The sequence below is a fragment of the Xyrauchen texanus genome, chromosome 1 (genome assembly GCF_025860055.1).
Source record: "Xyrauchen texanus isolate HMW12.3.18 chromosome 1, RBS_HiC_50CHRs, whole genome shotgun sequence".
In the NCBI taxonomy this organism is placed as follows: domain Eukaryota; kingdom Metazoa; phylum Chordata; class Actinopteri; order Cypriniformes; family Catostomidae; genus Xyrauchen; species Xyrauchen texanus.
In genome coordinates this window covers 42,127,788-42,265,336 of record NC_068276.1, presented here as the reverse complement: position 1 = coordinate 42,265,336, position 137,549 = coordinate 42,127,788, and the positions used below count along the sequence as shown (strand labels likewise).

At 39.0% G+C, this 137,549-nt stretch overlaps 3 protein-coding genes across 3 annotated transcripts; all 3 read left to right on the top strand.

Annotated features, from left to right (window-relative positions):
• Window positions 1-12,904: 12,904 nt before the first annotated feature.
• LOC127646633 (cytosolic iron-sulfur assembly component 2B-like) lies at window positions 12,905-14,469 on the top strand. Its single transcript, XM_052130800.1, has 5 exons — window positions 12,905-13,221; window positions 13,395-13,472; window positions 13,585-13,710; window positions 13,796-13,841; window positions 13,942-14,469. Exons 1-5 carry the CDS (start codon window positions 13,093-13,095, stop codon window positions 14,040-14,042), a joined length of 480 nt encoding a protein of 159 aa, XP_051986760.1. The 5' UTR covers window positions 12,905-13,092; the 3' UTR covers window positions 14,043-14,469.
• A 3,657-nt stretch (window positions 14,470-18,126) lies between these two features.
• LOC127635114 (GTP-binding protein RAD-like) lies at window positions 18,127-20,804 on the top strand. Its single transcript, XM_052118713.1, has 5 exons — window positions 18,127-18,268; window positions 18,367-18,738; window positions 19,157-19,230; window positions 19,357-19,561; window positions 19,793-20,804. Exons 2-5 carry the CDS (start codon window positions 18,381-18,383, stop codon window positions 20,068-20,070), a joined length of 915 nt encoding a protein of 304 aa, XP_051974673.1. The 5' UTR covers window positions 18,127-18,268; window positions 18,367-18,380; the 3' UTR covers window positions 20,071-20,804.
• A 274-nt stretch (window positions 20,805-21,078) lies between these two features.
• LOC127617027 (cadherin-16-like) lies at window positions 21,079-76,513 on the top strand. Its single transcript, XM_052125347.1, has 18 exons — window positions 21,079-21,091; window positions 22,560-22,618; window positions 22,713-22,808; window positions 29,748-29,882; window positions 30,284-30,413; window positions 31,311-31,469; window positions 34,040-34,236; window positions 44,228-44,353; window positions 46,087-46,237; window positions 46,339-46,551; window positions 47,251-47,327; window positions 58,598-58,789; window positions 63,866-64,107; window positions 64,529-64,659; window positions 69,687-69,926; window positions 74,815-74,931; window positions 75,915-76,031; window positions 76,126-76,513. Exons 2-18 carry the CDS (start codon window positions 22,562-22,564, stop codon window positions 76,224-76,226), a joined length of 2,481 nt encoding a protein of 826 aa, XP_051981307.1. The 5' UTR covers window positions 21,079-21,091; window positions 22,560-22,561; the 3' UTR covers window positions 76,227-76,513.
• The last annotated feature ends 61,036 nt before the right edge of the window (window positions 76,514-137,549 follow it).

Genomic DNA, 137,549 nt, shown 5'->3' with positions numbered 1-137,549 from the left:
TTTGCAATAAATATTTCACAAAACAAACTCCATTCAATAGGAGGCATAAGCAGAAAGAACGTGCAGATTCATCCACAACACAGTCCCGAATGAGTGTTATTCCACAAAACATACTCCAGCCGCTAGGCAGTACCAGCACAAAAAGAAACAAAGAAGGAGCCTAGCTTCCGTGGATGGTCAAGTGAATGTTCAGTGAGTCAGGTCTACTCAGCTGTACCAAGAGCATCACACAATAACTTACTCAGTCATTGACTTTATGAAGGACAATGCTTATTGTGGGCATGTAAATGTTTTCTCAATTTGGCCTGGATCATCAGTGCAAACGTGACCTTTCATTGATGTAAGAACTTCTTGCATTCTTTGAATTGGATCACGTTTCCCTCTTGTCGAATTTGCAAAGTCTGGGAACAAGAAAATGCTGTGGTTCTTCCAAAAAAGCCTTCCTTTACTTCTTGCCTCGCATAACATAAGATCTTTATCGGATAATCTCAGAAATTTGGCTAGAATTGATCGGGCCTGTCTCCTTCAGCGGATCTCCGAGCTGGAACACTGTGAGCTCGCTCAGTTTCCAGCTTATGGCCTGTTCTGTCGAGCAGACTCGGGAAGAGCTCATCTAGGAATTTCACCATATCTCTGCCTTCTACGTTCACAGGAATTCAAACAATTTGGATGTTGTTTTGCCGATTACGATTCTCAAGATCTTCCAATTTTTACCAAACACGTTGCAAATCCACCTTGGTCGCTAGCGGGTTAGCAGCTAATTCCCTCTCTGATGACACCAGATATTCCATCTGTTTCTCGACATCCCCTAACTCAGAGAATTTTTTCTCCATGTACATGAACGTTCGATGAATTACAGCAAGATCCTCCAAGTCCTCAACGACCTTCGCCAGCATTTACGACATGCTCGAGAGTTGATGGTGAATCTCTCCCACCGCACCATCCAAACTGAGTCCCTGTTCTGTGGCCCTGTCAGAGGTGTCAGCTTGGGCACGTAAGTGTCTTTTAATGTCTCCAGAGCCCGAAGATTTTGAATTATTTGACATGTTGTCTTCAGTGAACAGTTATGGATCAGGGTGTAATCAAATCTCACCGGTTTATGACACAAAAAGTATTAAAAACTTGCGAAGTGCGCAGAGCTCGCTGTTCACACGTCTGACCCTCACATGACGCCATGCAACCCCACCACTATATTTATTTATTGAGTCAGTGGCATTACTTCTTTAATCAGAACAGATACAAATAGTGTGTTCTAAAGAGTGTGCATCAAGTTGGCTACTCACCAACCAAGTCTTAAATAAAAGGTGTGGCTGAAGTCCAGAATAAAGTGAATCTACTGACTGCCCTCTTCAAAACCTGCAGTCAACCCTAGCTCTCTGACAAAGCATGACCCACCAAATATCATCTAAAATCTCTGTAATAGGCTTTTGCAAGAAGAAAAAAAAACAGAACAGTTGGTTAAGAGGCATTTGATTTTCTGACAAAATGGGATGGGTGATATAGAGGAAAGGCATTTTGTTCATTTTTTATTACAGCCTTCACACTAAATTGGTCAATACTGTATGGTGAGTTTCTGTGTAGCATGCATTTCTACACAAATCTACTTCCTTCACATGCTCACCAACCCTGACAATGATATTGTAATGTATGAAATGTTTCCTACTTATGACCTTATTTCAAAACTGTATTTGTGTCTGTGTGTCCCACTTATTCCATGTGTGTGTGTGTGTGTGCGTGCGTGCGTGTAGGTTCTTGAATGCATACTCTATTTCATGTGAATGTTGTCATTTAGAAGATGAGGAAGGACATCAGTATGTCATCTCTGGCTTCTGTCCAGAGAGAACATTTAAAGGCAACTTGATCTATCTATTTAAAAAACACATCTTAATCCTGAAAGAATACCCTAATGTCTGATGACTGCACAGAGCAATGCAAGAAAATACAGTGAATCTAATTTTGACATTGTGGAAATACATTTAGTTAGTTTTAATGGCACCTTAAATAATCCTCTTAATTGTGTTCAACCAATGATAGAAGACAGGAAGAACAATGTAAAATCTGGCATCCCAATCAACAGGCTTTAAACCCATTGCAGATAACTGCAATCTTTGTCATAATGGAGATACTGAAGGTGTTAAGGCATGATGGAAGATTGCCCCCTTGTGGGTACATTGTATGGCATCAGAATGTTTTCTGCTGTCTCTTTGCCCTTATGGACATACATTAGCTAACAGAGATAATATATGTCTAAATTGATCTGCATTTATATAAGGTCTTTGAGCTTCTTTTTACATCCTCACTTAGAGATCTCTAAAATGCAGGGCCTTTTTTTCGAGAGGAGCCATTTAGGTTTAATCATTGACTCAGGACAGAATGAGTCTTTTGCTATTTAGAGAAGTTTGTCAGATGTATTAGCAGACCTTCTACTCTTTAATCACTAATTATTTATTTGCTAGGGGAGCTCATAATTCATCTCCCCACCCTTTATATGCAACCTATCCTGCTCCATCTGTCAGCCTTCTTGTCAAAATGTTCCCGTTTACATAAGCCTACACATGAGAGTGATTTTAATTGCAGAGAAAGAGGAACATGAGTTTAAATGTTTATTTAAATTTTTAATAAATAGACAGCTTTAAATAAGTGCAGCTCTCCCCTGGTTTCACACTAAAGCTAATCAGATTTGTGTCTAGCTAGTACCTAGTGGGAGACCTCCTGAGAAAAACAAAGGCCAGCTTTGGGTGCACACTCTGCAGACTGATTGGGTCCTAATGCCCCAGTATACTATAGTGTAGGGACACTAAGCCACCATTATTCGGATGAGATGTTAAACTGGGGTCCTGCACTATGTGGTCATTAAAAATCCCAGCACATCTCTCAAAAATGTTTCTCAAAATATCTCTGATGAAGTTCAAATAAAACAATAATAAAAATAATATGAAAATGAAAATAATATTTTCATTGTAGGATATCAGCTATTAACAATACAAATTACAGAACAAACAGAGAAAAGACTAGATACAGAAACAGAGTTGAAGTGAAAAGATAAGTGAATCTGCAGCAATTTGCTGAACTGTAACAACACACCCAAGCCAAGTATGCATAGAGTTTACCTTTGACCTTCACAGAAACAGACAGAATCCAGCAGATGATAGGAATGCTAATCTCTTAACAGATCGATGCAAAACAGTGTTGCCAGTTTCAGTGGCTGGAATAGGGCCTGCAATTAAAGTCCTTGTCCATTAAATAAAGCATGTGATTCCTTGATAATCTCTTTGTCTATAAATCCTTTGTGTGTGTGATTCAACCTCTCAAGGCGAGACTGATTTTAAACTGTAGAATGCAACATTGAACAAGATTAAAATGATTTATAATTGAATAATACACTCATTCTCAAAATGCCAAAGCTTCTAAGAATATCCGCAGCAAATTTATTTGTCTTTTTGATCCTTGAAGATGGACCAAAAAGTACATTCTTTGCTTAAAAAGATGTCTTTTCAATGTGTGATTTGTGTAGCTCAGGCTAATGATAACAATAGGGAAAATATAATGTGTGGAATATTTACATATAGTTTCTTAAATCTCAGAATGCTGTTAGCACCAGTTTAACTTCAACAAAAGGATGCACATTTAAAAGCAGCAAAATGCATTAATTGAGAGCAAACTTGTGTGGACAAACATAGAAGTAGTCTGGGTTTTTCAATGGTTTGCGAGGGATGATTTGGAAGTAATTTCACACTTGTAAGTGAATTCTGGCAATGAGTACTGTCATTTAGGGAATTAAGTGATTGATGCTAATCTCTCTAATTGTATTGATATCTGAAAATTCATGCCCATATGCTGCATGGCTCAATGCTGATTGGTGCAGAAAATCATTTCCTTTACACAATCATTTACATTTCTTTATTTAGTGATAAGGCTTGCTTTGTGCTTGTTTGTGGTATATCTGGGAGATGTATATGAATGCCAATTTACTTACCATGTGAATACAAACAGTAAAATGTATCAGTCAGATACATGGATACATGGATAAAGGCTCTGTGCAGACTCTATGTGTGCGCGTTATTTATATTGTCATTTACACAGACATTATATAGTGAACATGTTTGTTAAGCAATTATGCTTGGAAACAAATGCCTGATTTCTTACATCATCATATGGAACTTAAACTAAGTGTTTTATAGTACCACTGCACCTTGTGGCTTTTCCTCAAATATGATACTTTATTTCCAGTCTGGATGAACTTCAGAACCTTGATGCCTCCTGCTTCAAGTCAAATAACTCTGTTGATATTCAACTCCTATAGGCAAGTGAAATAAAACATGATACAATATAATTTCATAAAAACTATTTGAAAAATTATAGCAAAATAAATTAGACACTATAGTACATCAGATACATAGAGGTGCAATCAGTAGTTATGCATCATTAAAAAAAAGGTTTCATTCCCAAAGAAATTAATTGCCATTATGAATCATAGGCCCTATGTATAAAATCATGACCAGTTACATGAGATGAAAGCTTCAGTTATGTCAGTAACCATCTAAAAGCTGTTTAAATCAACATTGAGAGGGTCCCTCATGTTAGAATCACACTCACTAAATCTAAGTAATCACCCTGTTATTGGATTCTTTCATTTATGGATTAAATACATTTTGGCTCAGTCGAAGTGGATTTCTACAATGGGAACAGTAATTTAAAACTATTGTGTTTGAATGATGCTACAACCACACCACTAGACATCAGTACAAGTCCAAGGTATGCACACAGAAATTATTGAGTGCACCTTTTACAAGTATTATTCAGTTAATATACCATCTGTAATATGTCTTTAATTAATTTATTTTTTTATCCGGATAAATATGAATAATGCTTATTTCTGTTTTTTTCTTTTTTAACTTAAAAAAAAAAAAAATTGGCTGTGTTGAGCAGGATACTGAAGGAAGAGCAACCATCAAATACCCAGCATGTAGGGCTACCTCATCAAGTTAGTTGTGATAATGCCCAGATGTGTGCAGAGCTGTAATGTAGAGATAACGGAATGTATGGGACTTTCCCCTAACGGCCAGTGGGGGTAGCTATGTGTGACTTTAATTTTGAAGTTATTATGTACTGTCCTAGTTGTGTCTTTGTTCCTGGTGCCTTGTTACTAGTTTTGTTTATCGTGTTAGTCTTTGTGTATATAATGCCCTCGTGAATTTTCTCAATTCTTGTTATTCCATGGGTATAGTGTTTAGTTTTGTAGTGTTTTATTTTGAGTTTACATGAAAAAGCCTGTACCTAGATGTACTCTCTTTTTCCGTCACTCCGCAAACGTTACAGATAAAGGGCAACTACTTTGAAGAAGCTAAAATAGTTATTATTATTTTGTATCCCCTATATTTCCTAAACGCCAAAAGAATTAATGGTGATATGATTCATATTCTTCTGAAGGATCACAGCGTTAGAAACGAGCAGCATCAGTAGCATGTATTTAAGCAACCCTGGTTGTTTCAGTAAGCGCGAAATTACCTGCCCTTGAATGTGATTGTCATTTAACATGATTTTGTTCGATTAACTGCATCCTCCCAAAAGGTTAATTATAAAAATAATTGATTTATCTTTGTCACTGCAAAACATCTGGATGTTAATACCCTTAGCGCAGTGTTGCCAACTATTTCTCATGTGAAGTCAGCAAAGACTCGCAGAAAAGTCACTACGAGTAGCTAAATCACGTGATGGCGTAATTTTTTTTACGTAAGACGTAATATTTACATGCAGCATGTAAATGAATGGAGTAAAGTGCTATGGAAATTCAATAAAGGTGTAGATCCATGTTTTTTATTTTATTGAACTAATGATTTAATTCGTATTTAACAACTAATCATTTAGCTTTTACATATTAAACTTGTCAAACATTCAGACAGTGGGAGATTTCTATTGATTTATTTGTTATTTTGTTTTGTAATTAAACTGCATTATTGAACAATGACAAAGTCCAAAATTATCTTGGCAACAGCAACCAGGGTTAGGCAGTGGTGTATTGTTGTGGATATGTTTTTATTATTATTATTATTATTATTATTATTATTTATATTTAAACATGGATCTATATGCCTTATGCCTCACATGGAGCTGTTTTAGTGATATGTAATATATCTTTTTTACTTATCTGTGGTGTGAAGCTGAACCATCAGTGTGTGTTAATTGTGCCAGTGTTGCTGTGTCATTGTTATGTTTTGACAGTGACACCTCATCCATTCATATCACTTATTTCTACACTTTATTATAGATCAGGGGTTCATATCCATCCAGAACTCTCTGACTATATTAACATAAATCAAATAGTAAAATGGGGATATATTATTTACTTTTAAAGCTTTAAAAACTTACAAATTACATGAAAATTATGTTTTAAATATAAACATATTTCTTAATTCTTAATATATGTGTCTCTTATTGGTCAACTTTAGTTTTTGTCAATTTTACTTTATTATATTTAATAAAAAAATATTTTTTAAAATATTATATTATGCAATGCTATATTATAGTATGCAATAGTAAAATAATTCTGTCATAATTTCTTCACTTTCAAACATTATTTTAAATCTTCTTGGTTAAACCCACAGCTTATTTCTTATGAAGCAAAACATTTGACATTTCATTTGATCAGTTTATCTCTCCACAGAAATAGAGTAAGTGTGCATCTAAAATGTGATTGGAATTTAAAGTGCACAATAATCTCAAATAACCACTATAGATCAAATTTCCGCCATCAGATGATTATTTAATAATCGTGACAGGCCAAATATACATATATATGTAGCCTATAGTATATGTAAACACAAAAAAGGCTATTAAAGTATGTAATATTGATAAGTATGCTATTGAGACATGGGGCCAAATGCTTATTTAAAAAGTGCATTTAAAATGTATTTTATGTCCTATTTTATTGTTACTTTCAATTATATTTTAAACAAGAATTAAAACAATTTATTAATGCACAATTTTATTGTTAAACATAATTGCATTTTTAAACATGAATTAAATCAATTTAAATGTGTCTTTATTTGTCCATTTATAAATTGGTTTATTCACGTTTATATTTTTAACGTTTTTAATCAATGCTTGACTCAAAATAATGTAATATGTTTGAATTAGACTTCATGAATTATTAAATATTGTATTTATAATAATTTAAATATTTGTTATATATATATATATATATATATATATATATATATATATATATATATATATATATATATATATATTAATCATTAAACTGTGAATTTACTTATTTTATTGGGGGCCCTTTCTCTGCAAATATTGATGTATGCGATTAACTTTAATTATTAACTAATCAACACATCATGTAATTAATTGGTATAATATAATGTATATAGCCTAGCTAGATGCTGGCTGATAGGGCTGAAGCCCCGGATTTTTTGTTAATGGCCCTGAATGTTTTAGTTTTTTTTGCGATAATAAATATATAAAGTAAGGCTCAATGTTCATTACATCAGGGTACAAATGCACCAAGGCAGGCTGCAATTCTGGTTTCAAATGTAAATTAATTCCGGTCAGAGAGCCAAACCAGTACCGCCACTCCCTATAAGCAGACTCCCTAGGGGGGCACCAGAAAGTCCACCGGATGCCCTTACTCGCCCGTTACTTTGAGTACTTCAATTTTATTGTCAGCATTAGTTTCAGCACAATGAACAATGAGCCGACAAGCTATAATTTTTGTTTTGATGTGCAATTTAAATAAAAAATGTGTTTGATCCATTAATTGAGTGCCTGAGGTTTTTTGAACCGGTGTCAGTGTTGCACTTAATATAATTATTATTTGACAGGTAGGGTGTTCATTTTTTAAGTCATTGATGGAAGGATTCTTCTTATTTTTATATTTTTCTATGCCCTGTGGGATAAGCCCTGATGTCACTGAAGTCTAGCAACGCCCCTGCCTAGCCTATAGCCTGTATACACACTAAGCACCAGGGAGCAACGCCAGGGAATCTGCCCTTAACCCCGTGGATGGAAGGCAAATGGGCCAGATGGAACGGTATAGATCCAGGCCTGAATTTCGCTCTCAGTCCCTGCTGCCTCCCCAGAGTGCTCTCTGGCTGGGCGTTCCGTGCGTATCCTACCCCTAAACATGAGCAAACCTGGAGAAACCTCACCTTTTATTTACCCGAAAAGTGTTACATCAATCTACGTCACTCAAATTGCATGCATTATGATGTAACAAGAACAAATTGATCCACATTGCATGACGCAGTAATTGTAGCCTGATGGCATCATCTTTTAAATAGGGCTGCCTAACGATGCAAAGTTCGGACCTACTGATGCATCATTTTTAAAACATGTATATACATCCAAGTCGATACGGAGGATGAAACCTGCCAGTATAATAGGCCTAAATTCATAAATGAAAAATTACATGATAAATGTAGTGTATAAATAACATACTCTAGCATGTTGCATGAAGAAAAAATAAATAAGGAACAACATACAGAAATAAATGAATGATTTAAGTAGGCTTATAGAAATATAGAATTAAAATAAACTTCCTAACCATTTATTTATGTTGCATTATTTTTGCATTTGATGGGTGCATTTATTAAATTATTAATGTATGAATGTATTCGTGAATGTCCTCACAGTTTATTTATTTAATTAATTAATTTCAGGGTCCATCCTCTACGCATTAGTTGCACCTTTTCACTCTGTTTTGGGGTTGTTTTCTATTAATATATTTTACAATTTGAACCATGTAAATTATGTAGTTAAATATTGTATTCCTTTTGTATTGTTCTTGTTTACGCAACAATAATAATAATAATGGAAAAGCTGCCATGCTGTTTCCGGGTTATGGCTCAGCATCTAAATTACAATTAGGAAAACTAGAGAGAATCCAGTCACAAGCATTATGAATTTGTTGTGGAGCTTATCCTTCTTCTCCGGTAGCAGCATTACAGGTGGAGATGGGAGAGATGCCAATCCACTTAAGAAGGAAGCAACTGATATTGACAAACTGGGCAAACGTCAAAGGTCAGAAGGATAATCACCCTTCAAAAAAGGTACTAGAGGCATGTTGGGAACATGGGAAAGTGAAAATTAATAGTTTTGGCTGGATTATTAAGGATTTAGTGCAGGACATGAAATTAAACAAGTACAATGTTACCTCAGTGGTAATTTTACCATCAATACCTCTATGGATCTTACCACAGCCAAATGTTGATTTATTCCTATTGGAAGCAAGACAAGACAGGGGTCAAAATTCATTAGAGGCAGAATCAACAAGGGAGTATATATGGACTATGTACAGGTTTTTACAGATGCATCTAAAGATCCAGGGAACAGTCAAGTGGGGGTAGCATACATCATATGCATATAATGTCTAGTAAATCAGAAATCAAATATGGCAATTTTATTTGGATAATGAACAAAAGGGTAGACATCTACATTTAATACAACCATTAGTAGGAAAAGGAAGGAATTCAGGCGGGAGTAGGAAAGAAGAATGTATTTTGTCTAGACTCCGACTGGGACATACAGGACTGTACTCAACAATGTATAGGAAAACCTCTTACAGGATTGTGTGATTGGTGTGAAGTTAGAGAAACAGTGGAACATGTATTAATACCGTGTAACAGATATAAAGAGGAAAGAAATAAACTAGATGAATTACAAAAGAAAGGAGAACAACAATTAACCTTAAAGAAGCTTTTAAATCCAGTAAGAGGGGATTGTCTATTAATACAGTTTCTGAATAGAACACGGTTAATTGAAAGAATATAGCTAGGCCATAATATATATATATATATTTTTTTTTCTCCCTCCTTCTCTCCATGGGCAGTGATGGACTTGGGGCTGAAATGGAGGAGCTGAACACGCAGCGCCATTGAGATTGCTAAGACGTGACCAACTGGGCGGCAACGTCATCAGAACGCAAAGAATTATGGGTATGTTTGGCCCGTTTACTTGGGCTAGCATCGCATAGCAGGCTGTTCTGGCATGAAAATAATAACAAATTTGCGTGAAAAACAAAATGCAGCAGGCTAAAGAAAACATTGTCGGACCATACCGCCTAAAACTAAATCCTAATGCAATGACAAGGTATGATGAGAAAATAAAGGGAATCAAAGGACTGGATCCTTACAAGCATAGTGACTGGTCAGGGGACGTCAACCTGTTGCCCAACTTCCAGCACCCATATATACATGATATTAAGTGTTAGTGCATACATGCACATGTCTGTGACTTATCACCCACAACCTACCTCATACATTTCCAGTTATCTTTTCTATGGACTCTTTATAATGTAAATAATGTCAATGTATTTACATGTTAAATATGTAAAGAAACTGAAATTAAGTTGGTTGTTACTACTATTTAAGTTATGTAAGTGTGTTTGCAACCAAATAACACTGATTTTGCACAATTCTTCCTTAATACAGATAAAGGAGGCAGAATTTCATTCAGTCTTTGTGTATTTTATTTACAGAGATGGCTAAAAATCATTACATGTGAGAAGTGACATTACAAAATATAAAAAAAAAAAAAAAAAAAACTATTTACATATTAGATGTGAGCATGGTGTATAATTCTAACACGACGGCTTCACAACAATACTTGGACACATATTGGTCAAAGCACAGCACACAACCAAAATTTTATCCAGCAAAGTCTTATCCTCCCCCTCACTAGGCACCACAAATCCCAGGCGTATTGCGTCATTTAATATGTTAAACTTAGAGCGCATACACCCCATCACTCGCTCCACGTGGATCCTGACATGAGCTAACTTCCTGGTCTGTTCCACATCTTTTGCATTAAGTTGGCTGTGGCCCCTGGTGAAGACAGGTATTTTCAGTGTAGCACCCACAAGGGCAACACTTTCTTTAATATCAGTGCCCGGCGATGGGGGTGGATTCACGGGACCTTCCATCTCAGTTGCAGGTGTAGTGTTTTCTGACAGTAACAATAAAAATAAATTGTGTCATATCACAACCTTTATTCCAAAGTAATCCAGATTAGATATACACAGGGGGCAACATATATTGTATACTTTTACTATTTACCTGGGTATAAAGGTGCTGCATTATCCAACTCAGCCTCAGGACCAGTGTTGTCAGTGCCTAGCGATGCTGTTGTTGTGACCTCATCGCTCTTCTCCTAAACCGCTTGAACCGGTCTGTGTTCGTAGCTTTGACCTCACTATGGCCGAGGTACAGAGAAGGGGCCCAGTCAGGATCACACTCCAACATTTCATAGGCAGGTTTGCCTGCAAACAGTCACCAAATAAATTACTATGTAGCCTAGTTGTACAACATTTAAAACTGATTAACGTTACGCTTCAGTACATTGGTAACTTAATCTCATTTTCTAGCCATTTCATGCTAGTTAACAGTTAACATTGGCCTAACGTCAAATCTAATGGTCTGGTTAAATCAAACAAAACACGCTGGTTATTTGCCCATAACATTTACAGAGAGTAATTGTAACTTACCTTTGTGAAAATGCTTTGAACACACCATCATGTGTGGTGGAGTGTTATCGAAGGTAATCTTGGGCCTCCTTACTGCTGCTATCCATGCCATTCGTCGCCTTTTTGTCACCTCTGAAACATGGCTTTTACTATTATTTTTCCACGCTGGATAACGATAAAAGGATTTTCCGTTCTTAAGCTTTATGCCACTTCTATCGTGAGAACGAATATTGCAGTTTATAACACAGCAGGTAGACGGCACCTTCAACACTGCGTTCTTCTCTCTATGCCAGCGTTTCTCAACGGGGGCGGTACCGCCCCCTAGGGGGCGTTTGGACAGTGTTGGGGGGCGGTGTGAACGAGGCAGCAGAGAGGGGGGCGCTCAGGCACAAATGGGGGCGTTACTCAGAGGTACTCAACAGGCGGCCTGCGCAAAAATCTTTTCAGCTCTTCTCCTTAGCCTATGTCTTCGTCTTGCTCGGCTTACTGCTGCCACTTCACCAGGAGGATATGCCAGGAGAGCCGCTTCCTAAGTTACACATGCTTTTAAGAGGCGGAGAATTTTCTGCGCAAAATAGAGGCGCGCTTTCACCGGCTTTTTCTGTACATAACGCGGAATACATAATTAGGCGCATAATTAGTGCTCAGGGCTCACACTAATGACCGTAATTAATTTAAAAAAAGTGGCTATTTTTGACGTCGTTTTTTCTTCGGTTCAGTTCAGTTGGCCGAGCTGTTGTCGTCTTTGTTCGTCATTTGAAATCAAATGACCGTTTGTAGGCTATTCAAATTTGAAGCCTAGTATATATTGCCTAATTGAGTGCGCGAACGACCGCTGCTTTTTCATTGGCCATTTAGGTTAGTTACGTTATTGTTCACGTGATTGGTTCATCTTAAAAAAATGTGTGTGTGAGCCTGAATTTGTTTGAATTTCTAAATACATTTGCAATACCTTTCAAACAATCCATGTGTTTTTGCATTTTTTTCCAAACACAATATTACTCAACTTGAGGCTTTTAACATGTAGTTTAAATACAATAAGAAACTTCTGTTTCTGTTTTTTTGTTTTTTACCAAAAACTCAGGCTTCAGGTATCAGTGTTGCAATTGTTTGGCTGTAATAGTATTTCTGAAGTGTTTTTTTTTTTTTTTTAGGGGAGGCGTTAAGAGGATCATGAAGAGGTCAGGGGGGCGTTTGTTCAAAAAAGGTTGAGAACCACTGCTCTATGCAGTTAAGTCTGGCGCCTTCTGTTTGTGCCGCGGATTCCCAAAATGCTTTGCGTTCACCACTGGTAATACGTCACGATGACGTCACATTAGCAATCTCGAGCACGAGTCCTAAAAGATCTGTGGGGAGAAGGGAAAGAGGCTCTGATCTGTAACCTACAGTAGATGGCGGTAATGCTCTATTTTAGAATGCGAGCCGCCAATAAAAGAAAGAAGACTGTTTCCGGGTGTTTGCATGCACTGCAGATGTATTTTTTGCCCACATCTTACGTAGTAGATTAAACGGCTTATGTAACAATATTTCATAGTAGTGTATTTTGTGTCACTCTTAATATTTTATCGTAGAGGATTTTTGTAAGACGAGTTCTCTTTTCAGCTGATTGTTTTGAGTTTAGTATGGCAGGGGGAACTCGACTAGAAAACGCCAATCCGCTGATATTTCAGCGATCAGGAGAAAGACTCCGAACGGCCGCTGATGAAGATGAGGATGTTGCTGACCCCATCGATGACAGGGAGATCTTCGATATCCTTCCACGACATTTCACTTAACTCACTTGTTATTCAGCTGCTTTGACAAGTCATCACTGTTGTCATATTTATCTGTCATGTTTACAGAGTTACTTCTAGCAAAGAAGTTCGGAAACTTGATTTAGCTCATGTTGCTTGTATTGGGTCAGACCTTAACCAACTGATAACATCTGATCAGGTCAATCAATGACCCAGAGCACCCATTGTCCCTCGAAGAGCTGAATGTCGTGGAACAAATGCGCGTTAATGTGAGTCGAATTAAAGCAATAACTTATGTGAGAATAACAGACAAATACGCATACAGTAAATGTTTTAACAATAATGTTGTCAATTGCACGTCATATTGTGTTTTCCGAGTAGGTGAATGATCAGGAGAGCTCTGTGTCTGTGGAGTTTACACCTACTATCCCACACTGTAGTATGGCCACCCTCATTGGCTTGTCCATCAAAGTCAAGCTTCTGCGCTCCCTACCTGATAGATTTAAGGTAAGCGTAGCGAGAGCTTTTTGAAGCAAATCACATTTATTGGCCTTGCTTGTCTCGTCTAAGTAATTTGTGTTTTTGTTGCTAGATTGATGTTCACATCACACCCGGCACTCATGCTTCAGAGGATGCAGGTAAATGTTCAAAATTACGGCAGGTTTAAGGATAAGATAATGTTTCCATTTTTAAACTAAAAAGGTTAATTTGGCCAAATGTTGTGGTTCTCAATTTCAGTTAACAAGCAGCTTGCAGACAAAGAGAGAGTGGCAGCAGCTCTGGAGAACTCTCAGCTGCTGGAGGTGGTCAACCAGTGTCTGTCCACTAGAAGCATGTGATTTTATTTATTTTTATTTTGTGTGGGGGTCAGTTGTCTGGCTTTATTTTTTCATCATTTATTATTGTAATACTCAACAATACAAGATCAGTAAGACTTATTAGTACTTATTAAGTGAGAGTGTGTTTCTAATCTCAAGGTTTGCTCATTGATCTAATGGAGTATTCTGGAAGCATCCAAGTTGAGTTACAACAGGTGGCTGGAAAAGGAGGAATAGGAAAGTTTATATTGAAATAGGGTCCCCCTTTCTGTTTTGAGTTTTCATAAATACAGAATGAAAAGTATCCTATAATTATGCTAAACATTTGTGAATATGTATTTTATACAATTCTTTTTTTTTAACGATAGCTTTATATTGACACATCCTTATAGAAAATTGTTAATAGATAAGTTATACAATACAACAGAAATAAAAAAAGTTGCCACTGGTTTTTTGTGTTTGCACATAATTTTTCACCTGTACATTTCATAATAGAGGCTGAGCAACTGTAAATAACTGTTCTTTGTTTAGCTATTATTTACCAACTTTTGTCTGTCACTGAACTTCTACTCGGTGTTAATGCAATCTGTGAGGAAAAATATAGTTTACTTGGTGTGTTACTGCTCATTTAATTTAAACAGACTAGTGTTTCGTGGTTTCATAAAAACTGTTATATTTTAAAGTAATGAATAAATCTATTATTTTATAAAGGCTGTTTGGTACTCGATGATCTAAGTAAAAGGTAAAAGACGGTCAAATACTGTAACTATAATAAGCACAATCGGTTGCAAAGTCTATTTAAATTACACTTGCTTGGCTTCCAAGACACAAGTGTTTTCATTGACATGCATGGTAGATACAGTTTCACATAATGGAACACTTATTCAATAAAGCCTTTTTTATATAAATTACAAGTTCTTGGGTGTAGTCTTGAACATAAATACCAAACTTTCTCAAATAAAATGGCATTCATTTGTCATTGAAAGTGTATTTGTCAAGTCATATCAGCACAACACATAAATGGTGTATTGTCTTAAAACAGAGCAAATGCTTTAGTTTGTAGGGTTTTTTTTTCTCTTTTTAGTGTTATCACATGAGAGAAATGTTTCCTCAAAGCTCAAATGAAGGCCCAGAATGTTTTTCAGTCTTAAAAACTGTTTGACTATCACACTTGCATATCAAATCATGTAGGCCAAAGTTTTCTAGTGTAAATAAAATAGGGGAAAATATTTTCTACCCAACACCCATATTATATGTGCAGTACAAGTCTTAAGCAAGTGTCCTGCTTTCAGTAATACACTAAATTGTGAATTAATTGAAAAATTATACTTCAAGATAAATATCTGAACAACAGACATTTCTGTTCTGTTATGTTTTATTCTTTAAGAACAGAAAACTACAAAGTTGGCTCAAACTAAATGCTGTCTACATAGTGGTTGTTTAAATAAGATGCCTTCTGCCACGTGGTTCTGATTAAATGATAAAAAGCATTTCTTAAGTACAATATAGTATATTCAATTATCTTCTGGCCATGCTCAGGATGCCAAGAGCATGGTTACACCTACATGACTTATTGTTCTGTAAAGAGTTTCTTCATGATTTACCAGTTATATTACAGACCTTTTTCATAATGGCTGAATTTTGGCAGCTACTGCAGGATTGAAAGTTTTATAACCTTGGCAGTTCATTGCAATAAACAAACCTGAAATCAGCTCAATATGGGTACAAAAGTTACAATATGTGGTGCCTGCTTGCCAAAAATATTAAACTTTTTTTCTAAAGACAATAAAACATTGATTAATTTAACAACTGGTTAGACATAAATAAATTGTTGTACAATAGAATATGACTGTAGAATAGAATAGAAGTTGTATTATTACATGAATGGGGCAGTGGAAATTGTTGTAGTTATAACTTAAAAACATACACAATAAAGTGTGTGAATGTGAAAATGTGTGCATTCCTGTGTGCAAAGAACCTTCAATACAAGATACACTAGAGTAGGATAGACCAAGTACAGTTGAAACACTTTTTGCTTTGTGCTTTAATGCACAAATACAGAGCAGAATAGACATGCCATTTTTTTCACATGATATACCTTTATCTGTCTACAAACAAGATAATGCCAGAAACCTGCAGGCATTGTTCATATTTTATACAATTTGTGTTTGAAGACAAGAAGAGCTTTTGTTTCAATTGTTCCCATGTTGGGTTCGGTTGGTACGGTCCCATAGGACAGTTGAAACGCTCACCCATACTGCTCTAAATTAGCATAACCAATACATTTTAAATGTAAATATACCTTAACAAATATACCATTCTATGAAAATATATTATTCAAGGCAATGTAAACAACAGTTACAATTTATAAAAGTTAATCATAAAAATCTTGAACAACTAAAAAACAATGAATCTGTAAAACAACAAAAACAAAAATAACATTCACTCATTAAGTCAGTAACTTCACACACTCACTCACTTACTCAGTCACATCAGTTACTAACAGTGGTGGCAGATGTAGTTGTGGCCACCATCAGTACATTCCACATGTGACCACATGCCATATTTAGAGCACGAAACCCATTTCTCTCCTGGCCTAGAACTCGAGTACCACTCATTACAGACATTGAGTGTCTTCTGTACCTTTTTTTTTTTTTGTTCTGAAAGGACTTTCCATTTCAATTTTTGTGCTGCCTTTTTTCCATCTTCAAGCGCTTCCTTCACAGGAGTGTCAGTGAGAATTTCACTGATCTTTGTCCTCCATTGCCAGCCATCATCCTTCTGGGTACCAGCTTTTGGGTATGGCCTCAGGGTTTCAGGGGAAAATTCTGGAACCTGTTCTTGCTGATCAACAAATCACATACTTATTTAAAAACTAGGGCTTTCGATTTAACGTGTTAATAACGTGCGATTAATTTGACAAAAAATAATGCGTTAAAAGAATGTACGCAATTAATACAGTGAATACAGTGAAGTTATACAGTGAAGAAAACACTTCAGCGGACACACAACACAAACATGCTTTACGTTCTTGCGTTCAAATTAAGAAACATGCTTTATTTAAGAAACATGCTCCCTGAAATAGATCCTCTTTGTTCCTTAATGCTGTAGATGAATCTGCCCCTCATCTTTTTGGGAATGTGTCCACACTGTAGTATTTTGGAGAACATTTTTTTTGTTTGTATGTACCTCTATTTTAACTAGTTTTACTTTGCTTTATAAAGACGTCTTATCATCCACATTCCAATCATCTTTTCTTTCAAACCCATGCCTGGAAAGGACAATGGCCAACTTGTTGATAAAGGTTTTCACGTTTGTTGGATTGAGGCTTGCGGCCCTTGACAAGCCTGTAGCCTGAGGTATACAATGCAGCAATATACTATGTATGCAAATATGTGTGGAATAGGATGATATGATATGAGATGTTAGGTGAACAATAATAACATAAAGGGTTATAGGCTGAGGTTTGACAATGTACCTGCTGGTAAATGCTTGTGCCTGACAATTTTATCTTCTAACACCAGATGGCAATATTGAACTACCCATAAATATCCTACCAATAAAAGCCACTTTACCAATATTACAAGATGCAATTAATGTTTCCCTTGAGAATAACAGGATGCTGTTTTAAACAAAATGCCACATATAGGGCCTACTACAATGAAGAGAAAATGTGATAATGGAGACTAAATTATGATGCTGAAAATTTGGACGAAAAGCAAAAAACAAAACAGGGCTAGCTGAATCTCTTTATGTGACACATTTGAATTAATTTTAAGCAGTAAAGGAATGACTGAAACAAATATTTTAATTTCTTGCTACATAAAAACAAAGGCTGAACATGAGTACTGTAGCGTCTTGCTTCATTTAGATTCTACCTACAGTAGGTACAAATGTCCATGTATTACACGTGTAAGGGGAGGGAATACCTTCTCTACTAGACGCCCAAGCAGAATTGTGAATCACTCCCTCAAAGTAGCACACTGGATTCCTTCCCCTCCCTCTCCTTGATGACTGTTTCTACTATATAGACTAGAGAGACGTGATTCTCCGAGACAAGCCCTCCCTCAGTGTAACGTCACTGACCTTGTCACTGACTCTAGCGCGCCATAAATAAGGGGATCCGTCTCATCATAGAGCAGAACAGCGAAACTCTCAGCTGAAGAATAACGGAGTTAAAGGAAAGGATTTTTAAGCTCTGGAATTTTGACAATTTTGAAGCGAAGACAATATAGCCGCAATCATATGTAAGTATCATTTCGACATGTTCTTATGTTAAGAAAGTGACTTTATAAACACTGTAGGAAAGTGTTTTTATAATATAGGCTACTTTCGTTTTACACAGACAAGTTTGAAGTCATGACTTTGAACAAAGGAGACAAGTTCAGGAACATGGATAAAAGAAGAGGCAGCATACCGTTTCCCGTCCATTTGCAGAACTTGCACAGAAGAAGTATGCCGGTGGACGACCGAGAACTGCGCTCAACGATGCCCGGGGATAAGACGGGCGAGCTCTCCAACCTCATGCGCTTCAGTCCCGGAGAACAGCACGGAAACAGCTGTGTGTCCGACTCCTCCGACTCGGTCATCTCCTCCGGCAGTGATTCAGAGGGACAGGTCTACAAGGTGATTCTCCTTGGCGAACACGGCGTTGGGAAATCGAGTTTGGCGAGAATATTTGGTGAAGTGGAAGACAGTAATGACTGCGAGGAAACAGGTATTTTATTATTATTATTACTAATACTTCGTTTTTCAAAGTGAATCCCCCGCACCTGTTAATTTAGAATCCGCAAACAGCGAAATGTGTCGTTCACACCGAAAACGTTCTTCATTTTTAAAAAGTTTGATGCAGTGCAAAGAACCGAACCGAACAGAACGCATATATTTAAAAGTTGACGGTAACGGCTTCGAGCGTTTATGACGACAAATAAAAACAATTGAAAAACACCGCAGACTGACCCGAAAACGCTTGCTGTGTAGACAAGCTGGTAGAAGTGCGTCGATAAGATTTTCTCTTCATTAACAATTATTTGTACATTGATTATTTAATTTTTTTAACATACATTCTACAGGCAGAGTATTGTGATGAGATTGTGCTAGCTGTTACTTATATATATATTGCACCTTCATTTCAGGAAACACATATGACAGATCACTTGTTGTCGATGACGAGGAGACATCAATCCTTCTGTATGACATATGGGAACAGGTAAAATGGACATGAATGTTCATAATTACAAGGATTATTGTAAAAGTCTTGTCTATATATGAAACCCTGCATTAAAATTATAAAATTGGAACGGTAGTGTTCTAACAGTCCAATTTAATCATATAGGATAACAGCCAGTGGCTGAAAGATCAGTGCATGCGTATGGGAGACGCCTATGTAATCGTGTACTCGGTGACTGACAAGTCCAGCTTTGAGAAGGCTTCAGAGCTACGAATCCAACTGCGCAGATCTCGGCAGTCAGAAAACATCCCCATCATCCTGGTGGGAAACAAGAGTGACCTGGTGCGCTCCAGAGAAGTGTCCGTGGATGGTAAGATTCCACCCTCCTTCTGCTGTGTTTAAAACTTTGTCAGAAACAAATATTTTTAAATCAATTTGCAACCCTTAGTTGGCTGCTCTATAGATTGTTGATGTTTTGAATAAACAAGGACTCGGCCTTCTCCTGAGTTTTGAAGAACAGCCAGAAGACATTGTGATGACGACACAGAGGTGTCTATTGCTGACCTGCATCTGTATCTCTCTGTTCTTTCCTCCTCTCTAGAGGGCAGTGCCTGTGCTGTAGTGTTTGACTGCAAGTTCATAGAGACCTCCGCCTCCCTGCATCACAATGTGCATGACCTTTTTGAGGGCATTGTGCGGCAAATTCGTCTACGCAAGGACAGCAAGGAGGAGAACGCCCGCCGCATGGCCAACTGCAAGCGCCGTGAGAGCATCAGCAAGAAGGCCAAACGTTTCCTGGGCCGAATGGTGGCCCGCAAGAACAAGAAGATGGCTTTTAGACAGAAGTCCAAATCCTGTCATGACCTGAATGTCCTCTGAAAAAAAAAGGACTACCATGCCCTCTCAACCCCATGACCAGAAGCTGTTTTTAATGTTAATATAAGGACGATTTAGCTGTACAGACACGTATTAACTTGTTTTTTAAACTGAAAAAAGAGATTATATAAAACAAATCTGAAAAAATCATGTTGATTATGCTGACCAGAGCTTTTTCATGTTATGTCAATTTTTTTCTGTTTTGCTGCCTTAACATGGATTCTCCAATTGAATCCATGTAAATAGATGGTATATCCACAAAGTCACTATGTTCCCTTTTGAGAACTATAGCAAAGGCAAAATAATTTGGTTATTTTTCTTGTGTGTGCAATAGCTGTTCTGAGTTGTAGGTTTTGTTGTATGCACCTTATGTGTGCATGTCTAGAAGATGAGCTCAAGCATTTTTCTTGTTGAAATGACATATGGAATCAAACTTTACTTGAAACTGAGTGCGCAGGTTCGTAACTCAGCCAAGACACAGAACTATAAGATTTGGAGGGTATTGGGCAAGAGGCAATATGAATGGGGAGAGTTTCAATATAAGTCTGATATTATGTTTTATATATATTCAGTTTCTCCAACATATATGCGCCATGGGCAAATGAAGGACATAGAAGCAATAAATGATGTGTTGTGATCTGTTTTTAAAAATGTTTGATTTGCACTTAATGCCATTTAATATTATTGAGTTGTTAATTTTGTTACATGTTTACATTGGTTTTTATAATAAAATAATAATGTTTTAAAAGATGTTCACTTTTACTTGGTGTTGTCTCTACTACAAACAAAATAACATTTTTAAACACCTCTTTGAAGTTGCAATACCATGTCATTTATTACCCCATACATATGCAAGCTTGCCAGGGGCTACAGAGTCAGTTGTAGAATTGGAGGAAACAAGGTAGTTAAAGGTTTTCTGAACAAAATTAAGAAAGCTAATCATTAATCAAATAGAAAGCAGATGCAATGCTCTTCTAACACTTGAAACTATTCTCACTTTGCTCACTGGAAGTGTGGATAGGAGGTAAGAGCTGCTTTTGTATTCTACATGAGAAAAGTGATAGGATGAGGGAAGTAAAAACAAAATCTTTTCTTTTAATTGTTCCAATCCAATTTTATTTTATTAATTTTTTTATTTATTTCTTTGCCACATTTAGCTATATTTAGATAGGGATATTTGTGTTGCTGTTTGAAATCTTTTGCATTAGTATTATTTTACAATTATAGCTTGTTAAACATGGTAATTGCATGTGACTGATTTTAGCATAAAGATGTTTCTTTTTTCAAATAAGCTAATATGTCTGTTTTTTTTTCTGAATGTGTTTATTTTACTCTGTATAAGGTTAGTTACGTTCCAATTCGTTTTTTCATGTAACTAATGAGTTTAATTTTGTTTGTTTGTTTGTTTTTTTACATGAAGAGTTTAGGCTCAAATTTCAATTATGTATAGCCGAAAGTGTATTTTCGGTTCTTGTATCTGGAAATTAATTTATTAAAAATGTTCACTATATTCTTAAACACCCTTAAAATTATTTCAATGGTCCTATGGTGTGACAAATGCATTTTAAAAGAACAAATATTCTATATATTTCAATTAATTTAAGGTAATGAAAACTGCATGCATAATCATACAAATAATTAGCAAAATGTTGTTTAAAATAGTGGTAACACTTTAAAATAAGGTTCCATTCATGAACAAGTACTTTTATCACATTTACTAATCTTTGTTAATGATACTTAATAAAAAATATAAATGTGCATTACTAGTTTGTTAGTTCAGAGTGCATTAATGTTAAGAAAAACAACTTTTGATTTAAAAAATGTGTAAGAATGTTGAAAATCATCTTGAGTTAACAAAACTTGACAACAACAAAAAAGAAAACTTAACTAAGGATAATAAAGTTGTAAAAGTATTGTTAATTGTTAATGTTAGCTAATGTTGTTAACTAATGTTAACAAATGGAACCTTATTGTAAAGTGTTGCCTAAATAGTTTTAGATGTAAAGGAGTATACATTTATGCATGTCAATACCTACAAGGTGTATACTTATTTATCTTTTGTCTTTGGTTACTGATCGTTGGATACAGACACAAAATTGATCTTAATGATATGTAAATCTGACCTGCAGAATCTTCTTGTTTTTTTAAAGCTTTCTCTTAAAAAAATGAAACTTTTGATCCTGTAGTCATCCCATATAAGCTTTAAGGCATTTTGATAATAGCACTTGTGCTTCCACGTAATTTGACACTTGACGTGATGTTACATTAATGAACTGTGTTTGCTGTTAAAATGTTGAGTTGATCATTAACTGTTAGGAAAAGTAGTCTAATGACAAGTTTGATAATAATGGTCAGCTTATTACTTTCTCTCACAAGTCACAACTAACAATTTCTGTGTAAAGCTCTTCTGTTCTCTTCTCTTCTGTTTTTGCATCAATATTTTATTTGAACTTAAAGGTTAAATGATAAAATGAGATAATTTTGTGTCTTAGGCATGAAGGCCACTCTTTGCTCAATGGAATATCTAAGCACCTGGTTTATTGTACTAAGTGTAAGTTCTCTTAATTGCCATTTTTGTCTGGAATATGACAGTGTTTATCCCTCACTATAACTGAACTTCTGCAATTAATTGCTTTCTATTTTAGGTGGTGTCTCAGAATATTTTGCTTTCTGAGACTGCTCATCTTAAGATTGGTGTTCCAGAAAACTATGATGGCATTTTCCCATGGTACCTCACCAAGGTGAGCTGTGTCTCTAAGGGGGCCAAAATGATTTAGGATAGTTTACAAACTAAATCTTATGTTGGGTACAATTTGCCTGTGGAGTTGAATTAAAATTACTGTGATTTTAATTTCTCCACAGTAAAATATATAATTTCCTAATAATTAACAATAGCCTAAAAAATAAAGTTCACAAGGTTACAGGGTATAGGACAATGAGACTGAGAAATGTTGTGTTTTTAATTTAGATTTAAAGGTAAATATGTACAATGATATAAGAAGCAGTGAAAGATTAGGTGTCATAAGCAGGTAATCCAGAAACTGAGGACCTGAGATGTGCAAGGCAGGCCGTATATGTAGACGGAGTGGCTCAGACAGTTAAAGAGGGGCAGGGCCATGAAAGTTAAAGGAATATTCTGGGTTCAGTACAAGTTAAGCTCAATTGATAGCATTTGTGGCATAATGCTGATTACCACAAAAATGTATTTCAACTCGTCCCAGTTGACGTTCACGTTCCACTTTCAGTGGAAGTGAATGGGGCCAAATTGTATAGTGTTTAAAGGCAGAAATGAGATTATGTGAAGTTTATAATTTTATTGAAGAACCTACATTTATTCGTCTGTTAAATCTTGTGTAAAATGTGAACTATAAAGGCCATTTTAAGGTTTACAGTGCCATTTTAAACTGTCACAGTCTGTCTCCCTAATTTTCTTCAAGAATTCTTATTTTGAAGTTTTCCCCTGCACTACGTTTCCCAGAATTCACTGTTCTAATCACTTCCATCTGTTCATCATCATCTTCACCTACCTTCCATTTCCTCATTAGTTTTCTTTGTATAAATACCCTCTAGTTTGTTCAGTCTTTTGTCAGTCCTTGAAGTGTTGCATTGCGTTTATGAAGTGTTTCGCTATATTATTAAAGTGTTTCCTTGTTTTGTTAATTTGTAAAGTTAGTACTATCGTTTGTTCCACTCCAGCATCTGTTCCACTCCAGCATTTATATTTCAAGGATTTAAAGATTCCACTCCTGCGTCTCCTCGCTTCCTCTTCCTCTCCTAGACACCAATGTTACAGAAGGACTGACCCACAAAGAATACTGATACACTTAACTGCTCTTCCAAACATCTTCCTCTACTCCAGCGACCCCACTAATACTCCTCTTCTGCAAAGTCACACCTCGTTGAGCACATCATGGAGCAAACTGAGCTATTTTTGGAGCTGTTCAGGCAGGATATTCCTCTCTTGGAATACACAACCAAGTTCATTCACCTCGCTGCTTCGACCACAACATCGGATATATACTGTACCTCAAGCCCATTTATGGAATGGGATTAAACTTCCACAGACCCACAGCACTTCTGGAGGTGGAAGATCGTCCCTTGGTGAAATACATCCTAGCCACCCGGAATATGCATAACCCTTCACTCACATCATGTCTAATACAGATATTTACTTCTTCCACGGCCCCTGTCTTCACGCCTTCCACTCTCCCTATCTCCAAGGATTTGAAGATTCCACTCCTGCATATCCTCTCTTCCTCTTCCACTCCTAGGTCCCAACGTTACAACAATGAAGTTCTGAAGTTACATATTACTTTACACAGAAAAAAGTGAATAAGAACTTTTATCACACTAAAATCATGCTAAAGGGATAGTTCAACCAAAAGTGAAATTTCTCATCATTTACTCAACTGCAAGCCATCTAAGATTTGTATGACATTTTCTTCTGCAAAACACAAACTAAGATTTCTTTAAATAATATTTCAGCTCTTTTGGCCCACATAATGCAAGTGAATGGGTACCAAAATGTTTAAGCTTCATAATGCACATTAAGGTAGCAAAGTAAAAAGTAATCCATAAGACTACACTGTCTGGCCAAAAAAAAAAAACCTTATGCAATGTCACAATATTTATTTCCATCCAGAGTTGCATAACATTGTTGGCCGAGATCTTGAATTGACTACGGGGAGTCTAACCACTCCGTAATGTCTTCTCCAGCACATCTCAAAGACTTTCAATGGGGTTAAGGTCAGGACTCTGTGGTGGACAATTCATGTGTGAAAATTATTACTCATGCTCCCTGAACCACTCTCACAATTTGAGCCCGATGAATCCTGGAATATGCCCATGCCATGAGGGAAGAAAACATCCATTGATGGGATAACCTGGTCATTCAGTGCATTCATGTAGTCAGCTGACTTCACCTGACCAACTGAAGCAACCCCAGATCATAACACTGTACTGTGGGCATAATGCATGATGGGGGCTTTGCTTCATGTGCTTCCCTTCTTACCCTGGAGAACCCATTGCTTTAGAATAGGGTAAATCTGAACTCATCAGACCACATGACCTTTTACTTTGCTCCACATTCCAATCTTTATGCTCCCTATCAAACTGAAGTATGAACAGCTGTTTAGTCCAATCCTGTAAGTTTTCATTGCATTGTGCATGTGAGAAATGATTTTAATTTCACAATTAAACATGAGTTGTACTGTAATTTTTTTACGATATGAATTCACCAAGCATTTTATTGACCTCAGATCACGATCGTTCAAGATTTTTTCTGAACACATTTCTTCTGTGTAGCTGATGGTTCACCACTATCCTTCCAGCTTTTAATAATGCATTGGACAGTTCTTACCCCAATTCCAGTGATTTTAGCAATCTCCTTAGCTATTTTCTTTCCTTGACGCAGGCCAGTAATTTGCCCCTTCTAAAACACACTAACATATTTTCCACGACCATGGGATACGTCTTCCGACATGGTTGTTTAAGAAATGAGAAGCTACACTGTATAAGTTAGGGTTAAAAAATTGTTGCCAGCTGAAACATATTAATCACTGCAATAATGGTCCAATCATAGGCTTTTAAGTATCTGCTTTTTTAAATGCAAACAGCAACTTTTTTTTTTGGCCAGGCATATAATATAAATGATCCTGCCAGCCCAGTAGGTGGTGATATGCATGAAAAATGTGAATGGCCAAAAATGAAGAAAAAAGAAGAATGTGAAAGTGGAGGTTTATAGAAAAAAAGGACTTAAATATTGATCTGTTACTCACCCACACATATCATATTGCTTCTGAAAATACAGATTTAACCTTAAGGATAACTTTTATGTTGACTTTATATGCTTTTTGAGCTTCAAAATGTTGATACCCATTCACTTGGATTGTGAGGACCTACAGAGCTGAAATATTCTTCTAAAATATTTGTTTGTGTTCAGCAGAACAAAGAAAGTCCTACTGTGGCTATACTTTTGAAACAGTATTTTAACGTTTACAGATTGGCCCAATTCACTTCCAAAGTGAGTACCTCACTGTAACCCAGACTTTTGCATTCTTTCTTTTAAATAAAGGGACAAGTCAAATAACACTGTTGTGGGAATCAGCTTTATGCCACACAGTCGAGTGAGCTTAAATTGTACAATCCTAAATATTCCTTCCGGGGTTTAAGAGGAGTGTTTCACACTGAATACAGGATAATTACTGTTTTGCTAATTTTTCAAGCAATGGTTTTGTTGGATAGGCTGATGAAAAGGGCATTGCAGTAATCAAGACAGGAGATTATCAAGGAATGTACAAGAATTTCAGCGTCTATCATGTGTATTATGGTTCAGAAGTTTTCAGTGTATCAGAAATGAAAAAAATGCACTCTAGACCAGAGATATGATGTAAACTTAAAAATGGAAAGGCTGTTCATATGTTCTAAACAGTTTGGTATACTAAGAATTTACACTTTGACTTAATAGGGTGCACACTGCCAGCTCTTTCCTGTGATTTCCTGAGGACTAAAATTGCATAAAGATCCTTCAGTGAAAGAAAATATTGTACATGTTATTCATAGACTGAATACAGGAGTAATGTAAAACGGACTGTCCTTGTGCTGTGGATGGCCACTTCCTAAGAGCAATATACTGTAGAGAAATGACTGAAAAGGCTGAGAGCTTGAACATGCCATTCAATAAGCCCCATTTCCCACTCCTCAGAGCACTCAGAAGCCAGTCATCACCAACTAAATATGGAGCGCCTGTACAATGCCTTATTTCAAAACCTATGTCAGTAATCTTTATCAGATGTCTTTAGTAATAGCCTGGGTGCTCCAAAAAACTATTCACTTTGTAATTGGCCGTATTTCTGAAAAACTGTTTGGGTTCTAGTGCTTCTCGCTCATCATTTTCTGCAGTCCATGCAGTCTCTAAATCAAGTAAAATGGCCTACATGTAAGTGGGTGGATAATTACCCACCCCCAGTGTTATCCCTGAAGGACAAATGATGGCTACATAATATTTTTTTAGGCTTACAAAAATAAGTGACAAATGAGGTCTGACTCAATCATGTAACTTTTTTACCCCTCAGCTGACTGCTTATGGCTGTAGGCTCCCTAGACAGATTAATACATTTGTTGCTAGCTTTTTGCCTCAGTCAATCAAAACAACCAAGCATGGGTTTTAAAGAGCATGTTGTCCAGATATCCTGCACTGGCGTGTAGGCAGTATTTGTCAGGTTGAACAGGCAGGGGAAGGGTGAGCTATCAAGTGCCATGCAAGTCATTCAATCAAAAGCTACCTTTCTTACTCATTTGGATGCTATACTAAATATGCAATGCAAGTACAGAAAAAATATGCAGAGCTACATTCCGAGAACCAAATTAAATTAAACTATTAAAACTCACTGGTCAGACCAATGAGAATTGTATCATGACACAGGCTGTTAAAGGTTGTGTGCTATTTGGGATGTGACCATAAACACACTATACCCAGTATTGGACATGCCAGTATTGAACACAAGCATTTACACAGTGGAGCCTCATATCCATATTAATTCAGCATCACCATGTACATCAGTGTCAAGCAGCCTCTTCAGCGTTAATTACACATTTGGAGAACAGGCAAGCCAGTCATAGAACACCATTCCTGTCTCACTGACAGATCCTTCAAAGCCACCAGAGCTGCTCACCACCAGTACCCTGTCTTGTAATGCTATATGTCTAAAACAGAAGAGTAAAAAAAAAAACTTTTTAAAGTTATGTTCTGTTAGTTCATTGCCCTGCATCTAGCTTTTTTCAGGGCAATAACACATTTGGTCTGAACGGCAGCAGTGAAGCACTGCCTTCTCACCTCTCAATCAACATCTAAGCCAAAACAAGTGTGATAATCCTGTTTGAAACAGAAAAATCATTGAATAAAACAAATTAGAGAAAAAATAAATGTACATGCACAAGAACTTCTTCAGTATGCCTGATATCAACATGCCATGACAAAGAGAGATATGAGGTACACACACCATAAAAAAACAGAGAATTCTGCTTTAAATATCACATGGACCAGTAGTTGTGACCCTGAGGTGTTGTAGGTCTGTTCTAATGGGGTTATGGACATTAAACAAACCATATAATCTTGCATAGTTTGCATAGTTGTATAAACAGGCTTATTAACTTATAAAAGAGAAAATACTTAGCTACCATCTTTTGTTGTTGATGTGTCCAATTTTTATGCAAATTCACCTGCTACTTGGTAATATTGATAATACATTTTCGACTTTTCTGCAGTGTATGCCTTTACAAATTATTTGCAATTCAAGCCATGTTAGTTTTGCAAAATGTTGGGCCTAAGCAGGTCTTGGTAATATTAAAAACATACACTGTATAAATATATAGTCAATGATATTAGGATACACTGTAAACCCAAATAAGTTAGCAGAACTCAAAGAAATTTAAGTAATCAGTTACAATTAATAAAGTTTAAGTAGAACTGTCAGATTTTGATTTTGTACTACTCATGCATGTTGATTTTTGACTTGAAATATGAAATAAGCTAACTCGTGCATTTTAAAGGTACTTGAAATTTAACTCTTTGGCTGAACTTAAAATCACCATGTAGGTTCAAATAATATTGTCAAGTAGAGGGAACCTAGCTAGCTAGTACTAACTAGCACAAACTAGAACAGTGAATGTTAGCATTAGTGATGGGTCATTCATGAACGATTTGTTCATTTTGAACGAATAATTATGTGACTCAGAAAAACTAGTAGTCTGATTGATTCGTTAATTTTGCATTTGCCGTGCATGTTCATTGCACAACCTCTGTTCATTGGTTACATGAAAACCTCATAGGCACTGTACAGGAAACAAAAATTATTTGTTCACCTTTCAACAATTTTGGTTCGAAGGGTTCGTTCTTATGTCCCGTGACAGCCGTATAAGCTATGAATTGCTCACATAGGAAACAGAAATGATTAGTTCTTCTGTCAAGTCATCTGGTCCGAGTCGTTCATTCTTTTGTCACGGGACAGCCATATATGCTATGCAGGACTCGAGAGGTGAACAAATCATTTCTGTCATGTGACAAAAGAACGAACGACTCAAACAAGAAGGTTCCATCCAGAGGTGAACTAATCTTTCTGTTTCTCATAATTTGTCCTTGGCTGCATTATAATATTTTCCTTATTTGGACTATAATCAAAGTTTGCATATATAGACGTGTTAGAGGTGATTTGGCTATTGAAAATGTAACGTTTTTATTTAATTTTATTCAAATGAAAATTACTTGGATAAAGTTTAGCATAGCAGTAGCAGTTAAAAAGTTTCATGAACTCAAAAAGAAAGAGAAAGTTATAAATACTCATCAAGGTTAATTTATTTGAACTAATTTGTATGATTTAATTTTTCCCTTCTCAAAACAATAAATTATTTTGAGCATTAGGGTTTCCAGTTTAAAGATAGTTTTGGTATTGTGGTGGGTCACCACAATGTTAAATCAATGTAAAATCTGAAAACCACTGCCTTGCTTGGACTACAGTGCTTTTTCAATATGTGCTATTCTATATGTTATATTCTAACCAAGACTCTCAGCACTCCTTCCTGAGAGCAACCTTGACAACTTAGAAATAGAGAGTTATTTTTTAAAGTATAGTAGCTTTATAAAAAAAATCATATCATAATCAAAAATCATTTTAAATTTACAGTTGCCTGATCTCCCCCTTACCTACTCTGATCTGACAGTGAGTGGTGATGATGAAGGGATATTTGGGGTAGAGTCAGGCTTCCTGTATGCCCTCAAACCTCTGGACAGAGAGAAGCAGCCATCTTACTCCTTGCAGGTACAAAATCAGTAATGGGGTTCTCTTTCCAATTGCTAATACTCATTTTCTCTTTTTAATCATTCATCTGTACTCAATGACACATTTATATATTTTCCTTGAAGGTCAGTATTTCACAGTGTTTATTAAATTAGAATTTATTTAATTTTTATTTTCCATTTATTCCACTTTGTAAAACACATAATCCAAAATTGGCAAGCCTTTTTCTGGCAAAGGAAATAGTATAGAAATCCAGGCTGGTACATTTTCAGCATGTACAAAACCATGCTCAAAACTTTAAGAAGCAGCCAAAAATACTTAATGAGTTTTGAGAATGAGAAAATTACAGGCAGTAATGCAAAATAAAAGAAAAGGTTTTGAGCTGCTTGCGTACTTTAACCTGGCAGCACGTTTTTCCCCAGGTGTCCTTCACAAGGTCCATGCACACTCAGAGCTTTACCGTGGAGGTGTGCGTCATTGATAAGAATGACAACGTGCCTGTGTTCTTGGTGGAGAGTATGAGAGGCAGCGTGCAGCTGGGGCTTCTCAAAGGTGGGTGGGGAGAGCTCAGCCAACATACATGAGAGAGCTTCCTTTGCTTAATGATCAGCCTAATTACACTGACTTGTTCTTCCATTCTGTTTGTAAGTTTGAATGTCGTACATTTCCTACTTCAGGCAATAAATTAGATAGTATTAGCAGAAAGAGTTAGAAATAGATTAGTGAGCAGTAATGAATAGTAGCTGTTTTTTAACTTTCTGTGAAGATCTATAGAACATGAGGTCAAGCTGTTGTTACTGTTTGTGCTCAGATGACTACATCATCACTGTGATGATGCATGAAAAACACATTTCCTTTTTTAGCGCTAGCCCTTGTGTATTGAAGTTCTTTAAGGTTGCTTATAAACTACAGCTGAAAAAAAATATGTTTTTCTCAGAAAAGCTGTTTGCTTGGAGAGACTGGGGTGAATGACAAGGCAGTGCAAATGTTGTTGGCATTAATGTCTAGAGATTACTCATCTTCCTTGAATTAAATTATTATTAGACCATTAAAGAGACTCATACGCTCTCACTTCGAAGGGTGCACAAAGTTCATACTGGTTCAACATCTTTTATCAATGTATCATAGTGAATTAATCATCTTATGTAGAACTGCATGTTGATATATATTTTTTAATACACAACACCATTTACCTCTACTGGTGGTCAGACTAGTAGTGAGATTGTGAATTTTTTTGCAATCAGTTGATTGTAATCAAAAGACTGTAACAATTAAAGCAAGATTTGCTACTAGGTGAGGATTGCCATCAATGTAGTAGGCTATTTTCCCTTTGTAATACTTGTAAAGGGTATTCCCAGAATTCATCAAGCTAAATGTGTCAAATTCAAAGAGTTCAGTGCATTTTGAAATAACTCCAATCTAAGCCAATCATGTGTGTGATTGTCACAGGAATCCAGTTCATGCAGGTGGAAGCACTGGACCGAGATGACCGTAACACCGCCCATGCAGACCTGCGCTTCAGTCTTCTGGACCAAATACCCCGCATCCCTGCAAGCCACATGTTCTCCATAGATGCCATCACTGGAGAAGTGTCGCTAACAGAGGATGGTAATAATCAGAACTTTTTAACTGCTCATCTTCGATTGTGATTTGGAGTCAAGTAGCTATTGGATTGAGTAGTTGATTTATCACAGTCATCTCATTAGATTGGATATGTTTTCTGCATTAAATGCATAAATCTGTCTGCATGTTCTTCTCATTTTCTCCAAAAAGTCAAATCTTGAAACCAATGCATTTGTGGACACTTCCTATCTCCTTTTCTCATCTGTCACTCCTTTCAGCCCCCTTCCACCGTGAAATCAGCAAATGACTAGCTAGTATAACACGCTCTGCTTATTGCACTGTTAACACAGCTGTTAACTACACTGTCCTTTTGTTTTTTTAAACATGCCCACTAAATGAAAATGATTTTGAACCAGGGCCAGAGCTCAGAGAGCCAGAAAAGCAAGCCATTTAATTTGAATGAGTCATCAAGACCGTGAGCATTAGGTCAGATCAGCCCAGTTTGGGTTCATGTGCAAATGCAATCAGAACAGCCTGGCATTAGCTCATACAGAGGCTTACAATAATATGCTCAGAGAATGTTTGTGCACCATGTTTGTTTGAGGTGTTTTCCTGTGGCAGAACAATGAATGGACAATGCAGACAATGAATGGTTTCGTAGCTCCCAGGGTGATATGCATTGTAACCCACCATTAGAATTAAACTGCGATGTTAAGTAATAAACAAAGCCTTCGGCTATTTACAGTTTAGTTACCATTATTGAAAGGTTTGTTTGGCAGGTTTATATATATAGTCATACATGTATTATACTTGCATGATGCTTTTCCTATATAGTGTACTTTTTGTTTGAGACATTGTTTCTGTGTTTGAAAAACTTGTTAAGCTGTTTTTTCTTTTGGTTGAAAATTCTGTTATAATTTACTCACCCATAAGTTCTTCTAAATCCATATGATTCTTTCTTATTCCGTGGAACACTAAAGGCCATTGCACACTTACAGCGCGTTAAAGCATGCTTCTTCATTCTTTGCTCACAGCCAAAAAGAAGTTTGAAACAGCTGAGCAACGACATACTGTCCCTTACAAAAAATGTAGAGTTCTGCGAAGCTTGCTGCAAACTTGCTGCAAACTCACCGTCATTTCACCATTCATTATTTTCACATGAAAATTAGCTTGCAATTTGCTGCAAATATTTGCCAGAAGTTTGCAGCTCTTCACCAGTAGTGGTGAACCTGCAACATACCTTTGGTGACAATGAAGAGTCTGCAGTGACTCTTGATTTTTTGTAAGGGGTTTGCAAACATTCAGACACCAGAGCACTCAAAGCAGGTTGAGCAGAACCGTTTACAGTGGTGCCGTGACCCATATGGGAGTGAGGTTTAGGGGAGTTAGTGTAATGATAGCCAGCTGGTACTTGATAGTTGTGCGTCATGTGTAAACCTCACTCCCCTGGCCTCAAGAGTCACATAAGCGACTAATGATAGAGGCTGTAGCCTTTAGCCTTCTCGATAGCGCATCGCCAGTTCAAATCCCGCTCCGAGCATGTCGAGCAGGACCGGTTACATGTGCAGTATCCAGTATGTACTGTATATACAGTAGATAATGTAAATGGTAAATGTTAATGTTTACCTTGTGCATTCATGGCACTAATGTACTAACACGCTATGCGTGGCCATAATACACACTGATTACACTGTTATTGTAACTTATGATGACACTGATACTACTGAAAATATAAGTGTATAAAAGAGTGTTAATGGTCAGAATACAGGCAAAAGAATGATGATAGGCATTTCTTACTTTGGGTACATGTGTGATTGGCTTTCGGCAACAGATGGCACATGAGTAAAAGGGCACTTAATTGTATTTGATAGATCTCATTCCTGTTGTAGACTAATTAAACAAAAACAAAAAAATCACATGACATGTTATTGGAAAATGTCTCAACACAAACAATCGTAGAGATCTACCGTAGGTAAATTTGCACCAGCTCGCTAATAACAGCACTGCACTATTCATTTTGACTGATCCTAAATGGAAAGTTCATCACAAAAAGGAAAATTCTATCATCATTTACTCACCCCCATGCTCTCATGCTCTCATCCATATGGCTCCAGTGGTTGAATCCATGTCTTCAGAAGAGATATGATAGGTGAGGGTGGGAAATAGATCAATATTTATGTCCTTTTTTAGTATAAATCTCCTCCTTTCACCATCCCTAACCAGTAGGAGGCTGAATGTGAAAGTCAAAGTCATATCCACACGTGAATGTGGAAGTGAATGTGAAAGTGAAGACTTACTGTAAACAAATTACATAAGTAGATTTGTTTGATTTGTTGATTTGTTTCTCACATGACGAGCTGTTATGATCTACTGAAACAAACAAAAAATACCTTCTTTAGGTCATATTTTGGTCTAAATGATACCCGTCCATTCTTTGATTTCATGGGAAGTGTACAAAAGTTTTAGAGCATTAAAATTCTGAAAAGCTCCTACCTTTGTGTTTCACAGATTAAAGTGATATGGGTTTGAAATGACAAGAGGATGAGTAAATGATGACAGAATTTTCCTTTCTGGGTGAACCTACCATTCAAATTAACCATCTGTCTGGTATCCAGGTGCCTCAACTCTAGATCCAGAGATGTGCGGCCGCTACAAACTTTCAGTGATGGTGCAAGACATGGCCGGCAAAGCCAACGCTTTCTTCTCCACTGGAACAGTGTTAGTGGAGGTGACTGGGAATACATGGGCCTCACCTGACCCAGTCAGACTGCAGGAGAATCTGCCTGGACCATACCCTATCCCAATCTCACAGGTACGGATATATGACGGAAGCAGAGCACTCTAGATACACTTACAGCAGGAGATAGATCTTATGTTTATTTCACATGCATAGGTGAGTCTGTTTTTATCTTGCTTTCATAATCTTCAATTAGCAGTGCAAATGACATCCCCTTGCCAATTAAAAATGACATCCCCTTTTACACATGGCTTTCATCTTGATGTAAAAATTTTTTTTTTCCATATTTTATGATTTTAGTCATGACTCTGATACTCTCACAATAGTGGAAATGAGGCATCTATTTTTGGGCACTAGGGATGTGCCCTAAACCAAATATCTTATTCTGAAAGGCACGAATAATGACTTCAAAACAAAAAACGAATTATATGGAATTAGTGATGTCCTGATACCATTTTATTTTAGAACAAGCACGAGTTCCGATACTTGTTTGGTACTCGCCAATACTGAGTCCGATACCTGTTTTTTTCTGAACTCCATTTCAAAAGTTGTCATCAAATGGTGTTAAAATAAATGAAAATATAACAATTCATTTTCAATATAATATTGTAATATTTTTATCAAATAAAGTGTTTATATAGAGAACCTCACAGCACAACCCAAAACACAACATTGGAGTTATATTTTGTCAAATAAACATAACATTTATTTTAGAATTTAATTGCTGCATAACCAGGGGTGTAAAGTAACGAATTACAAATACTCATGTTACTGTAATTAACTACTTTTTCCCCAAGAATTCTATTTTCTAAAGTAGTTTAACATTTTTATAATTTTTCTTGAGTAAATTTTAAGTGCTGTAACTGTACTTTTACTGCCCTATTTTCCCACCGTCTGTGTTCGCTACTTCCCTGTCCTGATTTAATTTTTATCTATCAACATGATTGGCAAGGGATAGTCTCGTGACTCCCATCCAATCAAATCACAAAAAAACTTGAAGGGCAGCTGCAGATCTGGCAACAACTGTGGAGAATTCCTCAAGAACCCCCTCTAAAACGAGATGTTTCATCTCAAGGGGTTATCCTCAACAATAAAAATTCAAATTCAAACAATTTACAGCTGAACATCTCTGCTGCATGTGAGTTTAACTTGCTCGAGCCAGATATCAGCATTAATCCTGCCTCTAATTTGAAGAAACATATCGAGGTAAATTTCATACTTCTGCTTACTAGATTCTGTGTGTCTATAACGTAGCCTGTAATTTAACTAAAGAGATTAATGCAATGTCAAGTCAAGTCAATTTTATTTGTATAGCGCTTTTCACAACACACAACGTTTCAAAGCAGCTTTACAGAAGATCAGACATTAACAGACGATAAAACTAATGTCTAAAATGTCGATGAATCATCATTGTGTAATTAGATAAAATACGATTGTTTATCGTGTTTAAAAATAAGTAATAAAATAATAATTGTATTAATAACCCCTGTGAGCAAGCTGAAATTGACTCTGTTATCGACAGTGTTATCAATAGGGTTGGGCAATAAAATGATCTGCAGTATATATTAATCTGAAAAAAGAGAGATGTCCTCAATCAAATTTTGTGTAGTTTTCTATATTTAACCTGTATGACCAGTTGTGTTCATTTCATAAATCATGATATCAAGAGTATGATCTAGATGAAATGGCTTGACATCTGTAGCTGTGTGTTGTTTGATTGACAGGCAGCTAATGTTTGAGGGCTAGTTCTGTTACGCGCCAAAATATTAAATACACTTTATAATCTTGATGAGGATTTAATGTAAATGCAGTCGTTTATGTCTAAAGTGAATTTAAACAATGGGACAAAAAGCACATTTTCATCAAAATGTTGGATTTGAAGTGTACATGTAACCGAATTGAGCACTGTCTAGTAGGCTATGTCATATAAAGGCTATTAATCAAACAATAATAACAAGGAAATGAGAAAACCACTCACTACTTTTGGCTGAATAACTTTAGTAGCTTTAAAAGTATTAATGTAATAGAATAAAACAGTGATATTTTTAATAATACAAGTTTTTTTAATAATACTGACCACTGAGGCAGAGAGTGTGTTAAATGGCACAATAAAATACCAGGAAAGTAAAGATGATAAAATAATTTATAATTATGCTTAGCCTTTATAAAGGTCAACATTTGCAGATCAATAATTCAGCAGAACATTCCACCAGTCACAAACTTCAGAAAATTGTGCATCATGCATTAGAATGAGAACACAACTATTTCTTGGCTTAAAAGATCAATGTTAAATCAATGTTGAACATTGTATCTCAAATGGAGGACAATGTGGCCCCCATGTGTTAATTAAATAAATAATTCACACAAAATGAAAGTTCTCTTATAATTTACTCACCCTCATGCAATCTGTCTATGACTTTCTTTCTTCAGATCACAAATATAGATTTTTAGAAGAATATTTCAGCTCTGTAGGTCCATTCAGTGTAAGTGAAATGGTGCCAAAATGCTGACGCTCCAAAAAGCACATAAAAGCAGCCTAAAATAACTGCAATGGTTTAATCCATGACTTCAGAATTTATATGAGTGAGAAACAGACCAATATTTAAGTAAATTTTTGAAAAACTGTGCTCTGCCCAGTAGGTGGCAATATGCATGGAGAATGTGAATCCCCAAAAACACAAGAAGAAAGTGAAATTTAAAGTGGAGATTGACTGAGCAGGGAGGACAATTAGTAAAAAAGGAATTAAATAGTGATCTGTTTCTCACCACATCTATCATATCGATTCTGAAGACATGGATTAAACCACTGGAGGCACATGGATTGGGCTACTTTTATGCTGATTTATGTTATTTGTGGAGCTTCAATATTTTAGCTCCGATTCAGCTTTCATTTTATGGCCCAAAAGAGCTGAGATATTCTTCTAAAAATCTCAATTTGTGTTCTGCAGAAGAAAGAAAGTCATATACATCCAGGATGGCATGAGGGTGAGTAAATGATGTGAGAATTTAAATTTTTGAGTGAATTAAGCATGAATAATTCGACCTCCTCTATTGTGCAGGACATGACGTGCCAAGAGATCCTTCTTAATTAGCAATGTTTTGCAATCCTTGCATTGTTTGAACATGTTTTATGCACAACAATAACACTCTGTCGACATAAGGGAAATCTAGACCATACACATAAACTGATTTTAATGTAATTGTTTCATACATTATGATTTAAAATGGTGATCAGTGTATTGAAAATAACATTTTAATCTCTTCATTTCTGTTATCATGTCTCTCTTTTAGTTTTTGGAATCAGATTCATGTAGTGTTTTTCATAGATAAGTGATGTAATTAAAAAATTTGGCATACGGTGTTCATTATAATGAGGCATAGGTTTGGCAACTCGGTACTCAATACTCACAACTCATGAGTACTTTAAAATGAGCTACTCTTTTACTCTTACTTGAGTCATTTTTGGTCAGCTACTTTTACTCTATTCACACTACATTTTTGGGGAAGTAACAGTACATCTACTTGAGTATGATTTTTCAGTACTCTTTCCAACCCTGTGCATAACAGAGCATCACAGATGTTAGAGACTGAAGTATAATAAAATTACTACTGTTCATTAGTAGTAGTAGTAGTAGGAGTAGGAGTAATAGTATTACAATGAATATTACATAACTTTACAGTTGTGAAATATTTCTGTCAAAAATTTTTATTATAAATGTGATTATCTATCCGCAAAAGGCAGTTAAATAAGTACTCCGCATGTGCCTGATGCTACTACATGAATTTGCACTCTGTTTACTGTCATCTGTTGCAAACAATGCATAATACTCATGATGGTGTAGGATGAGCTTTAACATTCCACACATTCACAAGCACTCACATTCATTACATGCAAACTGTATATGTATCTCATTAAATTGCAGCTTTTGCATTTAAATAATCTCACTAGGACATAGCGATACTGGTATTTTTAAAAGTACCAGTATCGGTATCGGGACTTCCCTATACATAATAGTGGAAAGAAATGTGTTGATTATCCAACAAGAAAAAAGCAATGTTTTAAATAAATATATATAAAATTACAAAACAATGGCAAGTCTGTGAAGCCAATATGACTAAAATGTAAACTATGATGAAAATAAAAATGTGCAGTGTGATTTCAAGTTCAAATTGGCCGGCTGCATTGCAGTTTCCGTTTATTGGGTGTGTCTTAGATCTGAGCTTTTTAAGAGTAACATTAACTAAGATACTATATATCATGCAGATCTTCCATTTTTTAAATGTCTTTGTGAAATGTTTAAAACCTTACAAGCAAAATGAGAATATGCTTCTATGTTTTACTCGCTCCATAAGCAGGCAGCATGCATGTGGGGAAGGGAAGTTTCTGACAAAAAAGTGATTTCTTTCTAAAAACAAAACAAATGCAGTATCAGGGTTCTTGCGGATTCTTAAAAAGTCTTAAAATCAGTTCTCCCAAATTTAAGGTCAGAAAAATTCTTATCTTATATGTCTTAAATGATACGACAAAAGTCTTAATTATCATTTATAGAGGGCTATAATTATCATTATAGTCATGCTATGGCCTAATGCGAGTATCAAACTTCAAAAGAATATGATTTATTATACAAGTGCATGCACTATATCCTTCAAAGTGAAAATGTGGCACTGTTGTATTTGCTCTAAGCATGCGGGGGCTTGTGAGTGTTTCCTGCTGTTGCAGAGCAGTTTGCAATTATTAGATCATATCAGAAAAATATGACAAGCAATAACTAATGATCAACTGTTGATGATGATGATATAGTGTTGATGAAATATGACTGTGTTTACCTTTAATTGTTTATATTGTAATATGCTGTAGGTCATTGTAGGAGTGCACATTTTATATGCCTTTTTTTGCTTGAATGAGCAGCTGGTAGCAGTGAAGCACATACATTTCAAAATAAGAGTCCCTGGTGTATTTCATCCATTGAATTTAAAAGTTCAGCGTTATGAATACAAACTTTATTTATTGTATTTTTTTTCCAACACATTATCATATCAGCAAAATCCAATAGTCGTCAACTTCTAATTTGTATTTATTTCTATAATGGTACATAAACCAATTTTAATGTGATATAAATGTGGAAAATTTTAAACTTGCATATAGCCTACCCTGTTTTACAGATAAGCAATGTTAAGTCCATGTTGAATGTGTGCCACTAAGTATGAGTCTCTTAAGTAAGAGTCTGTGATACATGATTTGTTTTGAGATTGTGTGGGTTTGGAATGGGAATACAGTATTCTTCAGGTCATATTGTTCAGATCTTGAAAAGGTCTTAAAAAGTATTACATTTGTTTTGTTTTTGACACTGATGTCATTTATTTTTTCTTAAAAAATAAATAAATAAACATCTTAAAAACAGACAACAATATTCAAGGGCAATGGAGCAATGTGTAATGGAGAGATGTGTTTGTAGAATGCTCTTAAACTATAGTCAGAAGTTGTTCATGGTTTGTGCCAAAAGCTCATCTGTACATATTTTTAACCCTCCTTGTTCTCCTCTCTCTCCTTTGTGGATACATCCTACACACACCAGCACATTTACACCTACTAAACATGCCTGGATAACAAACAGTGCTTTCCTTTGTCTTCTTCTCTACCATAGTATTGGTTATGATTTAATCAGTTTTATAATTGTTTGGTCCAAAGTTTGACCCTTAAGATCACCATCTAGGTTCACAAACCGAGATAAAATTTAATATAATCCTATTTCATACATCATATTACATTTAAAATACTTAACATCAAATAAATCTTGATGTAAGAGAATAAGGAACAATAATGTGTGCATCAGTACATGTGGGGTATTTCTGGAATGTTTTTTTATTTTGTATTTTTTTTTTATGGGAAAAGCCTTTTTTCACCCACTCCTTATGTGTGCTGTGATGGACATGTGGGTGGTTGGAGTCACACTGGTTATGAAACAAATGATTGGTCATAAAGGACTCAGACTCTGTAACGTGCATCTCTTTTCTGTCTCACATAGCAACACTGCAGGCACGGGTCTGCTGCACTCTCCTCATTTCAATCATATTTCTTCTTTTTTTCTCCTTTTTTTAAAGGCATACAAAATAAACCTAAACCTTTATTTCTTAATCCTCTCATCTCCACATTCCTAAAAAAAAAAAAAAACATCTGGCATTTCATTTAAAGAGCTTTATGTGTTTGAAATGCTTAGTGGATGAGTTCGGCATGTGAGGTCTGCTTTGTTTGTTTGTTCTCACCCAAATCCACTAAGTACAGAGGTAGAATTCAGGAGAGGATAACACTCTGCTGTGGTGCTGAATCTCTTCCATCTCTTCTCTTCATGAAGCATGTTGTTCTCCTGTTTAAAATAATCTCTTATATTGCTGGTTATCATTGATACTGTAGATTAATTCATTTGATCAGTGATGTTTTTTTAAAGGATAGTTAACTTAAAATGAAAATTCTGTCATAATTTACTCCTGCTGTTACAAACTTTTATGACTTTCTTCCTTCCTTGGAACACAAAAGTGAATGGGAAATGAGACTAAAACTGCATAACATCTTCTGTGTTGTGTGGATGAAAGAAAGTCATACAGGTTTGGAACAACATAAACATAAATGATGACATATTTTGTATTTATTTATTTTGTGAACTATCCCTTTAAGATATTACATGAAGGTGTGTTTTAAAAATCTCTTGCTCAGAAAGTACTCCTAAACTTTATTTTACATTTCAAACATAATAATCTGCATCTCTTCAATGAATGGACTCCAAAAGCAACATTCTCTTTGGAATGCATTCTCAACATCAAACTGTTAACAATCATTCTTGTCAATTCACCACAACACTAAACATCCAAGACATAAACTGACTAGTCCTAAGAGTCCTAAGAGGATTTTATCATTCCTATCAAAACAATCCCTGGAAAGTAAATAGATGACATCACCTCAGTTGGTGCTCACCATTTTTAGAACAGCAGGACACAAATGAATCTCTTCAAAGCTCTGCTCCCTTGAAGGTTCTTAAGAGCGTGCGGGCAGGTCATTTTTAGAGAGGCCCGCTGTTGTATACAAAGCGTTGAGTTTGAAGCGTCATCTCCACGACAAAGGGCTGAGGGACAAAGTATTAAAGAGATATATGTGTCCCCCCTCACTCTCCCAGCTCCAAGGTCCTCTCCTTCTTTGGTGCTATTCCACACCTTTTCCAGGACCGTTTGCATCGTTTATCGCAGCAGAGTGGAAAATCCCTCCATCGCAAGGGCAGCTAGATTGTTTTGGCATGTCCTGGCCTCACCAAACTTATCAGCCAATTCTCAGTATAGCCCAAACATCCATTTTTATTGTTTTATTCATTGAATTATTTATTGTTTAAGTCTGGTATCCAATCCAGTTGTATGGTGCTCTAACAGATGCCTCATGAACATTGCATGAGGAAATATGTTTGTTATTTTTTTTGCTTTTAAGATACTTGGTTGATATGCTCAAGTTCCATTCAAGTTAATCTATTGTAGATGTCTTCTATAGTATTAACTGGTTATATTGTTGTAGGGGAACAGTATATGAGTTAGGAATTAAATTAAACTTTCCATATGTCTATTTATAATGGAAATAATCATGTTCGACAACCATTATAAGAAAGATAAAAGACCAATGACTAGATTATTTGTCTGGATAAAATTCTTCAACATTAAAATCGTAATACAACATCTTGTTGTATCCGCTCACAAATTCTATTGTAAGGAATTAGCTTTAAAAAGGGAATTATGATTAATTAATTTATTGGAGTAATATTATTCTCATGGCAAACTGAAAATAATATCACCAATATTTTAGGTATAGCTTTAGGGCTGCATCTTTGAAAAATCAAGTGACAACATTTTAAAAAAAAATATACAACAGTCAAATTATCCTTGAATACAAACAATACTTTATTGCTAATCTAAACATAAAAACAAATCTAACATATAAAAACATGAAACAAGTTGGTGAGTAAAGTGAACAGAGTGACTTTTTTGTCTATATTGTATAGAATTGTCTATACAGAGAACATTATGGAGTCTGTAGACAATGCCTAAAGAAACAGCGATACTTCTTTGTGTCTAAATCAATGTGCAATCGAAAGTATTTAAATAATAGACCAGCATCAGATCAGCAAAAGTCTGGAGGCGTTAAAAATTATTCAAAGGTGTTAAAACCCCCCCCCAGGTTGCGCCTCATTCCCTCTCCGTGGTCCTTCGGGGCCTTCGGGGATCTCCCTTGGAGCCCCTTGAGTCAGTTGAGTTAAAGGCGCTCTACTTAAAGATGGCCCTCCTGACGGCGCTCACTTCCATCAAGAGGGTAGGGGACCTGCAGGCGTTCTCTGTCAGCGAACCGTGCCTGGAGTTCAGTCCGGCTTACTCTCATGTCATCCTGAGAACCCGACAGGGCTACGTGCCCAAGGTTCCCACGAACTCTTTCAGGGATCAGGTGGTGAACCTGCAAGCACTGCCCCAGGAGGAGGCAGACCCAGCCTTGGCATTGCTGTGTCCAGTGCGTACTCTTCGTATATTCTGCAAAATTGTTTACCCGCTGGTAAACCACGTCTTCTTTGGGCAGAGGGCCCTCTGTCCTTGGTCACCGTGTTTGTGGTAACTCCTCCCCTCCTTGGGTAGGACCTACCCAGGTGCCGCTCCGCACGACGTGCTTCCGCTCCGACCCGGTAAGACTGTGTGTTGTATTCCACTTAGAAGTACCCCCCCTCTCGTGGCCAGGTGTTGTCTCTGTGGTGTCCTCCTCTTTGGAGGGACATCCCCCCAACGTGGACCTTATATGGTCCCCAGCTGAACGATTTTGTTCCTTTTTTCGGGGAGAACAATAGAGAGAAGGCTATGGCTGGGCCAGCCAGTCCTTAAACCTCTGAGCAGATAGCCGCTCCCTGAGGTGTAGGGGGCAACTTCATGCCTGCCAGTGTGTTAGGGGTAGTTTTGCTTCGGCTTGCTGCGCTGGCTACGAGGCATATAGAGTTCTGCCCATCTCGCACTGGGACCCCTAGTGTCAACTCATCGACACAACTTTGAGTGAGTGACAGATAGGGAATGTCATGGTTACTGAAGTAACCTCCTTTCCTGATGGAGTGAACGAGATATTGTGTCCCTCTTGCCACAACACTGAACCAACCGCTGAAATGGCTGTGGTGTGTTTGGCTCAGCTCCTCAGTGCGAAACCTAAGTGTGTGTTTGCCAGTGTCACTCCTGTTATACCCGTATGTCTGGGGGAGTGGCATGCAAATTCCACATGCCAATTCTCATTGGCCTTATCTCAAAGATCAGAGATGTCAGAGATTTCTGGGCTTCTATCGACATAATGTCTCGTTCCCTCCATTTTTTAAGCATGTGATAGGAAATGTCTCATTTTAAGTGTCTGTGTGTTATTAAATGAATGAAACAAAGGGACATCTTTTTTAACTGCTGTTTGCAGAATACTGATCAGAGAGGATGTCTCATGAATAATTTGGAGCCTAGAAAATTGGTTATTGTTCAGAAAAAAGAGTCATAGGACTGCCGTTGTTTTGTTCATTGTAATTCAGGAAGATCTGTGTTTAACTCTGTGTCTTTTATTGCCCATCCCCTCATCATCTTCATCATCCTCCAGTCATGCTGACAATTTATTACATTTACATTTACATTTATGCATTTGGCAGACGCTTTTATCCAAAGCGACAGTGCACTTATTACAGGGACAATCCCCCCAGAGCAATCTGGAGTTAAGTGCCTTGCTCAAGGACACAATGGTGGTGGCTGTGGGGCTAGAACCAACGTCCTTCTGATTACCAGATTACCAGTTATGTGCTTAGACCACTACACCACCACCACTCATTATTAACATGAATGTTTTCAAGTATGTGCTATCTGGACAAGTCTCTTTTGTTAATTTAATTGGCCAGATGTGTTTCATCTCATTTAGCTGGGCCATGCCAGACTTTAGAGAGCCCTTAGTCAGCACTTAGTTTTATGGCTCTGAGGAATTTCCTGCTGCTGGGCTACTCCGATCCTATATAGTGTATTGTGTTTGTCTTTACAGGTGAAGTGGAGTGGCAGTCCAGTGGAGTACAGTCTTGAGGGAGAGTTTCCAGAAATGCTCTTTACTATCAACAGGGAAGGAGTAATTTACCTGAATGCTCCTCTGGACAGAGAAACACAAGATCAGGTGAACTATAAATACCTCTTTCATATTCTATCAGATGTACAGTTCTTAATGTGCTAAACTGTCTGAATATGGTAAATACATAATAAATTAACTGTCTACAATAATTTAACTATTACTTACTTGGGGGTTTCCCTTTTGAAAAATGTGGTTCTATATGTGCCCTTCTGGGCACTTCTACCACACCTAACCATTTACAGGTATATAGTTGGACTACCAAACAACTGAAATACTATCTAGATGTTAATTCCAATAAAGGAATTACTCTATATATTAATTAAATGACAAAAGTGGGAGCTGGTGTAAAAAAAACAAATAGGTAACACTATTTCTTCTTATTACACATCAATATGCATATATAAATACTAATACTTTTACTCCAAACAGGACAAAAAAAAGAAAAAAAAATATAATGGAATACACATAGAGAAACCCCAATGTTAAAACCTGATACTCACAATTCTTCACACATAAACAAGCAGTCACACGAGAAATTAATCAATCACCTTAAACAAGATACACTGCAACCAGCATACTACTGTGATAATCGTTATGGGAATTATTGCACACTGCCCAATGATATTGCACTAAAATAATTTTAAAAAGATTAAAAAGTGTTAAAAACACTAAAAAGATATTGCTTCGGTTTGCTTAGCTTTTTTTGTATACTCAAAGCCATTATAGCACTTCACTTCCACTCAGATTAATTGTTTGGTGAAATCAGCTGTGAAAGGAAGTTCTAAATAGACCAACAGATCACAAAACAATGCACTTACATTCCATTCTCAAACAAGAGCCAACCATTAACATGATCAATAATTGTGGAATAGTGTTTAAAAGTAAACATAATATCAGTAATACTGAATACTTTAATAGACAGGTGTTTATAACTCAATGGCTTTTCCCAGCTAGTGCTCTGCATAAATGTCTGGTCGGTAAATGGTCAGTTTAATGACTAAAGTACTGGGTAACATGGCTTGAGGCAACAAGGGCAAATGAGGCAGCTTTACAGACATGGTGTTTGTTCCCCTTTTGTCACTGCTGTAACCTAAGAGAAAGTTTATCACATTAGCCCACTACAACTGCTGAACTATTTGGTGTGACATTGCAATGTCCTGATATGAATGTGAGGGTATGTAGTCATCCATGTCATTGTAAATTGGTACAATTTCGTCAAACTGTAATAAAATTTGCAAAGCAGTTGGGCATCCATCTTCTTTAGTAGTCCAGGGGAATCCTAGTCGTTTCACACTATCACACTGCAATGTCATATTTTATGCTACTTCGCACATCCAGGTTTGTAATTCCTATGTCATCATTACAGTGTAAATAGATCTACTTGATGAAGGTTCCCCATCAACTATGTACACTGCTACATCATTAGACTTTAGAAAATATGACTTATGAGATGAAGCAATTTTTGAGTGACATAAGAACTCCAAATTTAAAAAGTCAATTAATTTCAGTGTCCTAATTGAGTAAATTGTAGGGTGTGTTTTGATGAACAACCTATAAACACAGACGGAAAAATGTTTCTGCACTATTTTAGCAGTTTTCTTTAATCTGTATGTAGTATAAAGTGGATTTGAAGGAACATGTGTTCTCTTCAGCCGGTACTCTTTGGATAACTATTGTATTTATTAAAACATTAACAGACAGAGTGGCATACTAACATATTTCTTAGTAAATAACAATCACAAGAATTATTTAAACCACCACTGTTGTTTTTCTCTTAGTTTCATATTAATATAGTGGTGGAGAGGCCAGATGGCAGAGAGATTGCTAAGCCTATAGAGCTGAGAGTGATGGTAGGGGACACAAATGACAACAGGCCAACTTTCCCACAGATGCAGTACCATACTGTGGTCAAGGAGCTTGCAACTAAAGGTTACACATAAAAAAAGATATATGTTCAATTTACCATCTTGTTTATGTGCTGCAATCTACATTTGGAGAGTTTCTTGAGTGTAATGGTCTTCTGCTCACAGGTACGGAAATTCTCACAGTCCAAGCAGCTGACAACGATGATCCGAAAACTGATAATGTGCGGATATTTTATCGGCTGGTTGGACAGATGCCTGAGACTCCACGTAATTTGTTCCGTGTGGACCGGGACTCAGGAGTGATTACAGTGCAGGCGGACAGCATGGAGGGCACTGCCCCACAGTACACGCTCACCATCACTGCAGAGGATGCTAAAGGTTGACTCATCCCCAATATCTCTTTAGACAATCAATGCTAAATGAGTCGAGTACAAAAGCACAACATAATTAAGTAATCCATAGTGCAGTGTCATTTTGTGCAATTTTCTCTGATTGGTTTGTTTGATTAGGGAGTCATTTTTTTATGATTTCACATTAATTCTATATATAACACTTGAGGTAGGTTGAATTAGGGTAGACTTTTTTGATTTTTTGTGCTTTCAACTTCTGCAATTTACGGTGATTTTCACCCTAACACTTCAAACCAACAAATGAGGCTTTATAACAAGACAACCCCTAGAATATAGTAATGTTCACATAGACTTGCTTCAGTTGAAGCAAGAAATGTACAGTACACATAGCTTTGGTGTCCTAGATTACACTGATTCATTCTAGTTGCAATTATGCAGCATGATGCAGATAAAATGCATTTGAAATAATTGGTCTCAGTCAGTTTATAGACTCAACTTAAAGATCTTAAAATGCCACTTCTTTCCCACACACAGTGTGAATAGAGTTTCAACTGACATCTCGCTAACATGTTTAATATACTATGTAGAATCTGACATGCACGTGGTCAGATAAGCATATGAGAGATTGCAGGAAATTTCGTGTCCCCTTACAGTAATGGCTGTCACCAGGAACTTTGAACTTTGAATTTCAATAGGTAATCAGTATGTTCTCTGACTTGTTCCTTAGGGCTGAACAGCTCTTGCACCGTCATAGTAAAAGTTTTCGATGAAAACAACAACCCACCAATCTTTTCCCATCATGAGGTATGATATGAGCATGAGTATGTGCAATTCTTTATGCAGCTCTCTTTCTGTTTTTCTATTGTTGTTCTATTTGGATGCTGCTGATATCCTTCAGTCTTTCTGTTTTAATTTCTCTTTCCCTCTCTCTCTCTCTCTCTCTCTCTCTCTCTCTCTCTCTCTCTCTCTCTCTCTATATATATATATATATATATATATATATATATATATATATATCATCTGTGGGTGTGTTAAAGAGCTTTGTGCTAGTAAATGTGATTGACAGAGACAGATGAGGAAAGAGCTTCCATGGGAATCTATGCTTTAGTCTCAGGCTTGTCGAAGTAAAAAATGCTGTGATTTGTTTGCTGTAATTTTTTATTTTGTTTATGTTTTTTAGATATTTCCTCCAAATGGACAGTAATTATAGTGATAGTTTATATTCCAGAAACAAACTCAGATCTTGCATTCCTTACACACTAAGTGATATCCATTTACTGATTTATTTATTTATTTTTATTTATGACACATATGGAAAGCAGCACATGGAAGAAACTGACATGGTGATGGGAAATCTTTGTGCATATAGATTTCCACCGTTTACCAGAGGGAAGCAAGGTGAAGAGAAGATGCCCAGGATGTGATGTGTTTGAGGCAATCTTGAGAGCTATTTGAGAACTATTTGAGGTTCTGAGGGTAAAGAGGTCCTCAGCTGATAGTAGGTTACAGCCGGTGATCTTGCTGGCAGAGCATATTATCCTCTGTATTCTTGTCTTTGAGCAAGCAGAGGCTGATTGTACCAGAATATTAACTCAATGACTGTTCTGTAAAACTAAACCAAGATGGCAGATGAAAGGTTCAGCTTTTTCAGTTGCCTTAGAAAGAACATTCTCTGTTTGACTTTCCTGATTATGGCAGTGATGTTTTTGTCCCATTTGAGAGAATCAGATATGATAGTCCCCAGAAATGTAAGTGACAACAGTTTTCATATCTGAGCCATTTATGACCAATGGCAAGTGATTATTTTGACTTCTCCTAAATTCAATCCTCATTTCTACTCTTATTTCTAGAACACCATTTTGTCATCTGAGCAACCTCCTTTCTATAGATGGACACATCGTTCTTGGTGATGAGGCCAACTATAGTGGTGCTGTCTGCAAACTTGATAAGCTTAATGGAGTCACTGGTGGTGAAGTCATTGTATACAATGAGTACAAAAATGGAGACAAAACACAGCCTTTAGGGGTGTGTTTGTGATTAGGGGTGCACTGAGATATGGGCCTACTCGAACAGTCTGCTTTCTGCATGTTAGAAAATCAAAGACCAATTGGCAAAGGGAAGAAGGGATATTGAGTTGAATCATTTTGTAATAGAGTAATTTAGGATCGATGGTAGTAACGGTTGTCAAACGCGACTGATTTCATTATAAATTTCCTTACATAGTAATGTAGAAATAGGACCGTTTAATTTAATTCCTAGCTCACACATACTGTTTCCCTTACAAATGATGGTAATGTACATGACATTTTAGCCCGTGCAGTGTACATTTATCATACCAAATTCGCTACATATATTGGTGTGAGAATTTGGGCACTTTAACTGATTACTGTTTATTTGTGCATTGTGGAACACGCTGGCATTCATATGCATCAATGAAACTGTTTTCATTAGTGTTGACCAAGATCACAAATCACTGGTGTTGGTTGCTATTGTGATGAAAGTTCACTGGAAGTCCTAAAGAGACCCTTCCGGGGCAATTTACCGTATATGCGCAACCTGCCAACACCATATTGTATATACAGTACAGCTAAGCTAATAGAATCACACAACACCTCTAAACTAACCAGTTAGCAAACTTTCATTGAAACCCCTTGTAAAGGGGTCAATGGAAAGGAGGAGGGAAGAACCAGCTTGACAATGTAAATAATATTTTAATAATAAACTGAAACAGACAAACACACACATGACGGACATGTCCGTTAACGATCTCTCTCTCCTGCACGATCCTCTGCAGCCGACCATTATCCCTCTCGGAGGCTTGATTAGCCTAATTCGGGACCGGGTGTGTAGGATCACGACCTCGCCCTCCGCCCTGCCACATTCCTCCCTCGTTCTCTCAGGCTGGGGAGCCCCCAGCATGACGTACACCCCCCCCCCCTCTTTCCCTGGGGGAGGGCGTGCCCTAAGCCCCGTCTGCTGGCAGGTCATCACCATCTACCTGGATGAGGGAGGGACAAGGGGAGGGAAACAGAAATAATTAAACTGGGGGGGTACTTCCTGTAACAGTGTAGTACCCCCCAAAAAAAAACACTGTAAAATTTAAAAGATAAGGAAAAGGCCAACGCAGAGCGGCAGTGAGAGAGAGAGAGAGGAGAGAGAGATGGAAAAAAAACAACTGTTTCTCGCCAGTTCTCCGATACGCCGCAGCTTGTTCATCGGCCACTCCTCCACCCTCTATCGGACGACAGCTGTGCCTCTCCGGGCAGATCAGAGGCAGTCCTCCAGCCCCTGGCGGACGGAACGCCCCGCCGCGTTCTCGGCGGCCCTGACCGCTCCAGGTGGTCAGTTAGGAGCCCCTTCACCCATCGCGGTCGGCGGCCATCGTTCTCTTCCAGGCGGCTGGGCTCCTTGTCTCCCCGCAGATGGCCGCGGCTGCTCCGTTGGGGTGGACGGTAGTGGCGAGAACTCTACTATGGCGTATCCCTCCTCCTTCCCGGGTTTCGGCACCAGTGTAAAGGGATCAATGGAAAAGAGGAGGCGAGACAATGTAAATAATATTTTAATAATAAACTGAAACAGACAAACACACACATGACGGACATGTCCGTTAACGAGCTCTCTCTCCCGCACGATCCTCTGCAGTCGACCTTTATCCCTCTCGAAGGCTTGATTAGCCTAATACGGGACCGGGTGTGTAGGATCACCACCCGGCCCCACCCTCCGCCCTGCCACACCCCTAAATACTCTACACTCACTGAGTCTTTAAATAATGTCACTGGTCCTACTCACAATATGGGTCATACATTAAATCTTGTGTTAACTTATGGTATCTAACATTGGTCTAACTTAGAAGTCTTAGACATTGGCATTTCTGACCATTATCCGACAGGGCTTGATTCTGTCTGTCCTTGTCCTCTCCCTACTATTTCTCAGCTCTTACGTCACTCCTGGACCATTCACTCGTCTACTGCCAATCTTTTTCAATTTTATTTTATCTATCACATTTCAAAGATGATAAAGACATTTTGAAACTTTTTTACTAAAAAAATTTAACAGATTAAATATGATATTGTACCTTCACAATTTCATCAACCACTAATACCTTCCCTGTCCAGCTCCCTGACTCAGTTTCAACCAGTTACAGATGTAGTCCAGTTAGCTGATGTAGTCTCCAAGATTAAGTGTTCTAGATACAAGCTGGATATTCTTTCTCCACGCCTTCTTAAAGAACTTTTCATGACTATCAGTTCCAGTGTGACAGCTATAATTAACAGCTCCTTAGCAATGGAGTTGTTCCAAGCAGTTTTAACCTTGCAATTCTACATCCTTTGTTAAAAAAACTAATCTCCAAATTGCCTTATATGTCCAATATTTTGGAGAGAGTTGTTAATTCACAATTCTTCTCCTATCTAAATACATTTAACATTTTAGAAACATTTCAGTCTGGCTTCAGACCCTTGCACAGCACAGAATCTGCATTGCTGAAGGTCACTAACGATATTCTACCATAGAATAGTGCCTCATTTCACACTATTATACCACACTATTCTTCTCAATCGTCTTGAGTGTATGGTTGGCATCCAGTGTATGTGTAACATTTTACATAACATTAGGTAGGAAGTATCAAGAGCTGGAAAACACAGGAACAAAGGAAACATTCACGAAGGGCACTGGTCATACACAGGAGGTCAAAACACATAACAACTTACAAGGACTAAGCAAAGAACAGGGCATTATATACACATTGAGTAATGAGTAAATGAGGGACAATTGAAAACGAGACGACCTCTGTGGTTGTGAACATGGCAGAGACTTGGAAATGACCTCTGTGGTCGTGTACATGGGCAGAGACTCGGAGATGACCTCTGTGGTCATGTAAATGGGCAGAGACAGAAGCCTTTCTCCTCCTCCTCCTCCGAGAGGCCGAAGTTGGCAATGAAGGCTCTGGGACGAACGAGGCTGGCAACGCAGGCTCTGGGACAGATGAGGCTGGCAACGCTGGCTCTGGGACGGATGAGGCTGGCAACGCAGACTATGGGATGGAGAAGATTGTCAGTGCTGGCTCTTGGATGGACGAAGCTTCTGGCTCGTTGGCCATGGCAGGTGTAGGCATTGACTTGTGGGTACTGGTCATACACAGGAGGTCAAAACACATAGCAGCTGACAAGGACAAAGCAAACAACAGGGCATTATATACACAGTGGGTAATGAGTAAATGAAGGACAGGAAAAAACAATCAAGGACAGATGGCAGTGATGAAGGCAGGGAATTATGGGAAGTGTAGTCTGGGAGGAACAGATGACAGGTGATAAACATAAGGCAAACAACAATAATCATGACTGGTCCTCCAGTGGTTTGCCTCGTATCTAAAAGTAAGAACGTTTTCTGTAAAATTAGGGAAGTTTTCCTATACATCAGCTCAATTACCATGTGATTTTGGGACCCTTACTCTTTTCCTTGTATATTCTTTCTCTGAGATATATTTTCCAGGAGTACAGCAAATCTTATCACTGTGATGATTCTCAGTTTTATTTCCCAGTGAGTGTAGATAAGGAGTGTTCATTTGATAATGCCCTAAATTGCTTGAAAGATATTAAACATTGGCTGGCAAACAATATTTTACAATTAAATGAAAGCAAAACCAAAGTTCTGATTATAGGTTCCTCCATGTCTTCCTTACTTGGCCTGGTTGCCCAGTTAGGTCCTCTGTCGTCAAATGTACACGATCATATAAGGAGTCTTGGAGTGATTTTAGACACCTCATTACTTTTCAATAGCAGATCAGTGCTGTTGCCAAGGGTAGCTTTTTCCACCTGATATCGGTAACTTTCTTTCCCATAAAAACCTGGAAATTGTGATCCACTCATTATTTCATCAAGTTTAGACTATTATAACTCATTGTACATTGGTCTCCTTCAAATAGCGTTATCATGCCTACAGCTGGTTCAAGGTAAATGTAAAAATTCTGCTTTATGTCTACAAGGCAGGGTTGGAATGGTAATCTGGCATACCGGGCATTTTCTCGGTGGGCCGACGCACTTTGGAGTCGATCAAGTACGGACTGGCAATCAGGAGAACCGAGCAGGCCGGTGGGTCTGCCACGAAACGGGCAGTTAAGCTAAAATGAACCACCGCGCTATACAGAACGGACCACAAAACAGCACCACGATATGCAGAAAAGGACAGCGATATATATATATATATATATATATATATATATATATATATATATATATATATATATATATATATATAGATATATATTTGTATATTTATTTATTTATTCTGTGAAGCACTTTGGGTCAACCTTTTGACCCAAAGGTTGACTTGACATGACTAGCTGCTCAGCACGGTGTTTCAGTGTACCAGGAGAGACACCATCCAGATGACTTCCTGTTGTTCTGCTTCCTGAATATTAATTCTATAATATAATATTCATTATATTAACCTGAGCTGCAGATGTTCGTGCTTGTCTTAAGTACCTGCTGTGATTTCAGATACACTGAAGACGATCAGTGAAATTATATTCTTGTGTATATACAGTATATGCATTTTTTTTTTCTTATTTCCATTTAAAGCCACTCATAACTGACAAAGTTTAAACTCTTGTTTTAACGCAGTGGTTGATTTACTGAGGTGGCACTTCTCTGCTGCCGAGACACATTCAGGATGGATTAACGTTTACACCTCAGATGCGATGAGGTCATATGCATTTTGACCACATTCATATTAGTTTTTTTTACAATACGTATTAGACCCCGTTTAGACCTGTATTTACTGCTGACCACTTGGGATCAGATCACCAAAAATGCATCTTAATACCAGGTATAAGCAGGGTCTTAAATTCTGAATTATTTGGAACCATCTTGTGCCTATGAAGGCTAATTTATACTTGCTGGGTGAACAGACTTCGCTTAATTTGTTTACAAATGATGATGAAATGCAGTGCGAATAAGCTTCGCTTTGTTCGCTTACAAATGATGATGAAATGCAGTGAAGTTTTTGTTTTGAGATCTTGGCTGGCCAAAGAGAATTGATGATTGGTTAAGACTAATCATGGGTGTGGTTTGGATGGTGTTTATTTGCACCCCAGTGTAAATAGTATCTGCCACACAGAGCGGCACAACAAACTCACCAATGGACAAACTCACCAATATATTTCGCTGCAGTGGTGTGGGTTGTAAAGATGGTGCTTGAATGTGTAGTGTAGCGAAAGCAGAATGAATCCAAATTTTGTCTAACTTTTTACCCCCTTTCTATTGCCTGTTTCCACTCTTTATATTTCCTTTAATACTACATAAAATAATAGATAAAAATGAATATGAATGTTCATTTCATTGTAGTGATTTGGTCACGGTGAATGTTGGGGAGTGCAGAGAAGGATTTGATCCGGAGGCAGGGCCTGTAGATCGCACTCGTTCCCATGTGAAACCATGGTTACTGTAGTAAAACCAAGGTTATTGTTTTCTAAGGTAAAGTTAAGGTTACGTTCAGGGGTAGAGTTTAATGTAGTGTGTCTGTGGAACTCTAAATAAACACAATAGTGATGCCCATTATGTTAGTATTTAAATATGGGAGCAAATAATATCTGACACTATTTACACCAGGATGCAATTAGTATATATCATTACTTGCACCAGGGTTGGGGTGCAGACAATATCTGCCACTATTTGCACTGGGGTGTAAATAGCATATCCCATTATTTGCACCAGGGTGGTTAGGTATAATAAACATACAAGTATAATAAAACAAAGCAGTGATACAGCGCTAAAGTGATCCAAGGAGAGAAAAACCTTAATTATTGGCATTACTTCCATGGCTGGAACAGCACATTAAACATAGTGACCGTTAACAAACTCATTTTAAAATGATGTTGTGCGTAGGATAAACACTGACTTCATTCGTCTAGGGTAAATTTTGGCTTCATCTAAACTAAAAATCAGGCTTACGTCTCTCAAATATATAAACCTAAGAATAGGTTTGTGTGTTAGTTAACTCTACCAGATCTCATAACTCTCATAACAAAATACATAACTCTCTATAAACAAATGTATAATGTATTTTGCTTGTGCTTAATGTATCTTGCCGTGCAACTTCATATCACATTTTTACATAACTTTATAGGAAGAATTTCTCATCCTGAGGTGATGTTCTAAAAATGACCACTTACTAATTTGTCTATGTATGGTATAAGAGAGCATTCACTTGTGCAAAAGAGCCCTGAGTGCTTTTCTTATGTCATCATCTTTGTTCATTGATGCGGCCGTGCTGAATATTAAACAGTGAGTGATTCGCTGACTCAAGTGAGGGATTTAGAGCAGATGCAGAGTGGATGCAGGATGGAGGCAGGCAGTGGTTTCTGATTTCTGGAAAATACCCTGCGTGTTTCCGCCCACATTTTGTGAATAATACAGGAGATGTATGAGGGTGCAGACAGAGCACTCCTGTTAAGATGGAGGGCAGGCAACAGTGGAGAGGTATAAAAAAACATCCTGGCTTGAATTCAGCAAGTATATTTAGAGCCTCTTTAAAAGAAGTGGAAGTTCTGCATTCTTGAAACATCCATGAAGTTTACAGCTCTGGCTGTGTGCCTTTGTAAAGATTCATTTTCATGATATACTTTCCAATTTAGTTGACAGTGAAGTTTATTTTCTAGGATGCAGTTAAAATGTTTTAAGATGGATGACGTTTGGGTTGAATGATGCTATACTCACAGAGATGAACAGCAGTGTTTGCAGGAAAACACACATACACAGTGAAGGAGTTCAAGTACCTCAAGTACAATGGAGCTGGAGGTTGGCCGGAGAATCAGGGCAGTTTGGGCAGTATTGCATTCGCTCTATCGCACCATTGTCACAAAAAGAGAGCTGAGCCGGAAGGTCTCTCTATCTACTGGTCAATTTTTGTTCCTACATTCACATATGGTCATGAAGCCTTGGTCGTGACCAAAAGAACTAGGTCGTGAGTACCGACCAGACAAGTGGCCAAAATGGGTTTCCACAGAAGGGTTGAGGGCTTCTCCCTTAGAGATAGGGTGAGGAGCTCAGTCCTCTGTGAGGAGCTCGGAGTAGAGCCGCTACTCCTTTGCATCGAAAGGTGCCAGTTGGTGTGGTTAAGGCATCTGGTAAGGATGCTGCCTGGGCACCTCCCTAGGAAGGTATTTCAGGCACTGGGTTCCCCAGTCAGAGTTGGTTAATATGGCTCGGGATAGGGAAGTTTGGGGCCCCCTGTTGGAGCTGTTGCCCCCGTGACCCGACTTCGGATAAGCAGTTGAAGATGGATGGAGGGATTTCAAAGTCTGTTAAAACTGCCATGCTTCCTGCTGCCAGTTGGTGGCATAATAGATATATACATTTGATCAATCCCCATTACCAAACATACAGTTGCATTTTCATCAAAATCATACAATGCACACAGAAGATAAAAGGAACTTCCTGTTTCACATTTTTAGCCATAGATTTATTGCTTCTCCATGGCAACACCATACAAAATATAAAAAATTAGTTCGCAATTTAGCATCTACAATGTCTTGGCATGATGTTGCACAAATTTAGTGCCAATCACATTAATCCCCTTGGAGGAGGATTTAAAAGTTCAGAGTTTGCGATTTTCAAATAATTCAAAATATCTGACTTCCTAATGACGAGCTAATGACGATTAATATGAATGTTGTCAGACTTGGTGAGAACTACATATGTACAAAGTTTTGTGACTGTAGATGAAATTGGGGGTGCTACAGAGGCCTTCTTACACATCTATTTTAAAGGGGATACTACAGAGCACCCCTGTTTTGTCACTTTCCTTGTCACTTGTCACTCCAAGTGGTGTTTTACTAACAGTTTTCTGCAAAAACTTTCAATGGTATATCATCAGGTCATGATGCTTTTCTAGAGTAATTTATAATCTTTGTGATTCTCTCTTGTTTATCAAAAATATATAGATTTTCCACAAACCCTTCAGTTTATGGGCTGTTTTCTTTTCAATCTTTAAGTGTATCTGGCAACACTTTAATATAATTTTGATGTTTTTATCAATCTAAGTAACCTCAAAAAGGGAACCTTATTGCAAAATGGACAAGTGTAAACCATTTATTAATCAGTTATCGACATTAGTAAGCTAAGGAAGTGAGCATTAATGTAAAGTGGACAATTAAGAAACATTTATTAAAAGAGTTTCCAACAACTTCACTCCATTTGTTAATAAGTGACTTTTAATGCTTCAAGATAATAATTTATCATACATATTATACCATTCATAAATGAACATATATCATGTAATATAGTCTTTATTATATCAAATAAACAGTAAAATGAATTAATTGAATAATCACAATTAATCACATATATAAATATTTTCTGAGAAAGCCCCTCATATAACAAAAAATAACTATATAATTATGGAATAATTATACATAGTGATATTTAAATAATTAAAATAATATATATATATATATATATATATATATATATATATATATATATATATATATATATATATATATATATATATATATATATATAAACTAGTTAGCTGCGATATAATGTATGATGTCTATAGGCATAGGGTGTCTTATTCATTGTGAAACTGTGTTTTCTTAATGGCATGAATCACACTGAAGGTCTAGACTTAAAATGCACGGCCCACCACTATTGCCACAACAAATCTACAAATTAGAAAATTTCAATAATAATAAGCAAATGAGTTGTTTTTTCATTACCCACTTAGCGCTCTTGCCACCTGTGACCTCACACAGCATAGCCTACCTATGTGAATTTTTTTTTTTTTTGTATAGCCGAATTTCAAACAATACAAGTACACACGCTAATAAGACGGACAGAAAACATGGACAAGTTCTTGAAAAGAAAAATATTGAAGATGGTTAGTGTGGGATAGTGGTGTGCCATATCATTTTTTAGTTGTAAAAAGTGTGCCATGGCAGAAAAAAGGTTGGGAAATGCTGAACTAGGGACAATTAAGGCAAATTAACTAATAAACTAATAACTAATAAATAAGAAAACAAGGAGGAGAGGTATGATGTAAGAGAGAGACACGCCGCGATACATAAATAAAACAAAGCCATGTGCTTTCACAAGACAACAAAACATGAGCGCACATCGCTCATAAGGCAATAAGGCTGTATAAACTTCAAAGTAAAGTGTTACCCTCAATGTTTCATTTCAAAAAATAAGATGTATTGACTTAAAGTATGTGCAGGTGTTCAAGTGTATTTGTGAACTGTTCATTTCAATGAGTAAATTAGCATGAACCATCTAAATGAACCAATTCACTAAAATTAATTGGACCTCCCAATGATACATAATGTAATGAATAATTTATTTTGGCTGGTGCATTTACATGAACTGAACAAACTGATTCACTTACATTTTTGGGAAATCACAACAGCAAATTTGACAGAGAGAGATACGACAGTTAAGGTGAGTGTGTTTGATTATTGCTTCAGGATTGTACAGGTTGAATTTAAAAACAGTCATGTAGCATTTTGTTGCGCTACACTGCTATTCGTTGGAGAAAAAAAGAAGCTCATTACTTTAAAAGCTACACTATTGTGAAAATACCTGAACTGCTGTTTTGGTTTTTAAAAACTTTGTATTGCCAGCTATATACAGTTCTATACTCTATACTCCATAACAATGTTTGTCACATATATTTTAATGTGTTTATCCAAGTTAAGTGGATATGTGTGTATATCTGCACGTGCATATTTTTAAATAGTTAAGGTTGAAAGTGTGTTTAAGAGAGAGTGGGTGATATGGGAGCAGCATAAATTAACGTCTGCATGTGGCTGTAAAAGCTGAATTCCCAGATATGATAAGAAAGAAAAGAATGTTTGCATTTATTGCATTTAAACTGATACATTTTACAGACACATTTCCTGACTCAACTCTCCAAATTATTGTCTGTCTCTTTTTGTGTCATTCTTCCTCTCCCTTGCCTGTACTCTTTCATCACCCTCACCATCCCACCTGTCTGCTGTCCTCCACTCACCTCATGTTTTGTCTAATCATACTAAACTTTTTAATGATACTCCTTTTCATTATTTCTTTATTCTCCAGTATGGACCCTTCCACCTGACTGAGGATTCTCCAGTGGGCACCACAGTAACAGTAGTGTCGGCATGGGATGCAGATGAGTGGGGTGGAGACAGCTGGCAGGTGGACTACAGGCTTGAGTCTGGGAATGAGGAGGAGGTTTTTACTCTAGTGATAGACAGACAGACCAATGAAGCTGCTCTCATCCTGGATAAGGTACTATTTCTGTCTCTTCTATGACTACTACTCCCAGCTTTTAGATTACTTCCCATCAAAAGTTTGGACACATATTATTTAAAAATGTGGAAAATATTAATAATAAAAATTAGTAGACATGTCTAGACTTTTGTTTGGTTGTGTTCTGTACATTAAGCTATATTACACATATTAAAAACACTCACATTAGCCCCAACAAGCATTTGGACACTTAAGACACTCTTACAAATTTATGAAATTCATTGAATTAAATAACAAAACATCAATCTGAATTACACAGCGGTTCTTCAGCTATACCTCCTATATATCATTAAAAAAAAATCATTAAATCAAATCACTGTGATTCAAAAATTTAAAATAAATTAATTTGCAGTCTTATATGATGAAATGTAACTATCATCAAAGCTCAACATCATAGAACCCATCATAGAACCCGCTGTTTCATCATAGAACCTGTCTGTTCTGCAATAGACCTGTTTCATCCATAACAAACCCTTGTACTGCATCATAGAAGCATTCTGTTTCTTCATATGACCCCTCTTTTCCATAATAGATATGTCTTTTCCAACATGGAACCCCTTTTACTCCATCATAGAACCCTCTGTTGTGTTTCACCATAGAACTGGTCTATTCTGCAATAGACCTACATTTTTAATCAAAGAACCCTTTACATTCCATCACATAACCCACTGTTTCATCACTAAACCTTTCCGTTCTGCAATTGATCTATCTTTTCCATTATTAAACCCTTTATTTTCATCACAGAAGCATTCTTTTCCATCATATAACCCTTAATCAATTAATTACTGAATCTATGTGAATCTATATTGACCTAACCTTTGCAGTAAATAAAATATAATCTGCAAATAGTTTTGTGATTGAAAGAGTTTTTCATCACCACTGTTTATTTTAGCTTGCTCACTGGTTAAATGTCAATATTCTCTATAAGCTTCCATTTAATTTCCCCTGCAAGTTTATACATTTACTGTAACCCTGCTCTAATATTGGCATAGAAATATTTTCCAGGGAATATTTTAAGAATTTGTATTAATTGCAATCATTTGTTTAGTTAAATGCTTAATTAAATAATCTTGGTTACTGTCATAACCTCCGTTCCCTGATGGAGGGAACGAGATGTTGTGTCGATGTAGTGACACTAGGGGTCGCTCTTGGGAGCCCCAAACACCTCTGATCTTTGAGAAAAGGCCAACAAGAACTGGCGTGTGGAATTTGCATGCCACTCCCCCGGACATACGGGTATGAAAGGAGATGCCTCGCAACCACTCACTCAGGTTTTGCGCTGAGGAACCGAGACAGGGTCCTGGCCATTTCAGCGGGTAGCTCAGCATTGTGGCAAGAGGGACACAAAATCTCATTCCCTCCATCAGGTAATGGAGGTTACGACAGTAACCAAGATGTTCCCTATCTGTCACTCACTCTACGTTGTGTCGATGTAGTGACACTAGCGTTCCCTATACGAAACTGTGTACATCGTACCAAGTGGACCCGTCCCCCACGTAACCTCCTCCAGTGCCCCAATAGTGTCGTACGGCCCCTCGCACTTCGGGGACAAGACAAACTCATAGTGGGGACAGGCTGTGCCAGCCTTGGCCTCTTCTCTTCTTTTTCTCCCATAAAAATGGAATGCCTTCAGTTCCTCAAACCTCTTGATGGACATGAGCGCAGTCAGGAGGGCAGACTTCAACGAGACAGCCATTAGCTCAACTGAGACTCTAGGGGCTCAAACGGGGCTCTCCGCAGGCCCAGCAGGACCATGGATTGATCCCATAAGGGAATGAGGAGCGACCTAGGAGGATTCAGCCTCCTTGTGATTCTAAGGAACCTGATGATCAGGTTGTGCTTCCCGAGGAACTTACCGTCCACCTCACCGTGGTGCACCACTTTAGTGGCCACATACACCTTCAAGGTGGAGGGGGACAGCCGACCCTCCTACCTCTCCTGCAGAAAGTAAAGCTTTCACCAAATTGCAGACCAACACGTGCTTGCCTTGGATCAAAGGCCGAAGCCTTCACAGGACCAACAAAACCGCCAACAACTCAAGTTGTTGGCCCTATCCAGGAACCTACGACTGCGTGCCCATTGCACACGGTGCCCCAGCCTAACTTGGAGGCGCCTGTAGTAACAAAGACACGCATGGAAATGCAATGAGGGGACCCCTGCCCACAGAAATGCAAGGTCCGTCCAAGGGCTGACCATGTGGCCACATATCAGCATGATGGCACCATGCCCATGACTCGAGTCTGAAGCCAGTGCTGGAGCGGTCTCATATGCATCAACCCGAGTGGCAAGACCGCTGTCGAGGACGCCATATGCCCCAGGAGCCTCTGAAACTGTTTCAGTGGGACCGCCATTCTCAGCCAGAACGACTTCAGGCAGTTCAGCACTGACTGCGTGCCCTGGGGCGAGCCGCCTGTCTCATCACAGCAAATGAGCATACTGGGGATCAGCCCCCAGCACTAACTGATGTGGCCTCATACTGTAGGTACGACCAGTGTGGGGAGCGGCTGGAGTGGCTTTCCCCTTTAAGAAGGAAAGCTGCGACCACAATGTTGCCATTCTCATGCTCTCGCAGTGAGAGCATGAGCCATCCACGAACGCTGTCTCAGCATGACTGTAGCCCGGACATGTGAGGCAGCGATCGTGGTCATCAGAGGCAGAGAGGTAACAACCACAACCAAGAAATATACACAGATGGAAAGGCATCTTTAAAAAGATGCTCTCCGTCGGTGCAACTCTTTTAGAGGAAAATATACTCTTTTATTGTTAGAATACGTACTTACTTTTAGCTTAATGGTTGCGAGCCACCTCCTTTTATACCCAGAAGTCCAGGGGAGCGGCAGGCAAATTCCACTCGCTAATTCCCATTGGCCTTTTCTCAAAGATCAGAGTTGTTTGGGGCTCCCTGGAGTGACCCCTAGTGTCACTACATCGACACAACATCGAGTGAGTGACAGATATGGAACTAATAATTTTATTTTTGGAAACAACATTGTTTGATTGTAGCATAATACTTTAGAAAAAGGCTCTCTTGCAAGGATATAATCATATTTGGGAGTCCTCGGGAAACATTTTTTTACTATAAATGTTGCTTAAGTGTGTGAATAAATTGTTTTAGGGGTCCCATCACATGCAAACAAACAGATAAGTAATTCTTTAGCAACCCATTCAGCCAGGGCTCAAGGCCTGATCTGTGACCTACATACCCATTACATTATGCAGTTGTTCCACGAATGGGTCATCACAAACCCATGATTAGTGTCACTGATTCTCCTTGATATTTGACTCCCTGTCTTTGATTGACAACCATTCATTAGTGTTACTATTGACAACTGTTTTGTCAGCTTCTGGCCTTTTTTGTCTGTAATAGCTTTTCATCAGATTGCAAGCTGGGAGGCTATGACATTTCTGAATCCTGATATTTACTGAAGGAACCACCTATTTGGCATTCTCCGTATCTCAGTTCTCTGTATACACAAAAAAATAACAAATAATTCCCTCCGCACGACTGTTGTTACTGGGTGGATTAGTAATAAAGTGATTGTATTCTTAATTAACAGGAGCAAATTACGCTCTGTCATGCTTGCACCATGGGAAATCCAGCCTTGAGGCCAGATGTATTCTGTATATTTCAGTTCCCCAGAAGAAGGAATGTTTTTAGTAAACAACAGTGACAAATGTAATTTTCTGTTGCCTTGAAGCTTGTTAGAATGGTGGGCTGATGAAGTGAATTTAGTGACTTGATAAATTAAAATTGAATTTGGAGTTAATATTACAATGCTGCATAGCAATGCTTTTCACTTCCAGTCAGTGACATTAGTCATTTTCTCTCTCTCTCTCCCTGTCTCTTTGTCTCGCTCTCAGTGTAATTTTTATGTCTGGCAACATAAATACTGATTTAGCATGTGCATCAATTCTCAATATTGTTAGGGATAATTTTTAATTTTTGTAATTCTGGCATTGTAACTAAACTAGTGATACTATCATACTAATCCACTAAAACAAATATTCATATGTAATTAATATGAGCTCAATAACAACTTGTATGGTCATAGTAAACCACAGATTGGTTTAGGTGCATTTGTGACAATGTGGTTTGAATTTGTATTTGAACATTATGTCATAATTTGAACATTATGTCCAGAAGCTCATTAAACCATTATGAAAAACTGTTATCATGTGACTCTGTTGTGCTATCTGTTCAACAACTATGATCCTGAATGAAACACATACACATGCTGTTTGAATTTGTAAAATACTTCAGCAGAATTAGAATTTGTAAAGCAATGTCGTTGCAAAACGTAAGAAAAATAATTAACTGTAACTGAAGCAAAACTGTCAATGATTGTCATATTAACGTTTATCACTATGTGTTCCTGGCATTAGTCTGTCATATTAGTCCATACAAATGAATAGAGCAACAACTTCCAATATCAATTGCTTGCCTCAACAACTGACATGTAAAGATGTGTTGAGAATTAACTTAAATGAGAAAGTTTTGAGTTAAATCAAATCACAGACAATTAAAAAAATATATTAAAATCAAGTTAATTACAATTATTGGTGCCAGGGCATTTTGACATTGGTAAGGACATGTCCTCACTGTACATTTCCAAATCGACACCTATATGGATTCTGTTACCTCTTGTATTATAGCAACAGCTTTGTGTTCCTGGAAAACAGCCTAGTGTGTGACATATAGGCAGAGTATCGTCAGTATGTTGTGCTTATCTAGAGCAGCATCTGACCTTCAGTCTGATGAATCAGAGCACACATTGGGTCATCCAGCTTTAAACACCTCTTACCTCCCGAAATTTAGTTTGACACATTGTGATGACTCGTGAGACACTCACAGATTGTGTGATTTTGTCCAGAACTCTGATATACTAGTATATATCCTTATTAAGAGAACACTGTAATTACAGCATGGCAATATCTTCTCTTGAAATAATCCCACAAGCATGCACAAAAAAATAAAACATTTGTGCTTATCAAATGCCACACATAAAATTAATAAGTAATGTATTAACAGTGTATTTTCCGATAATTTGTGTGTAGGTGCTGGACTTTGAGCGGGAGAGTGAGTACATCCTGGTACTTAGTGCTCAGAATCCAGTTGCTCTGGTGCGAGGCAGGTATGGACCAGCATCCACAGCGACTGTCACCATTTTCATAGATGACATCAACGAAGGTCCCGTTTTGTCTAAAAGCCACTATGAAGTCACCGTCAGAGAAGGGGAGGAACCAGGACGTGTTATTGCCACAATCAGGGGTTATGACCCTGACTCTCATCCAATCAGGCAAGCTGATGTTTCACTCATATATATCCATTCCACCAAATCACAAAGCAAATGGTACTGTATCTAAACAGTGGTTCACTCCCTCCAACAATTATTTCATAAATCCACTTCCAACTTCCACTTTTTTCTCCATTGTTATGATTAGGAGCAGCCAGAGAGGGGCTTGTAGGAAAGATTGATTGTAAACAAAATTTTATAGTCAGGCCTTTCTGTAACAATCCAGAGCTTATCCCTAAATCACATTAAGTAAACAAATTCTAAAGAAACATGAAATTCTGATGCAAGTTATGAAGAGAAGAGAAAATAATCAGTTTTTCACAGTGCCTATGTTACGTATATTAGAGGTGCTAATACTTAAGGCCAGGGATTTGAACAAGCCCCTTATCCAATTATTAACCACTCTCACTTTTATTTTCATCAGGTATTCACTGAGAGGAGACACCAAGAAATATTTCTCCATTGGGAAGTATTCTGGAGAGCTAAAGACAGTCCAGGCTTTGGACAGAGAGGAGAACAGCACCTATACCATGGAGGTGGTGGCTGAAGATGGACGTAAGAGATGTTTTACCTCCTCCTCATACAGTGCATTCAATGTGGAGGGCTGTCAATACATGTTGTTTGAATAAATATGCCCATCAAACTGAAGATATTACACAAAGTACAAGAAAAACTAAATTACATAGAGAGTGAGGATATCAATGTGAGACATCTGGGAAAAAAGTACTCTTTTTTTTCCAAATCATCAGTGCTACCAAGACACTTGACATTTCAAAATGCAGTGACAGGTTCTATTCAGTATCAAACCTCATTGAAAATTCTAAGCCACATCCACACGCAGTGAGAGAAATGTTATACATTGTAACTAGCAGTGAATGAGTCACCAGCTGAAGTGTTGGGGTAGTGAGGGAATGGGCAGATATGTATCTGTGTGTGGTGTCGAATTTTACATCATTCCTCTGCACTCTGAAGATAGGGTGCAGATCAAAGACTTGAGGTGTGAAGGTGAGTTCACCCTTCTTTTACCTTCTGCCGTCATCAGGACACTCACACAGAAATCAAGTTAGTACCTGAAGATCTGAAATTATCAGGATAAAAAAGGTAGAGAATTTTGTACACACTCTCCTATACAGTTCTTCAATTGTGTGACGTTTGATGGCTTTCTTACATGTACTGCCTGCTTCAAGTTACCTTATAACATTTAATCTGGCCTTCAACTCGGCCAGTAACCCTCCATTTCTTCTTCAATGATCCATTCATTTGGTCGCAGTCAGTACCTAATTTTAAAGCATTAGTTCACCTAAAAATTCACTCACCCTCATGCCATTCCGTATGTGTATGACTATCTTTCTTCAGCAGAACACAAATTAAGATACAATTTAGAAGAATTTTTCAGCTCTGTAGGTCCATAAAATGTAAGTTAATGGGTGCCAAATTTTTTAATTTCCAAAAACCACATAAAGCCATCATAAAAGTAATCCATAAGACTCCAGTGGATTAATTAATCTATTTTGAAGTGAAACACTAGATGTGTAAGAAAAAGATCAATATTTAAAACTTTTTTTATAAAAAATTCACAAGGATCGAGGTCACACATTGGCATGTTCATGCGAAAACTGACACATGAAATACGAAATAAAAACATGGAAGCACAGTGTTGTTTACAACAGAGGAGCATAGATAATCATGCATAAATGCCTCATTCATCTGGTTTGGATACGTCAACTGCAGCGCTATCTTGGAACAGTCAATAAGGATAGCTGTTTGAATCCGTTTGAATGCAAGTGGAGCAGATGCCTCAGACTGAGCTCCTTGCTCAGACTGCTGCATTAGCTGCTTTTGTGTCAAAACAGTATTGTGGTCCGTAGAAACAGCTGCTAATAAGGGATCTGCGTATGAATATCTATGCAGAGGAGGCATTCACACTTACTTGCAAGAGACAGTTTGTACTCTACCCTCGAACTTTTCGCTTCTGGATGGAAGCAAACATTTGTAGTAGAATAAATGTTTATAGTATTGATCAATATCTTACAAACACCTAGCGTTTCACTTCAGAAGACATTCATAAATTAAGTTACTGTTTACAAACAAACGCTCCGCCCTGCACTTTCCTGGTTCTTTTGGTTGCCCTGAAAAGAACCACTGTCTATGGGCGCTTCGCTCAAATTGTGCTGAAACTGCCCAAAAGTTGCTGTTTATGGGGTTGGAATACCCCGTTTCCCTCAGAATATTGGAGAGTGGGGCTTCTTTAAATTTCCACCAGATTGTTGCATCAGGAAAAACAAAGGATTTTACATAAATTATGATAGTTCATGGGTCACTGTCACTGTTATCGCGTCTGCTCTATTAGACCCAATTGACCCACAGCAGCTGTTGTTCGATATTAAAATTTTTACGAAGAAAGTACGTTAACTCTGGAAATATAAAAAAGCAGTTTACAATCAAAGTGCTGTCACTGTGACAGATGAGGTCAAATATGATCCATATACACAGGGTTGGGAGGGTTACTTTTGAAATGTATTCTACTACAGATTACAGAATACATGCTGTAAAATGTCATTTTTAATGTATTTCGTTAGATTAGAACCCTGCATATATGATATAAGAGGAACAGATTCCATCTCCACCAACGCAGTGCATGGACTACCGTTTGTTAAAGGATAAGTGAATACAAATAATGTCATACTGCTAACTTGATGTCTTTGCATTTATTTTGAATGCAGTAATAATATTGTTCATTCGAAAACAGCTGTTATTAAGTTTTGATATGGAATATTATCATATTGAAGTAAGAATGTTATTATTTATTGTATGTGGGTTAAAAATGTAAGCAGTAAAGACACATATTGAATGTATAGTGGTAGTTTTTATTTTTATATATATCACATTTCTTAGGCTTTAGAAGTGTGTTAAACATGTGAGGATGTGTATTCATTAACCTGTTAGATGTCCAAAATAATCATACAGGGTCCTTGAACCAAGTTTAAACTTGTTTTGTTGATATTTCAGAAATTAACCCACATAAAGTCTTCACTGAAAACCATAGAAAAAAAATGTATAATGACTTTTATTAACATTAAAAAAACTATATACAACAGTTAGTTCCGGTCCTCCAATCTGATTGGACAAGAGATGTTCCATGAGCACAGATGGTCTGACACCATCAGCACGCCGACGCTTCACTGTGTGTGTCTATCACTCCACTTGTGTTCGTGCCACTCTAAACTAAAGTGTAAGAGCAGTGAATATGTGTTAAGAGTTACTGTATAAGTGTCTTTATTACATTTTTTGACATTACATATGTTAACCAGCAGGTGGTGGCAAAATATCATTTTTGTGTGTTATATGAGCCAGTTAGGTGACACAAAGTGAATCCGTCAGTCATTGTTTACATACAAAAGCTCTACGTGATCGATTGTATTACTATTACACGACTACAGCTCGAAAATAGCTATAAACGGCTTTAAACGAACAACTTCAGCATTACGGCTCATCACAGCTGAGAGACACAACAGACAGATTAATTACACAACTCAAGACACTTACCTCTTACTGGAGTTTTCACATTGGAGTACTGTTCAAAATGGTGGAGGACATTGCAGTTTCTATAGTGAAAGACTCTAGCGCACTGGCTACCACAAAATAGGGAGAATTACCCCCGCTTGGATGGCTATTTTTCCACTGAGAATGCTGATCTCCAGAAAGCTGACAGCATCTCTGCTTGAGTGTGGCAACAGGTGATCACACATGCTCTGTGTCTCTCTCACTCTCTCTCTCTCACTCACTCACGCACACACACACTCACATCCATCCTTGTTTATCCAATAACTTGTTAGAAACAGCACAAGCCGTGATACTATTTCTGAAGTGAACTTTCTGAATTACTAACGGAGGTTTGGACGCATCATTTGGTTTGAACCAGCAACAGCAGATTCTGATCCACCGCGTAATAAAGTAGTTCCATGCACAAATGCGTTTTTATGACCTTACTCGGTTTTTCCTAATTTTTTTAAATGTACTTGTTCATTGAACTGTTGTATATAAGCAATATCACACTCGCAGTCATGCTATATGGCCCTTTATCAGCACTGCTGTGATTACCTATGGTTCTCGGTCTGTGGTCAAATCACAGCAGTGCTGATGTAGGGCCATATCGCACTCTTGGTTGTGTGATATTGCTTAGTTATTACTTTCTATAAAGATTAAAAGATTATTAAAACTGCAGCGCTGCCTATTTCCACCACTGAAATCTGCTGCTCGAAAGAACTCGGAAGCGTTGTTTCGTCATATGTGTGACATCAGTAATTTTATTAGACCATGTTCTTTTTGGAGCTTCAAAAAGTTGGCACCCTTTCACTTGAATTTTATAGACCTACAGAGCTGAAATATTCTTCTAAAAATCTTCATTTGAGTTCATCAGATGAAAGAAAGTCATACACATCTGGGATGGTATGAGGGTTAGTAAATGATGAGAGAATTGACAGTTTTGGGTGAACTGTTCCTTTAAGGGTCCCATTTAGTTTAAATTTTCATGGTCCCAACCTTGGTTTTGGGCTGCCCTGCTGAATTGTTTGAGGTCCTTGTCTTGTTGCAAAGTCCAGTTTTTAACTTCAGGATTTGGGAATCTAAATCAGCACATCATTGCAGTGCCTAAAAACACTCCCTCTGTAGAATGTCATTGGCAAGGTCTTAGCACCATTTCGTTCATGAAAACTGCACATGAAAACTGATTTCAGCTCATTTATATAATACCAATGAGATGTTATATATCAGCTTTATCTGTCAGTATATAATAGTCGAATATAATTTTGTCTTTTGAAAAATAGCAAAGATAAATATTTTCATGAAGTCAATTTACATTATATTAATGTAATCTAATGTCACATTAGCAATATAAGCAGCTAAATAAAATAAAAAAATTCTAAACTTTATATTATATTGATTTATTTATATTGTTCTATAATAATAGCACTGTCCTGGTAAAACATATACCAATGTCATCAAGCGCTGTAGCACTATGTGCAATTTACACATCCTTTAATGCAGTCTCTGCCCAATGTTTAGCATCAGGTTAATGCCTGCTTTAAAACATCTCCATGTGCCTTGAAGAGATTGGAGATGCAGCCTGAAAGAGGAACAGTCATTTTATCCAGCTTTACTGCACCATCAATCAGTGCAGAACAATAAGTCCACTGAGCACTGGCTAGAGTTTCATCTTTCTTTCTAAATGTCAGTAATGCATGGTTCTATCCACAGTATTAAGAGGCTTTTGTGGTTTGGCGCAAGTGAGTTTTTTTGTTGTAAACACCCTCCAAACTTTCCAATCGCACTAAAAAATACAGTTCAAGAACACTGTAAAAGAAAAAACATTTATGTGGTCAACATATTTAAAAATATTATTTAACATGACTAAATCAACCAACAATACACAAAGTTAGACCAAGGAAATACATTTGTATTGGTTTGATTAAGTAATAACCCCTTATGGGAAAAATTACATGTTACCACTTTTAACAGTAAAGAAAATGTAATTTTCAAAAAATTTCAAAATTGCTGTTTTGTGCTGCCTATGTTTCTTCTAGGTAATTCCTCCTTGTCAGCCTCCACACTGGTGACAGTGCATATTCTGGATGTGAATGATAATAGTCCAGTTCTGGTGGGTGATTACTCCTGGAAGTACCTTTGCACACCACGCTGGGATGATCAAGCTCTTGTTCTGGCTTCTAGGGACAGCGATGGCCCCCAGCATGGAGGAAGACTCAACTTCTCCCTTCGCAGCGATGCCACCGTCCGCTGCAACTGGAAGCTCACTCCAATCAATGGTCTGTCTGTTCATTTACATTTACAGTATGCATTTGGCAGACTTTTAGCAACTCACAAGGTTGTTCAAAAGTCTGAGTCCCAGTGTGAAAATGTTTGTATTTTTCTAATTCAACTTGTGTTATATTTAACAATGCGTTTAAATAAACAAATGCATTAAAATGTATAAATATGCAACTTCAAAAACAAACTAAAATGTAATGTAGAAAATATGACTAATCAAATCTGTTATTTACAGTGGATATAAAAAGTCTACACACCCCTGTTATAACTTAATATAACATTTTTGTGATGTAAAAAAAGATAAATCATATCAGAATTTTGCACCTTTAATGTAAAAATTACAACATATGCAATGCCACTGTGAACCAAAGTGACACATTTCAGAGAGTTACCCCCACCCCCCCTTTAGTGTTTAGTTTTTCTCCATGCAAGTCGTTACTGGATAAAAGGCCTCCTCTTGTGACATAAAAGTGTAATTCAAATGACTTTTGTTCTAATTAATCCTCTAACATCCTACAGTAAATTCCCTTTTTCCTCACCCCTACCCCCACCTCCACCACCCTTTTCCCCATCTACCTTAATCTGCTCTTGAAAGCACAGGGAGGGATGACGTAGTATGGCGTCTGAAGTTTCCAATTTATATCTCACCCTCAACATGTGTGTGTCTCCTCATGAAATAAGAGCATATCCTCCTCTTTGTATGTCTGATGTATATATATAACATCCAAGACTCAACAGAACCAATAGGAACACCAGTTCTGCTCAACACTGGTGTGGTTTCTTTTCTTGTAGTATCTTCAATTGGAAATCCTTCATACAGTATATGTTTAATAATTATGCTTCTGTGGTAGTTTAATATACATGAAGTTGTGATCAATTTATTGCAATAAAAATTAGATGTAATTCAATAATGGCAATCAAGGTAAAGAATAATATGTAATGTTTTACAAAGCAGGATTTCCTCCTTTAATTAAATTATGTACAAACATAATTAAGTCCATTATAACCATAAGAACCAAAGTGAGTAATTTGCTTCTGACTCATGTCAATATACAGTATGTGCATTAAAATTAATCTACTTAAACATGCTCAAAATAGCTAATCTCACAACCGGAATAGCTGATCAACCACAGCTAACATGAATATCCTGTAATGTACTGTGTTTTCAGCATGACTTTAGTATACATATTTCTATGTAAAGTGTGGTTCTATGTATTTTTTGTAATTTTTTTTTATCCTTTTAATAGACACTGATACAACACCAATTTATGATATAGCTTTGATTGTCATGTTCATTTTGTTGGTTCATGTTTTTCCTTGTCTTTTATTTTCAAGTTTAGTTCCTGTTCCTGTTCCTGTTATGTGAATTCCTGTTCCCTCATGTGATTTTGTCATGTGTTTCCCCTGTTCATGTGTCTTGTTTTCATTGGTTGATTACTTTGTTATTAGTCTTGTCTTTTCATTGGTTTAAGTTCATTTACTCTTGTTATCTTGTTTATAGTTTAGTCATGTGATTGGTTGTCTTGTGGATTAAATGTTTGATAAAAAAAAAATGAACTTGGGTTCATCTTCACATCATCGTCATCGTCTCTGCCTGTTTCCAGGATTGTTACAGAATACCTGAATGCCAACCATGAACCCAGTAGTTCAGCTCCTTCATTTACACTAGGGGAGTCGTCCCCTGGAGGATTATGTGGAGGAATTATGCGCTCTGGTCTGCAGGGTGGATTTTAATGAGGTGGCCCTCAAAGACTGTGTACGTTTTGGGCTTATTGATCCGATTTCCTCTTTAATGCCTGACAGTCGGTGTACCTATGGCTTTGCTCAATATGTCGGCCTTGCCCTACTATTGGGTGGTTCACCATTTACCATAGGGGAGTTGGCCAAATGCCACGCCTGCCACAGCCAACGAGCCAATGCCCATTGCTGCCACGGCCAACGAGCTACCAGCCTCGTCTGTCCCAGAGCCAGCATTCCCAGCCTCGTCTGTCCCAGAGCTTGCGTTGCCAACCATGTCCGTCCCAGAGCCTACGCTGCCAACTTCGGCCCCCCTGGAGGACGAGGACGAGGAGGAGAAGGAAACAAATGTCTAAGTCTCTGCCAATGTACACGAGCACGGGGGTCATTTCCAAGTCTCTGCCCATATTCACAAAAACAGAGGTCCTCTCTGAGTCTCTGCCCATGTACACGACCACAGAGGTCGTTTCCGAGTCTCTGCCCATGTACACGAGCACAGAGGTCGTTTCAAAGTCTCTGCCTACGTTCACGACCACAGAGGTTGTGTCCAAGTCTCTATCCATGTTCACGCCCACGGAGGTCGTACCCGAGTCTCTGTCTACGCCCACAACCCCAGAGGTCATTCCCGAGAATGAGTCCATGCCCACAACCACAGAGTTCGCTTCAAAGACTCTGCTCATGTTCACGACCACTGAGGTCTTTTCCCAGTCATACAGCACTCTTAAATCTTGAGCCTACCACGGCTCTGCCTTCTACAGCTTCACTCCTCAAGCATACCGCCGCTCCGCCTTACACAACTTTGCCCCACATCATGGCCGCCAAACCAGTGTTCCAGAGTCAGCCTGCTCCATGCCATGTCACAGCCACGCCAGAGTCAGCCTGCTCCATGCCATGTCACAGCCACGCCAGAGTCAGCCTGCTCCATGCCATGTCACAGCCACGCCAGAGTCAGCCTGCACCATGCCATGTCTCAGCCGAACCTTAGTCTGCTCCATGCCAGGGCTCCATTGGCTTTGCCCTATTCCCATGCTCCACGCCCTGTCTCGCCCCATGCCACGTTTTGCCAGGCCAAATTTTAAGTGGGGGGCAGTATGCATGGAGAATGTGTCACCAAACTGTTGGCATCCATTCTCTTGCATTGTATGGACCAAAAGAGCTGAGGAATTCTTCTAAAAAATTGTATTTTAGTTCAGCAGATTAAAGGAAGTCACATACATCTGGGATGGCATAAGGATAAGTAAATGACAAGACCCATATTTTGTGAAGTATCCCTTTAAACTCACATGCGGCGGTGCACAAAGTTCCCAGCAAATCCCCAATCTGATAAATTTTAAGAGGATTTGTAAAAGACTCGTGTGTCTCTAAAGTTGCACATGCATTTGATACATTAATATAATGTACTTTTTTCTCAAATTTATTTGTGCACCTTATGTAGAAATATCCTCGAATAAGTAAAAATTAACCCATGTGATTTGGCATGGCGATATTATGAAATACTGAATTAATGCAACATTTCTTTGAATTATTCCATCAGAATTATTTTGGTTTTGGAGGCTATGGGAAATGTATTGGTCACCTCTGACAAGAGAGATACCTGAAGGAGATATGTCTGTTCTAGTTTAGTTCTGGTGTCATTGTGACCCTTTGTCCCATGTTGACTAGGACATCAAAGGACATTGGTGTCAAAGGAAAGTAGTGGGGCTTCTTGAACAACAGATAACACTGAGCAGATACAGATAACAACCCCTAGTTTACTGGACTGAACTCTTGGTTCTGTGTCAAAGCCAAACCCTGATTAAGCTGGTCATGAGTTTTTCCCATTACTTAACAGTACCCCACAACAACAAATCTTGCAAACTGTTTGACCTGATGTTAGCTATGTCCATGACTTGTTTGTCACTAATCAAGGATCATTATAAATAATAATAATTAGTAAGAACAATAATGTTGTACTTAATGACTAATAAAACAAATCTACTTATAGATACTTATCACTAAATAAGATGCAATATTGCTAATCAAGGTAGAAATCTAAGTATAACTTATAATGACTGATTAAGAGCAAAACCCCTGATAGAATTACACTGTAAATGTGGTAACAGGAAAGTGTTACATTAAGGATCTATTTCTATGTTTCTGACTGAATTATGTGAGTTTTTTTTTTGTTTGTTGTTGTTGTTGTTTTTTTTTTTATCTAGGTCTATTAAGTTATTAAAAAATACATAAAAAATGCAAATAAAAAAGTTACTTGAATACAGTTCTATGATAAGCAATTTTTAAATTACTGAGTTCAGAGTATTTTTTTATATTTTTTCAGGGGCTTAAAGTATAAAATGTCTGAGTGGTGTAACAGTCTGGAGAATGAAAAAAAAAAAGCTATATTAAAAGCTGAATTATTGAAAAGAAAAAAAAAAAAAAAAGGAAAAAAAGAAATGCTAGCAAAAGTAGTGTGGATTAATCTCAGAGATTATTTAGCAGAGATGGGCCACTTCTATTAAAATGAATTGGAGAAATTATAACGCTCAGCCAAGAAGCTCTGAGTGCCCAATGAACGAATGTAGAAAGGAAGTCTTTACAGTTAAAAGAGCCAATCACCTTTTAGATACAGACATAACCTATCAAGCCTAGAACGGCATGCACATTAGCTATACAAACCGGGGATATTGCGTTTGTAGCATAATATAAGGTACAGAATAACAATTTATGAAAAGAAAAAAAAAACATGAAACAGATCAAACCGCTTTTACACCCTAATGACTGTGTTTAAAAAAAAATCACATAGTCTGACAATTTTATGAACATATTTTAATGAATTTATGAATTGGTTCAGTTCAAATAGTAGCCCAAGAAAAAAAAAAAAACGACTTAATATTCTTGACTCAACAATTAATTGCACCAAACACTTAATTACAGAAAAAAACACAACTATATTTAAGTATAAGCAGCTTAATGAGCAAATCAGTTAATTTAGATGCTACCACATGAAGCACAATTTTTACGTGGCAAAACATTATTATTATTTTTTAGTTTTCCATTGTTTTTGTTTTTCTACTTGTTTGTTTTTTTAGTCATATGTTTAGTCAGCTTGTTTGTCAGATACTGTATGTATTTCCTCCACAGAAATGTAACTGTATGTCATTGTTTCCACAGACACTCACACCAACCTATCTTTAAATGTCCCGTACCTGCCTCCAGAGGTTTACATTGTTCCTTTCACCATCTCAGACAGCAGCTCTCCTCCCAGAAGCACATTCATCAATCTGCCAGGTAACGCACATGGACCAATTGAATGAAAAGAGAGCATGCTTACATAACAACTGAGACATACTGCACTGCCGTCATTCGATTACATTCATACATTGTATTGCTCAGAGAGGCTTATGAAAGTGAACATTAAATGGGCTCAGTCGGAGGCTGTAATATCGCTGGAGGTCACAAATAAATTTTTTTAATTTAGATCGCTCACAATGTTCTCCAACACATAAAAATGCGGGACCAATTTAACCACATTTCAATAATAAAAGATGGAGTCATGTCATTGCTCATATTTTAAATACAAAAATAAGCTTAATGACTTTTGGTCAAATTATTTTTGTCAAACAATTTAGGCATGGCAAGTAAAATAAAATCTGGGTTAAAGTGAGGCACTTTTCAAAGTTAAGGATTAGATCAAATAGAAATAGCTTCTTAACATAACAATTGCACATTATCACTTTTTACAGTGTACAGTTTACTGTATCTGTATGTCATTACATTATATACCATTTTCTAATAGTATATGTTACTGGACAAAATGCTAAGTATATGTTAGTATTTACACCAGGGTGAAAATTGCATCTGCTCAACGAATATTGCTATATAGGCGTAGGTGTAAGACCTGGCAGTAGGGTAATATGGGTGTGATAATATGAGAAAGAGATAAGGTAAATGATTGATAGTGCAAGCATGTGTGTGTGTGTGTTTATGTCTGCTTGGACATTAACTCACATGCATTGGCTTTATACTGTACTTGCTTTTCGGGATTTTGTGTTCACACAGTCCCAGTGATGCATGGATTGGCCACAGGTGCATGGCTCCTCTCTCACTCTCTCCCTTCCTGTCACTGTCTCACTTTGTCTGACTAGTTTCACAAGAGACCTCACCAAAGCTATTACCCTCAGCTAGTGGTCCATAAATATGTATTTCCATTGCTGTAACCATTGCCCGTCTAATGCATTTAAATAGAGCTGAAAAGTCATTGTCTCTCACAGTGACGGTTTGCCCATGCAACGTGAGGGGGAACTGTAGAACGGCAGCAAAACAGCTTCAGGGAATGCCCACTATTCAATCAACAATAGGCATTCTGCTGGGAACTCTGGGAGTTATAGGTGAGATGTGTTTACAGCTTCATTCAAAACATACTGAAATTATTAGAAAAAGGAAGTAGGCAACACAATTTGCTTTTTATATTCCTCTTTACAGGCGTTATACTGATTGTTACATTTGTGAGACTGTCCTACCAGAATCCTATACAACTAAACAAAGCCTGCCAAGAACGAGTGCCACTTAATGTCTCTCTGTAACTCCTGAAATTCTTTCTAGACCACTTGGTCACTTGGTCACTGTATTCTTAAAGTTAACCATCAACTTATTGAGGGATATCTCTTAGTTTAGATATTAAATGCTTTATACATTTTGCTGACTTTTGATACAGGATGTTTAGTGGTTTTAGTGAAAAGTGAAAATGTTTAAGAGCAGTATTTAAGTATCAGTTTTAGAATACCATGGAGACATGGTTTAAAGAGGCATACATACCTTCTGTCTACTTAAGATATTTTTATGTTATATATTTGTTTTTAATGTAGTTACCTCATCAATTCTGCAATTATAGTCTTATATTCAGTGGTGATTAAATTATTTGGATAGGGTATTTACATTTTTTCCCCCTCTCTGCATTGTATGATCAATTTTAATCAACTGCAATAAAGACATTGAGAAAACAAGCTCTATTTGGTATCTATCTATCATCTAGGTTACTGTTGTAACCTCCGTTCCCTGATGTTGTGTCGAGTGGAGCGACGCTAGGGGACTTTCTTGTAGGCCTTGGTTACCTCTGAACTTGAGAAAAGGCCAATGAGAATTTGGCAGACAGAATTTGCATGTCCCTCCCCAGGACATTCATCCATCCATTCATCCATCTAACTATCATCTGTCTGTACTGTAAATATATATATATATATATATATATATATATATATATTAGAGCTGTCAAAGTTTATGCGTTAAAAACCGGAGAACCCCGCTCTAGACCATTTCCCTCTTCACTTTATCGCCCTCCATTCTACAATTCTAATATCCCATACTCCAGAAATGTTCCCTGCATGAGGCTGTCTCCGCAAGATGCCGATAACCATGAAGCAAGCACTTCTACAAACTTCTACTCATCTCCTGACTATAACATGTCGTTCTCTAATCCCACCCAGGACAAACGTTCATGCAGGTTAAATCAATTCATCATTTTAATTTTACAGACAAGTCTTCTCTACTTCTTCATTGGATTAAGAACTTTTACAAGCTCGAACATAGAACCTAATTACTGCATGACATTTAAAGTGTTCAAAAATCTGTCATAATCATGTGCTCCAAGTTTAAAGTAACAGGTTGAAATAGAGGCTGGATGATTCGTCTCTGCCATTTGCTTCATATTCACAATATTTCAGTTTCCTGTAGAATTTCTCCCACTACACTGCAAAACAGCGCAATGTGTAGGTCACATGCTGCAACCACTGCATAAACCATACTCACATAAATCGTATGCTCTCACATTGAACGTGTACGGTCATATCACAAAGAGCGGAGGGCTCTCATTTTAAAGCAATTTTAATCACTTAATTTAAATGCAGCACAGGCTCTACCATTCGAATCGCAGTGAGGTCTCTTCCGGTCGAACACAGGAGGACCCCCATTTGAATGCAGGCTGGGCATCTACTCTCTAAAGTTAAACCCTTTTTGAATGAGAAAACGTTGGAGATAGCAGTTCATGCTTTCATCACTTCTTGTCTGGATTACTGTAATTCTCTCTATTCTGGAATCACCCCCATTTTAAAATCACTTCACTGGCTGCAGGTTCAAGCTAGAATTGATTTAACATTTCTATTGTTTGTTTATAAATCATTACACAACCAAGCTCCCAGTAAATTGTCAGACTTAGTACATCCTTACAATCCACCTAGATGTCTGAGAACCAGTGATTAATATCTCCTTGATGTCCCACGCTCGAGGCTAAAGCGTAGAGGAGGGAGAGCCTTTTCGGTTATTGGTCCTATTTTATTGGAATAGTTTGCCATATTTCTTTATCAGTATAAGATTGTCACCTTCGTTATCTGTTTTAAATCTTCTCTTAAAACTCATCTCTTTTCACTGGCTTTTAATAGTATGTAAAGTCCTGGTCTTGAATCGTTGTGTGTTTTTATAATCTTGTATCGTACAGCACTTTGATTCTGTTTTTAAATGTGCTATATAAATAAAAAGAACTTGAACTCAGGTTTATTTGTATCATGGGCTCTCCCGTTCGAAGCACAGCGAGGACTCCCCCGTTCGAACTCCTGTGGGGTTTGCCTGCTCGCTGCAGGGGCACATCCCGTCAAACCAATTGTGTCTGGGAGGGGGCTTAGGTTGGGTCCGAGCAGCTTGGATTCATGCCTCCACTCGGGGCAATCCAGCCCGACCACAGGGGTGGCCCCGCATTCGGGCATAGCAAAATCCTCCAGCCCGTGAGCCAAGACAGTGAGCCAAACATGTTTACAGTGTCCTCAATGATTATATTAACTACAGAATTATTTTTTAATGCTGTTAATGCACGTCCTTATATGACCCTTTTAATAAACCATGCATTGATCGTCGTGAAAGCAGATGCTGGGACTATGCTGGGACCTGTGCCAAGAATTATATCAATGTAGCAGGGAAACAGTTAGTAAGCACACAAAAAACACAGTTAGATAGTGCTCGTAACATGATCGCAGCGGCCATTTGAATACCTGCCTTGCACTGCTCACCAGAGTTTTAGTGCTGGCCAACGTGTCCAGGAATGATCAAATTTGATGGATTAATTGGAAAGAAATCCACTCATCCCATCATTAAGCATACACATTTGAAGCTCTGTAAAATCAGGTGTTACACTAAATTACTTTGAATTCTACTCGTAATATCATGTTTGTGGTTAGATTAAATGCAAGTATAATTAAGATATACAGAGCATGTTTTAAGCACTTTCTTTTTCTTCTTTTACTTTTTGCACTATATCATGCAATAATACACTGACATAGGCCTAATGATTCATTTGTTATCATTCCAGAGTCTCTCCCATGAAATTCAAACACAAGTGATCAAAAAAGAAGCATAATATGACCAGTTATAACGGTGATACGTCTCGCTTGTCCACTTCTGATTGAACCACTCCAAACAGGTGTAAGCTGTTCTTTTATGTTGTTTGTTTGCATGTTATCATGAATCAAGTCTCCCGTTGAGTTTGTGCATGAATTTCGGGATCTACTCACCTGTTAATCAATTAATGCACTAAAGAAATACTTTTAAATTGGCACGCGAGTCAGGAATAACACAGGCTCCTTTTGAACTTTGCAAACAAATAATGTAGTCTCAGTTATTGTTGTAACCTCCATTCGCTGATGGAGGGAATGAGACGTTGTGTCGATGTAGTGACACTAGGGGTCGCTCTTGGGAGCCCCAAACACCTCAAATCTTTGAGGAAAGGCCAATGAGAATCCCCTGGACATACAGGTATAAAAGGAGCTGAAATGTGGCCACTCATTCTGGTTTTGTGCTGAGGAGCCAAGACAAGTTCCCGGCCATTTCAGCAGATAGTACAGCATTGTGGCAAGAGAGACACAGGGTATTAGATTCGGCTGGGGCCATCTAACACTATTATAAACATTGGGGAATGTGTTCTTTTCCTTTTGAATTCTTTCAGGGAGAAAAGACCCCGCCATATCTTGCCAGAAGGGGAGGTAACATATGGCAATACGATACGTGGGCTCACCAGCCGCACATGGACGAGGCATGGTGGTAGGTCCTGCCATGAATGGGAGGAGCTCTACAAACACAGCAACCAGGGCAGAGAGAGCTCTTCGCAAGGGAGACGTGGGTCTGCCGACAGAGAGACCGTACCGCGTAAAATACTTAACAGGGTTCATGGTTCGTGAACGCGCATGGGAGAAGAAACATACGTCTTGGCCTCACGGAGGGGATAGGCACTATACGCAAGCTATATGCCTGGCCAGCTGTTCCGTATTACAAACCTGGACGAAACCGGCTCAATCCGGAGACTGTAAAATCTTGCAAAGGTATTGGGTGTTGCCAGCCCGCTGCTCTGCAGATGTCTACTAGAGAGGTGCCATTGCCCAGTGCCCACAAGGATGCCACACTCTTTGTAGAGTGTGCTCATATTCCCAAAAGGCCTGGGCCTGGTATGCCAAAGTGATGGTATTCACGATCCAGTGGGCAAGCCTCTGTTTGGAGACAGTGTTCCCTTTCTGCTGTCCGCCGAAGCAGACAAAGAGCTGCTCAGAGTGTCCAAAGCTCTGCGTTCAATCCAAGTACATGCACAAAGCATGCACCGGACACAGCAATGACAGGGCTGGGTCTGCCTCCTCCTGGGGCAGCGCTTGCAGGCTAACCACCTGATCCGTGAATGGGGTCATGGGAACCTTGGGCACATAGCTCGGCCGGGTTCTCAGCATCACGTGAGAATCTACCAGACCGAACTCCAGGCAAGTGTCGCTGACAGAGAACACTTGCAGGTCCCCAAACCTCTTGATGAAGGTGAGCACAATTAGGAGAGTGAATTTTAGGAGAGGGCTTTCAGCTCGACTGACTCTAGCGGCTCAAAAGGGGCTCCCCGAAGGCCCAGGAAGACGCACAGAGATCCCAAGAGGGGAAAGAGGATTGGCCTAGGAGGATTCAGCCTCCGGGCGCCTCTGAGGAACCTGATGATCAGGTCATGCTTCCCTAGGGACTTACCATGCACTGCATCATGGTGTGCCACTACGGTAGCCACGTATACCTTTAAGGTAGAGGGGGAAATTCCACCCCTCCAGCCTCTTCTGCAGGAAGAATAGCACTGACCCGCCAGAGACGTTAGACACAAGAGACGTTAAGCTGGCCATGAGACGAGCTGGTCTCATCTCGGAACTCGATGGGGGAAGATGAGCATGCTGGGGAACGGGAGGTCCATGGGGAATTACCCGGCGATACCATGCCCATTGCCTCCAGCGCCAGGAAAGGAAAGAAGGAAAGCTGCAACCACAAAGTTGCCATGGTCATGTTCTCGCAATGAGAACATGAACCATCCATGAACACTGCCTCAGTGTGATTGCGGCCCAGACACGTGAGGGAGTGCCCATGGCCTTCGGAGGTGGAGAGATAACGACCGCATACAGGAATCACACAAAGACCCAAAGGCATCTTTAAAAAGACATTCACGTCAATGTGTTGCTCTGATAGAGGAAAATATACTCTTTGCAGAAATATATACTCTTTCAATAGCTCTGTCGAAGTGCCCAGGGGCGTAGTCTCCACTAAGCGTGCAGAAGGAGAGAAAGCTGCTGGAATGCTCCGTATATCCAACAGCATATGCTTCTTCTGAGGTGAATGGACTGGCAGTGAATATGTATCAGCTTGCTGACACACAACCGCTCGGCTCCAAAGAAAAATCTGAATGACTGGATTCCAGCTCCTTTTATACCCATATGTCCTGCAAATTCCACATGCCAATTCTCATTGGCCTTTTCTCAAAGACTAGAGGTGTTTGGGGCTCCCAAGAGCAACCCCTAGTGTCACTACATCGACACAATGTCGAGTGAATGACAGAAGGGGAATTTAATTTATCAGACATTTCCAGCTTACGGAAACCCTGCTGCACACAGCCTCCAAGGTTCTGTGTCACAGTGTTACAGTGGCTATTGATAGTGCACTAGCCACTGTAGAACTGTAGAAGATTCTGGAACCCTGCAGGTCATTAGCCCATTTAATCCCACCGAATGGGGTGAAAGGGGTCTAAAAGGAGTTGTTGATGTATTTTACACAGAGTTGTCAATTGTAAATGACAGTGCAGAAATTTTTTTTCACATGAGTGGAGCAAAAAGTCACATGACCAGAGCTATTTAATTCTACTGTGCTCCTTTAAACATTATGTCTGTTAAAACACCTTAAAAGGAAGCAAATATGTCCTGTCATAATACACATACAATTATATATACATATATACAGTATATATACAGTATATACACACACACACACACACACACACACACACACACACACACACACACACACACAGTATATCTGTATATCTGTCTATATATCTATATATAAAAGGAAATATTGACAGAGACGATGACAGAGTAAAAGAGAGCTTAACCTCAATCGGGTTCATGCACTATTGCACTTGCCGTTCTTTTCAGGTCATTTTGGTTTTTAAACCATTTTAGAGATGGAGATTAATCATCCCATCCGAGGGATAATAACCAGGCTCCACTGAAACACTCATTCACATACATTTAGTGAGACAGCAAAGATTATGCACAATCCCTTCTAGCTAGCCCTCTGTTTATGGATGACAACAGTGAACGTGACCCAGATGACCTTACAAGTATGCTATATATAGGCATGCAACATTCCAAAAATAGCCACACTGCTGAGTGACACCAAACAGCAGCCTTATCGCTATGATTTTAAATGAACCCTGTTTGGCACTCAGTATATAGTGTGCACTATTAAATTCTGTTTGTGTCCTTTCCCTCAGGTGCTTTTTTAAAACGTTGTTAACCTCAGCAAAAAAGCATGTCACATTACCTCATGCGCTTCCTGTAATATTGGTGTTAATTCTTGCCATGAGGCAATAAATCACAGACAGCCTTCCTGTGAACAGTGTAATCTCTCAGGATTTCATTCATGAATATTTGGCTAGGCTTGCTCATTCGATCAAATGTGGTGGTGTGGAGTGGTGGAGTGGTGGTGGCGTAGTGGCTAAAGCACAGGGGTGTTATACAGAAGGTCATTGGTTCTAACCCCACAGCCACCAACATTGTGTCCTTGAGCAAGGCACTTAACTCCAGGTTGTTCCGGGGGGATTGTCCCTGTAATAATTGCACTGTAAGTCGCTTTGGATAAAAGCGTCTGCCAAATGCATAAATGTAAATGCAAATGTTTCAGCAGAGCATGGCGGAAACACAGAACTATACTGTCCAAAAATAATATGCTGATTATTTACCTTCAAGCAGAGTTCCCGATAAAGAATGTTCAAGACATTCCCCAAAGTAGTCTCAAAATACAATATGTACACAAATACGAAAATGATCACATTGCTTTTGGAACTGTCAACACAATATTTTGCTAACAAATACACCATGAGGGCTGTGAACAGTCATGGTTATGTGTATTTTTGAAGGGCAAAAGCCCAAAAGCATATTTACAAAATGTCCCAGTCTTTCGTAGGTCAGGCCTAAAATAATACTGTGTAAATGTCGTTTCTCTGGCCTTTTTTAGTTCTCTTAGGATCAAAACAGTACAGCTGGCTAACAGACCAGCCATAGACAGTTTTGCCTCCTAATTAAACCCCTAACCAGCTATTACTCTGAGCCTTTGCTTGTAACCTCTGTAAAACTTATGAATATTTTGTGGTGGAAGAGAGGGAAATATCTGTCTTTCTGTATAGGTTTTATGGTGATTTGTGAATTGTCTCAGTCAGCTGAAAGCTCTGCTTCTATTTCTTGCCAGGAAGCTTGCAGCTGTGAATCATCAGTAAACTTGTATCGGGGTGATGAAGCACCCATGATGCTGTTTGATTGCTGGAGAGGACTTTGTGGAAAATAATCGTCATTTCCATTCAAGGTCCTGTGTATGATCCAGGGGTGTCATTTTGACTAATATCAGTAGTAATAGTCCTGTATTAGAGCTTTTGTTTAACTTACAAGGGGACACATGTTCAAATCTGGAAAAGAAGATGTTAGGCAGAATGTTAGTCTCAGTCACCATTCACTTTTATTGCATCTTTTGTCCATACAATGAAAGTAAATGGTGACTGAGGCTAACATTCTGCGTTACATCTCCTTCTGGCTGCTGCAAAGGATTAGATAGTCTAGTCTGTCCCCTGCACTCGACATCTCTTTTCCATAGAGCGTAAAGGTTCACAGTATATTTGCAGCACTTATCATTCATTGCAGTCTCCGGAGCAAAGGTTGGTGACCTGAAAGCGATGCCACAGTGGGCAAGGTGGCAGGCCCGCATGGCGATTGGCCATTCTTGCTATTTCAGTAACACCGCTCCCACACAAACACAGCTGTGTGCAGTGTACACACACTTGGGCAGAACTCTGAAGCTTTCTATTTATAATCCTATTTAATCTATCCAAAATGGGCTAAGTGTTCGCCTGCCTGATTAATTTAATACGACCATAGCCACTTAGCCTCTCACCACTTCTCCCTTTCAACCTGTCTTGTTTACCACAGCCGAGATTGGAGAAGGCAAGTGAAGGTCAGCCATCTAAATCAGAGAGGCCTCCTTCAACAAGAAAACCTGTAAATGCCTTGATCTGATGCATATTTAATCCGTTCATTGAGTGATGCTATCTCCACTAGAGCTTTGTGAAGAGGGACAAGCATGAAATCCAATTTAGACTGTGATTCAGATCACCTTAGTACCCTGCAGCAGATGTTCACAAGACATATTTTTCCTGTCATTTATAATGTAGAAATCAGTGTGATCCTCTTTAGCGTTTACATTTGTATTATCCTGTAATGGTGTTATACCATTTTTTGAATTACTTTGTGAATTACCATTGTCTGCTTCACCCACACACTGTCTCAGACATTGGGTTTTCACTGTGTGGTAAATGCAAAATTTTTGTGGGTCTAATCCGTGACTGAATGTAAATTTTGTTTTATTGAACAGTATTTAGGGCTTAAGTTTAAAAACTTTCACTGGCATCGCCAAACAGAGTGGAGCGCAAGAGTCAAGTTCTGAAAGAAAGAAAATCCCATCCAAATTCTTCATAGACTAAAGGTGCGTACACACTGCCAGCAACTTGTCGCTGCAGGTCGCCAGTGGCTGGCGGTGAAGTCGCTAGTGGGTGTTCCCACTACTGGTTGCCTAGTAACGTTTATACATTACATTCACGGATGTCATTTCATTGCTGTTGACAGCGAATCTCTTTTCTTGCCACTAAAAACAAACATTTTGGAGGGAAAAGACTAAATATAAATGGAATCAGTACATAAAATGCTTTATATCAAAGATGAATGAGAAACCAGGCGTGCTGTTTGCCAGAGCGGCTGTTTATCTGCGGCGAAAATGCAAATGCCGGTCTGTCTGGGTCCATAAAATCCCAGCGATCTCAGATACACCTTTCCACACAGTATTTTTCTTAAAAATGTCCTTGTACGTGGGAAGAGACATATCATAGAGCACTGGAAAATTTCTAACAGCAAGAATTAGCCTTTCATCCATCTTTCCGTTACTGCAGGACCTGAGAGAGAGAGAGAAGGATCACGTGAGCTCTCCCGTCGTCTCTCCTATTGGCTGTCGCTTCCGTTAGTCACTCCAAAGTTGAACTTTTCTCAACTTTGTCGCATCGCTGGACACGGCCACATCTAGCGCCAACGGTCGCGACAGCTCGTGTCGCCGGAAGTCGCTGTGCTCGCATTGAAAATGAATGGTATTGAGTCGCTGTCGCCCGCGATGTCGCTGGCAGTGTGTACGCACCTTAATTGATATTTAACTTATAAACACTTAAAGACCAAGGTTGTTAATCATTGGTAAAGGCTTCTGCTAAAGTCATCAGTCCACTTTATTTCAACTAGATGTTTTTATATTTGAGTTTAGTTGTGGACTTTCTGGTTAAAAACTGCACTCCTAAAGAGAAAGATCCACCAATAACAGAGATGTGGCAAACAAACCATGCCAAAAGAGCTCCCCATTCCATGGTGCATTGTGACAAAATGTATTTTCTCCACTCTCAAAGTATTTACTGTATATATTTGTATATGTCTGAATATTTTGCAATAAAATTAAAATGTACTGTTTCTATACTTACAGTGGGTACGGAAAGTATTCAGACCCCCTTAAATTTTTCACTCTTTGTTATATTGCAGCCATTTGCTAAAATCATTTAAGTTCATTTTTTTTCCTCAATATTGTACACACAGCACCCCATATTGACAGAAAAACACAGAATTGTTGACATTTTTGCACATATATTAAAAAAGAAAAACTGAAATATCACATGGTCCTAAGTATTCAGACCCTTTGTTCAGTATTTAGTAGAAGCACCCTTTTGATCTAATACAGCCATGAGTCTTTTTGGGAAAGATGCAATAAGTTTTTCACATCTGGATTTGGGTATCCTCTGCCATTCCTCCTTGCAGATCCTCTCCAGTTCTGTCAGGTTGGATGGTAAACGTTGGTGGACAGCCATTTTCAGGTCTCTCCAGAGATGCTCAGTTGGGTTTAAGTCTGGCTGGGCCATTCAAGAACAGTCACGGAGTTGTTGTGAAACCACTCCTTCATTATTTTAGCGGTGTGCTTAGGGTCATTGTCTTGTTGGAAGGTGAACCTTCAGCCCAGTCTGAGGTCCAGAGCACTCTGGAGAAGGTTTTCGTCCAGGATATCCCTATACTTGGCCGAATTCATCTTTCCCTCGATTGCAACCAGTCGTCCTGTCCCTGCAGCTGAAAAACACCCCCACAGCATGATGCTGCCTCCACCATGCTTCACTGTTGAGACTGTATTGGACAGGTGATGAGCAGTGCCTGGTTTTCTCCACACATACCGCTTAGAATTAAGGCCAAAAAGTTCTATCTTGGTCTCATCAGACCAGAGAATCTTATTTATCACCATCTTGGAGTCCTTCAGGTGTTTTTTAGCGAACTCCATGCAGGCTTTCATGTGTCTTGCACTGAGGAGAGGCTTCCGTCGGGCCACTTGCCATAAAGCCCCGACTGTTGGATGGCTGCAGTGATGGTTGACTTACTACAACTTTCTCCCATCTCTTGACTGCATCTCTGGAGCTCAGCCACAGTGATCTTTGGGTTCTTCTTTACCTCTCTCACCAAGGCTCTTCTCCCCGATAGCTCAGTTTGGCCGGACGGCCAGCTCTAGGAAGGGTTCTGGTCGTCCCAAACGTCTTCCATTTAAGGATTATGGAGGCCACTGTGCTCTTATGAACCTTAAGGGCAGCAGAATTTTTTTTGTAACCTTGGCCAGATCTGTGCCTTGCCACAATTCTGTCTCTGAGCTCTTCAGGCAGTTCCTATTGACCTCATGATTCTCATTTGCTCTGATATGCACTGTGAGCTGTAAGGTCTTATATAGACAGGTGTGTGGCTTTCCTAATCAAGTCCAATCAGTATAATCAAACACAGCTGGACTCAATTGAAAGTGTAGAACCATCTCAAGGATGATCAGAAGAAATGGACAGTACCTGAGTTAAATATATGAGTGTCACAGCAAAGGGTCTGAATACTTAGGACCATGTGATATTTCAGTTTTTCTTTTTTAATAAATGTGCAAAAATGTCAACAATTCTGTGTTTTTCTGTCAATATGGGGTGCTGTGTGTACAATAATGAGGAAAAAAATGCCTTAATTCTACGTGGCATTGATTCAACAAGGTGCTGAAATGTTGGCCCATATTGATAGGATAGCATCTTGCAGTTGATGGAGATTTGTGGGATGCACATCCAGGGCACGAAGCTCCCGTTCCACCACATCCCAAAGATGCTCTATTGAGTTGAGATCTGGTGACTGTGGGGGCCATTTTAGTACAGTGAACTCATTGTCATGTTCAAGAAACCAATTTGAAATGATTCGAGCTTTGTGACATGGTGCATTATCCTGCTGGAAGTAGCCATCAGAGGATGGGTACATGGTGGCCATAAAGGGATGGACATGGTCAGAAACAATGCTCGGGTAGGCCATGGCATTTAAACGATGCCCAATTGGCACTATGGGGCCTAAAGTGTGCCAAGAAAACATCCCCCACACCATTACACCACCACCAGCAGCCTGCACAGTGGTAACAAGGCATGATGGATCCATGTTCTCATTCTGTTTACGCCAAATTCTGACTCTACCATCTGAATGTCTCAACAGAAATCGAGACTCATCAGACCAGGCAACATTTTTCCAGTCTTCAACTGTCCAATTTTGGTGAGCTCTTGCAAATTGTAGCCTCTTTTTCCTATTTGTAGTGGAGATGAGTGGTACCCGGTGGGTCTTCTGCTGTTGTAGCCCATCCGCCTCAAGGTTGTGCGTGTTGTGGCTTCACAAATGCTTTGCTGCATACCTCGGTTGTAACGAGTGGTTATTTCAGGCAAAGTTGCTCTTCTATCAGCTTGAATCAGTCGGCCCATTCTCCTCTGACCTCTAGCATCAACAAGGCATTTTCGCCCACAGGACTGCCGCATACTGGATGTTTTTCCCTTTTCACACCATTCTTTGTAAACCCTAGAAATGGTTGTGCGTGAAAATCCCAGTAAACTGAGCAGATTGTGAAATACTCAGACCAGCCCGTCTGGCACCAACAAACATACCACGCTCAAAATTACTTAAATCACCTTTCTTTCCCATTCTGACATTCAGTTTGGAGTTCAGGAGATTGTCTTGACCAGGACCACACCCCTAAATGCATTGAAGCAACTGCCATGTGATTGGTTGATTAGATAATTGCATTAATGAGAAATTGAACAGGTGTTCCTAATAATCCTTTAGGTGAGTGTATATTTCCATTGTCATTCGCAATGCTTAATGGGATCGTAGTTCATACCCTCTTGAAAGACTTAAAGTATGCAGTCCTGTCCCCAGAGTCAGTGCCAGGATGAAAAACGGGGTTGGGAAGGAATTTCATGTGGAATTTCAGAGGGGGCCACAGGCTTGAGAAAGATAAACACTAGCAGCTGGGAGTAAAGAGCAGTCCTCCCTTTGATTGGTGAATGTCCCTAAAGCGCAGCTTCCACGCATCTCCTTATTTTGCGCTCTGCAATAACGATGAATCCCGTTATATTCAGTTAATTCTTGTCATTGTCAGGACCATGCACAGGGTTAATCCATTGGTTGTTGAATGGATTATGAAAATATGGGCATTGCATAGCGGAACGGAGGCAGATGTGAATGCGACTTTGCAGCAGACACACACACCCCTACCACCCTGCCGCTCTGAGCAGCGATATCAACACATTTACGATCAAACTGACAACATAAATTCACAAGCACATCGAGGTCTTTGCTTACGAAGAGGCTGTAGCCATTGAAAAACAAGTGAGTAAAATATATATTAATATTTTAATGTTTTGAATCACAATACACAAAATATAAAGGAAAAAAACCACTTGCGCTGTGCATCCCAAGATAACTGCATTCAAAAATATAAATAAACTCCAGCGGCATCTGAAGCATTGTATTCATTAGTGATCATCTCATCAATTCAGGCGTGAAATGTCTAAAACACAACTGAGAACTCACCATTATTCCTCCTCATTCTAAATGTTTTGGTTAAACAGATGAAAATACACCTTGCTCTCTTCACCAACATGCCATTGACGATTCGTTCAACTCTACATAAGGTTGTGGTATTTATAAGAAAGGGGCAGGGTTTCAGCAGAGAAAATGATTGGAAAAGTCCTGCAAAGATCACCAGAGAGAAGTCTGTAATTGTAACGCTGGGAAGAAAGTTCAGGAGCTGAATCTAGGTGCAGCAACGGAGTTTAATGAAAAATAAACAAATACAAAGAACAGGGAGACATGGGAACAAAGAAAACATCCACGATGGGAAACAAAAACATAAACGGGCAAAAACATCCACGAAGGGCACGGGCAAAACACGGTAGGTCTAGATACATTCAAATATATACATTCAACAACTGACCAAGACTGAACAGAAATCAGGGCATTATATACACAAAGACTAACAAGTAAATAAAACACAGGTGAGGACAATGGAAGACAGCTGGCAGTGATGAGGGCAGGGAATTATGGGAAGTGTACTCCAAGGCGAACAGATGACAGAGGCAAAACACAGGGCAGACAACAGTGAATCGTGACAGTAATTTTACCGGAAGGTCGAGTCCACAATTAAAAATAAAATAAAACATATGCATGGATTAATCATTCACAATAAGATCAATAACATGCATTTCGAAAATCGCCTCTTTTCGCTTGTAACGAAGATGAGCAGTTAATATTAGCCATTTTATTTTAATATTCTTTTGTCTTTATCAAAATTAAAACGAGACAAACTCAAATCAGGAAAATCAAAGACAAAGAGGATTGATACTTTGTACATTTTAGGCTAAATATAATAAATAAATATAATTTAATTTACACAACTTCTGCTGGTGTGAACTTCGCTACAGAGTGATAAAGAGCTCAAGTTCAAACACTCATTTCTTTCGTGTTTTTAGGTGGTGTATTAAGGCTGTATGCACATGGGGCACATCTTATTTTGTGATTTGATTATCTGAACAATTTGTACTGTATGGTGCTATTATCATCCATTCTCCTTTTTTCTTTTTTTTTCTATTAAGGAGATTTTTTCATGGGAAGACTGTTAATTCTAAGCAGGGTAGTTTTTCAGGGTAGTAAAAACAAGTTGTTATGACAGCCAATAACAGCACAAGTTGATCCTGAAATACATTTTTACTCTAAAAAGGTTTTTGTTTTCTGTCTGGATCACTTGTTTTGGTAGTTTTTAATGTGCGCCTTGAAACCAGAAATAGAAAACAAGCAATTAGAAGCATCATGGTGCCCCCCAGTGATTGCTCAGGAAAACTGTGAATTGCAAAAAATAATGATTGTTTTCAAACAGTTTTCCCAAACTGTTATACAGTGCACAATATAGTTAAAACGTTCAAGAAATCTGGTCAAATCTCTGTGCGTAAAGACGAAAACAACTTCTGAATGCGTGTGAACCCTCAGACATCACCGCCTTAAAAAAAACATCAGTCTTCTATAATGGATGTCATGAACATGGATTTGGGATTACTTTAGCAAACCTTTGTTAGTCAACACCACTCGCCACTGCATCCACAGATGCAAGGCTTTACTATGTAAAGGAGAAGCCCTACATCAACACTGTCCAGAAGTGCTGCTGTCTTCTCTGGGCTCGGTCTCATCTTAGATGGATAGTAGAACAGTGGAACCATGTTTTTTTTTTTTTTTTGTCTAAAGAGTCCACATATCAAAAGGTTTCTGAAAAACAAAACTGTTGTGTTATCCGGGCCAAAGAGGAAAATGGCCATCCGAGCTGTTATAAGCATCAGGTCCAAAAGTAAATGTCTGTATGGGCCAGGGGTGTGTCAGTACACATACTGTGTAACTGAGTAACTAGCACATCTGTGTACAGATATGTTTACATTTTGGAGCAACTTATACAATGCCATCCAGCACAGTCTTTTCCAGGGACGTCCTGACATTTTCAGCAGGACAACTTCAAACGTCATACTGCCCGGATTTCAAGTGCATGGCTGTGTAAGCAGAGAGTGCAGGTGCAAGATTGGCCTGCCTGCAGTCCTGACCTGTCTCCAATTGAGAAGGTGTGGCGCATTATTAAGCACACCATCCGGCAATGAAGATCCCGTATTATTGTGCAGCTAAAGACCTACATAATGGTTGATTGGGGGAAAATTCCACTTTCTAAACTTAACAAACTTTTGTCTTTGGTGCCCAAATGCTTAATAAGTGTTATTAGAAGAAATTATGAGGATTCACAGTGGTAAACACTCGGCTGTCCCAACTTTTGGAGCATGTTGCAATCATCTGATTTGAAATTACTGAACATTTTCAAAAAACAATTAAATTCACAAGGTCAAACTTTATATAATGTGTAGTTGTTGTGCTTTCAATATAGCAAAGAGTGAATATAATTTACAAATCACTCGTTTTTGTTTTTATTAGCATTTCTCATACTGTCCCAACTTTTTCTGAACTGGGGTTGTGTGTATATATATATATATATATATATTTCCCTCAAAACGGATGTGGCATGAAGTTACCTGGGAAAGCACTCTCTCCTATCAAGGTGAGACCACACCAAAGCATAACCAAGCTGCTCCAGGAATATTCTCCTCCAGTTCCTTTTGGTACAACACCACTCATTGTTGATGCCACACCATATTATAAAAGCATTGAACTGGGGCCAATGGGCAGTTTTTCATTGACAGTAATATGTGGCAACATCTTTGTCTATGTACAAACCAAATCTGTGTGGTTGGTCTGGAAAGGTAGCACAGACACATCTCTCACAAGTGTGTGGATATTCTAGTATTGAGAAATTGCACTTTCAGTTCAAATTCAAATCAAAGCATGTGGAAATCCATTGCCCTCAGTCATTTTTATTACTGGGGTCAATGTGATCCCACACATCACTTATGTGTAGTCGTGTCATGGCAGGCATCCAAAACATCATCATTGAGTCAAAATCACATTTCTGAAAAGATCTGATGTAATATCAGAATATAAAAATAACAATGCATTTTTTTCCCCAGTATTTGAAGAGGGTCTGGGGTCATATTGACCTGAAATAGAACATAAAGGTTTAATATTTGTGTCAGTGAGACACAGCAGAATTGCATGGACTTGTCATTAAGGTGATGATGTTGCAGATGGCATTTTTGCAGAATTCTTAATTCGGGTGAAATTTGCGTGACTGTCTATTGTCAGAAAGAGGTCCTGTAATGGGCCTAGTTATCTTTCAAAGAAAGCAACAGACATATGGCTAATAGAATAGACCTTTCTGTTATTGCATTAAGATGTCCACAAGTTGCTGCTTAGTGAAACTGGTGCCTGGCCATGCTAACTAAATTAAAGTGTGTTTTACAAAGCTGAGAATGCAACATGCTTTACTTAGCAGAAGGTCTAGGTTGCAAAATGCCAGCATGTTGAACAGAAGGGGTGACTGTACTGTATAACAGTACTTTTTCTACAATCACAATATCACTGGCAATGTATTTTAAAGTTGCAGTTTAAATGTAGAGACTTAAAAGGAAGAGTTCAGGCAAAAATGAAAATTATGTAATTATTTACTCACCCTCATGTTGTTCTAAACCTATATGACTTTCTTTCTCATGCAGAACACAAAAGTAGATGTTTACATGACACTAAAGTCTATCTTTTCAATACAATGACAGTTCATAGTGACTTTAAACCCTAAAAATGACAAAAAACAATCTGTAGCCCATGTGACTACAGTATATCCTATTCCATTTCTTCTGAATACATAAAATAAGTTTTGGTCAGAACAGTCATACGACAGTCATAAGGGCTATGCTCTTCACAGTGGCTACATCTTCACGAGAAAACTTGCATTGTTTAGCAGTAAAAACAACATCATGCTCTAATAACCTATCTATTTTCTTCAGAAAATGTAAAATATAACGTGTCACATGGATTGCTTTAATCATACATTTTGGTCAATTTTTAAGCTTTAAAATAAGGCACTGCCTTCATGTTAAAAATATGGACTGTGATATTCATTAAAAAAAATCACATTTTGTATTCTGCATACGATTAAAAAAAGTTGCACAGGTTTGGACGAGGGTGAGTAAATTATTACAGAATTGTGATTTTTTTTTTTACTGAATTATTTCATTTAGGACCCCAACTTTTTGGGCTTTGCACAATCTCTCTTAGTCATCAAAGGATGTCGGTAAAGATACATCACTCTCTATGCCTAAACCTTTCTACATTTTTAAGTCTAAATCTGTGGCATTCAAATTCAGTTAAAAGCATACAGTTTATTATATTTTTACTGAATCCGATGACCTAAGACAGTGTGGCTGTTGTGATTGGATTAATTCTTCTAGAGTGGCATGATCGCACGGCTGGAGAATTGGTTTGGCGTGATTCATAGCCTGGCTGAAAGCATCGAATCAAGGCTGTTTTACAGTACAACACTGTCCAAATTCAATAGCATCATTAAATGTTTTAATCCACATTAGGAGGCAGACAACATATTTTAAATAACCTTTTCATGGGCATTAATGCACAGTTAATACCCCAGCTCGTGGTGTGATCTTAATGTTATATAAAAAAGTTCAATTCTTCTGTACCTTGAATTGAAAGATTGATTTTTCTCCATGCACATCCACTGCATTGTCTTGGTTGTCATAGAAACAGCCCAACTCTGGGGATTTAATTTAGATTGATGTTCTTTTTCCCTTTTGAACGACACACTATTTTATGTATCATTCTCTTTTGTGTTGACAACATCCTGCTGAGCTAAACTAGCACTTAAACAACTGCATTTATCCACACCTTTGACAGTGTGCTTACAAAGTGTCCTGCTCAAAAGGAAAAGCATCGTTCCAGAATGTCTGCCAGACATGAAGAGACACAGCTCAATTACTGCACACTCTGTGTGACACTGAACAGTACAGAAAAGCTCAGTACAAATACAGCTCTCTCCTCAGATCAGTGTGTGTATTTTTCAATCTGTCTCTCTTAATTCACTTCATTGAATTTGGGTACTCTTTTTCAAATCTCTTCCCTTAGACAGCCAGATTGCAGAAAGCAACAGCATTACCCACCCACCCACACACATGCTGCCCTCTCTGAATTACCAGTGGTGGAGAAGCTCTCTGGGCTTAGTCTTACTACAGTCATATGCCCAATCGCCCACATGAGCCACCCACTGTCTGAGTCTATACAAGTGATATAGGTGGTGTGAATGATGGGCATCACGATTGGACATGCAGCCACAGTATGTGTGGGATTCCATCCACTACTCTGAATGCATGTGGGCCAAGTACATTATCATAAATAAAAATGTATATATTTATTAATCATATTTATTACAACCCCAATCCCATAAAAGTTATAAAAACCAAAAGGAGTGATTGGTAAATTATATTCACCCTTTGCTATATTGAAAGAACTACAACTACACATTATATGACGTTTTTTCACATTTACATTTATGCATTTGGCAGACGCTTTTATCTAAAGCGACTTACAGTGCATTTATTACAGGGACAATCCCCCCAGAGCAACTCTAAATGCTCAAATTTCCTTCCAATTTGTCTTTGGGGAACATTGTTCTCAAAGTGCTGGAGTATTTGCTGAAGCATCTGTTGGCAAATTGACAAGTCTTGAATGATCCTTGCTCTTGAAGGACTAGGCTGTTTTTGGAGGCTCCCTATATACTGACACGATTGCCTCACCTTTTTATTTCAATTCGTCAAATTGTTATTAGTCTTAAATTGCCCATCTCAACTTTTTTTGGAGCATGTTGCAATTATCTGATTGGAAATGAATGTACATTTTCAAAAAACAATGAAATTCACAAGGAAAAACATCATATGATGTGTAGTTGTAGTGCTTTCAATATAATTTACAAATCACTCCTTTTTGCTTTTATTAGCATTTTTCATACTGTCCCAACTTTTTCAGAATTGGGGTTGCAATCAAAAATAATATTTTCCATGGACTTGTGTGCCAACACTGCATTGATTCAGCGGTTATTATTCAGTGGTATTTATCTTTCTTAGTGTGATGCAGTATTACTATGAGCTGCCAGTTTACAGCTAATGATATCATACTGTATACATTTAAAATAATACGTTTAATTTTATAGCATATTTATAAAAACCAAACGTTGACCAAAATGCTTTACAAGTAAATATACAGTAAGCAAGAATTCTTACAAACATAATATAGTGGATATATAAAACAGTCGGATTTTGTGATGTAAATAACAAAGATAATTCATATCAGAATTTCTGCACCTTTAAATTTAAAATAACAACCTATGCTATTCCACTGAAAACCAAAGTTACACATTTCAGAGAAAATTTTATAAAAAACTTAGAATCACCTAACAATAATGTGTGCACATCCCTGAACTAATACTTAGTTGAAGCACCCTTTGATTTTATTACAGCAGTTTGTTTGGGTAAGAGTCAATTAGCTTGGCACATCTTGACTTGGGAATATTTTCCCACAAATTTTTGCAAAAACGTTACAGATCTGTCAAATTGCAAGAGTATCTCCTGTGTACAGCCCTCTTCAGGTCCCCACACAGATTTTCTATAGGATTCATATCTGGGTTCTGGCTGGGCCATTCCCAAACATTAATCTTTTTTTGCTGAAGCCATTCTTTTGTTGCTTTGGTTGTGTGCTTTGGATCATTGTCATGCTGAAAGACCAGAATGTTCTGTGCAAAAATTGACTGGTACTTTGAGCTATTTATAATTCCCTCCAACTTCACTAAAACCCAAGTTCCAGCTTAAGAAAAGCAGCCCCAAAGCATGATGCTGCCACCACCATGCTTCAACGTGGGTATGGTGTTCTTTTGCTGATGTGCGGTGTTGTTTTTGCGACAAACATACCTTTACAATTTTGGGCAAAAAGTTAAATCTTTGTCTCATCAGACCATAACACATTTTTCCACATGGTTTTGGGAGACTGGATATAGGTTTTTGCTGGGCTTGGATGTTTTTTGTTTTTTTTCATCAGAAAAGGCTTGGTCTTGCCACCCTGGCCCATAGCCAAGACAGATGAAGAATACGGGAGATAGTTGTTACATGTAGGGAGAGAGCTGCAGCTCATTTAATGTTGCTGTAGGCCTCTTGACAGCCTCCCTGACCAGTTTTCTCTTTGTCTTCTCATCAATTTTGGAGGGATGTCCTATTCTTGATAATGTCACTGTTGTGCCATACTTTCTCCACTTGTTGATGACTGTCTTCACTGTGTTCCATTGTATATTTAATGCCTTGGAAGAAATGATTTAGCCCTCATCTGAGCGATACCTTTCAACAATGAGATCCTGTTGATGCTTTCTAAGCTCTTTATGGCTCTTGTAGTAGCATTTAATGAGTTAATCAGAGTCACTTCAGGTGAAGACAGGTGTGTACTTTTTCACACGAGCTTAATGATTGGTTGATTCTGAGCACAGCCACATACCAATTATAAAAGGGTGTGCACACTTATGCACTTAAGTTATTCTAAGTTTTTTTTATTATTATTATTTGTCTCTGAAATGTGTCACTTTGTTTTTCAGTGGCATTGCATGGGTTGTAATTTTTACATTAAAGGTGCAAAAAGTCTGATATGATTTATCTTTGTTTCATTTTTTACATCACAAAAACCTGCTGTTTTAACAGGGGTGTGTAGACTTTTTATATCCACTGTACATGCACAACACTATACACCAGTGTTGTACTTGGAATCCAAAGTAATTAGTTACTATAATCTAATTATTTTTAGGCAAACAATAGTGTATAGCATTACATTTTAAATGTATCCGCTTTTCTCCCTAATTTGGCATGCCTAAATCCCACTGCTTAATAGGTCCTCGTGGTGGCACGGTTACTCACCTCAATCCGGGTGGCAGAGGACAAGTCTCAGTTGCCTCTGCTTCTGAGATATTCAATCCACACATCTTATCATGTGGCTCATTGTACATGACACAGTGGAGACTCACAGCATGTGGAGGATCATGCTATTCTCCGCAATCCACGCAGATCTTACCATGTGCCACATTGAGAGAGAGAGAACCACTAATCGCAACCACAAGGAGGTTACCCCATATGACTCTACCCTCCCTAGCAACCGGGCCAATTTGTTTGCTTAGGAGACCAGGCTGGAGTCACTCAGCACACCCTGGATTCAAACTCGTGACTCCAGGGAAGGTAGTCAGCATCAATACTTGCTGAGCTGACCCCTACATTTTAAATTATTGTAATAAGATTACAGTTACTGACTTTCAATATAGGTCATTATTTTTACACATCTTTCTAAAATAATGTTATTCATGTATGTAAAATATATTTAAATTATGAATACTGTATGTATCTGCATTTGTGTGACAGCCGCTGAGTGTGTGAAATTGAAAGAGGAAATAAATACATAATTTTGAATTTGTTGAGCGGCAATGGGTTTTGGAAAGAAACTTAAAAGTAAAGTAATTAGAAGGCCTAATGTGTTTACTTTTTTTGATGGAGTAATCATTAAAGTAATCTGATTAAAATTAAAATTAAAAAGTAATTTGTAATGGATTGCGTTTTGGAGTAACTTACCCAAGACTCCTTATAACACTATTGTCTTTGCTGTGTGCCTCAAAACCAGACTATAAAGATGCATCTTAAGATTAGATTTTAAAGTCTCAACTGCAGGAGAAGATCAAATATACTGTAGAGGTAGAAGAACTCATACAAATGGCGTTTATTCCAGAGTTGGGGATCAATGGCAGAGAAAGGTGTTAGATTTAGGCCACATCCACTCTAATCTATTTTTGTTTGAAACCACACTTTTCGATTTCCTAATGTCATAGTTTTCCAAAGTGTGATCCTAGAGAGCATTATCAAAAGTCTGAGTTTTTCTTGGAGGAAAGTACCATATGAAAATCAATGTGTTTTTAACTAAAACATACTAGTGTGGATGTAGCTTTCGTTTAAATTCTTACCACTGAAGAAATAACTGTCATTTAAAAATAAATGGTTTTAAATCATTCTTGCTATCCCAACATCCTGTTGCTGTTTTCCACTATGCCATTGTACATTTTAATGGTCTGTCTATCCTCGACAAGAGGCCTTGAACCTTATGGCTCTTAGATGTGACAAGCAAAGGGCTTTAACTCAGATTTTCCATTTGCTCAGGCAATCCTTTTAAACAGGTCACCTCTGACCCTGTCTTTTACAAGCAAGCAGGGAGAAAGACCAACTCTAATATGGAGTTTTGCTTTGTCTTCCACTGTGAGGGAACTATCATTAGTTGTAATCGTCCTGTGCTCTTTCAGAAACAACAGCCTCAATATTGATGCATTAAAAGTTTAGACAGGCCAGTTGGACAGCTGCTCAGTTTGGATCTCCTGTAAAGCCGGCTCTACCCTCTGTTTCCCTCCTAAGCCCCGGAGACCAGCAGACATCCGGCTCTCATCTCCGCACATGTACACAGGGGCTGCTCATCCACATGGACAAAAGTAAAAATGTGTATATAAAGACTCCAGGGACTGCACTGGGTACTGCAGGGATCCCCTGTAAGCTCAAAGAGTAATTTCAAAATATTGTGAAATAATTTTTATTGTGAAGCCCAAACTTTGCTATAAGCGATGGTTAAGTTCCATGTTCCACCATGTAGCGTCCAATTTATCCTGAAATCAGGTCCATTCCATAAATTCTCTTGACTCCAAATTAAAGAGGGTACATTTTCAAATTATGTGTTTGAAATATGTTTAATGTCATCTTGTTTTCAGGCTTACTATCCAGTCAGATGAGGTGACCTTATTTACATGTTACTTATGATTATGGATGAGTTAGCCTTAAATCAATAAAAATGTAAAAACATTTATTAAATAAAAAATTACAAAGGCAAAAATCTACAAACTAAAGAAATTATCTAAGAGCAAATCTGAGATTTCTTAAATTCTCTCCCCAGTATAGACTCCACACAAAAGATCATCATAATGAATTTCAGGATAATCTACATTATGATACTAGTCACTTAAGTTTCTCTCATAAAGTTAAGACATACAGGATATCCTTGAATATCCTTGAACAATGACAGCTTCTGTAACAACTGAATGACAGCAGATTGGGTTCTACTTCGTCTCGGTCGGAAATCAATAATAGAGAAATTGATAACGGAAAAAGTAAAGGTCAACTTCAAAATGCAATTAATAATCACTAAAAAAATTATTGGTTTTAAGTAATTCAATTATGGACATTGGTTCTACTATGAAATGAAAATGTAGGCTCTACTTAAAAGATTTGTGTTGCATAAACCCAAAGGAATTTATTTAATCTCACTTAAATTTTATCTGTCATAATTACTCCACTCAAATTCATAGCTTGCTGCTAGCTAGCAACAATATACATTAGCATATAATAGATATCTTTTTGTTCAGTATGACAAGGATGGTGCTGTTATGGAGGGTCTACTGATTCATAATCAATCTGTATGCTGATTCAGTCTTTGCTTCATGACAATATGAATATACACACTTTGTTCAGCACAATGCAATGATGTAAATCACCCATCCTCAAATTAACCATTAGCTTCACTCTTCTCCACAATGGTAACCTACGAAAAAGATCTACCATGACAGACACTTATCTCAATCCCAACATTACAGAACATTAAACAGTAACAAGTCTCCTGCTTCTTTCATGTTGTGTAGAAATACATTAAAATAACACTTAATTTCACTCTCCCAATCCCAAAATCTCATGCAAGGCATGCTGGGAAATGTAAATCCCCCTGTCCCATTTCAGAAATACTTAGATGGAACTAATCTTTTTCACAAAGTCCCAACACAGTTTGATTAAGTAAACATAGTTGGATTGTACACAATGAAATTAAGATGAGATCAAATTAACAAGAATTGTGTTGATAAACTCATAGTAAATTGAGAAAGCAGTAAAAATAATGTTGAGTAAACACTATCTGATGTCCGAATCAATTTGATAATTTCATTTCACTGTAATCATATCACTTTTTTATGACTGTGTTGAACTTTGACTTTACACAATATAATTATGTTCTCATCTCAAACATAAATGTATTAGGTTAATTTTAAGTGTACTGGTTTAATATATCCAATAGAGCTGCTTTCAATTTTTTTCAAAGTAACATTAAAAATAACATATCATCTCATTACTCATTATCAATTGCTAAATGTAATACTTTATTTATAGATTTACCTCTTTATTAAATAATTTTTTGATTGTCAAATTGTTCATTCTTTTTAATATTTTTCTTCATGTCAAATTATTGTCTAATTGATTTACCAATTTACAGCAGTGGCCAAAAATATTGGCACCCTTGGTAAATATGAGCAAAGAAGACTGTGAAAAACAATCTGCATTGTTTATCCTTTTGATGTTTCATTAAAAAAAATCACAAAAATCGATCCTTTATTGAATTGAAAGAGGGGAAATATCTCATTATTAAATAAATATGTTTCTCCAGAACACATTGGCCACAATTATTGGCACCCCTAGAAACTCTTATGAGTAAAATATATCTGAAGTATATTCCCATTCATATTTTTTTATTTTTTTTGTGCATCTGGGTGACTTCCTGTTTCACAGGGGTATAAATATGAGGTAACACACTGGCCAAATTCCCTTAACCATCAATCACAGTGGTTTAGACTGAAGAATATAGTTCTGATGTGCAGTAAAAGGATGTTGAGCTTAACATAATGGCTATAAGAAAACAGACAAGCACTGAAAATGCCCATTTCCACCATTAGAGCAATAATTAACAAGTTCCAATCAACTGGAGATCTTAAGATTCGGTATGGAAAAGGACGTGTGTCTATACTGTCTCCACACACAGTGAGAAGGATGGTTCAAGTGGCCAAAGAATCTCCAAGAATCACAGCTGGAGAATTGCAGAAATTAGCTGGGTCGTGGGGTCAGAAATTCTAAACAAAATATATCATATATATATATATATATATATATATATATATATATATATATATATATATATATATATATATATATATCAATTGTTTGGGAGGGTTTCAAGAAAAAATGCTTCTGCTCTAATCCAACAACATATTCAAACATCTTCAGTTTGCCAGGCACTACTGGAACTTCAAATGTGTCTGGGTTCTACAGTCAAATGAAACAAAAAATAAGGGATTTGGTAGCAAATATCAGAAATGGTTTTGGCGCACACAGAGATGAAGATGTACCCAATGTCAATGTTTAAATGTGGTGCTGGATCTTAAATGTTGTGGGGCTGTTTTTTCTGCCAGATGTCCTGGATATCTTGTTCAGATACATGGCATCACAGACTATATCAAATACCAATAGCAGGACAATGATCCAAAAAAATACAAATAAAAATCAGTCCCACACAAACAGCAGAAGAGAGTCAGGGGAAAAGAGAGAGTAAGAGGCGGGACGTGTCTTTTAACTTCTGCTGGAGGTCCCTCCTCTCGAGTCTGGCTTAACCAATGAGAAAGGTGCAATTTCCAAGCAGGAAATGTTCCTTTGTTTGGAAGCTGTCTCATTTGCATAACTGGGGTTAGTTTAAGCCCATTTATGCTCTGATTAATATAGCAAGCATACACTACATGTATACAATATATATATATATATATATATATATATATATATATATATATATATATATATATATATATATACCATTGTGCAGGATGTCACACAAGGATTAATTTGGTAGTAAACATGATACTAAATAAATTTACATTAGCTGGTAGTCCTGTCATATGTCATGCATAAAACATTATACAGTACAAAAACACTTTACAAGACAATAATGAACCTATACACAATGTCCTGGGGATATACATGTTAATTTATAGACAGTATCACTTGACATCAATTTCTCAAATGATTATTAAGTAGCAGGAATGGGCCCCCATTCACAAATGACTTGACCCATGACATGACTTGTAATTCATATTTTAACATATTTACTAGGGCTGTCAATTTAACACATTAATAACATGCAATTCATTTTACAGAAAATAACGTGTTAAAAAAAATACGCATTTAATCGCAATGCTTTCCTGAGAAATTCCTGAGAAATGCAAGCTTGTAGTACCACCTGTTTACTCCAGAGGGCAGTAAGTGAAATTTCAGCTGTGTGAGCAACACACAGTTTATTACAGTGAACAAAACATTAACAACTCTTCACACACAACACAAACGTGCTTTACGTTCTTGCGTTCAAAACACCTGAAGGAGCGCAAATGCGAACCAAGGGATCTCAAGATATGTTTAAAGATTGAGTATTAAACTATATTTAACTTGACACTGTGACCTAAACATTTTACTATTATGACGCAACACACCCGAGACGTGACACAAGCATGTCTGATGCAGGTCGTACGGTCATTACCTCATACATATTTAATTACCAACAAGGATAATTCTGTAGATGAATCTGCTGCTCACCTTTTTTGGGAATGTGTCCACGCTGTAGTATTTTGGAGAAAATATTGTTTGTTTGTACATACCTCTATTTTATTTTAACTAGTTTTTCTTTGCTTTATAAAGATGTTTTATTTGGTTTTCACAGATTTGATAACTTAAGTGAATATTTTCTGATTAATCGGTTTATTTTTCTTGCCAAGTCTTTTTATACATAAGTGTACATTTATGTCTATAAAACGAATCGGTTACTAACGTAACCTCGGTTCTCTCTAGATGAGGGAACGAGTATTGCATAAGCTAGCTTACGCTACGGGAAAGATTCATCTTTTCTGAGATATTGGTGCCAAAAAATTATCCTTAATTTTGTATCCATTGTCAACACAGTGCGGCAGCTGCAGACCTTGAGCGGGCTAACTAGCGAGCTCATTGGTTGCTCTGCGGCAACTGCTGCAGCCTATAGACGAGCTTGGGCGAACTCGCATCCAATGAGAGGCGTCCGCGCGCTCACTGCATCAAAGCCCGCCAAAAGGGCGTGACTAGAGTGCATATAAGCATAGTTCGTAGGCTGGAACCCTGGTTTTCATTGAATGAAGCGAAAAATCGCCGTGGCGCGAAGCACGCCGGTTACGCAATACTCGTTCCCTCATCTAGAGAGAACCGAGGTTACGTTAGTAACCGATTCGTTCTCTTATGAGAGGTTCTCTCATATTGCGTAAGCTAGCTTACGCTACGGGAACCCTTTGTCAATGCCGTGCGCGCCAAGCATCCACTGCATGAGCCCTAGGGAATTAAGGGGGACCCGGGGGAGCCCTTGTGAGTGGGGAATTAATATTTAGCCGGCAAGAGTGTGGGCCAGTGTGTGTGTAGTACATAAGCACATAGACAGAGCAGCAGTGCCGGTCTGTGTGGACTGTGTCCCATTAATGCAGCTCACCAGGGGAGCTGTAGCGTATTAAACCGCTAGCAGTTTAGCCTGCAGAGCGGGTACTTCCAGATTGTAAAATCTGACAAAGGTGGAGGGGGAAGCCCAGCCCGCTGCCACACATATGTCGTGAATGGAAATCCCGCTGGCCCATGCCCACGAGGAGGCCATGCCTCTAGTGGAGTGAGCCTTAATGCCTAGCGGGCATGGTAGGTCTTTTGACGCATACGCGGCAGCAATAGCGTCCACTATCCATCTGGACAGTGTCTGTTTCGAGGCGGCGAGACCTTTGGTGCGCCCTCGAACGAAACGAAAAGCTGCTCGGAGCTTCTGAAAGATGCGAGCGCGCAGTATACAATCTCAGTGCTCTGACTGGGCAAAGGAGATTGGCGTCGCGCTCGCTATCAGATGCTGGTAGCGCCGACAAGGAAATGATCTGTGCTCTGAAAGGAGTACCGACCACCTTGGGGACGTAGCCGTGTCTAGGCTTTAAAATGACCTTGGAGTCACTTGGTCGAAACTCAAGACACGCAGCGCTGACAGATAGCGCGTGAAGGTCTCCCACCCGCTTAACTGATGATAGGGCAGTTAGAAAACGGTTTTAAGTGAGAGGTGTTTCACATCCACGGATTGAAGCGGTTCGAAAGGGGGCTTTCATAGCTTCGAGAACTATAGAAAGGTCCCAGATAGGAACCGATGGGGGCGGAGGGTTCATCCTTCTAGCTCCCCTGAGGAAGCGGATGACCAGCTCATTTTTACCCTCTGACTGGCCGTGCAGGGGTTCAGCGAACGCCGCGACGGCCGCCACATACACTTTGAGCGTGGATGGGGATCTGCCCTTATCCAGCAGCTCTTGTAAAAACACGAGCAGCGGCGACACCCCACATGTCCGTGGGTCCAGGTCTCTGTCGGTGCACCATTTTGAAAACACAGACCATTTTGACACATAGAGTCTTCTCGTGGAGGGGGCTCTAGTGTGTATGATGGTGTTTATTACTCCTTCTGGCAAAGCAACGGGTAGTCGCTGATCACCCACGCTGTAGCCCAGCTCTGGGTGGGGATGCCAGATCGTTCCGCGAGCTTGCGAGAGGAGATCTGCTCTCACTGGGATGGGCCACGGCGCTGTCAGTGACAGCTGCGTAAGCTCCGGGAACCATGTTTGATTCTCCCAGCGTGGGGATATGAGGAGCACCGAGTGGCGCATTTCCCTGATCCTCTGTGGCAATAGGGAGACGGGAGGGAAGGCGTAAAGCGGGCAGTTGGGCCAGTCCTGGGCCAGTGCGTCCTCGCTTTTCGAGAAAAATATTGGGCAGTGAGAGTTCTCTTCTGACGCAAAGAGGTCTATCTCTGCTCTGCCGAATATGCGCCATAACGTCTGGACTGTTTGAGCGTGCAGGGACCATTCCCCTGGGGGAATATTGTCTCTGGACAGTCTGTCTGGGCCGTCGCTCAGGTGGCCTGGCACGCGCGTCGCCCTCAGCGAGCGCAGGTGGCGCTGGGACCAACTCAGTATGCGTTTCGTCAGATGGAAGAGGTTCCTGGATCTGACACCGCCCTGATGGTTTAGATAGGATACCACAGACCTGTTGTCCGAGCGGACCAGGACGTGGTGACCCTGAATGATCGGGAGGAAGGGCACGAGCGCATACTCGACCGCTATCATTTCCAGACAATTTATGTGAAGGAGCTTTTCCTGAACTGACCATAGGCCAAAAACCGGAGATCCCTCGCAGACCGCGCCCCAACCCGTGTTGGATGCGTCTGTCGAGATGACTTTTCGGCGAGATACAGCTCCCATCATCACTCCCCGCTGATACCACTCGGCCACTGTCCAGGGCTGCAGAGCTGAAATACAGGTCTGAGTCACTCTGTTTGGCTGGCCGCCTGTGGCCCAAGCCCGGCGAGACGCGCGGGTGTTTAGCCAATGCTGAAGCGGGCGATGCGCAGTAAACCCAGTTGAAGTACTGCTGCGGCTGAGGCCATGTAGCCTAGCACTCTCTGAAACTTCTTCAGAGGTGTGAGGCCGTTCATCTGAAATGACGCCGCTAGTTGCTGCACACGGCAGCTGTGTAGATAAGCTGAGCCGTCATTGCCACTGAGTCTAGTTCTGTTCCAAGGAAGGAAATTGTCTGACTGGGCTGTAGTGAGCTCTTGGTCCAATTGACTGCAAGGCCCAAACTGTTCAGATGACTGAGGAGAACTGTCCTGTGAGACAGAAGCTCCGTATGTGATTGTGCCAAAATCAGCCAATCGTCCAAATAGTTCAGAATTCGCAAACCCTGACTCCGCAGGGGTGCGAGCGCCAGCGTCCATGCACTTCGTGAAAGTACGGGTGGTAAGGACAGGCCGAACGGAAGGACGGTGTATTGATAAACCTGGCCGTCGGCTGAATCTCAAGAATGGCCTGTGACGGGGATTTATCTGAATCTGAAAGTATGCATCTTTCAGATCGAGAGAAATAAACCAGTCCCCCTGGCGCACATGCGCGAGGAGTTTGCTGGTTGTAAGCATTTTGAACGCTTACGTTCAAAGCGCTTTGTTCAAAACCATGAGATCTAATATTGGTCTGAGGCCGCCGTCTTTCTTGGGGACAAGAAAATAACGGCTGTAAAACCCTGACTCGCTCAGGGGAGGCGGCACTCTCTCTATGGCCCTTTTGCACAGAAGGTTTGCTATTTCTGAACGAAGCATGCACGCTGCTTCCGTGTTCACAGTAGTTTCGAGCCGCGCTCTGAAGCGAGGAGGACGGTGATCGAACTGTAGCAAATAGCCCTGTTTTACTGTGCTTAACACCCATTCGGATATCCCTGGAATATCTTCCCACGCTTTGAAGTGTAATGTTAGAGGGTGAGTGGCCAAATCGCTCTGATTGCCGCACACAGCGCGCTGAACCGAATGTGTGAGCGCGCTTACTGTGCTTATGCTGGACTGCTCGCAGACAGCATGGACAGGCTGTTCTGTGAGTGACTTCATGATTGAGGTGAATGGGGAAAGAGTCACGTCTGTTAAGTGATACGCAAGCATAGTCACGGGCACGGGACTTACATACAGAGAAGTGTTTGCTGGCCGTGTGACAGAGCGGGCAGAGAATGGGCGACGCACGTATTCGTGGAGCGCATTTATTGACTCTAACACTGGAGTGGTTCAGTAACCGCTTTTGAGTGTGCTCTGATGGGGACACGGAACGTGTAATGCTTGTGTGTAGAGGTGAACACTGGATTGTGGGCACATTTTCTACACATAAGGCTGGTCGTGTGACAGAGCGGCCAGAGAATGGGCGCGCGCACGGATTCGTGGGTGCGTTTATTAACCCTAACACTCGAGCGGTTCGTAACCGCTTTATGTGAGTGTGCCATGATGGGGCCACGGGATGTGTAATGCTTGTGTGTAGGGGTGAACACTGGATTGTGGGCACATTTTCTACACATAAGACATGTTTGCTCTCTGGTATGGACACGGGATGTGTAATGCTTGTGTGTAGAGGTGAACACTGGGTTGTGGGCACATTTTCTACACATATGGCATGCTTGCGCTTTACCAGATTTATTTGGGTCGCCGTGAAAACGGCATTTGGGCGCAGGCAAGCGGGCGTTAACACCGGCTTGTTGGCTGCTGAATCTACCACTGTAGTAGCCTGAAGGAAGGGGACTGACAGGGGCTAAGCTTTGATGGTGGTCCGCCGCAGCGGGACTGATCCGTCGCTTTGTCAACAAAGCTAGGAGGACTTCGGTTGTTCAGGTTTCAGCGCAATTCTAGTCCGAGGCCCGCTGGGGCGGCGGTCTGCGGCGGCTATCTGAGCGCTGACGAGGGCGGCCGCCCTGTCGACGCTGAGAAGTCTGGCTTTGTTGAGCTGGGCGCTGTGAAGAGGCTCGTGCAGGAGGCTCACGTGGGTGGCCTGCAGAGGAGCTAGCGCGACGAGGCAGAAAGAGATTCATGGCTTGTGTGGCTTTTTGGACCTCTGAAAACTGGTCAATGATACCACTCACCGCGGAGCCGAAGAGACCGGATGGAGTGAGCGGTGCGTTGAGGAACGTAGAGCGCTCTGCTTCTCCCATGTCGGCTAGCGTTATCCACAGATGTCTCTCGGTCACAGTCAGCGCGGCCATGCACTTCCCTATAGCTTGGGCTGCAGCTTTGGTAGCGCGGAGGGCGAGGTCCGTAGCACTCCGTATGTCTGCAACCACCTCTGGATGCCTGCTTTCCTCATCCCACTCCCGCAGAAGGTCCGCTTGGAGGATCTGTAGGACGGCCATAGAGTGCAGAGCAGATGCAGCTTGGCCGGCGGCGGAATAGGCGCGGCCAACACAGGCGGAAGTTGTTCTGCAGGCCTTAGTCGGGAGCACTGGTTTAGACCGCCATCTCGCGGAGGGCGGGCAAAGGTGTGCTGCTACCGCATCCTCGACCGGAGGGATGGAAGCATAGCCCTTTCAGTGGCGCCGCCCACCGAAGCAAGAGAGGTGGAGACGGGATCGGACCCTGGTCGAGAAAGGCGCTGCTCCATGATTTGGAAAGCTCGGCGTGGAGTTCCGCAGGAAGGGAGTGGCCCAGGTAGCGGGTGCATGCGGGCGGCGGCTCTGTAGAAAGCAGCCGCCAAGTCTGTTGGGTGCCTGCTCAAGGGGCGGTGACCACTCCAGCCCGAGGCGGTCGACGGCCTGTGTGAGGAGGCGTGTTAGTTCCCCTTCGACTCCGGCGTGGGTCCTGCTGGATTCCTGGGCCGAGGAGGAGGCGTGTGAGCCTGACCACTCCTCGCTGTCCGAAGCCATGATGGAACAGCCCTTATCCTCCGCTTCTTCGTCCGAGATGGCAGCAGAGCAGCCGCCGGGCGGCAACTGCGCTGGCCCCGGTGGGCGGGAGGGTGAAGGCGATGCTCGAGGGATGGGCTCCGGCGAGGCAATCGCTTCTACCACTGTTTCCGGCAGCCTTTGAAAGCGGCGCTTTTTCTGCGCGGCTGAACGGAAGGCAGCGCGGCGGCTTCGGTCCTGAGCGCTCGAAGTCGAGCCCGCAGGGTCGACAACGACAGCTCCTCGCAGAGATCGCGATCCGCCGGGCGAGGGCGAGCTCTGCATGCCCCAGTCCCAGGCAGAGAGCGCAGATGATGTGGCGGACTCGGTGCTGAGAGGAGCGCGCATGAGGCGCAAGTGGAGCGAGGCATCTTAAAAAGACGCTCAGTACTTTTTGTGAAGTTCTTTAAGAACTAGCTTGCTTTTAAAAAGGATACGTCACCGGATGGCGTAGCTCGCAGGACGGCTGAAGGTGGCGAAGACGGCCAGCTTCTTCGAGCGCTGTCCACGCTTGCTTGATGCCCCTCGAACGGCGACGCGGCTTCCGGTTCAGTGATGCGAAGAGCTTCGCTGAAGAGATGAAAATCAGGGTTCCAGCCTACGAACTATGCTTATATGCACTCTAGTCACGCCCTTTTTGGCGGGCTTTGATGCAGTGAGCGCGCGGACGCCTCTCATTGGATGCGAGTTCGCCCAAGCTCGTCTATAGGCTGCATCAGTTGCCGCAGAGCAACCAATGAGCTCGCTAGTTAGCCCGCTCAAGGTCTGCAGCTGCCGCACTGCGTTGACAATGGATACAAAATTAAGGATAATTTTTTGGCTTCAATATCTCAGAAAAGATGAATCTTTCCCGTAGCGTAAGCTAGCTTACGCAATACGAGAGAACCTCTCGTAAGAGAACCCCTATTTGCACTTTTTTGAAAAGACTTGAAATATTATTTATATGCTCTTTGTACCTCCAACAACTCCAAATCATTGAAAACCATTACACTATGTAATGAGTATAATGTCTTGGCATTATTGTAAAATATAGTAGTATTGTGTAGTATTTATTCCCCTGGCTTGTTTCTAAAAAAAAAACATGTCTGACACAGGTGTACATTGACAGGTCCTTAAACAAGCCTTCATAATAAATCTCCAACTGATTGACAAATTCACTTGTGAAATTGATTGCTGTGAACTGTGTGCCAATGATTGTCTTATGATCAATAATATGGTAGTAAACAATACATCTAAAGCAGCTTTTTGAATGGTCTTATCAATGATTAACTCTTCTGCCACAAGAATGTAATGCATTTTAATTATCTGAATATTTTTTATTTTATATATATATATATATATATTCTCAATTGTTCTGTATATTTTAATAATATTTAAAGATAATATGTATAATTATTTCATCATTATATATTGAATTATTGTTATATGAGGGGCTTTCTCAGCAAATATTTGTATATGCAATTAATCGTGATTAATTAATCAGGACACCATGTAATTAATTCAATTAAAAAATGTAATTGATTGACAATCATATATTAATGTGTTAATTCCACCAAATCACTCAACAAGACAACAAGTGGAAAATATAAATATTAATTAGATCATAACTGCATTTGTTAATATAGCTTAAACATAATAATAATAATTGAAAAATAAACCATGACCTCTAGGAAGCTTAACACAAATCTCATAATATTTTGTTTTATAAAATGTCAACAACAGTGATTGTCAGGGACTTAATTTGATATTGATATTTGAATATGATATTTGATGATTTTCAGAGTTTGGACATGCACTTTATTACCACCTCATGGTGGTATCTCCAAACTGCAAAAACAGGAACTGAGTTTAGACTTTGTGCTGAGAACAGAGGTGCTCTTGAAACATCTTAGCACAATTACCTATTTCTCAGGAAATAGCAAATTACACTTTGTGCCACTAACATACAATACACGCACAGTTTGCATGCATTCACCCACAGGTAGTGCAAACACTCCCACCCACATCCACTTGTGCTTTGCACTGGCAAGAAAACTGCTCATAGAATTAGTGCTCTCATGACAGTTGGACAAGACAATTGAGATGCACATAGCACGGTCATGAAAACAGAGCCCTATTTTGTGATATGACACAATAATTGCTGGATAAAAACATTATTCTTCCTTTCTGATAAGAGAGAAATATAATATTCTCATCTAAATCTCTACTTTTGTCCATAGAGTGTCCTGAATACTAAAAGCAACTGCTCTTAAAACTACATAGAAACATAGACTGTGTGTATCTGTCTTTCGTGAGATTAGCACATCAGCTGTTTATCAAATAATCCTCAATGGAGTGCCTTTGATTGGCTAACAACATATTTCAGATGTTACCAAGGGAACAGTGTAGTTGAAAAACAAAATAAGAGCAAGGAGAAACCCTACTCTATTCCCTTGATTTAACCTAGTGAAAATTTCCAGGTATTCCTGTGCCATGTTAGCTTAGTTGCCAAATGAGCAGGTGAGAATGCATACATTCACTGAAACCTTGAAAAATGATTATATGGCCTACACAGCTAAAGTGACAGGGTTTATGACATTCTGCATAGTTCATTCTGCACTATCTTGTGTATTGGGATTCATTTTAAAGGGGGTGTATGTTCATTAAGACAATCCAAATTTATTGTTTTCAATATATTAAAATCTAAAGAAATCACATCAAATGGAGAATGCTCCACTACCAAAATGTGCTTATCAGCATTGCTTGTTTAAAAGAGCAATTACTGAGATGGAAAACAAGTTGGACAGTTGAATGGCCGTTAAGTTAAAAATGGTGACATTACAGTTATTATTGTTGGCAAAATGCACATGCAAATACTTTTCTCTCAAGGTGGTGCTTTCCAGATACGAAGCCCTGGCAGACATGTGACCTATTGAATGGTGACTGGAAAACATGCAAGTGCTACTGTCAACACCAGTGCATAAATAAAGCTATAGATAGAGCCGAACCACCATCGCCACCAACTAGCAACGCTTTTAATATGGATGCTTTGATTTATAAATGGCAGAGGGAGGCTATTTTTTGACTGACCGGTCTTCTGATGGAAACTTCTGTTGGTTGCATGCCTGACCCCATGGCCTGAGTGTGGCTGGGGTTTTGGGAGATAGTGCTTAGTGCAGGGTGAGTGACACAGCAGCCACAGTTTGTATGTATACTGGAGGCCATCCAGGAAGAAATGTTATTGGACTACTGGACTCCTGCAGTGGAGTTTCTCAAAGAAAAACTGCTAAGCATGTTAAGTCAGATGACAGTGAAAAGTGAGTATTATTTCCACTGAATTCATGGGAAAAAAACAGCCCTATTCACATTCAAGTTACCAAGACACCAACATTGCAGAGTCAACATATATATTTAATTGTACAAAATGATTTGACACAAGCTGTGTCCCAAACGACACACAATACACTATGCACTTACAAAATATACTATGTACTCAGCCATGTAGTGTATGAATTTTTAAAGTGTAGAAAATTAAATTAAACACTTAACCTTTTTTAACTACAGGAAGCGTTCGCCGTTTAACAGCTGATGGAAGTGATGTTTCAAGTGCATTTAATGTGTTGCTGCTAGCTTTAGTGCTTTAGTCAACCTCAGTTCAACACTTGCATTTTAAACCATTTAAAAACGGCGGGTGCTTCACACTTATGTTAACATTGGCTATAGATGAAATTACTCAGATGTCACACCTCAGGAAACCCCAGGTTTTTACGAGTAGCAGATTTCAAAGGTGGAAATAGGCATCTCTGTCTTAATAGAAATGTACAAAATTATTTTAATGTTAATAAAATGTATTATAAAGGAATATCTATGGTTTGCAATTAAGAAAGTATGTGGTTTCTTTCCTGAAATATTGGCAAAAAAAGTTTAAACTTGGTTCAGTGAGCCTGTATGATTATTTCGGACATGTAACAGGTTGATGAATACACATCCTCACATGTTTAACATGCTTCTAAAGCCTAAGAAATGTGATACATATAAATAAAAACTACCACTAGAAATGCAATTTGTGTCTTTACTGCTTAAATTATTAACCCAAATACAATAAATAATAATAGGCTATTCTTACTTCAGTATGATCATATTCCATATAAAAACTTAATAACAGCCATTTTGAATTAACAATATTTTTTACAGCATTCAAAATAAATGCAAAGACATAATTTTCACACTATGACATTAGTTTTATTCACATATTGTTTCACAAACAGTATGTTCTGCGGTGGTGGAGATGAGATGTGTTCCTGTAATATTGTATATTGTGGGCTTGATCATATAATTGTTAGATTATATTTGACCTCGTATCTGTCACAGTGACAGCACTTTGGAAATTAAAAATAGGCATTTGCTGTTAGCTTGCGTGATTTCTTTGTAAAATAAAATCATATACACCAACAGCTGCTTCGGGTCAATTAGGTCTACTAGAGCAGACGTGATTTATGTACGCTACTGTCGTGATGGAGCCTCTGGAAATTTTTTGTGGAATCGCCATGCCTGACTTGAACAAGGTAAGGCATTTCACCACCGACTGTGCACGCTCGTTGGTGAGGCGTGCTACCAATGAGACTGAGTCTAACTCCATGCCGAGAAAAGAGATGCTCTGAACCGGGGTGAGCTTGCTCTTTTCCCAGTTGACCTGAAGCCCTAGGCGGCTGAGGTGCCTGAGCATCTGGTCCCTGTGGGCGCATAGTAACTCTCGGGAGTGGGCCAGGATGAGCCAGTCATCGAGGTAGTTGAGTATGCGAATTCCGTAACCTCTGTTCCCTGATGGAAGGAACAAGATGTGTGTCGATGTAGTGGCACTAGGGGTCACTCTTGAGAGCCTGAGACACCTTTGATCTTTGATAAAATGCCAATGGGAATTGGCGAGTGGTATTTGCATGCCCCTCCCCTGGACATATGGGTATAAAGGAGGGGAAGTGCATACCGCTCATTCAGGTTTTGTGCTGAGGAGCCGAGAATAGGGTCCCGGCCATTTCAGCTTGTAGTTCAGTTTTGTGGCAGGAGGGACACAACGTCTCGTTCCCTCCATCAGGGAACAGAGGTTACGGAAGTAAACAGGAGGTTCCCTATCTGTCATTCACTCGAGGTTGTGTCGATGTAGTGACACTAGGGGTCCCCTAAAAAATGCCACAACTAGCTGAACTGGGTTACGAGGATCGACAGTGCGAGACAGGCAGACTGCTGTGTGCCGCATAGCCAACGCACTGGGCGGGCACGTAACCACCCTGACGCTAGTATGAGTGTCGAACAGCCCTTTTGGGGACGAGTTAACTACTCAAAGGATAGGGACAGGCTTGTAAAAAAAGAGGGGGGGGGGGTCACCAAGTGGAAGACACAACGGAGACCACACCCCACCCAGAGAGAAGGGGGGAATATTAAGTGAAAATACATCACATGGTATTGCCTAGTCTAGTCAGAAATATGTCATGTGAAGAAGTCCCATGGTAGGTCCTGCCCAATGGGGGAGGTGGCTCTACGAGCATGGAGACTGGGGCAGAGGGGCCTCTGCCCAAGGAAGATGCAGTTTGCCAGCAGGGAAATGTTTTTCAGCGGAATATACATCGCAAGAGATGGGGAACAAGTGCATGCGGAGCACCTGTCCCTGTACGGGACTTAGCTAGCACAAGCACTGGGCTGGCAGGGAGTTTCTCCACAAACTCATCTGCTGTAGGGCTAGGAAGAAATCAACCAGGGAACACATTTGTGAACACTACTGGGAATCAACAACGCACATCTTAAGCTCAAGGGAGGTGAAAGGTGCTAGGCGCAAGCGATATACCCGGCCGGTCAACCCAGACTTACCCGTTCATTCCTGCTAAAACACAGGACGAGACCTGCTCAACCCAGAAATTGTATAATCACACAAAGGTATTGGATGTAGCCCAGCCTGCTTCTCTGCAAATGTCAGCTAGAGAGGCGCCACTGGTCAGAGCCCAGGAGGCCGCCACACTCCTTGTGGAAGGGGCTCGTAGCCCTGCAGGGGGCGGCACATGCTGAGCCTTGTAGGCAACAGCTATGGCATCGATGATCCAGTGGGTGATCCTCTGTTTCGAGACAGCACTTCCTTTCCACTGTCCACCAAAGCAGACAAAGAGCTGCTCGAAGCTCCTAAAGCTATGTGTGTGATCGAAATAGATTCGTAAAGCGTGCACCGGACACAGTAAAGCTAAAGCTGGGTCTGCCTCATCCTGGGGAAGCGCTTGCAGGTTCACCACTTGGTCCCTGAACGGGAACATAGCCCGGTCGGGGTCACAGGATCACGTTTGAGTAGCCCGGTCTGGACTCCAGGCACGTTTTGCTGACAGATTATGTTTGCAGGTCCCCAACCCTCTTGATAGATGTGAGCGCCATCAGGAGGGCAATCTTCAAGGAGTGTGCCTTAAGCTCTACTGACTCTAAGGGCTTGAAGGGAGCCCCTCACAGGCCTTTCAGTACTTTGGAGAGGTCCCATGAGGGAACGAGGCGTGGCCTGGAGGGATTCAACCTCCTAGCGCCTCTCAGGGACCTGATAATCAGGTTGCGCTTCCCTAAGGACTTGCCGTCCACTTTGTCGTGGTGTGCAGCTATGGCAGCTACGTACACCTTCAAGGTGGAGGGGGACAGCCATGCAACCAGGCTCACTGGGGGAATGCATACTTGCTTAGTACAGACCAGCTGTGTGCCAATGCGAGGGGAGCCTCGGTCAGGGTGTACCAGAGCGGGCAATGGGAGGATTCCGGGGAGGTGAACAAGTCTACCTGTGCCTGCCCTTATCGACTCCAGATTAGCTGAACCACCTGAGGGTGGAGTCTCTACTCTCCTTTGCGGGTGACCTGTCACCTGTGTGTGTGTGTGTGTGTGTGTGTGTGTGTGTGTGTGTGTGTGTGTGTGTGTGTGTGTGGTGCATACACTATATCTGTGACATTGTGTTTGACTATCTAGATAGCTAGTAGGCCGTTTGTCTTCCTGAAATATCTGTATAACCATCCATCTTCAAACTTTTAAAACTAGAAGAAATACTCCATGATCTAACAATATTCTAAAATCATCAACAATATTAGCTACTACCATTGTGTATTTCATAAAAAATCTTAATTCTTAATGGCCTTTGGAACATGAACCCTTTTCAAATTAGCGGTTAAGAATTTGAGCATGGAGCGTAATAGACAAGTGACCCATGCAGTGGGTGACTGGAGATTCTGACACATTTGAGTGTAGTTCTTTGGGTGGAAGGTTAAAGTGATGGCATGTTTAAGTGGGCTGCTTTTCAAGTGACAGAAAACAGACATGGTGGCCACTTTGTTCTTCCCATCAATAGGTCAGGATTTTAAATCAACAGTTACAGAATTATAGAAATTAACTGCAAAGGTCTTTGATGTTGGCTTGATAAGCCTGGCCTGACAGTTTAAAAAGTTTCAGATAGATAGTCAAAAAGACTGGCATTTTCAAGCCAACAGAACTATTACACACTCTCTGAGTCCAAATATTATGTACAGTACGTATAAAGCATTCTCAAAATTATGGAAAATCAAAAGAGGAAAGGAAATCATGTATAAAAATAGATGGATATAAAAGTGACTCTGACACTGCCCACCTAATGAACAGATATGAGTGATGGTGAGAAAGTTGTGAATAATTTCTGTGCTGCTTTTAGATATCAATCCAAGATGTAATGACATAAGCATTTACATTCAAGAATAATTTCAAACTCTTTGTAAATGACCAGCAAAGGTAAAAATACATGGGAAGTGCCCAGTCTATGTCATTTCCAAAATATTGCAAGACATGTCATGAGGGTACAGCCTTGAATATCCTTTACACCTTGCAAATAATACGCATACCACAGTACAGGGATATTGGTTCAGTTTTTGTTCTGACACTCTGTTACCAGCTTTGTTGTGTGGTTGCTATAGCGATCCTGATCCTGTCAAATGACACCTCTATGAATCAGCGAATCAGTAACATTTGGTCTACATGCCAACATGGCACAGTCGGGCCATGTCAGCCATCCGACCTCATCATCACCACCAGTAACACCCGGGAAAAACACCAGACTACCAGAGTCTTGTGACCAGTAATAGCATTCAGAGCAGTTATAAACTCATTCCCATCAATGAAAATTGTGTGTGGGAATCAGCAATCCCTCTTAGAGTATTAGCAATCAAGCCATTAGCACCCCCTTACAATATTACTGGCACATGTGTGAAATAGGCATGCCTGTGGTTCTGCTGCGATTCTCACTTCTCGTCTATACTATTTTAGCAGGAAAGGCTTGTACCAACCCAGCCAAGTCTATAACTGAACCTTGCTGGTAAATATAGCAGTGTGACCATCCCTGATCCCATATAAGAAGACATAAGGTCCTTGATGATTCAAGTCAGAGTTAGGCTACTGAGTGAGAGATCACTAATCATCAGTGATTTCTGTGTGTAAAGCCTTATTAGTGTGCCCTAATTTGACAGGTCTTGTATTGTTTTCTCAAGTTTAAGGTTCAGAATATGGTGCCTCATGTGAATGAGGGAGACATTTGCTATAATTTCTCCAAAGGATTAATGCTCAAAATATATATATACCTACTGCATTTTGCTATTTTGGTATTCTTTTATTTTTTGATGTGTGACGAAACAGATTTGTTCAGAGGCAAATAGGTAGATGTGAAGAGGGTGGATTGTTTGTTTGTAACCATGGTAACATTGTCATATGAAGAGTTGACTTGTAGTGCAAGTGAATCTGGCCTGCATTGACTGCCCCCTGCAGTTGAATGTAGAATAAAAGAATCACCTAATAACGTACATTTATTTATTTATTTATTTATTGTACACTTCAGGTCAAAGCCTATAGCGGATGCTGTTCATTTTTTAACAGACAGTAAATAGAGGTTTTTCAGAAAGTGTCCTTTCATATGAGACTTATACTCACAAAAACTAAAACTTGTCATACAGGATATGATAGTGTTAAAGGGATAGTTCAGCCAAAAATAAAAATTCTGTCATCATTTCATCATCACCCTCATGTCATCCCAAACCTGTTTTACTTTCTTTCTTCTGTGGAATACAGGGGTGGTATTTTGAAGAATGCAGAGGGTGCAATGTATGAAGAGGTTGTTTTCTGTACAATGAAAGTGAATGGTGACTATGGCTGTCAGTTTCTAAAATTTTACAGAACATCTTTTATTAGAGAAAAAGTTGTACGAGATGTTAGGCAGAATGTTAGGGACTGACAGCCTTTTTGTAAACTTTCCCTCTAAAACAAATATTGTAGATTCATTCTCAATTGGAGATGACTGGATAACAGCAAAGTTATTGATATCACAATCCATCATGTTGCAATCACTTGGATGCTTTATTAAATAAAGCACTTGACCCTATGTTGCAGATAACTGTAAATGAAAAAAATCTGCTAACTGACTAAAAGCTCACTGTATGGCTGTTTTAGATGATGTATTCGTACGAGCCTGCATGTAAAACAGCATAACATTTCATTTACATTTTTCACTTATTTGAAGACTAACAGAAGCACAGTACCAGGGGTTTGTGATTGTATCCGCCTTGCATTCCCTCAGGCGATATTGTTTTTTCTCAGATTAAGACAGCAGTTGATATTGCTGGTACCGTGCTGCCAAAAATATCAGCTTGCTGCTATTTTTATGACAGACAGATGCAGTTTACATTACATGCCACATTGATTGCAGCCATACATTTTGTGCTTGCTCAGGTATCTTCAATCTTTACACAGTGGCTCAGCGGCTATTCTGGGAAGCCTATTTCTGCCAATGTGTTAAAGATATACTAGACTCTCGGCCTCATTTATTGTTAATGACAATCAGAAAAATTTCCACAAATCACACCGTTCAAATGACAGATAACACACAGCGGAGACAACAGAGATATAGCTCCACCAGTGATTACTTAGCAACCAAAAGCATGACCTCATCAGTTCCTGTAAAGAATCAAATACTATGATGTCATCAGAAAATGCATGACCTTGGCCGAAATAAATATGTATGACACTGAGCATTTCATTGATGTTATAAATAGAGAACTGATAGCCTATGATAGAGGTTATGTTGTTCATTTCGTCCCAATTTCATATTGGTGCAAATGTATTTTATATAGTGGTACCAAATTGTATTTAAACCATATAGGAATATAGGAACGAAGTATAGTAATATAACACACATAATGTTTTGAGTGTTGCATTACCAATTTACTTGTTTGCTTGAGGATCAAAAACCATGCACACTGAGGGCTGCCTTAGGCGAATGCTTGGCTAAAACACATCAACTATGTATATATGCTGCCATCTTCTGGGTAAAGTAAAATAGTCTCATGCTAAATGTGTGTGGGTTTTATCAGATTTTTTCAAAAGCAGAAAACCAAAACACAAGTAATGCAGCATTTTTGTACATGAAGAATGATTTATATTATTTTAGTTGACAGTTCTAAATAAAGTTTTACTTCTATGAGAATATGCATGTCCCAATATAAAACTGAAAGTGAACTCAGTTCAGTACAACACAGATTTAAAAATATAATGCCTGCTCTCATCTTAAAACTGCTGATGTTAAATATATCACATTCAGATGACATCATTGCCACATTTTCCCTTTGAGCTTTTACCCAAAATGTTCTGGTATTGTAACTGGTTTCATGGTGACTCTTTTGTGGTGTCCTAAAACACACAGACTGTCCTAAAGGAAAGACCATGAGTAAATGTCAAGATCAACTAATTACCAGCATTAGATGGTATGGTCCAGTCTAATGGGACTTTCTCAGTAATAGTAGCAGTTGCCCAGGTCTGCTGTGGGGATCACGGCAGCACACAGCTTGAGCAAACAGTGAATCCTTATCCTTTCTATCCCAGTGAAATGAGCCTTAGCCTGATTATCTGACGGAACAAGTCTGTGCCATTGAATATTCCACACTCAACACTTGGCCTAGGTCTTCAGCCCATGGTCAGAGACCGTTACCTGTGGGAAGATTGTGACTCATTGATCGACAAGGTTAAACATTCACCAGTCTCTGTCAACTCTGTCTGCAAACACAAGCTGAACGCTGTATTACGGGAAAATAAAGCACACATGCTAGATGCTCTGTAGTCAGAACTTGAGGACTTATTCAATAGTGCTTTTCAATATCAGAACACTTTCAGGTCCATCATGACAAAACTTTTGCCTCTGTAAAAAAAAAAAGGGACCTTTGACTGATTACTAAGACAAATGCACTTGTAAAAGGATAAGACAGACAATGCTTACTCTAGAGCAGGGGTACTCAACTGAAGTTCCAAGAGGTTCGGTCTCTACATTTCCTTCCCAGCAAAGGTCTGGATAGTATGTAGCTTACATGGTGTCAGTAGTTATATGTCTAGGAAATTATGTATATTTTTTTAATAGTTTTTATAACTTGCCATGTTGAGAGCAATAGTACTTTGGGAAAAAAAAAGAAGAAAAAATAAATCCTGATGAGGAAATTGGGGGCCCAGAGACAGCTAGTGGGGTCTGAGAGATCTTTTCTACCAAAAGATTAAACTATTTAATCAAGACTTCATCAGTCGATAAGTGATAAGTGATAAGATCAACAGTTTGTTTTGAAGCTGAATGACAGCAGTCCAGTTTTGTTCAAATATTTTTACATTCAGAATCTATATGTATGGGACATAGGAGGTATTTTTGACAGATAAAATACTGCAGGTTCATGGGTGTCCACTGAGACAAAATGGATAAAAAATGTAAAAGCATGAATGGACCATTTTTATATTTTCAATTTACAACAGTGAAGCATTAAATACAGTATATGTTTGGTTCATTTAAAGATAAATAGGCTTTCCTTGCCATCATGACATCTCTGATATTTTTCACAATATTAGAACAAATATCTGTTTATTATGAAAGGCTCGTAACATGCTGATTAATGAAGCTAAATTTAGATGGAATAAATGTTATAGTCTTGAGGTGGCACGTTAACAAGTCCTGACACAACCCTGGCTTAGCTGAACCGGCTGAATATCAGACAGATGAAGAAAGTTTCATTTTACTTAATTTTAGTTTTCTGCAGTGTGTTTAAGCGAAAGTTGCCAGTACCTGTAGTGGTGTCACCGCTTTGTTAAAATAGCCGCACCTGCAAAAATATAACCTAACAGTTTGTCTTTTTTTTTTTTTGTCACATACTTTGCAACACATTTTTACCACATTCAAGCAATTGAAAAATGTTCAAGTTAGCCTTCTGACTGTGGAGGACAGAATCCTCCACAGTCAAAAAAATAAACTAAGTATTCTCAACAGCCCTATACAAAAAGAGCCAACAAAATCAGACATATAACAAAATCAGCACGATGGACAGCTCTATTTTCCGATCACTGAACAAATAACCCTCGATGGTCAAATAAATAAACTGGAAACATGTTCATTAACTAATGTTATCTCAACTGAATAAAAGCTATGATTGAGATTTTAGGCTACTTAGGCCAATTCCAATTTGAAAACAGCAACACCAGATATCAAACGACATCAACAAGATGGACAGCGCTGTTTAGTCACAGAATAAAATGTGTAAAAATTCTCATCCATATAGGCCTACATTAAGCAAAAAAACAAAAAATCCGATAGCCGATTTTGCCTCTTCATTTTCATCGTCCCTACATCAGTGGGAACAATGAGTCCGGCTTTTTGATGCGCACAGGTGATCGATGCGGGGCTACACGGTAGAAAGGAATAAAGGTAAATCGTCCTCCACCTGCAGCCTTGATCGGTAATTTGCTTTTAAGCAGGGTCAAAGCGGAAAACCCGCACTCACATAAGTGGAGGTGAAGGGGATGAGGACTTTCATAGCCTTTCGAGAGAGGTGGGGAAACTCAGTCAATACAAAGCGATCCATTTTGCAACACGCATATGCATAACATGCACTTTAACATGCAAGCTACCAGGACAGATGTGTACAGATGTGAACCGTTATCAGGGTTAATACACATTTTTACCAATCATTATCCATGACTTTGAGGTGAATTTTCATGACCATACTTTTCCTAAAACATCTATGTACACATGCCAAATAAGAAAAATCCATGTCAAAATTTACCACAACATATCATAAATAAAATGAATGACAAATGACAAGCTATGTGGTTTACTAGAAAATAAACATGTATTTAAACAACACTCACTGACACCAGTATGACTATTAAATAATATCATGTGTCAAACCCTGAGAACTCCATTGTGTAGCCTTAATAAACTTAAATAACTCAGAGGGTCAAGAATGTTTGAAAAAGAGAAAGGGGAAATAAAAGTGTCCAGTAACACTGACATTAAGTTAATTAAGATTAAAACAGCATACTTTTAATCTGTGGAGGTGCGTTAGGTCTCAATGCAAGATAACTCCAATGAAAAAAAATGCTTTTAGGAAAAATGAGAAACACGTGTGTTTGTTTTTTGTGCAACTGATGATGTCATCATGCTTAAATAGGCAAAAACGCATGCGCACGTCATTTTCGTGTTCTGTACAGCGGTAGGCAAAACAGTTTTCACATTAACAATTTTCATGTGAACCGTGCTCTGTTTTGTACTAAGCTGACAGCGTTAAACCCCTTGCTTTTGTTCCGGTACACTGATGCGACTCTTGACAGAAAGATCAAGGGACATCAGTGACAACCAGCGCAGGTCTCCTCTCATGTTTTCCATTAAAAACAGGAGAATGTATGTGATACAGAGACTTTTAATGATTGCTCCTCAAGAAGTTAATAATAACACTGCCCAGACTCCCAAGCAAACATCCTCATAAGCTTAATTAACATGGCAAGTTATTGCATACAAACATTTAAAGCCTTAATATATTCAAACAATAATGTAAATATGAAATTTACTAATTCTTTGTACACTATCCATATGAACTTGAGCAATCGTGAGCGAATTTTTCTGCTGTTAATGAGGTGCCAAATGCGACACCGCATGGCGCTACGCATATTCACAATCTACTCAGTTTACGCAGCAATGTATTTTGCATGCTGCTCCGCGCGGGCACTGAGTAGAGATAACTTGTTTTTCCATGACTTTTCCAGGCCTGGAAAAAACAATTTCTAAATTCCATGACATTTCCAGGATTTTCATGACCGTATGAACCTGCGCTGCACATGTTCGTTCGGTCATGATAATCCTGGAAATGTTGATCCTCACCAATTGAAAACCTCTGATCTAGAGCAATAACTTTTCTGGAAGATACGTTGATGTCCTTTGTTCATCCTGAATTTTCTTATATATATATATATAGGCCTATATATATATATATATATATATATATATATTTTTTTTTTTTTTTTTTTTTTTTTTTTGAATATATTTTCTTTTGATTTTCCCATGATGTCAGGCAAATAGGCACTGAGTTTGAAGGTAGGCCTTAAAATACATCCACAGAGACACCTCCTATCAGAAGCTAATTAAAGGCCTGACATCATTTTCTGGAATTTTCCAAGCTGCTTAAAGGCACATTTAACTTAGAGTATATTATATATATATATATATATATATATATATGTATATATATATATATATATATATATATATATATATATATATATATATATATAAAGTACTGAGCAAAAGTTTTAGGCACTTGTTAAAAATTTTGCATAGTGAGGATGTCTTCAAAAATAATGCCATAAAAAATTTTCATTTATCAATTAACATCATACAAAGTCCCGTAAACATTAAAAAAAGCTACATCAATATTTGGTGTTACCACCTTTGCCTTCAAAACAGCATTGGTTGTTTGCAGATAGGATGTTCTAAGCTTCTTGTAGAATTCACAACAGTTATTCTATCTATTTAGGCTGTCTCGGTTGCTTCTGTCTCTTCATGTAATCCCAGACTGATTCTATGTTCAGTGGTGGGCTCTTTTGTGGCCATGCTATCTGTTGCAGAGCTCCTATTTGCAAAAGGAATGCCGGGAGTTTAAATTTATATTTCCTATTGACACATAAACTCATCAAAAAAAGAAACGTCATCTCAATATATATATATATATACACACACACACACACACACACAGTACACATTTACATATGTTGATTATTACTTGCTCAAACAGAAGATAATATTTGAATGGTGTCACTCAAAGCTATAGGCTAGGTTTAAGTTTTGCAGAGATGGTGAATTAAAAATCACATGTGATTTATTTTTTTAAATGCTAGTTTTCAACATAAATGCTAACATGAGGTTAGTTTAAACAAATATCTGTTATTTTTGTAGTTTTGATAACTTCACAATTCAAATAATTAGTTAGCCTATAACACACGTTTTCTAGCTACATGTCATTTAACATTAGATTTGCGTCTGCTATGGAAAGTAGATTTTGTTGAATAATGCCTAGAATGGAAATTAAAATGCATTCAGCTGAATGCAGTGTTTTTTCTCCCAAAATCATACAGGTCAGCAGTCACCAAAGATTAATTTTAAACCAGGGGCGTGTCTAGGGGAAGGCTCTGCCTCCCCTGAGAATTTGAGAAATAATCTGTCCATCTGATGATAAATTACAATTTAAAAGTGGATTGTTTTGTGCATATTTTTCCATCGCTAGCAGATGAGTGAGGTCTGACACAACAAAAATCCAGTTTTGGCGCTGTTTCACAGTGCGCGCGAGCTCGGCTCAGAAAAAGTGCATTATGTCAGAACAGAACGCCAATGAAATGTTCACCTGGCAGAGCTTTAAAGCACGAGCAAACAATGAACTTTTGTGATTGCGAATAAGTGCAGTGTCCTGTGAGTGTAACTCTACCGCTGCATTAACATATGATGTGAATGTACGTCGAGTTTTCGGGGACTGATCGAGGCGCCAGAACTGCAGCTGATAGAATGTGCGGTGATGAGAAAGCAGTGTGCAGTGCACTGTATGCGGTGCACGAGCAGTGCGAGATGCTTTCACATATGCTGCGTTACTTTGTAGGCTAACTGATCCGCGGCTGTACTGTACCAGAAACACATAGGCATACTCACTATTTTTTTTTATTTCAAATCCAGAAGTTATCAGCAACTTTATTTAAAAAAAAAAAAGTTTTGTCAGCATTGCGATTCTCTTTGTACACATATACACTCTTTAATAGACGTATTCATGTTAAAACCCAATTTAATCAACGTATTCAATGCATTACTTCTATACAGATGTATATATTAATTTGCTCGAGCAATTAAGTGGAAACATATTTAACCATGTATTTATATTTAAATCGCAAACATTTTAAATTAAAACTTAAAATTGACAAAAACAGCAGACTCATACCATTTCTTTTGCATTTAAATTTTAATACAATAAATCTTACATTTTACAAAGAACTTGTTTTTCCACCTCCACGAATGAGACTAGAGTCGTTCATTATCCCGCCTTGTTGAGGTAAATTTTAGTTTTCCTTGCTTTACCCCGGTCTTAAAGTAAAAATGAGACTGTGAAAAATAGTAGTATTTAATTAAATACATCTATCTAAGTCTGTTTTGTCTATAGATCTCAAAACTCCTCCAGTAGCCCCTTAAATAAAAAACGAACAGTCCTAACGAGTTCCAATTATGTTGCCTCTGCTAATCATTTCACAAAAATAGCTTTTATTTCAACTCTCTAGGTCTCCTGACCCCCTGTAGCCTAATATGTTATGTTTTCTTTTATATAGGCCTACTGTTTACATTTACATTTATTCATTTAGCAGACACTTTTATCCAAAGCCACTTACAACCAGAGAATAACATTAAAATACTGTTCTCATACCGTTCAAATGAGCATATAATTTTTTTTTTACCTGGGGCCACATTCACAAAGAATCTTATAAGAGGCTACAAGTAGCTTAATAACTTTAGACTCCTAATGTGTTTTACTAAGAGTAATTCACGAAGCATTTTAGCCCTAAAAGTAGCACCTAAGTCTGGAACAGCTTAGAAGAAGAAACAAATTAATTTACCTCTTGTCTATACAAACGTGACTTCAGATTCATTTAAAAAACTCTCTCGTCTCGGTTGCCTACTCGTGTAGCACGTCTTCTCACTAGCAAACACCTGTCACTCATCGCCAGGCAATCACCGTGATCTGATATATGAATCTGTCAATAATAATAATAATAATATCATCATCATATTATTAATGTTGACCTGGTTTAACTAACTTTTATGTGATAGCTCTATAGTCTAATAGGGGCCCTGTGCCTATCTCTGGGTTCCTGGCTTAGAAAAAGATATGCACTAAAACAGATTGTGTGTAGTATAGCTTAATTTTGCGCCGATTTTTTCAATTGTTTATGTTGCCCCCCCAAACAAGCCAAATGCCCCCCAAAACATGATATCCTGGTAACCCCTCTGATTTAAACCGAACCCATGAAGCACCTGTAACATTCAGACGATGTTTAAAAAAAAAAAAAATAACTGTTTTAGTTGGCTTACCACTGATCTCCAACATACTGCTTGAACACAGCTGAATGGAAATTCGTGTTGATTCATTTATCACCACAAGTGGGCACCAGACTAGTTAGAGTGTACAGTAGAGGTTTAATATACGATAATAAATAGCTAATATGTGACTTTTGACAGAATAAAATAAACTTTCAATTGTCAGTGGTTAGAAATTGTGTTTGCGAATAGGATGCAAATTTGAAGCTGATTTCAGATGTTGTTCTGTGTATTCAATACAAGTTGTAGTAACTTACTAAAATGCTGTGCAGACAAATGCAAAAATTCTTAGACTCAAGACACTCCTTCCATTCATTTTTCCATTGCGTTGATGTGGACACAAGCAGAAGGACCAAAAGGTTGAATAGGTTAACTGCCCTGTTTGTGTGTAGCAGGGTTTTGTGGTAATGCAAAAATAGGAAGGATGAAAGGGATCATCACACATCTGCAGATGGAACAATCCAGCAGCATCCATTGAAGGCTTTCGCTTTGCCCCAGTGTAAAAAAAAAGAAAAAAAAAAAGATTTTAGTAGAAACAACAACAAAATCTGATGAAGTAAATCCCCATGAAATTTGAAGCAGCCCTGTTGTACATTGGCAATTGGCAATACATGCTGTAACAATAAATCACATTTTGATGATACACTATCAGTCAATAGTTTGGACACCCTTGACTGAATTTCTTGATTGAATCTTTCAAGATCTTCAAAACAAACAAATAATAATAATACAAATGTTTAAATGCCTGAAATTATTGTATAGACACATATAAAGTATGCCTATATATTAACTTCTCTATAACACTTTAATTTTAGTAGCTGAGTTGGACTGGAGAAGAAAAAGCAATCAAGTGTCAAGCAATGGGGAACTCCAATATTGTTTGAAAGCATCCCTGGCTACCTCATGTATATGTCATGAGTGTGTAGAGTTGTAATCTATAGGCAAAGAATGCAAAATATTTGAACACTAGCTAATTATATTCAGTAGATATGCTTCATGAAAATATTTTATTTCTGGAACTGTTCAAATTATATTTTATTACAAATCACCTCTTTCTAGAAGTGCAAAAAATGAAACAATTTTATGCTCAACATAAACCCAACAATAACCATTTTTATTTTGTACTTACTGACATAAAACATAAATATTATATTAAATATATGAATTCCTCCCTGCCACCAAATAGAAAAATAAATCCCTGCAGTGTTAGCTGGATGTTGTCCAGCATCCGAGTCTAAATTAGGAGCAGACCAGCTTCAGTAATTCTCCTACAGCCATGCCAGAGACCCCATTAGGAATTAAATAAATAATAAGAGATTTTTTATTATTATAAACTGCTTCTTTCTCTCTGAAGTGTGACCAATGTAATACTTCAGTCTTTCAACCTTCCCACATTACCCTTGTATTACTGTAAACGCATTGATTAGGCTTTACTGAAAACACAAAGGAACATATTTCACTACATTGACAGCAGGGCAGTCCTGACAAAAGGCCTGCAAAGAGTTCCTCCATAGAGTCTGAACAACTAATCCAACATACAGCCACAAATTAGGATCAACAGTAATGCTAACAGTAAACCCTTTCATATAGCTGTGAGAATTAAGACATCAGCCAGCTAATCTGACCCACCAGCTCAGACCCTTTGAAAGCACAAATATCTCAGATATCTGAAATAGGGACTGTTTGCACAAGCCTGATCAAGGTGGACGAGAAGGCATCGAAACATGAAGAGCTTTAGATTCTAAGAGCTCAGCATCAGAGTCAAACTACACCATGTTTGAGGTCATCTCTTCACTCATCTCTTAATTTAAAAGCATGCAGAATGATATTTATTTTGCAGATTCAAGTAGTAATATTGTGTTGTGTCAATCAATCTTGTCAGAGCCGAGATCAGAATTAGAGGTCTGGAAGGGTTCAGAATACCAATGAGCAGCCAAGCTATTTAAAAGAAGCCTGCACTTTCCTGCCTTTCAATGGCTGTGGTGGTCGAAAACTGTTCTCCGTGCATTTCCGATCCTCTTCCTCCTCTTTGTTGAAAAGCAGCATCTGGAATTTTCCCATCTAAATCCAGATGGCATGAAAAACAGAGTGTGAGACAGAACTCCACAAAGCTAAACTGTCACAAAAAATTGCAATTCTGGTATCACGTCTTATGTAACTTTCTCCATGCTATGAACATCCTCATCAATTATATTAATAAGGATTAGTGGGCTAAAGCACTGAACTGGTAAGCAGAAGGTTGTCGGTTCGATCCCCACAGCCACCACCATCGTGTCCTTAAGCAATTCATTTAACTCCAGGTTGCTCCGGGGATTGTCCCTGCAATAAGGGCACTGTAAGTCACTTTGTATAAAAGCGTCTGTCAAATGCATAAATATAAATGCAAGATCAAGGTCTTGTTACACAACAGGCCCCTGCCACAGCTATGCAGGCAAAATGCTTAAGTACTTGTGCTTACTTTAATGAAATTTCCAATTACTCAGGTTGAGGGCTGGAGATCAAGTTCACGTCATGTACTAATAAACATAAAAACAATGTCTAGTCTATGAATCTATGACACTTCCAGACACATTTCATGAAAATTAAGTGAGTGTGGATGTTACATTTTTGTAAAATGACATTGTTCTTATATGTATCATGGCATTTCCGAGCTGAAATATGGACTAGGTTGCACTAAAAGGTAGACTTTCCTCCAAACAGATGAGGGTAAGGTTCATGCCTATTGAGATTTAAATCAACAAGACCTACTTCCCTACCCTAAACATTAGACCCTAACAATGTCATAAAAGCAAAGGACTTGTATCCCAGTCCTTTGCATCGCAAGTGCAGCACTGTCAGTTCTGTAACCCCGTGCAATTTGATCTTACTCGAACAAGCTTGTAAATGTAGTTGGTTATGTAATGCAAATAATAAAATATACCAGCTTACAAATCATACACTGGTAAAAGTGATGTCACAACATAGCATTTTGTGAGGAACAGAGTGAAAAGTAAGTGTTTATGAACTGGTAATTTGCCATTTAATTTTGTGTGAAAGGGAAAGTTATTACTGTTGCAGCACCTCTAGTGTTTATTTCACCAGAAAACTGCCAGGATATGTACTGTACAATGAACCAAAACGTGACATTTGTTTCGGAATTACGCTTAGGTTTTAGGCTTAGAAAACAGAAAATTCTGTCATGATTTACTCCCCTCATGTTTTTCCAAAACCTGTATGATTTTCTCTCTTCCGTGGAACACCAAAGGAGATGTTAGGCAGAATATTAGTCTCAATCACCATTCACTTGCATTGTATTGAAAAAGATTAAATGAAAGTTAATGATGGCTGAGGCTAACATTCTGTCTAACATCATCTTTTGTTTTTAACAATAATAATAATAATAACAACAATAATAACAAAGGTTTATGACAGAATTAACATTTTTGGATGAACAATACCTTTAAACTCTGACCGGATCCCCTCCGATCATTCTGTCACACTCAGGCTCATATATACAGGGGCGGGTGTACGTAGTGGCCAGGGGGGGGCACTGGCCCCCCCTGAAATTCGATTGGCCACCCCAGGTGCCCCCTCATAAGATGTCTTGTGATTGGTTCATTTTACGGCCAATCAGTTTCTAGACTCTACTGAAGTTCGTGATTCAAAGAAGTTTTTTTTTTTAAAGCTTAATAAAGTCATCTTTATTGCCAAAAAAAACGATACAAATCACAAGTGACTTATCAAAATATACATAACAATTTTCTCAAATAAGTACTGTCTACAATTGCCGTAAATTGTTTCGACATACTTTTTTTTATTTTATTTTTATTATCCTTCAACAACACAAACAAACAAGGTACATCAACAAATCTCTGAATATAACCTCAATTGTTCTGCCATAGGTTGAGCACAGCTAGTACAAAGAACAGAAAACACACTATGAACAAACCAATAATTAAATAAAAAAAAAAAAAAAAGAAAAAAAAAAAAGAAAAAGGGACTTTTAAAATTAATTTAAACATATCCAAAAGAGAAATCAGTTTAAGGGCTTTCTGATTTTTAAGAAATTTTAAAGATTTGCACAAGAGTTTAACCTCATTCATCCAGTGATTAAAGTTGGGTTTAGATTTAAACCATCTGCATTTATGAATGAAAACTTTCCAAAACATAACAAGAAATTAATAACAAAATCACAACCTTTGTTTTCCAGACAAACACCAAACCTAATTAACTTCCACGTGAGAGGTGGGAGTTCAACCCTCCTAGACCTTAACCAATTCTGCACCTCACTCCAAAAGGGTTGCACCAGATCACAATCAAAGAAGACATGCTCTAGATTTTCAATATTTGTTTCACAAAAAACACAATTATTCACATCAAAATTAAATTTCAATCTTAAAAATTCTTTAGTAGGATAACTCTCATTTAAAATGTTGAAGTTCACCTACTTAGCTTTAGGACGGAGAGGAAAAGACAGATAATTTTTCCTAATTTTTTTTATTTCAACCTTATCAAAATCTTTAAGCAGGTATTCCTTGTACATTTTATCACAAAAATCATAACCTTCTAAGGAGAGCTGTCTCAGTACTGGGGAGATTTTGGAGTACAACATGTCTTCTATAACCATTAATCTTAAAGGAATTGGAATAGCTCTAATCATTCTATTAAAAGTATTAACGGTACACTGTACTTGGAATGGGTGGGGGGCCAGACTAAGAATGGTTCAAAATGACTCATGGATAAAACGGCAAGAGGAGGAGTTACCCTGCCCGGAGGAAGCCCGGGGCCCCTGTCTGGAGCCAGGCCCAGATGGAGGGCTCGTCGGCGAGCGCCTGGTGGCCGGGCTTGTCACGGAGCCCGGCCGGGCACAGCCCGAAGAAGCAACGTGGAACCCCCCTCTACATCCCTTGGGCCCACCACCCATTGGAGGAACCGCAGGAGTCGGGTGCGCTGCCATATGGGCGGCAGTGAAGGCCGTGGGCCTCGACGGACCAGACCCGGGCAGCAAAGGCTTGCTCTGGGGACGTGGAATGTCACCTCACTGGGGGGGAAGGAGCCGGAACTAGTGAGGGAGGTGGAGCGTTACCAGTTGGATCTGGTGGGGCTTACATCGACACACAGTTTTGGCTCTGGATCCGTACTCCTGGATAGGGGATGGACTCTATTCTTCTCTGGAGTTTCCCAGGGTGTGAGGCGACGGGCGGGTGTGGGGATACTCACGAGTCCCCGGCTGAGCGCCACTACGTTGGAGTTTACCCGGTGGGCGAGAGGGTCGCCTCCCTACGCCTCACGGGTTGTGGGGAAAACTCTGACTGTTGTCTGTGCATATGCACCGAACAGCAGTTCAGAGTATTCGGCCTTCTTGGAGACCCTGAATGGAGTCCTGAATAGGGCCCCAGTAGGGGACTCCATAGTGATGCTGGGTGACTTCAACGCACACGTGGGAAATGACAGGGACACCTGGAAAGGCGTGATTGGGAGGAACAGCCTCTCTGATCTGAACTCAAGTGGATGTTTGTTATTGGATTTCTGTGCTAGTCATGGATTATCTATAACAAACACCATGTTCGAACATAAGGATGCTCATAAGTGTACGTGGTACCAGAGCACCCTAGGCCGAAGGTCGATGATCGATTTTGTAATCGTGTCGTCGGATCTGAGGCCATATGTTTTGGACACTCGGGTAAAGAGAGGGGCAGAGCTGTCAACCGATCACCATCTGGTGGTGAGTTGGGTCAGGGGTGGGGAAAGACTCTGGACAGACCTGGGAAGCCCAAGCGAGTAGTGCGGGTGAACTAGGAACGTTTGGAGGAGGTCCCTGTCCGCGAGATCTTCAACTCACACCTCCGGCGGAGCTTTTCAGGCATCCCTGCGGAGGTTGGGGACATTGAACCGGAGTGGGCAATGTTCAAAGCTTCCATTGCCGAGCCGCGGTGGAGAGCTGCGGCCTCAAGGTTTCAGGTGCCGCAAGGGGTGGTAACCCTCGAACACCGTGGTGGACACTGGTGGTCAGGGAAGCCGTCCGACTGAAGAAAGAGGCCTTCTGGGATTTGTTGTCCCGGAGGTCTCCGGAGGCAGTTGCAAGGTACCGACAGGCCGAAGGGCTGCAGCCTCGGCCGTGAGGGAGGCAAAGCAGTGGGTGTGGGAAAAGTTCAGAGAAGCCATGGAGAAGGACTTTCGGTCCGCACCAAAGTGCTTCTGGAAAACCATCCGCCACCTTAGGAGGGGAAGCGGGGAACCATTCAAGCTGTATACAGCAAAGATGGGATGCTGTTGACCTCAACCGAGGAGGTTATTGGGCGGTGGAAGGAACACTTTGAAGAACTCCTAAATCCCAACACGCCCTCTATGGTAGAGGCAGAGCCGGAGGATGATGGGGGATCAGATTCTATTTCCCTGGGGAGGTCACTGAGGTAGTCAAACAACTCCGCAGTGGCAAAGCCCCGGGGATTGATGAGATCCGACCAGAAATGCTGAAAGCTCTGGATGTGGAGGGGGTGTCATGGATGACACGCCTCTTCAACATTGCGTGGAAATCTGGGACAGTGCCTAAGGAGTGGCAGAACGGGGTGGTGGTTCCCCTCTTCAAAAGGGGGATCAGAGAGTGTGTGCCAACTACAGGGGTATCACACTTCTCAGCCTCCCTGGTAAAGTTTACTCCAAGGTGCTGGAGAGGAGGGTTCGGCCGATTGTCGAACCTCAGATTGAAGAGGAACAATGCGGTTTTCGTCCTGGCCGTGGAACGACGGACCAGATCTTTACTCTCGCAAGGATCCTGGAGGGGGCCTGGGAGTATGCCCATCCGGTCTACATGTGTTTTGTGGATCTGGAGAAGGCGTATGACCGGGTCCCCAGGAGAGACTGTGGGAGGTGCTGCTGGAGTACGGGGTGGGGGGTCCCTTCTTAGGGCGATCCAATCCCTGTACGTCCAAAGCGAGGGCTGTGTCCGGGTCCTCGGCACAAAGTCGAGTTCATTCCATGTGGGGTTGGTCTCCGCCAAGGCTGCGCTTTGTCACCAATCCTGTTTGTGATATTCATGGACAGGATATCGAGGCGTAGTCGGTGGGGAAGGTGTCGATTCGGTGGGCTGGGGATCTCATCGCTGCTTTTTGCAGATGATGTTGTCTTCATGTCATCATCGGTCCGTGACCTTCAGCTCTCACTGGATCAGCTTGGCAGTCGAGTGTGAAGCAGCTGGGATGAGGATTAGCACCTCTAAATCTGAGGCCATGGTTCTCAGCAGGAAACCGATGGAGTGCGTACTCCAGGTAGGGAATGAGGTTTTGCCCCAAGTGAAGGAGTTCAAGTACCTCGGGGTCTTGTTCACGAGTGAGGGGACAATGGAGCGGGAGGTTGGCCGGAGAGTCGGGGCAGCAGGGGCGGTATTGCACTCGCTCTATCGCACCGTTGTCACGAAAAGAGAGCTGAGCCGAAAGGCAAAGCTCTCGATCTACCGGTCAATTTTTGTTCCTACCCTCACCTATGGTCATGAAGGTTGGGTCATGACCGAAAGAACTAGGTCGCGAGTACAAACGGCCGAAATGGGCTTCCTCAGAAGGGTGGCGGGCTTCTCCCTTAGAGATAGGTTGAGGAGCTCAGTCATCCGTGAGGAGCTCGGAGTAGTTTTTGTGTTGAAAGGAGTCAGTTGAGGTGGTTTGGGCATCTGGTAAGGATGCCCCCTGGCCGCCTCCCTAGGGAGGTGTTTCAGGCATGTCCAGCTGGGAGGAGGCCTTGGGGAAGACCCAGGACTAGGTGGAGAGATTACATCTCCACACTGGCCTGGGAACGCCTCGGGGTCGCCCAGTCAGAGCTGGTTAATGTGGCTCGGGATAGGGAAGTTTGGGGCCCCCTGCTGGAGCAGCTGCCCCCGCGACCTGACTTCGGATAAGCGGTTGAAGATGGATGGATGGATGGATGGATGGATGTACTTGGAATTTCTCACAAAACTCTCTATACAGTAACACATTTCCATTATCATCCAAGAAATGGGCAATAGCCCAAATCCCTTTAGATATCCATTCTTCAAGATATACAGATTTTCTGCCAAACTTTATATATCTACTATTCCAAACTGGAGTGTTGTGAGGAGTGAAGTTATGTTTGAACAATAGTTTCCAATAGAGCAGCACTTGCTGATGGAAGGCTGAAAGTTTAACTGGTAACGAGGTGCACTCAAAGTCACAACATAACAGAAAGTGTATTCCCCCCAGTTTGTTAAAGATAGCATTGGGGACAATAAACCAAAAGGAGTGGCTATTTTGAATGAAGGATTTTAACCATTTCAATTTCAAAACACCATTCATAATGTCAAAATCGATAGCATTGACCCCCACCGTCTTCATATTTTTTAATCATGTCCTCCTTTCTAATGTACTGACACTTATTTCTCCAAATAAATTTAAAATTCACCTTATTTATTCATTTAATCATTTGTGTCGATATGGGCAAGGAGAAGGCTGGATAGATGAGTCTGGACAAACTATCCATTTTAGATAAAAGAACCCTTCCAAAAATGGTAAGATCCCTCTGCAGCCATCTATTCAATGTGGACTTACATGTATCTATGTTATTCAACACATTTTTATTCTCCATAACATCTTTATCTTTAGAAATAATAATCCCCAAATATTTAACTTCCCTTTTAATTTGTATATTAGATAATGACTGCAAAGGAAACTCATGCAGTGTTAACACTACACATTTGTTTAGGTTTAAATGTAGCCCCGAAGCTTTAGAAAACTGGTTAATCGAATGTAAAGCTAATGGAATTTGATATTCATTCTTTAGAAACAATGTTGTATCGTCAGCAAACTGACTTATAAGTATATGTCTATCCAACACTGAAAGACCTTCAATACCATTATTTTTAATCAATATAGATAATAACTCTGCAACCATTATAAATAATAATGGTGAGCTTGCCAGTCACCACCGAAACAGAAGAATCCAGCTGTTTTAGTTGAGGTCTGCCTTCTTTCTTTTTCGACTGTTTTCCTCTCTTTCTGCTACTGTTTTTATTGTTTCTAAACTAAAGACTGTTCTTTAATATATTAGCAGAGCACAATGTAATGGATCCATATTTTATTTTTAAACTGTGGTGTTTTCATTTGAACTGTTACAGTGCTAAAACTTTAACTCTGTGTTACTCAGCTTTATGGTAAATTAATCTGAAAGAAATGTTGAATGAAACACTATGATGTTTTGGCCAAACCATTTGAATTATTACAGTGGGGGGAATTGTTTTTTTTAATTATTATTATTTGAAAGAGATTGTGAATAAAACTACTGTATATTGTAATGGCCAAACTAATTAAAAGAAATCGTTTCTGCTTCTGGGTTTTTAAAATTGCTCATTATTAAAATTGCTTTTATTTTATAAACTTGTTAGTTTTATGAAAACGCTAAAAATAATAAACACTGGCTCTCAAATTTAACTTAATGGATATATACAGGGATGACAAAAAAATAAATTAATCAAAAATGTGCTTTATTACTACATTTGTTTACAAGTAACTTTATTCAAGTTAAAAAAATAATAAAATCAATAGGATTTACGTAATATACTGTAGAATTTTGCTTTTTTTTTTTTTTGGTCACTGGCGGCCACCCCATTTGGAGGCAGTGCCCCAGCATGGCCCCCCCACTGAAAATGCTCTAGACATGCCCCTGCATATATATATATATATATATATATATATATATATATATATATATATATATATACACACATACATACACTCACCTAAAGGATTATTAGGAACACCTGTTCAATTTCTCATTAATGCAATTATCTAATCAACCAATCACATGGCAGTTGCTTCAATGCATTTAGGGGTGTGGTCCTGGTCAAGACAATCTCCTGAACTCCAAACCGAATGTCAGAATGGGAAAGAAAGGTGATTTAAGCAATTTTGAGCGTGGCATGGTTGTTGGTGCCAGACGGGCCGGTCTGAGTATTTCACAATCTGCTCAGTTACTGGGATTTTCACGCACAACCATTTCTAGGGTTTACAAAGAATGGTGTGAAAAGGGAAAAACATTCAGTATGCGGCAGTCCTGTGGGCGAAAATGCCTTGTTGATGCTAGAGGTCAGAGGAGAATGGGCCAACTGATTCAAGCTGATAAAAGACCAACTTTGCATGAAATAACCACTCGTTACAACCGAGGTATGAAGCAAAGCATTTGTGAAGCCACAACACGCACAACCTTGAGGCGAATGGGCTACAACAGCAGAAGACCCCACCGGGTACCACTCATCTCCACTACAAATAGGAAAAAGAGGCTACAATTTGCAAGAGCTCACCAAAATTGGACAGTTGAAGACTGGAAAAATGTTGCCTGGTCTGATGAGTCTCGATTTCTGTTGAGACATTCAGATGGTAGAGTCAGAATTTGGCGTAAACAGAATGAGAACATGGATCCATCATGCCTTGTTACCACTGTGCAGGCTGGTGGTGGTGGTGTAATGGTGTGGGGGATGTTTTCTTGGCACACTTTAGGCCCCTTAGTGCCAACTGGGCATCGTTTAAATGCCACGGCCTACCTGAGCATTGTTTCTGACCATGTCCATCCCTTTATGGCCACCATGTACCCATTCTCGGTTGGCTACTTCCAGCAGGATAATGCACCATGTCACAAAGCTCGAATCATTTCAAATTGGTTTCTTGAACATGACAATGAGTTCACTGTACTAAAATGGCCCCCACAGTCACCAGATCTCAACCCAATAGAGCATCTTTGGGATGTGGTGGAACGGGAGCTTCGTGCCCTGGATGTGCATCCCACAAATCTCCATCAACTGCAAGATGCTATCCTATCAATATGGGCCAACATTTCTAAAGAATGCTTTCAGCACCTTGTTGAATCAATGCCACGTAGAATTAAGGCAGTTCTGAAGGCGAAAGGGGTCAAACACAGTATTAGTATGGTGTTCCTAATAATCCTTTAGGTGAGTGTGTGATATATATATATATATATATATATATATATATATATATATTATGCTCACTTACTCAAACTCTTATGGAATACAGTTTACAGTACTGTGCAAAAGTCTTAAGCACATTAGATATTTCACAATGTGATATTTTACAATGTCTGCTTTAGAGTCAACAGAAGTAGACTCTAAAGCAGACATTTTTCAAACAGAAGTAGAATAAGTAGAGTCCTGCAACAGATGTTATGGCCCCAACAGAGCCCAGATCTCAACATCATTGAGTCATTCTGGGATTCTATAAGCACACAGAAGCAATTGATACAGCCTAAACACATAGAATATAGACAAGTTCTCCCAAAATGCTTGGAACATCCTATCTGCCAACATGTACCTAGGAGAAGAGGTGCTGTTTTAAAGGCATATGGTCTTCACATGAAATATTTGTTTATTTATTTATTTATTTATTCGGTTTATGGCACTTTGTATGAATTTAATTAATAAAAAACAAACACCCTCACACAACATTATTCACAACTGCCTAAAATGTTTGCACTGTACTGTATACACAAGTATACTTAGACCACATCCACAAGTAACAGAATACACTGCTGTAAAACAACCTGAGAAAACATTTCTAACTTCTATTAGACAGCTTAATATGTTGTCTTGTCTTGTCCCATAATTAACATCCCTGATGAAGAACAGTTAAAACCATCATGAATTTCCATGCTGGTTCAAGCTGGTTTATGCTGGTTTGGTGGTAGACCAGCATAACCACACTATTCACCAGCAAGAAAATGCATGGTCTTTCTCAAAAATCTGGTTGACCAAGAAAGTCTAAATGATCTAGCTAAGAAGCCAGGTGGGGACACCAGCATCTAAAACACAACAAATGCTGCTTTTCAGGGGGTTTAAAGTGTGTGTTAACTCATTCAATCACA

Excerpts from the sequence above, each read along its gene's own strand:
- LOC127617027 (XM_052125347.1), top strand. The coding sequence starts at position 22,562 with ATGAAGGCCACTCTTTGCTCAATGGAATATCTAAGCACCTGGTTTATT. Across the intron at positions 22,619-22,712 it reads CCTGGTTTATTGTACTAAGT|GTGGTGTCTCAGAATATTTT; the intron begins GTAAGTTCTCTT and ends TTTCTATTTTAG. Across the intron at positions 76,032-76,125 it reads GGGAACTCTGGGAGTTATAG|GCGTTATACTGATTGTTACA; the intron begins GTGAGATGTGTT and ends TCCTCTTTACAG.
- LOC127646633 (XM_052130800.1), top strand. The coding sequence starts at position 13,093 with ATGGCAGGGGGAACTCGACTAGAAAACGCCAATCCGCTGATATTTCAG. Across the intron at positions 13,222-13,394 it reads ATGACAGGGAGATCTTCGAT|CTGATCAGGTCAATCAATGA; the intron begins ATCCTTCCACGA and ends AACTGATAACAT. Across the intron at positions 13,842-13,941 it reads TCATGCTTCAGAGGATGCAG|TTAACAAGCAGCTTGCAGAC; the intron begins GTAAATGTTCAA and ends TCTCAATTTCAG.
- LOC127635114 (XM_052118713.1), top strand. The coding sequence starts at position 18,381 with ATGACTTTGAACAAAGGAGACAAGTTCAGGAACATGGATAAAAGAAGA. Across the intron at positions 19,231-19,356 it reads TGTATGACATATGGGAACAG|GATAACAGCCAGTGGCTGAA; the intron begins GTAAAATGGACA and ends TTAATCATATAG. Across the intron at positions 19,562-19,792 it reads CAGAGAAGTGTCCGTGGATG|AGGGCAGTGCCTGTGCTGTA; the intron begins GTAAGATTCCAC and ends CCTCCTCTCTAG.